This window comes from Pinus tabuliformis, chromosome X, assembly GCF_031772625.1.
Source record: "Pinus tabuliformis cultivar Carrire ecotype Pingquan chromosome X, CPIR1, whole genome shotgun sequence".
In the NCBI taxonomy this organism is placed as follows: domain Eukaryota; kingdom Viridiplantae; phylum Streptophyta; class Pinopsida; order Pinales; family Pinaceae; genus Pinus; species Pinus tabuliformis.
Window position 1 is genome coordinate 1459182581 of NC_142308.1, and position 140029 is coordinate 1459322609.

At 37.1% G+C, this 140029-nt stretch overlaps 1 protein-coding gene across 1 annotated transcript; it reads right to left on the reverse strand.

Moving 5' to 3' along the window:
• Positions 1 to 27428: 27428 nt before the first annotated feature.
• Positions 27429 to 121610, reverse strand: LOC149145514 (uncharacterized). The gene is made up of 8 exons (XM_089452483.1): positions 120751 to 121610; positions 109106 to 109362; positions 108046 to 109004; positions 65707 to 65827; positions 28956 to 29152; positions 28620 to 28751; positions 28118 to 28254; positions 27429 to 28028 (listed from the first exon to the last, which is right to left on the reverse strand). Exons 1-8 carry the CDS (start codon positions 121608 to 121610, stop codon positions 28025 to 28027), a joined length of 2667 nt encoding a protein of 888 aa, XP_089308609.1. The 3' UTR covers positions 27429 to 28024.
• Between the last annotated feature and the right edge of the window lie 18419 nt (positions 121611 to 140029).

Below are 140029 nucleotides of genomic sequence, written 5' to 3' on the forward strand. Positions count from 1 at the left end.
GTGTTAGATAGACATTTGCAGCATTTGTAAATAAAAGCATGTCACATTAACCTTTGCATCAGGATTACGTAACTTAACCAAATTGAAACTCCGAAAATCAAAAATATATAACTATTTATAGTTTTTACAAAATGTTCTGTGTCCAAGAAAAAATTGGTCATATGACCAAGAAACTCAAAAATTAATGCAGAAAAGAACCCTAGACTAATGGTGTTGGTGATAACATGTCACCGCCTGTGCGATCATATGCAAGAGCCTAGTCCATCAACTTGACACACTAGTAGTATGTTGTTGTAATCTCAGAGGTAACTCATCGATCCTCACATCCTAAATACCAAGAGTAAGACCCTCGATCTGATCCTACAACACTGCCAGGGTCTTCAATATGTACAGATCGCAAAGGACAACCCTCCCTACAGCCTCTCCTACTGGAATGTCAAATGCTGCCCTTGGGCGTGCTATTGGTCGCATTGGCCCAACATCTGCACAAATATATGAGTTTGATTAGTCTTGATAACATTTAAAAACACGAAAACATTATAAAACTGATAAACAAAGATATGGTCAAATCATTTTACCCATAACACTCCACCGCTTGCCAGCCAGTAACGCCAAATCTGGGTCGCCTCGAAAATCCATCCCAATGTATGGATACTCCGAAAAGACCATCTCCTGATGGTCGAACCACTCAAAGAAGGCATCAGAGAAAGAAATCTGTGAATGACTAGCATATCTGGCCATGAGATCAACCCATCTCTGCATCAGTGGTTCCCTCGGTGCCGACAATCATAGTGAAATGTACTGAGGCTGCATCAGTGAAATCCTCTCCAAGGCAAAAGTAGTCAAAATGGAACCGTAGCCAAAGTTCTTGGATCTTCCATTCTTTACCTTGGAGAGCTATTCTTTTATGACCGGAAGTACTGCCTCACACCAGTTGAATACCTTTAGTTCCAGGCATTCCAGGGCATACTGCATATAAGATTTGTTTGCCAAATGAAGAGCCGTGCTACCAACCAATCTAGTAAAGGTGAATAAAATGGTCCTCAATGGCTGATAAATGACATCTCGGATATTGATCTTGCCATCCCTGTTGGGCTGAGATCCATCTCTACAAAACTAGCGAATATAATCCCTCACAGATTCACCCCCACGGGCAGATCTTGATAGTGAGAGAGGGGCACCACACCTCGATAACATCGTCAAAACGTAAATATCCTCGACTGTCAATGGAATGGATTTGCCTCTAATCTGGAATACCTGGTTGACTGGATCCCATGCATCGAGAAAATACTGCAACAAACTGATTTGTTGCCTCACGCTGGATATACGGAAGAATTTGAGTAAACCACAGTTTCGTAATGCAGTAACTGTGACCTGATCATGTAAGGAAATCATGTCCTCTTCTTCATGTTCCCGTTCACACCATGTGATGACCATCTTGATTCGATAAATCTCTTAAACACAGATAAAAGATGAATTAGGATCCTGATTTGAGCAAAAACAGGCAAAATTTCATGAAAAATCACTGTCTAAAGTTTCCCTTCTGCACCCATCGCACCCCGCCTGTGAGCAAGGTGAGATGCATACTGACTGGTCAGTGTCCAATGCATCGCACTTTTCAATGTAGAACAGGTGCTATGGATGGAGAATGAGTTCTTCAAACCCCAGGGGCCCAGAAGAAGGGAAAAACTTGCTCAAAATCAAAGAAGGATGGAATGAAAATGAAGAGCTCAAGGTTAGCTCCTACCTGGTCCTGACGGCGCGGATAATAGTCCATCGGATCTCCTGAAATTAGCTGGTAAAGTTTGAGGGGAAAAACCACTCTAGAGCTCCAAAATCCCAAATTCGAAATGAAATGGTAAAAATGAGAGGTAAAACTACTTTTTATGTTATTATTCACGTACTTCAAGTAAAATGTTAGTTTTTAATTCATTTTTCAGGCATATATATGTATTTCTAATCAATTTGATGGAGAAATTAAGCAGGTTGTACGACCGTTGAAAGAATCTAACATGTTAAAAGGTGAATTGAACATCTTTGACCACTATCATGAGCAATGTTTCTGCAAGGTTCAAGCTCGTTAAAAAATAAACCTGCCACTGAGCATAGTTTCTCCCAATTCAGGCTCATTAAAAAATGAATCCACCCTCGGTAAATAACCTTTGTGATTGCCCTGTTATCTACCTTTTGAACCTTGGTTGTGTTCCTACCATCACCTCCATTCTTTTGGTCGATCATACGCTTCCACTTGATTGTTTATCTTTTTGAGGAACCGCTGTGAGGAGTGGTTCTGTTAGCCACCCTCTTCACATCACCATGTTTTGAGAAGTTCCATGCTTTCCAGGAACCAGTTGCTACCCTAAAACACCACTCGTCAATAAAAACCGAGTCTCTTTTAAACTCTTTTTAGACTTGTTAAATATGAAAATATCATCGATCTATTGGCCTTTCTAGCTCGTTAAAGTAAGGGGAAGCACCATCCCTCCTATACATTTTAATCTTTTTGGACCTGAGGGATTATCCCACAAAAATATCGAGCACTTGTCCTTTTCGGCTCGCTAAAGTGATCGAAGACAATCCCTTTCGTATCATTTTATACTTTTTCGGACTTAAGGGATTATGCTACGAAAAAGGATTGGTGGAGTTTCCTTTTCGTCCCTTTTCAAACTCTCTAAATATGAAAAGGACCAAGTTATCCTTGTGGTTAAACTTGTTAAAACAATAGCGACAAACTTGTCCACCCAGACAAGAACGAGTTTCATTGTCGCTAGGCTCGCTAAAACATAGCAACAGGTTTGCCCAAAGGGAAAATTATAGAACAAGCATATGTTATCCTCCTCAAGCTTGACAAAAATAAACAGGTACTGGTCAGCAATGACTGGGGAAAAAGGGAAGAAAACTTGAAGAACTTTATTGGTAGCAGGTCACTCTTGAACATGACACTTTCACTCCATCGCCATGATTGAGTCAGGTTGGGTTATTTCGTTCACCGGTCATATCACCATTGGTCCTCCATACCATCCATATTTTGGGGTTAACGGTACCAATCCATATCAGTTTCACCGATATGTTCAAGAGAAGTCATTCAGAGAATTCACCACCCAGCTAACGCCTCATCCACTGCAATACCTTCACCCTCCATTTTTCATGACCGCCATTCCTGAACCTTGTATCATCAGATCGTTTTCACCTCCAGAAAATCATTTGTTTCGTTTCGTGTCGTAGATGTGGGATGCATTAAGGCCCTCCTACGACGGGTCACTTCTTGTCGACATCAGCTCATTATCCAAGAAGTTGACTTAGAAACAACCCTTTCAGTACTTTGAAGCTTGCATGCCTCAATGGCAAGTTTCTCACTTCCGGTGACAGGTTTACATCAATGGCCTTCGACTGAAAGATTTTACGTGGTGTTCGACATCAGATCATATATTCACACCACGTGAATTATATTGTAGTACCTTAACGGTCATTATCATTATCGGTGATTCCTCTCGTGCCTGTTAACAGCTCACATCAATGGCTGGTAATCAAGCGATGTCTTTCCATGTTCGACTTCATAACATCTTGTCACATGGTTCGACTTGTACAATGGGTGAAGATTGAATGAGTTTGAAGACCCCGGATCTAGTTTCCTCCATCCGGACTGCGATATATTCAGGAATATAAAGACATCAAATGTACACAGAAGCTGCACAGATGATCATCCAAGCTAAGGGATGATGACTCTACATACAAAGAATCACCAGTCTGCAACAACAGATGATTATCTGTCCTATGTACATGAAAATGAATTTATAAAGTTGAGCATGGGAATGCCTGCCTTAGGTAGATCATGAAAATAATATGATGATGATGTATTGTATTGTATCTTATATAGGTCACCTTCCAGTTCGAATACCTCGGATCCTCATGATAAAGCATTTCACCCGACATCAAAAAGATTTACGACCTCATGCTTTAGGGGGAAACTCTTATAGACATATTTAGGCACTTCAACCCCAATCATATATGTCAATAAACCAAGGGCTCTTTGACCCCTAAAAGTGTTGTTTCATACCCTAAAGGATCATGGTCAACTGATTACATCATTTCCCAGAAGTTCCACTTGAAAAACCACTCAAAACTGGCCAAAACTGGACCATACTGACTACCTTGGTCAAGATGCAATGCATACTGGCCCTACACTAGCTAGGTGTGATGCATACTGAAGAGGCCTTCTATGGGGTGCAATGAGTCAAAATGGACAAATGGCGGAGACAGTTTGCTAAGTGGATGCTCATAGAATCTTCTAGAAACTTCTCCAATGACACTTACCTCTCTGAATTCGCCCTGGGATGAGTAAGAGATCAATGAAATCTCCAAGTGGAACCAGGAACTACAAGTGGAATGACACTAATCAAAAACCCAGAGATGACTCACACCTCTTCAAACATCTATAAATGGATCCCTCACCTGAGAGATCTAGAGGCTGAAATTTTGTAATCTATAAGGAAGTGTTGATAGTTTGTCTTTGAGAAGAAACATTGTATTGTTGGGCGATCTTGCTTTTCATGAGGTGAAAGGGCTTTGATGCTGGGAGGATGATGCTGGATCAGACAACTGGGTTGTAATTATCCCTTCTATCTTAATAAATTTCTTTGAGTTTTCCTCCATACAATCATGTATTTTTTAATCTTGTTATTTGTGAATGCAATTGTATGTTCAATGTACTTCTGATTCTGCATTTTTTATGATATTATAGATCGAGATGCTTTGATGGTTTTTTTTTACTTTGTCTCTACAGGTATTCTCTGAAGCGGGACAAGTAGGAGAGGAATTGCAAGCTCTATCAAAGGAGAAAGAAATCAAGCAAGGAGTCAAACGGAAGATCCATGTTGGTCATTTGCTTCTCTCTTATCTACCATACATAGAGGAAATCACAAATTTCTTTGATTGTTTGTTTCTAAGATAGCTACCAATCTTAGTGGGACTAGCAGATCAAAAAGACACTAGTTTTCCTGGAAACACATGGTTTTGACAAAAACCTGCTCAATACTCCCATTGCATGTGTAGTGTCTGGTTAAGTGTTATAGAAATATTTGGGCACTGCAACCCCAATCACATATGTCCATAAACCAAGGGCTTCTAAGTCCCTAAAATTCTTGTTTCATACCCTAAAGGAGCAAGGTCAGCTGATTACATCATCTCCCAGAAGTTTTCCATGAAAAACCACTCAGAACTGGTCAAAGCAGGGCCATACAGACTGCCCAGTGCAAAGGGTGTGATGCATCTCACCTGCCACATGTAAAAAGTGCGATGGGGAACAATTAGTTTGATTTCTTGTCTCTATTTTTTTGATTCATAAGCCACATACGAAGCCTGAAGTTAAGCCAGCTAGCCTTCGAACTGCATTTGCTATGCAAGTGCAAAGTAGATCAACGCTGCTTCAATTAATATTCGGTTTTGTTTATGAACTGAACAATTGACTTGAAAACATCTTAAGTGCCCTAGAGGTATCTCAAGTAATCTCATTAGATCAGCCCCTATACTTTGTATTTACTGACTATCATTAGCTCGACCTAAATCCCTGAACTAAGCTGCAAATTGTGACCAAAAACCAAGTTAAAGTCTCGTTCCTGGACCATCGCACCTTCTCCTCTTGGCAATCTAGATGCATCGCACCTCCCGGGTGTAGTAGGTGAGATGCATCCCTGTTTCCCTGTGTTACAGGTGCAATGATCAGATAAGACTGTTTCTGCCTCCAGATTTTGGTTTTTTCTTCACTCTCTTCAGCTTTATTCAGGAGTTTTTATGTCTGTGATTAGTAGACCACTGTTGAAACCCCCTTCTTTTGCATCATCTAGCCTCATTTGTACAAAGAATTGTGAATATTTTATGTATTTTTCATCATTTACAGTTCTCCTTTACAAAAGGGTAGCTTAATCGAACTGTCGTCTTTTGATTTGTAAGTGTCACAAGTGTCGTTTTCAGTCAAGGAAAATAATCCTTCTCTTTTTGATAGTCGATTACACTGTTACTCTTATATTTGATCTGAATTAATAGTATTTCAAGTGTCGAAAGTAGTTTTCAATTCAAAATCGCAAAGTGTCATCTTGTCTCCCTTTCGTTTTTTGAAAAGAAAATCGTTAGTACTGTCGCTTTGAAAGAAGATATAATTCAAATTTGTACTTAGCATTCTTTTTGTCATTCACACATTAAGAAAGCGGAAAACAAATACATGCATGTGCATTTGCATTTAGACTGTTTGTTGATTTTGATTTAGGACAGTGCATCTAGTGTGTGCTCTCTGCTCTATGTTGAAAGGATTTCGTTTCTCTTTCTTTAGTAGCTAGGATTTTAATTGCAAAAAGAAGAGTAAATGCCTGTTTATCATTTTAGATTGCATATTTAGGATTTGTATATCTACATCACGCGATGAACTTTAAAGGAAAACTTCTTAAGAAAGATCAATTGTAAAATAAATTCAATGAACATAAAAACTCTTTGGAACCTAACACACAACATCTAGAAGTCGAGGCTAGAGACATATTCTTGCGTTGTAAAGCCTGGTAACTGTCGCTTTCATCGTAGGTTGGGTGATTCCTCCTCTTTGAGATGACAAGTGCTAGTACGGACTTGTGCTCCCATGTACCGTCAAGTATATATTGGGGGACCACAATAGGCTATATCTTTTATCCTTAGGAAGCCGTATCTATTGTCCTATCGATCGCAATGTACAGAACACAACATTTTGGAAGATTGACTGCCGTACTGTAAAAAGTATTCTGCAGTTTTGCGATTGGTTTGGTAATCCCTCTATCTAGATTTCTAGAGTAGTCTCTTTCATTCGTTTTCAAACTCCTTAAAGGAAAAGGTCCATCTGAGCACTTGTCACTTCAAGCTCATTAAAAATTGAAGGCAACTAGAGTCATCTTTAGATTTTTCTCAACTCTTAAAAATTGAAAAAGCAAGTTGTGTCAAAGCGTCTAAAATTCATTTAATTCGGAATAACATTTTCCCCTCTTATTTTGAGTTGATCAAATAATCTGCAATCATGGAAGAAAGTCAATCAAAACCCCGTCATTCACTGAGACTGACGAGTCAATTGTCTTTGAATTTGGAAATGAAACCATTCCAGACCAAGCAAACTCATTTAACTGGGTCAAAGTCTCCTGGTTTGTTTGAAACTTGTGTTTCAACATCCTCTGAGACTCCAGTTACTCAAACCATTTCTGGTATCCCTGCCTCTACAGAAGAAGTTCTGCAGTTACAAGAGGACATTGGAATTGATCGTAGTGTAATAGTATACACTTCGATTCCTAAACCAGCCCCATCTAGAGTTGATTCGGAAGGTGTTACCCCTCCAGCATCTGTCGCTGCAGAATCTATACCTTCTTTGGCACCAGAAATATTTTATGGACCTGACGGTCTGCCTCTTCCACCCAGATTGATTGCTATAGAATAGATTACGGAGAATCTTCCATCCAGTACTCCATCGCATTTTGGGACTGGGATCCACCTATATCCTTCTACTTCATAAGTTAATACCCCTTCATTGCAAGTTCCTGTAGAATCGCTAGGAAGTCTTTTGGATAGACTCGATATGTCTGGACAACCATCGACATCTAGGACTGTGTCATCCAATACAATGGTAGCAGAACCTCCTGCCACCAGTCTGACAATGTTCGCTGGTATACCATCTGTCCCAACTAGCTCTCAATCGCTAGAGGGAGTCCACCCAGGGACTGTTTCGACAATATGGTCTGTTCCCATTTGTTCTTTCAGAATAGTATTTGGAATTTCTTATGTTGAATCTCAGCAAATTGATCCTTCACAACAATATTAGTTTGGGTAGTCTGGTCTCTAAAGGCCAATCATTCCTTTGAGCACTAGATTGTCGTCGTATGGGGGGCACTATACCCTTTCATTGTTCCCTCCGGGAGAACAACCATATGGGAGCTCACAACCGAATTCGGGTCAAATTGAAATCACATCCAGTGGTTGGGTGCCAATACTGCCTCAACAACCAAGACTTGTATACTTAATGTAACCGAGTGTACCTGTGTCAAATATCCCCACTACACCAGCTATTGTGGCAGTGTCGCAAGTACAAGCATTCTTGTTGTATGCCAGCCTCAAGTTTCTCAAGTTGTAGTACAACAGCCTCTTGTCTCCACGACACAACCACAATCGCCAATTAGTGGCTCCTTAACTGGAGCGACTTAGGCTCAAACAGGTACTATTACCCCTTATCTTGGTCAAACATCCATTATTGGGCAACAAAAAATGGTTTCACAACCGTGGCTGGTGCAACATCAACAACCACAATTCCAACAAGCTTACCAAGGACCTGAGAAACAAAGCTTTGCAGGTAATGGGCAGCCGTATATTCAAAACGGTTATCACTAGTCATCCCAAATTGGTTATGCCCAGCAACCTTATCAAATTTATCAGCATCAAATGCATTATTTTGGTATGCAAAGACCCAGTGCTTAGGCGATCCCTTCTTATCCTGGGTACGCTTCACTAAACCTGAATCAACAGTTGCCCTTCGTGGCAACTCTAGAGTTACCAGATCTAAATCGGCTAATGAATGATCCAATCACTTATGCCCATTCGTGGCCAGCGATTCCTCATAAAATTTCGTCAGATATTCCTAAATTCAATGGAAATCTGGGTGAAGATCTATAGAATCATGTGATGACCTTTCATCTATGGTCTTCCTCCAACACTTTAAATGATGATTCGATTAGGCTTCACCTTTTTCAACGAACGTTAACTGGCCTGGCAGCAAAATGGTACATCGAATTGCCTAGAGCTTCGTTTGATAACTTCGGTGCCCTTGCCACCATCTTTTTAACCCATTTTCAGTTACCAATAAGGTACGAAATAGGAATAGAGCTTCTTACCAATTTCAAACAGATGACGGCCACTCACATATCTGATCATATTCATGAATGGCGACGTCGTCATAGAATGGTAAAAACATATGTCCCTGATTAGCTACTAGATGAATGGTTTATTAAGTTCTTGTTACCTTCTATTACAGAAGATGTGGCAAAGGGAGGATTTGTCACTGAAGAGCAATTCATTGCTTGTGCACAATATCTAGACTTGATCTATACTCAGTCTGGCATGCTCTATGACAAAATCCCTGATGCTCCAAGACCAAAAATTTTCGTTCCTCCTCCTCCTAAATCAAATAAGGACTCCCATGCTAGCGATGGCGTGATAGGTACGAAAAGCACGAAATCGACAAAGGCTACATCTAAGAAATCTCATAAGGTTTCTAATCAAAATGTAAATGAAGAACTTCTTGCCTCGGAGGTTAATGCCGTGTGAACCGACAAAGGCAAAGAACCGAAGCAACTAGGGGGCAAGAAGAAAGGGAAGAGAAAAAAGAAGAAACAGGACGATTTGTCTCCTGAAAAATCTTCTGCAAACCCTTCTGGGCAAAGGAAACCTAGTCAGCCATGCCTCATATGCGATGAGGATCATTGGACGAGAGATTGTCCATATAAAGCTGAAGTTAAGAAAATATTTAAGAATTCAACAACTTCAGCGATATTGACTGACCCATTTCTGAACCCAGGAACCAATCTGGTTGCTAACAACAATGCTTCCCCATCCCAAGTGCTTATGTTGTCCATTTCAAAACAACAGAATGATGCTTTGATATCGACAAGGAATAAAGATTATAGGAATCTACAGTTATCGAACAACAAGGCTACTGATCAACCTAGTAGTTCGACAACAACTTCGACCGAAGTTGTGCCACCCATCATTCCCGAGCTAACAATAAAGATGCCAAAGGGAGTAGTACACAAAGCGAAATTTAATCCTCGTGCCCGAGTGGCATAGAACTATAATATAGTAGAGGACCTTGCCCAATCGTTGTCCGCTATGTCGACACTTGAAGTACTGCAAAATTTCCCCTCCCAAAAGCAGGCTCTATTATTAGCAATAGGTGGGATTGACCTAGTGGATTCCAATCTTGTGGGTTTTAATCATAAAGGATATGAACCTCAGTTACCAGCTCAACTCACTTTCATCATTCAAATGAAAGCCCTCAACAAAACTGTTCATCGAACAATTATTGATGAGGGGGCATCTACATGTATTATGTCAATGGGTTGCTGGAAAACTTTAGGATCACCACCCTTGTCGCGATCGTCAATGACATTAAAAGAATTTGATGGACGAACATACACTCCATATGGGATTTTGAGTAACTTACAAGTTGAACTAGGGGGAAAAATAGTAGAAATTGATGTTGAAGTTATCAATGGAAATATTGATTATAACATCCTACTGGGAAGGCCTTGGATTTATGCTATGGCCGTTGTTGTGTCAACATACTTCAAGAAGATTGCATTTCCTTTTCAAGGAGGAATTACAATCATTGACCAACAAACCTTTCTCCCCAACAGTTCACAAGTTATGGGAAGCATCTCGATGATCCACGGAAGCTCTCAGTTGCTTCAAAATATCGGAGTAGGCCTGCTAAAAGACCCTACATTGATGGGTACTTTTTCCCTACCGCCTCCAAACAACCTGGCGGAAGTGGCCACGGTAGGAACCTGCAATATGGTATCTTCCATTCAGAAGACGTCTGAACATGATATTAGCATGGATCATCACCAGGTATTGCCTCCAAGCCCAATAGAAATATTGTAGCAATCAATGTTCTCGGCATGGGAGGCAAACCCAAATGAACACTCGTCAAGCGTTTGGGTAGATAGGTCTAGAGAGTATGGTACCTCTTCAGATCCTTGGTCGCATGTATATCCTACAGATGAAGGAATTGTTCAGTCAATGAACATAGAGGGGGCACCATGGGAAGATTACCACCGTCATTCCCATCTTTCGGATTACAACGAAGATTACTCCAACGACCTTAATCATCCATCAGTCTTTGATTTTCTATCAAATACTGTAAATACGGTAGATTCCGAGTGAAATCTGTCCAATATTGAAGAAACTATCGCCATAAATATCTCGACCAAACCAAATGTTGTAGAAAATATTCATGTCAACAAGTCTTGTTCTTCTTGCAAGTGATTTCTAGTTCTTGGTTCACGGGTGGGGATTTTGGTTAGAATTTTTGTCATTTATCTTTATGTCAACACATGCATACTATCAAATAATTTTCATTATCTAATATATATATATATATATATATATATATATATATATATATATATATATATATATATATATATTATATATATAAATGATATATAAATAATGAAATTATTTGATAATAAATGAAGAAAATTCAAATTTTAGCACCTCCACAACAATGGTTCCAAAAAGTGATGGGCCTTGGAAATGTAGCAAGGATGTTACCCTTCTTTGCTCTTTTACTTTAATCATCAACCTAAGGCTTGTACAAAGTTAAGAGGTGATGTTCACTATAGCCGCAAGCTATATTTTTTTCCTATTGGATCATTATATTATTTTTCATTCATCTTAGTGGTTTCAGAGTGGAAAAAAGTGGACAAATCATCTCACATGACCATTTTTACTGAAAGGAACCAGTTTCACAAATTTGGGTATGAAACCTTCTGCGAGAAGTTCGATGCATCAAATGGTGGCCTTTGGGGTTAAAAAAATTTATGTCTATGTATAGCACATTTTTTATTATTCTACACACAAATACCTTTCCAATAGTGCAAGAATCGCCTCAATTAGAGTTTGTATGCAAATGTTATGCCACTCGAAAGTTGACCTTCCTGCTTTTACACCATAATTAGAGAGGATGTCACATTGACCTCCATTACTCATGAAAAATGGGATAGCCACTTGATCATGATGTGGAAGACTTTAGAAGACTCGATATTGTAACTCTAGTTAATAGTTTAAAGAGACAAACCTAACCACTAGTAGGCTATAGGGTTGTGTTATAATCAAGCCACTAGGAAAATAAATGGTTCCATTCTATTTTAGTGCATTTTGATCCATAGATGACCAGAATAGAAAATAGAGGATAAGGAGAGAGAACAAAAAGAGGATTTATGCACTTTAGAAAACCATGGGCCTCAATTCTTTGTACTTGCATTCATTTCCTATTTAGAGAAAGAGAGTTGAGCAGCTGGATTTTCTCTCAAAAGGGTTTCCTAGGTTATATCTAGTGCCAATTATGGTTTCTGAGTTATATTTTAATGTTCCCTATTTTCTAAATAATTATAATTTTCATGCATACGTAATAAATAGTAAGTGATAAATCCAAAAATATAAGGAGAAATAAACCCTCAAAATGTAGATAATGGATTTTCTAATATATTGTATCATATCTTCCATGATGAACTATCCATTGGAATTCTACAACACTTTTCGAATTTTATTGGTATAATAGCAAGTTTCTTTCGTTATATTCTGGGTAGTTAAAGGGAATTGAGATTTTCTAAGTCGAAATTCATAAAACCTAATCATGGGTGATGAATCTATTAATAACCCTCGTGATCATGCAAATGATAGGTTTGAACGGTTGGAAGCACAAATTGCGAACATAAACCATAATGTGAGCCTCCTCATGGAAGCCTTGACCAATAAGCTTGAGCTATTTGAATAATACGGAGGTTCTAACATGGAGTTCAGATAAGCGAAGAATCGTCAAATCAGAAAGAAAAGTAGAAGGAATCTAAGAAACAACCCTAAAAGGATCAACCTAGTTCGAGTGTCATGAAACATTCATAGTCCCTATTCAAAATGGAAGAAAAGGTCAACATCAATCCATATCAATGTGAGATTGATGCTCTAAAGATAAAGCATTGCTTGCATCAATTAGAAGTTTATTTTAATGTTCATCATATAGAGGAAGAATAGAATATTTCATTTTCTTGGCTAAAATTAGAGGGCCATGCCCTAACTTGGTCGAAAATCCACACAAATACCTTGAGGTTAGAGGGAGATCCTACAGTGTCTAAGAGGACCATTGGATCCAGTGGAATTACTTTAGGCAAAAGAAGGTGTTGAGTTTGCAAGAGTACATCGTAGAGTTTAAAAAGATGGCCATAATGTTGGATATATTCTCAACGAACCTAGATGAACTCCTCGAGTATCTAGGAGGTCTACATAGCCATATTTGGAAGCAAGTGATGTTGTTCAAACCTAGATCATTGAATAAAGTTTGTGTATAGGAACAATAAATGGAGAGCATAGGTGATAAGGGAAATCCAATGGGTCGACGTAGAAGGAGAACCATGATTCTTTCAAGGATGGAAAGAAGTGGAAAGGGAGAAAGGACAAGAAGACAACATACTAGTGCAAAGATACCAACAACCACTCCAACCAGTGTAACAATGATTATCATATAGAGGAGAAGTTCTGGAAGTTGCATCTAGAGCTTAACTTGAAAAATAAAAAGAAATATGCAAAGAAGAAGAACCTCACGACCATTGATTTGAGAAACCGCGTTGTTTATACATTAGTGCAAAAGGAGGAAAATATAAGTAGCCTTTAGAGAAAAGAAGAGAATGAAAATACTAGACTCTTCCATATAAATATACAAGTCAAGAAGACACGGATTGATGCTCTATTCGACTCAAGATTATAGGAAAATATTATTGTAGTAAAGCTAGTCAACAAATTGGGATTTGAGGTTCAAGATCATCCAAGACCATATCCATTAGGATGTGTAAATAAGGATACAGAAATAAAGGTAACTAGACAGTGCAAAACACATTTTCTATCATTGTTGATTTTACTAATGAAATAGAACTAGATGTAGTTCCCCTTTGATGTATGTGGAGTGGTGTTTGGAAGTACCTATATCTACATGCACAATGCAATATCCATGTGGATATCCAACTAGAATTGCCTGTTCAAGGATGGGAAATCCTTCACCATCAATATGCATAAGAGCAAGTCCAAATTTTCATTGGAAAGTTCCAACCGAGCCAAGAAACTAATCAGTTCTAGCAAGTAGTGTGTTTTATTATTTGTAAGAGAAAATTAGTTTGTAAAAAAGTGAGTAAGAGAAAATTCACCCCTGGAGGGGTGTACTAAGAAATAGAAACAACTGGAAGAGTTCCTACAAGTATAAGGGCTATATTCTAAGAACCTAAAGGGTTATCTCTCAAGAGAGAAGTGGAGCATGAGATACAACTATTGCCAAATTCCCCATTGCCAAACATTGAGAAATATAGGTAGTTTGTTATATTAAAAGTAAGTGGGGTGAAGAAGCAATTCTAACAACTACTGGAATATGGTGTCATTCAACCAAGTACCTCACCATGTGAGTTAACCATCATCATTGTGCCAAAAAAGTATGGGAATGGATGGATGTGTATTGATTACAGAGAGTTAAATAAAATTACACCCAAGATCAGGTACCCCTTGCCCATGATAGATGATATGTTGGATTAGTTGCAAAAAACACAATCCTCACCAAGTTGGAATTAAATTTTGGATATCACCAGGTTCGAGTCAAAGAAGAAGATACCTAAAAGATCGCCTTCAAAACTAGGAAAAATTTGTATGAGTAGTTAGTCATGTGGTTTGGTCTACACAATGACCAACTATGTTTATGAGGTTAATCAATGATAAATTGATCCCTTTCATATATTCATTTTTTATTGTGGATTTAGATGATATATTGGTATATAATTCTACCTAGGAGTAGCACATCTCACATATAACGCAGGTGCTAGAGACATTAAAGAAACACCAGTTGTTGGAAAATCTCAAGAAGTGTGAGTTTTTACAACAATATTTGGTGTATATTTGGTATGTGATAGGTGGATGAGTGTTGAAGATAGATTCTACCAAGATAGAGGCCAATATGAAGTGGTTGGTACCTACTAATGTTTTTGAGTTTAGGATTTTTGTTGGGGCAGCACAGTTCCTGAGGAAATCGATAGCCTCATTTGAAATAGTAACGACACCACTGCACACCATAACAACAAGTGGAAAGAGTTTCTAATGGGGAAAGCGTTAGCAGAGGAACTTTGAGGTGTTAACGAATAAGATCAACCAAGCACCAATTCTAGCATTACTAAACTTGTAACAACCCTCAAAGTGGAGATAGATCCTAGTGTGCATGCTATGGAGCAATCTTGATGGAGGTATGAAGGCTTATATGCTACCATTTTAAAGTATTTTAAACTAGCCTACCAGTGTCAAGGAGCTCTATGCCTTGGTGCAAATTGCGAAGTGGAAACACTATCTTATTGGAAAGAAGACAACAATCCACAAAGATCATCATCCCACTATAGTATCTGCAAGGTCAAGAATAAGCTACAACAAACTAGACATTAAAAGTGAATGGGTTATTTACAACTATTTCATTTAGTCAACAAGTATAACAATGGAAACACAAATAAGTTGGATGAAATGCTTCCAAGGCCACCCACATCAAATATCATAACTTTGGGAACTTTTATGCACATGGAACCATTCACCCATGATGCATATAGAGAGGCATATTCAAAGGATGAGTACTTCAAGGAGGTGTTTCAACAATTGTAGCACCATAGCCATGTACATGATGGCGACAACATTGTTTCCTACCATCTCTAATATGGGTTACTCTATAGGTTGGATAAGTTATGTGTTCCTAAAGGTGGGTGACTGCAACTAATTAGATACGCTCACACATCCAATGTTTCAGGGAATTTTGGTGTAGGGAAGAGAGTGGCCAACTTGCATATGTATGTGTATTGGCTCAACATGCAAGAACAAGTAACTAGGTTCATAACAATATACATGCTTTATTGTACCAGCAAGCCTAGTAACAAGAATTAGGGTTTATCTCATCATTTCTTGTACCTACTTATTCTTGGAAAAGTATTTCCATGGAATTTGTGTGATTTTTACCAAAAACCAAGAAGGGACTTGACTACCTATTCATGGTAGTTGGCAGATTCAACAAGATTTGTTTTTTTATTCCCTATAATTTACCATCACCGGGAAAGAAGTAATGAACTTGTTTTTTGGATAGGTTTAAGTGCACTTTGGGATACCAAGGAGCATCGTTTTGGACAGGGACACAAGATTTCTCAGTGTGTTTTGGACTACATTGTGGGAGAATATGGACACGAAGTTGAATAGGTTTACAACATTCCATCCATAGACAAATAGGAAAACAAAAGTAGTCAATAAGGCTTTAGTGTAGATTTTGAGGGGTTACAATTAGAAGCATATGAAGACCTACGATGAAAATATGGTATATATACAACATTCTTATAATAGAACAGTTCACACTTCTACTATTGAGTCCCCATTTGATACTTGTTTTAGATATTGCAACCTTCACCTTTGAATATTGCATATATGCAGGAAGGAGAACCGAGGGAGGATCTTATGAGGAATTCCTTAAGGGTAAGTTTGTTAAGAATATCAAGAAAATCCATCTATAGGTATAGGAGACAAATACAAGGCCATGCATGATCAACATATAATAGAGAAGTCGCTCAAGGTGGGAGACAAAGTATGGTTACAGTTGAACAAGGAGAGGATATAGGGTCTTGGTAAGAAAATCAAGGCTCCACTATATGGTCCCTTTGATATATTGAAAAAGGTGGGAGCTAACACCTATAGACTCATTTTATCCCCATACATGCATAATTACTCAGTGGTTAATATAGCTAATATGAAACACTATGAACCTTCCATGCTAGACTGGGGAGAGGAATAGGTCCTCCCTTCCATAGAGGATTTGGCACTAGATGCTCAAACAAAGTTGACAACGGATATAATTTTGTAGAATAGGTCCAAAATTTCAAGACAATGGGAACATGACCTTTGGTAGATTGGTTTGAAATGACATCTTCCAAGAAAGGCTAAATGGTACACCCAATAGAAGATGGAGAAAAATTCCCTCACCTCATTCAATAGAAGCTTTTGGGGACTAAAAGCCTCACAAAATGGGGAGTTGTATCCATATTGGATCATTATATTATTCTTCATCCTTCTCAATTATTCTAGAGTGGAAAAAGTGGGGGAATCATCTCACATGGCCAATTTTACTGGCAGGGCCCGATTTGGCAAATTGGGGTCTAAAACCTTTCGACAGCAATTTGAGGCATCAAATGGTAGTTTTTGATGAATATATTTTGTTTTCTAAAGTGTTACGCCCTTTTATGTTATTCTACACATAGATACCTTTCAAATTGTGCAAAAATAGCCTCTATTAGAGTCTATATGAAAATTTTAGGCCACTCAAAAGTTGACGTTCTTTTTTTGACCACCATAATTCGAGAGGATGCCACATTAGCCCCCATTACACATGGCTAGCATTAGAGAAATTTTGAGGTAAAAAATGGGCCTCAAAACAAAAATGTACAACCAAAATCAACTTTATAAGAACCAATAGGATTCAAGATGATGATGTCAACCATGGGGGTGATTCACCATTTTTGGAATAAAAAAGTAAAAATGTTAAAAAACTACTTTTTCAACTCATATTTTCAACTAATATCGCTATGTTTTTACTCAAATTTTCAACGGGTGCACTCATTGGATGTGGAATTTAATTCCTCATCCAAGGAGTACCCATGTTGCATACTTACGATGGACCCTGCTATAGGAAAAATGAGAAATACATGAAAAACATGATTGCAATCATGTTTTTTTCATGTAGCAAGGTCCATCAAAAGTATACAACATGGGTACTCCTTGGATAAGTAATTAAATTCTACATCTTGAAATTTGAGTAAAAGAATTGCGAGATATGTTGAAAATATGAATTTGAAAAGTAGCTTTTTCATTTTTCCCTCTATAATTTGAGGATGTAATCTAATCTTATTTTATTATTTCCACTATTACTTTATAATAATACTTAGGAGACCCATTTTAGACCTCAAATTTCTCTAATGCCGCATAATCATGATTAAGAAGAATATAGAAGAGTTGATATTATAATTCTAGTTAAGAGTTGAAGGAGCCAAACCTAACCACTAGTAGGCTATCAGGTTGTATTATAATCAGGCCACTAGGAGGAAAAGGGTCCCATTCTATTCCATTCCATTTTCTTCCATAAATGAGAAAAGTAGCAAAGAGTGGAAAAGCAGAGAGAAAATAGAGAGGATTTATGCATTATAGCAACCCATGGGCTGCAGGCCTTACTTCTTTGTACCTGCATCCATTTTCTATTCAGATAAAGAGAGCAAAGCGACCTTTCCTTCCAGTTAGGTTTTACCAAAACCATTTTCCAAGTTATATATTTTGTCAATTGTGGTTTTTTATTTTTAATTCATCGTTCTCTATTTTTTGCACCGTTATAATTTGCATGTATACACAATAAATAATAGTTAACTAATTTAAAAATCTAAGAAGAAATAAAATCTCATAGTGTAGATTTTGGATTTTCTAATATATTTTATCAGATATGTTGTGACAAACTATTTAGTGGAATATCCACAGGAGTTAATGGGTCATCCTTATTATGCAACTACTTGTGTTAATGATTTTATCTAATGAAAGGAAAATGGCGCCCTAGGTCTTACTTTGATGGCTTGAAAGAAGGGAAATCAATCAAAGGAGAGCCTACTTAATCAATCACAACTAAATCAACTTGAAAGGAATACTACAAGTGCTACTATTTATAACTTACAAACAACAAAGAATGTTAGCAATCTATGTTGTAGAATTTAAAATAACATGAAAGCATAAACACGTAACAAAATTCAAAGAAAAAGTATCAATTCCCTAATGTCCCTTCTATCAAACCTCATTCTCTGGTGCCATTGATGGTATCATAGAAACAATATGCATTGTTGTAGGGAAACATGCTAAAATGAAATGTTTTGTTATGTTCTATAAGAGCAGTCACAAAACCATAAGGAACTTTATGTTTCTGTAAGAAACTTGTCAAAAAGTGTAACGAGAAAGGCTCAATTTGACTTTAGCCTTAGTTAAATTGAGTAAATCAAATTTCCACATCAGCAAGACAACTTGGAGGCAATTAACTAGTGTGACATGGCTCTTGCCACTCAGTTAGCTCAGGAAATTTGAGTTAGTGGGCTTGGAGTTCAATCATGCATGTATAATTGTTAAATTTTAGCAATCTAGTTCAGTTATTTTCAGTTGTACTCAGTTAACTGACCTCTAACTATTGATAGAGTCAGTTGAAGGTCAGTTGAGTAGTGGGACAATATTATAACTCAGAGATTTGTCAGTTAACTGATCAATCAACCCAAAATAGCTCATGCATGCATGGAATTTGAATTGTTCAACTAAAGTGGAGGAGACAAGGCTAGTGTAACATGAGTTGTATACTAGTTGAGTGTACAATTATTGCATGCAGTCAAGAGATCAATTCCTTGGGAATTGCGCAAGGAAATAGGGACTTCCCTATTGTTTAGGAGCTCAAATTTGCTCAAATTTGCGCAAGGAAATAGGAGGTTGGAGGAGCCAGAACTTGGTTAAGTGTTGGACATAGGCTCTCATTTAGCAGAGAGAACAATGTTGCTTTTGCAGGTTGTGCCTAGAGTTGGAGAAAGAAATTGTAATAGTTTCTCTATGCAACTGATTAATGCAAAGAGGCTTGAGGGATTTTTCCCAATTGGATTCCCCTAGAAATCATTGTGTACTTGTAGTTTTTCTTGTTGCATGTCTATGCATGTTTTTTTAAATTGTGATTTCCATTCCACAAATTAGTAGAGTAGGATTTGTCTCTTGTTTTCAGTTTGAAATCTTGAGTAGTTGCAATTTCTATCATATTTCTACAAAACTTCTATAGGAATTTTCATATTGCTAATTAAATGCACAACATGCCTTTCTAACTAGAAATACTCATCAAGAAACATAAATTATTCATGTAAAAAAAGACATAAAATCATTCAGGAATGTAAATGGATTGTTGAATTTATCTTATACAAGAACAAGCAAATCTACCATCCATTGATCTATTGGAACAAAGAAGGATTGTTGAAATAGTTCTAACGAAGAAAGCACATAAATGAAATAAGAGAAGTGCACAAGGGTCCTTAGATCTCTTGTGAGTCGGCCCTCCCCATGGTGCTCCTATACCTTAAGAAAACAACATTAGATAGCATGGTAACATAAATGTTTCATTAAACTATTGAAATTAGATAAACAATTAATCACTTGATCACAGAGGTGTAAATCTACACAACAGGAAAATGAGAATAAGTTAGCTAACTCTTGAGGCCAACCCTTGAGTTCTTATTATACAAATTGTAGGTATAAATTTCCTTGATAGGAGGACCAATGTCCCTCAAAATTCCTGAAATTAGGGCCTAACTTCTAAGGTGTCTCTCAATAATATAGAAAGATACTCCTAGTAGGTTGAGTTTCTTTAAATGAAGCACGAGTAGCCATAGGTTAAGTTCAATTGCAAGAGGGGAAAACATCCCTAAAATATCTCCTTGTTTTTGGACAAGAGCATCTTCACAAGATCTGTCAAATCATCTCTTTAACTACACAAAAAGGTTAAAATATTTCAAAGGCTGACTAAATTTTAAATCACTCCTATTTTACACATAATAATCATGCAACTATTAAAATATGTGTAAATACAAGGTAAAAACATACAAAATTGATAAAATAAATGTCATAGGGATGGGCCTACATGATGTTCATTATGTAATCTCATCAATAGAAAATTCAATAACCTCTTGTCATTCTCCATCCTTAGGCAAGGTATAGTGATATGTAGCTCCTTATTCTGAGAGGTTCTCCAAATTTTTTGCTTGCCTTTCACAAAAATCTATGAGATTTTCTATTTCTTTTAAGGAGGAAGGATCACAACCAACTTATTCTTGTTGGTTGTTAGTTCTAGGTTTGTAGGTGTGGTTTTTTGAAAAAAAAAAATATTCTGATCTATCCCTATGCTTTCTAAAAATATAGTCATTTGTTTTTCTTCTTTTTTAATGCTAATACAAAAGCTAGCTCAAGATGCTTGATGGTAATTAAAGAAAAAGCAAATATTTAGCACCTTCCTAGAAATGGTGCTAAAAACTGGTGGCATTTAAATTTGTAGCAATTATTTTCCCCTTCTATAGCTCCAACGTTAATTATCAATCCATAATCATATAAACTTCAAAGATGTTGTGCACTATATGTGCAAGCCACACTCATTTTCCATGTTATGTGGCTATATTGAATATCCTAACTAGTGGTGCCGCAAATGGCACCATCGTTTTTGCTTTGAATTTTTGGAAAAATGGGAAATTTGCCAGTGAAAGCAATTCATGGTTGTTATCATCAAAGTTGAGAGATTTACTTAATCTCAGTTGCAGAAAAATCAAACCAATGCTTACTATAAACTTTGTTCTAATAGTTTGCAGCTCAATCAACCCTAATAAAACAAATTATTGCAAAAGAAAACTAAATGTTTCCATCTTATCAATTACAGAAATCACAATTCAAATCATAAAGGAAACAAACAAAGCAATAACAAGAATTTAAAGAAAGTTGTCTTAACTTTAATTCCTCTTTTGAACATCATTGCTTAGTGCCATCAATCATATTATGGAAAAAATATGCATTACTAAGAGAGAGGTGTACTAAAAACAAAGTTTTGCATTGTTCTACAAGAACAATTGCAAACCTATACGAAATTTTGCAATGCTACAGGAAACTTGCAAAGAGATACTCATGCAGACTACCTGAATAACCTAAAAGAATCCATGCAAATCAAATCTATATTTAGAAATAAGGCAATGTATGAAACTAATTTTTCTAGAAAAATAAACAATTGTATTTCAAAAAAAATAACAAAGTCGTAAAGAGAAAATGGAAAGAAAACATAATACTGAGGGGTTTCATAGAGTCCCCTTCTGTGGGTCCTCTCCAAAGTACTCAAGGAACCAAAAATAACCACCAACAACTAACTAAGCAACAAACTACTCCAATAAATTAATAGAAAAAAAAATGCATAGTTCAATGAATCTCATTAGTTGAGAGTTTCTTGAGACTAAAAAAAATTACAACCAAAAAATCTAACTCTTTGTTGGGTTTTAACTCCCCTTTTTATACATAAAGAGACGTCCCTAGTTTTAGGATAACTTCACTAGCCAAATTTGATTTGTGACTAGATGAGTTGTCTCTAAAAAAACTTGAGCAGTCTTAGTTAATGGAACCACTTGGAGCTATTTTGATTAATGGTTTCTTAGTTAAAATAGAACCACAAAATCAATCAACCAAAAAATTCAATGCCCCATTAATGTCCCATTAATTAAAATAGAACCACTCAGTGTTATTTTGGTTAATGTTTGCTTACTATATACATAAGGAACTTCGCATATTTTTGTATAATGGTGTTGATTTACATAGGCCCATGCAAATCAACACCATTATAAAGAAATATGCATTCCTTGTGTATATATTAAAGCGGACATTAACCGAAATAGCACCAAGTGCAATACAAATCTAAGCCAAAATAAGCATTGTATTAATTAATGATTATTGCTTAGACTCTATAATCTAATCATATGAGAGAATTATTTTAATTCTCAATATCCACATCCTCAACATGATTAGACTAAAAAAATGAGATTATAGCTTGATTTCCAAAGCCCTATAGTTACCTATCCAAGAACAATGTTAAAAAATTCTAAAAATCAACTCAAGAAGTTCAAAAATGCCTATAAAACCCAAGAAATTATGAAACTCAACCCTCAAATCAAATCCAAGCCAACCCAAGAAATTTCGAAAATAAACCGTTGAAGCAACTCAAAATAAACCCGAAAATCGCAACTCAAAAAAATCTCAAACTAATCCCTTAAATAAATCAACACAACAAATTTTTAAATAAAAAATTCATTTAGCTCTTCAAATCAGCCCACGAAACTTTACTCAAAAATTTAAAATTTTCTAAAACGAATAGTGTGAGTGAAATGGAGGGGTGGAGAGATCCTTAAATAGCATTGGTCGGGGGGTGATAGGGTTAGGTTTAGTGTTCCACCTCATTTTTTAATTGGTTTCAGTGATCCCCATCATCAATTATGTAGTTCCATACCAGAACCAAACAGATCAATTTCATATAAAAATTGACCATAACTATTTTAAAGCCTTCAATTGAAGCAATATGCCCCAAGAACCAATGAAATCAATCAACTTTTCCATAACCAATCTAGTATAACAATGGTACATATTAAGTATTATTTATAAATCCCTCCAACCTTCATTGATATCTATGCCGTTATTAAAATAACCATGCAATCTTTTGTCATCTTATCTTCCAATGTCATCCTTAACATCACCAAAATCATTTTCTACATCTTATTAATCAATCTCAACTCTAGATTTCCAATCTCTCCACTTTGATCAAGAGTCATCTAATCTTGTAGCAAACTTCCCCCCAATTTCAAAAATTTGGTAATACTAAGAGTTCCCATTGGTTGGATATTTCACCTCATTTTTTAATTGCTTTAAGTGGTATCCATCATTGACTATATAGTTTCATACCAAAACTGAACATATCAATTTCATACAAAATTAACCATAACTATTTTAAAGCCTTCGATTGAACCAATATGACCCAAGAACAAGTGAAATCAATCGACTTTTCCATAACCAATCTAGTTTTCATAACAATATAAATTAAGTATTATTTATAAATCCCTTCAGAGCCTTCATTGATAGCTATGTCATTATTAAAATGGCCATGTAATCTTTGGCATCTTATCTTCCAATATCATCCTTAACATCACCAAAATCATTTTCTAAGTCGTATTAATCAATACCAATTCTAGATATCCACCCTCTCCACGTTGATCAGGAACCATCTAGTCTTTGCAACAAACTTCCCCCCAATTCCAAAATATGACAATACTAAGAGTTCCCATTGATTCAAAACTTTGATTGAAATTTTTAACAATCCAGGTCAATTCAAAATCAAGCAAAAGCCCTAAGAGAATTAGTCAACCATACAAAAATCTTTGATCATGGTAGAACTCTACTCAACCTTGATTTGTCTATGTTTGTTGCTTAAAAATGCCATGCATATCTATTAGACTAAAAAAGTAACACCTACTATACGTAATGTATGACAATAATTCCTTAATATATTAAGAGTGGACATATCAATTCCTTAATTTAATAAATTGAGAGTAGACAATTAAAATAAAATCCGTGAAATGTCTATTTCAATGCTTCCAGAGTGGACAAATTGAAGGAAATAGCTTATTACAAGAGTAGTGTTATTGGTGGGATTGTGGATCGCACGCCATTAACCTAGTTCGTAGTCAATTCTTGCATGCAAAAATCTTCATGTGAACCTTTCTTTTAAAGCCAACATTATCTCACAAAATTTGGAATATCTAATACATTGATGGGTTCTTTGCCCAATCCGTAAATGATCATGGATATTCTGCTAGACAAATTGTCATAATAAAATATAATAAAAATAGATTGAAATCTATACTATGAATTTAGCTTCCTTAGATTCTAGATTCATCATTGTTTTCTACTTATGCATGTAATAAGTAAAATAAGAAAAATAGATAAATAGAAAACAATGACACACCAACCACAATGAACACAAGATATCCTCTAGAAAACCCTTGTGGAGAACACAATTGGAAGGTGAGGTTGCTTTGCTCTCTCTTTCTCTAGAATGGAAATAATGAAAGTACAAAGGACAATGTGCTCTTTATGGAGTCGCCTGAGACCTGTGACTTAATAAACTACTACATAACATTAAATCCCATTTGTTTTACTCTCTTACTCCCACTCACTATTTCTCTACTCTACCATGGAACATGATACAATTAAAATGAATGGAATCCCTTTTTCCTCCTAGTGGCCCAGTCATAACATAGCCCAATAGCCAACTCAAGATCAAGTTTGACTTCTTCAACTTTCAACTAGAGTTACAAATTCAACCTTTCTAGAATCTTCTTCATATTCCCCACATGGCTAGCCCCTTTCCCATGAGTAACGAAGGTTGACATAGCATCCACTCATGTCGTGGTGGTCCAACACAGTACGTCAATTTCTGGAAGGCATAACTTTTGCATACACACTGTGATTGACATGATTTACCATTGGAAAGGTCTCTGAGTGTACAAAAACATCACAAGGTCCTCGCTTACACTAGAAAGTTTTACCCTTGAAATATCATTTAATGCCTCAAAATGGCCACAAAAGGTTTCAAATCCCAATTTCCAAACCGAGTCCCACCAATAACACTATTCTTGTAATAAGCTATTTCCTTCAATTTGTCCAATTTGGAAGCATTGAAATAGATGACAAATTATATAGTCATCTAACCTGGATTATTACATGTCTTCCAACTTGCCTTTTATACATTCTATAAGCACTTATTTGGACTTGCGCTCTTGATCTTAACTTGAAACCTTAGCTTACACCATTCTATAATTCATCCCATTCATGTTGAGAGGTACTTGCAACTTTCTTCCTCCAAAATATCGTTGGCCATCCATCTCCACCCTTCATCCCCCAATCTCTAAGAATGAATAGAGCGACTAGTTTTTGAAGCATACACACATATTAGATTTGCAAGGGTAGGTTGAATGGCTGACACTTGCGCAGATAAGGGCGGGTGGGGCAAATAAACAATTCCGGTTCATGATTCCGTGAGTTATGGTTCTTAGATGAGGCGATATGAAAGGTTAGAAGAATTTCAATTAATTACAAGTGTTGTCAAACGTCGTTGCAATTCTATATTGATTGATACCCTTTGCTAGCTGCTTTCTCTATTCAAAGCCCCCATAAGTTGGAGCATTACAAACAAAGGTTAAGCAAGGAAGTAAGGAGTCAAATTGGTTAAATAGGGGGATTTCCCATTTTACCCTTTCCTCCTCACTTTCTCATTTCTTACATTGATTTGTTCTAGACCAACTTTAATACAAACTCAAGATGTTTATCTCGCTGTCCTCACCCTCACCCTCATCATCTACGATTTCCTTAATGTGAAATGCTTCAAATGAAGCTCATGAAAAATGGTCAATTTGTAATCAAGGGCTCTCCTTGTCCACTGGCTTAAGAACCTAGGTCATTGAGGCAACAATGTGTCTCAACCAAAAAAACAGCACCATAAACAACAAACACCGCACTAGCTACTCACAAACTAATATTGCTTAACTTCATTTGATCTATTTCCAACCACCCTCTTATTTGTTGACAAAGTTTCGTCGCTTGACATAGCCCTTGCCCTCCCAATCATCAAACATAAAATCTTTTTTTTGAGAAATGTCATTACCTTTGTTGAATCCCATCCTGCTGGTGCTTAGGATTTGTTTTTTAAATCTTTTGATGAAATGTTATTCAATATGAATGAAAATGGTAAAATTCGTGAGTGGGATATAATTGCAGCATAGCTCGTCTCCGGACACAATATAGAATGCTATGCAATTTGGGCTGACTGGGTTAGCCATCATCAAACATAAAATCTTTTTTTTTTGAGATTACCTTTGTTGAATCCCATCCTGCTGGTGCTTAGGATTTGTTTTTTAAATCTTTTGATGAAATGTTATTCAATATGAATGAAAATGGTAAAATTCATGAGTGGGATATAATTGCAGCATAGCTCGTCTCCGGACACAATATAGAATGCTATGCAATTTGGGCTGACTGGGTTAGCCATCAATATGTTCTGATCAGCGATTGGGCCAACGACCTAGGAGCCAATAGTAAATATTGAACATTAACTATGCAGCTACAAATCAACTTTGACTATTCAAACTATAATCTGATGAAACTCTGGCAGAGATTAACATCCAACCTAGAATCCTATTCCACAAAATCTGTATTCAAGATTAGGTAATTAAAATATTCAGTAAAAAATAAAAAATAAAAAATTCTCAAGCTCATCTACGAAACAATGACATAACGAAATATTATCAGGTGTTCTACACATATGTCTGTAAATCATTGGACTTCAAAAAAAAAGGTTTCTGCTTTATAAAGAATCACAAATAGCATTAAAAATCATGTAGGATGTGCCACCGTTTAGAAATATCTCCAGAACCTAAACCATTCAAACATTGGATTTCCATTTGTTAATATCAGCTAACGTACTGCAAAATTAAACTATTATTCAAACGTTATATTAACTTCACCCCCTACATAACATTTTGCTTTATTTTCTGCTGTTGGATGCAGATTATTGTTGCAAGTTTTTAAGATTCAACCAGTCAGGAAAATCCAAGCATTCTTGTTAAACACTAATGGATATCATAATGAGAAAGATACAGAATATAAGAAAATTGATGTACTCAGCATAAATTGTGGGAAGACAATGTGACATTAAAAATGTCGATGGAAGAGACTTTTGAAGCTATTCATACAGAGCTACATGGTTAAATTTATTCTCTTTCTTAAGGATGCTTATTCCAAACATGGATGAATACAGCCCTATAAGAAAGTTGGACTAACATGAAAGAAAATGCCACCAGAGCAGCTAGTAATGGGAATTCTAGTTGTCACTTGTATGAAACTGTGACATTACAGGTGGTGAATTCCACATAAGTGGCACAGCATACCAGACTCAAAGAAATAACAGGGGCTTTAGAAAATATAAGAAAAATTTGAGCTCACATATTAAATTTGATGGTGAAAGATTCTTATACATCTGGGAACTGTCATTTCTTATTGATAAAGAAAAAGGTTGGAAATGGTTTAGGGGTCATCTCTCAATTCCACATATGCATGTAAAAAAAGTAGGGAAACATATGTGTTGCGTCGGACCTTAAAAGCTTCAGGCTCTATGTATAGGATGCATTAGTTTAGCAGGTCGCTTCGAGTAACTTTATGATTGAGGATGACCATCAAGGCATTTGCCAAATTATTCTGTGGGCAGTGAACTTAATATATGGTGTAAAGATACTCTCAACTCTAACTTCTCTCCTCTGCTCTGTAGCCCTCTGTTCTAAAACTCGAAATTTTCACTGTTGGACTGACTATGCCTTCCCATGCTTCCATCTCTCCTCTTGCAAATCTGATAAGCTTCTCTCCTAATTTAAGAAATACTCTGTTAGACAACAAGCACAAACACATCTTTGCACTCGTGGCGCCTAACTCAAGTCGGAGTTAGTGAACTGTTTGTGCAATAACGTATGGTGTAGGGTGAGTAACGAGTTGATCTACTACTGTAAGTATTATCAAAGCCTCATCACCTGCAGCACACAAATACCTCTCAGATTTTATCTTCTTGTAATATTTTAATTAGAGATTATCAAAACCTTTTACAACGCGTATATCATACCTCTTGCGCTTCGATTTTAAAGTGGTGGATGAGGAAGGATTACTCTGCCAGTTACGTTTGCGCTGGTTGATAAACCAGTTATTGATCTGCTTCAGCTGCAGGCCTGTTTCCTGTACAAGTCTCGCCTTCTCATCTTCCTGAAAAAACATAATAAAGTACCCCAAACAGTGAGAAGGGTTCATCAAGGTTTTCGCTGGGGTGATATCAACTTTCAGAATCTTGCCTTCTCCATTATATAATAAATCCTATCATGTACCTCTTTACATAGCTTCACTGAACTAAAACTAGACAACCCAGTAAATATCTTGAATGAAATATATGCACCTTAAATGAAATTGTTATCCATATGACTGACAATTATTTATTGAACTCATGAGTGCATCTTAACTTCGCTGATTCAGATATACAAATACAAAGATGAAGTGATCCAGAATCTAGATATGTAAGCAATTAGTTATGTTAAGTGTCTACGAATGCAATCAAGCAGGATAAGATCAATTACAGTTGGGTAAGGCCATTTAGAATGTGATTGCCACCAAGCCTTCAACCGAGAAGTTGTGTCACCAGGAAGCTTTCCCGCTCTGCGCTTACGCAAGATCTCCTCTCTTACATCTGCAATTTTGGCTCTGTATCCCTGCATAAAATTTACAACCAAACAGAAGGATTCAATGCCCATTTCCCACCGAACATCACATGCTCTCTTTACACCATGACGACTAATACATAACATACAGAAATCCGAACTTTTATTGCTTTTAATTCTCTGACTACAGTTGTGAGTTCATGAAATGACAGATTCTTACAAAATGCATAAATCCACGAATACTTGTTAAATTACCTGCTTCAAGTCTACCTTGAGCTCCTGTCTAACCCGTTCCATAAGAGAGCGTTCACTCTCAGTGGGTATCAGGGGCCCAAGTCCGACAATATCCTGCCCACCATCTAAACCTCCATCATAAAGATCGGTGTCACTATCTGCATTATCATCCTCATCATCTGACATGGTTGCACCGGTACCTTCTCCAGGTGACACTCCTGTTTCAAAATATTTTAGCATTCCCAAATTTGAGTATTTCTAGTATTTCACAGTAAAAGGTTTAGACAAATCAGCTCGAAAGTAAATTTTAAGAACTCTGGCTTGCTATTCATATGATACAGTTCATCTTTATTAATTTCAAATACAACTTTAGAAGCTTCTTGAAACATGTGACAACAAAGTTCAAACTTGCCCAGGAGTTTTTTAACCGAACTTAGTTTCAATAATTATAAAGTGAGTTATTGACTTGATCAACCTTGTTTGATCATGATGAAAAAAACACATGCAATGGATAATGATTATATTCCTCGATCTCTAGACTGGTTGTAACTGCAGATGGAGTCCGTTATTCCTAGGAAATGGGAGACAAAGTTAATAGGAAGTTGAGAAGGTCATTCTTTCAGGAGGATTAAGGGGATAGAAGACAACTCATGACCATGGTTAGGTTAGAGTTAACCTAAGCCAAGTGAGTTTGATTCTGCAGTACGTGTCGAGCTTTGGTCTCTGTGCACACTTTATAGCTTAGATTGCGGAATATGGAGCAAGTTATCATGAATCATATCCACTGTACTGCTGGAGAAGCACTGTGGCACATACTCAACAATATTGGTAATATTGGTTATAATATGAAGCATGAGCAATGAAATTTTAATTAACAAAATCATGAGACTCCATTGAATAGAGGTGGTGAAGTAATAATTGAGTCAAGAGGCTTATTCTAGAGCCCAGTATGATGTGTAATTTTGTCTGACAGTCATCAAAGTTGAAATTTTGCTCTTGTTGACCCAAATAATAAATAAAAAAATAACTATACAAAATATTTAAATAATGCTTATTCTACAGCCCAGTATGATGTGTAACTCTGTCCGTCAGTCATCAAAGTTGAAATTTTGCTCAGGTTGGTCCAAATAAAAAATAAAAAAATAATGAGGAGTTTCACTAAATACCTCAACCAACTCCAGATAAGACTAGTGCCTTAAATGGGATCAAGAAAAGGTGGGAAAGTTAATTATGATGATTGTACTGTTGATTTTTGTATGTAATTATGCAGAGAAAAAATAAAACTAGCAATACATTACACCAGTTATAGAGTTATTTTCAAGTTTGGATTGCTGGTTAGAGGGGTTACAGAGTAAATCATCTTGTTGCTCTATAACTGCATAATGTAAAATCCACAGTAAATTGCAGGGGCAGCAAATGATTTCACTCAAACAGACCACCCAATGAGTTCCAAAGCACTCCTAGATCGATGATCTAGGGGTGGGGAAGCTGGAAAAGCTGGAAGGTGTGAGTTTGATCTTAAAAGATCATTTCCAAGCATTGCCGTAAATAGCAATTTCCAATAGGTTGGAAATTGTATTTCTGTTTTCTTGGGATCAATTTCCACGAGGTGCAATGTTCTAATAAAAATTCTAAAATTAAATTTACTTTTATAATAGTTAGAAGTGTAGTTTTTTTGACTCTAAATTAATAAATCAGCGATTTAATATCAAACTAAAATCTATGTGCAACATTTCAAATGTATAATTTACTTGGTATGAAAATATGACATTTCTAATTTACTTGGTATGAAAATATAACCTTGAGAAATGTCATAGATTTCTTCAGTTACCACCAGTAAAAAGTACAGATCTACAGTAAAATCACTTGATGCAAAGGTGTAAAGATATCCAAATAACAATTCCAACTCAAAGTATCAGCGCTTGATTTAGATTTAGCTTTATTTTTTATATCCCAAGCTAAATAATCTTGTTTATATATAAATCTGAAAAATCAACAAGTAAATTTCCTAAATTAAAGAAAAAATAAAATATATTTTATTTTTTAAATAAAGTAATTGCTACAATTTTTACCTTAGTGCCAAAAATACTTTATCTCAAAGATGGGTTGTGAAACACACGCCTCTTTAAGTTGATCCTGCACTTTATCAGGAAAGTGGGATTGGCTTTTAAAAGAAATTGCCCCCAGTTGTAACTTAATATTGCTTCCATTGTTCAAACCCAACCAGGAGCAGCCTTTAGCATGGTGTTCTTCGGCTTTCGGTTCGAATGTATGGTGAAGTACCCTAGCTGAAGCTCCCTATTGGAATAGTTCAACCCTCTTTGGAAAAACCCACCTGCAACAAAAAGTAAAAGCAAGATTTCTCCCTAGTTTGCCCCTTCCATGTGCCTATATAGCTCCTCAATGGCTCAATTCTCTAGCTTCTGTATGATCTTACTAATTGGAAATTAGATTAACACAAATACTACAATAGATCAAGAAAATAAATAAAAGATAGTAAGAGGCAATTCACACAATAGAAAAAATATTACACTGGTTTGCAAATGAAGTTCTTTATTAATGGCACTAATCTCACAAGAAAACGACATTTGCTAGAGGAGAGGCTAGCCTTTTATAAAAACTTTTCTAATTGTGAGATAATGACTAGCTAATTAACTCTTCCTCCAGGAGAAATTATTTACTTTTCCTCCACATGTCGGAGATCAAGTAATTTTATTAAAATATTATAATTACATTAATGAACTTGCCCACCAAGGGGTCGAATCGAGTCAAATTTCCCTTCGAGGCCCAACGTTCTCTTTGAAAATGGTCCAGAAGTTGAAGAATGGTCCACAGAGACCCAACATACTACACTGACTTTCCAAATGACTAGCTTGGAGCTCTAACAGCTTGATGATTTTGCCAACTCTACAACCTGGATTTGCTGTAACTCGACCTGATTTCATCTGTGTCTTGCTTCATTTGGCCAAATTATGCCTTGCATGGCCACATCATCACAGCCTTGTCCACATTATCATGCCCCTATGTTGCTTCTCTAACGTCCTTGGGAATTTGGAGAAACTGAGATGTGGATTTTGTTCATCTTTTTTTAGAACATTTTTGACATATTACATGGGAAATTTTGTCAAGATCTTCCCCTATTATGCCACCTATAAACTTGTAATGCCTGTTTGACTTCTTTGACCAATTGTAACTTGTCATTGTCTTCTTTGTTTGAAAATAATTACGCGGCATGTCATCTATTCATCAAGCTGAGCAATATGAGACCAAGTTGGCCTTTTGACTTCTGGACCACTTGCATTGGGCATAAATTGCCTCGAGAAACATGGAAAGTTGTCTATTGAAGACAACCATGTATACTAACAGTCTGAGGGATACTACACCAAGACCACATACAAACTTTATAGACATATAACTATGGGGTAAGACATAGGTGCACCTTAATGTGCGTTGGACCAATACAGGTTTCTCTATAACCATGAGTCCTTATATAAGCCCATCCAAGGCCCTCCAATCCTATCCAAGACGAAAAGAACCAAAGATGAACCCAAAGTGACTGGCCATGGTCTGACCAAACAAGTCTAGGACACCTAAGACCATGCTTCACATGGTTGTTACAAGGCTCTTACAATGGTGGTGAAATATACTACAAAAATTTATATGTACCCCTGAGAAGTAACGAAACCAACACCAAGGTATTCCAACCAAAAAAATTCCTTCACCTGAATAGATTTAATACCTGGCTTTTATTATGCGCAACCTTCACCATTTGTTACATTGCCTGCATTTTCATTTCCCATGTCCTCTGTTCTACCCATGTTATTGAATGTAAGTTATAGTGAAGTTGCAGGAATGACCGTGATGTCATTAGCCTGTGATTTTGCCACGAGTGCTGGAGGAGAGTATCTTGATCAGAAAATGTAGCCTTTACTGAAGGCTATCGTACATTTAGAACTTTTCTTATTTAAAAATCTCTGGCCATTCAGACCATTTTCTAAACCAGTCCAACATAAAGGAATTTCCTCAAAAGATACTAACAAAATGTTCCATTTACCAAACGGCAATTTTCCAACTTAAGGAGCCAATGTCAATACACTATCTTCAATCCCCTTTGACCTCCCAAAGACTAGATCACATATCAACATCCTCTTCTTCCTCTGTTTCTCAACAACTAGCTCTATTTCAAGTTACAGTTAGTCCAAACACCAAGATAAATGATGATCATCCTCTGTCTTATGTTCCATCTGACTCGGAAAAGATTTGATCAACATGCTCTCACACTTATCCGTCCATTTGTTAACGGCAAGAAGTTCCATCTCAAGTTGAATGAGATTAAAGTTTAAGAATTATCAAAGTCCCAAGTGTAACTCGGCGCCTGAACTAACAAGCTAAAAACATGAGAAGGGCAATAGAAGGGCGGTGAATGAATCATGATGATACCATAGATATTGTTATTTAATATACAATGCGCAAGATCACTGATTATGATGTGTAACGGAAGAGGGAACTACTCAATTGAAAACATACAAAAATACCAACCTGCAACCTACAGCAATCAAATCCATCACAAAAGGATTCAACAGCAACAAGCAACATTCCCTGGAGTCGTCAACTTGGGGTCCTAAATTAGAGTATCTTAAAACAGCTAGTGTATCGACAATCACAAACAATCGCAATGAAAAAAACAGGAACCAACTTAATATCCCGTCACAATTCTAAGCAGGTCCACCATAAGGTAGTATAAAGATTCAATCTCCAATAATTTCTAATCTACCTGAATTCAAGGAATGAAACATACGCAACTGCGAATGTTTATGTTGCAACCTTTCTTGTAAATATTTTAGAGTAGCAGTGACATTTGGAGTGCCACTCGGTCGGGAGAACAAGTGCCACACTATTTGGGAGGTGTGTGACAGAATCTTCAATCAGAATCTCAATGACCACGCCATTCAAGAGTAACGGATTACATATGCAACCTCGAATCAAGCAAAACCAATAGAATCTCTCCACTTGCTTATTTTCAATGGAAGAATTGAAAATCTCTATGGATTGACAGGCTATAGGTGTGGATTAGAAACAATTTATTATTATCTTGTTCAATTAAAATGAAGAAAAAAACTGTTTGTTTTTTTTCTTTTGTTTTCTTCTTCGCACGGAAGAAAGTTAGCGGTGTCATCCAATCAATTTTAATAACAATGCTGAGTGGTTAGAATGGAGCATTTCCATGCAAATAGTCCAAGTTAAAAAATCCGGAGGTGTAGAGCCCTTGCATGTATGTGTGTGAAGGAAGGTGTTTGACCTTTTGGAATCGGTTTTCCTTTGTAATTCAGAAGGGCTTAACACATGTCCAGTCAAGTTGATCTAAGTGAATGTTAATAACATACCTTATCATTTATCTATCATTCTAGTAAGATGGTACAATACCACAGATAACAACACTTTGCTGAAATGCATAGCAACAATAGGCTGACGCAATCCGAGCTAGCAGTCGTGCTCCAGCAGGGCTAGTTTTCAAACTAATGTTGATGGGAGAAAAAATTTGAATGTTTGAACTTTGACCATGAGGCAAGGCATAAAACACAGAAAATAGGCCTAGAAAAACCTTGCTGATGACACTAGAGGAACTATGGGTACTCCAGCAAAGGCCAGAAAGGATAGAAGAAGGGCTGCAATGAAAAATCAGACAAATCAAAATGATGTGATGTTACCCAAAAGGGTACATCATGCAGCCATTTCAGTACCATTTGTGCATGCTCTCATGTGTCTTGTGATGACGCCCAAATGTGTACTGTTTTGCTCATCAATTTTGGCATTTTCTATGAACATGCCAATTTACCTATTGTACACCCTCTTTTCTTCCCTAACTCATCTGATAATAACTGTTTGGGCTTCCTTCAGAATTTTTTTTGCGATTTGATGAGTTTAACTGTTTTTATAAGGAATTTGAATGAATTATTTGAGTTCGAATATTAGCATGCGATAAGCACTAATCAATCCTTGCCACAGAAACAAGTCCTTCATGTTAATTCAATGGTTGTTATAGAATCCTCTATGAAAGAAAAATACTAAAAGGCTACTGCTGATCCAAATTAGATCCACAAAAAAACACAATTAGATATCAGCTCATGTTCTACGAGGATTGGCAAACTCAAGCTTTGAGATTATGGACAAGGTAGATAGTGTGAAGGGCCCCATGCCATTAGGACCAATGTTCACGCCTGCATCAACAATGTCCTCGTAATGTAAGCATGGGAAAAGTTAAGTGATGAAAGAAAGAGAATGAAAAGACTAATAAAGAAAATGTATATTAAAAAATAGAACTCGGGAAACTATTCCTCAAAGTGATTATGGAGAAAGGATAAAATAGGATGCCAGTGCTGGATTCGGGGGAGGTTGAGTAGTTGGGGACACTAGCCTTCCAATTGACCCCAGTTGAACCATTCTCTTATTTATTCACACACTGCCTTCCAGTTGAACCATTCTCTTATTTATCCATATACTAGAAAAGGAATAGGGGTTCTTTGGCTGAGATTGAGAGGACTTGCTGCACAAATTACTATGTAAAAACTGTGAATGTACCAAAGATTTGGACGGTAACGTAGCCTGCACATTTTCCAAGTAATAGAGAAACTGACCAAAGCCAATGGAATGTTGGTTTTGTTACCACAAAATCTACCAAACCTTGGAGAGGGAAACCCCAGAAGACAAAAAGATAGAGATCAAGGCAATTGAGAGAAAAGGCTTCTTATGATATGCTTCAACAAGTACTAAGCTCATACAACCTTCAAGAAAGCCCTCAAGATGGGGAAGATAAACTAGGATTTCCCTCTTAGGGAAAACCTAGGGCAAGAGATTTTATGGAGGAAACTTAAGTGGATGCCCACCAAATTTATAGGTCAAGTAGCCAAGAACCTCCACTTGATGTTTAGGCTCTCAAGTCCCAACAAACCTCTCCCAAAGGTTTTTTCTTTAAGCCCTAGTTAGACGTCCTAGCCCTGGCCCCTAAGAGGGCCAAAATTTCAAGAGGAAAGTTTATAGATGAAAAATGAGAATGATCACCAAGGACTTGGACTAGTGCCTTGCTCTTTGTGCATATGGAGTCAAGGATGCTAAAGATAAGCTAAATCGTTTCTAAGGAGGCTAAAAATTGATGCCCCAGGTATCAATTTCTAGCATTTACCCACTTCTAAGGAAATGGAGTTTCATAGAGAGTTATAAGAATTCCTCCACGAGGAACATTCATTACATGTTATACAATAAGTTACAAAAATTAAATTTCAACAATTTAGGGCACAAATAAGCATAATCGAGAAGTAGCAATTCCATATAATTGATAATTTCAAGATAAATTTCATCAACAATGGAACGTACAAGATAACATGTAGTATATCCATCCATTCACCAAAGAAATAGCTCCAAATACAATCCAAAGTAGCTTCCAAATGCTTCTGAGAATACTCCAATAGCCAAGAAGGAAATAAGTGTGAATTCTTCTAGGAGGTTTGAATTCTCCAAGTGATGATGAAGAGAGATTAAAAATGATCCCTCTCTAATTAATACATGTTCAATGATCTCTAATTTAGCCTAAGTCCCCTCAAGTCATAACATAATGGATCAATACTAAGTGAGGTTACAAGCCAACCTCATAGCAATCCTTTCCCTTTCCCTACCTTTGCCTGTAGTTTTGTTCCTCACAGTGAACCAAATCTGAGACTTAGTTTTGAGGTTGCTTGAATAAGATATGAATAAAACAACTATCCTATGCCATAAGTTTGTCTCGTGAAATCCCTATAACCATCTTCCTTAAGTTTAACGTCTAGAGAACAAGTTCCCTGTGAGTTTTCTTTCAATTGGTTCGGTTTGCCATGTCATTTATTTTCATAGTGATCGGATAAAAGCCCATTAGTAATCTAACCTCTGCAAATATAGTGTAGTATCTCAAAGTTTACAAACGTCTTTATTGATAATTTAACATCAATTCCTTTAAGCAATTAAACAGACCGATACCCTCCAAAAAAATGGGAGAAAATTTTGCGTTCAATTTTAAAGGCTTATAGCACGCAGTGTTTGTTTTTAGCGATTTTGTAGCACATGGTGGTTTAACCCATGGTTTTGTAGTTTCAATTAAGGAATTATGGTTGTATTCTAATCCATAGTAAATGATTTGGTAGTTTACAGATGCCACGATATATATATATATATATATATATATATATATATATATGTATATTTTGAAAAATCTCGTTGGTTTTCCAAGGTAAAATCTATGTGTTAATGTTTGTGTTTGTCATTGCATCTTTTATGTCTTATTAAGAATCTATTTCCAATAATTAATGTTACAACATTAAAACCTACATTTGGTATCGACGCAATTTTTGCTTCAAGGCAGCCCTTTTGTGGCTAAAGGGTTTTGCTCGCGGTTGTGGTAGACCTTGTTACAGTGGGAGCTCTACCAACTCGATTTGTGTGGTGAAAGGAAATGGCAAGTAGTTCGAAGATAGAAATCGAGAAATTCAATGGGTAGTGTTTCTGCAAAATCTAGCAGGCCTTGGAGAGGGGTACCCTACAAGGCTATTACTAGACCAAGTGACAATGATGGGGTAATGGCCCACTATTACCACAGTCAAAACCCCTTTCTCTTTATGGACTTTCACCAATGGGAGGAGTCCCAGTATGAGGTCACCTATAAGTGATATTCCAGGTATAAGGGTATTAGGATGACCAAGAGGATTTTAAGGGAAAGGCTCACCTTAAGTACAAGACTCCAATCACCAGATGAAGGCAATACACTTTCCCTAGAGAGGTTGAATTTGTAGAACACAAGACCTAGGGCTTGATTGGTACATTGAGAGTTGGGATGGCCAAAGGTCAACGTATAGAGAAAGGGTTTCCTACAATGTATTTCAACAAGGATGTGACACAAGAAACCCACAATAAACCATGTGGCACAAGAAGCCCTCAATAAACCATGTGGCACATGAAACCCTCAATAAGCCCCCAAGTTGAAGCTAAAACCAAACTAGGGTTTTACGCTAGGAAAACAACTAGGGCAAGGACATTTATGAACAAAATTGGAGTGAATGCCTACCAAAGTGGGTAATTTCATGGCAACCACCCTGCCCTTGATATTTACACTCTCCAAATCCCAAAATTCCTCCTCCTAGCTAATTCGCTCTATGCCCTAGTTGATCATTTGGCCTTAAGAGGGTCAAATTTAGAGAGGAGAGAGACAAAGTAAAGTTTGTGGATAAAATTTGATTTGACCACCAACAAAGGATGGCCAGTGCCTAGTCCTAGAGTTGACAGAGTTTATGAGATCTTAAGGTTGACTAAAACTTGCAAAGGAGTGAGGATATTTTGAAGCCCTAGCATAAAAAACCTAACTATTACCTTTGTGAGGGATTGAAAGTCACTTGGGAGAACTAATGTAAGATCACCAAGGGGATTTCCATTCACATATCACACTATGAGTAATGCATGCAGTAACATGACCTAGATTTCAATAAATTGATCTTCAACAAAATTAGGGCACAAAATTTAACCTAAATCACCAATTTATTCCATACATTAGACATGAAATATTTTTTTTTAATAAATAGCACTTACAAGAAAATATACAATGGACAATCCAATCATCAATCCATGATAACTTCTCCAAAGACAAGACAATAGGTCCAAGACTCGCTCCATAGATCACATATCTCCAATAGGAAACTAGGCTGAAATGCTCAAGAAGAGAAGGTTGAATTCACAAGTGATGATGATGGAAAACAAATTGATCCTCTCCTCCATTTATATGAGGAATAGTTCCTAATTAGCCTAAAATTCCCTAAATTTCAAGTAAAATCACAATGATGCATTGGGTTACTAGCCAACCCACTAGCTTAGACATAAAACACATGATTTGCCCACACATGTAAGCCACAAGGCCTAGAAAGGCTGATATCATCCATGCATAGAGTTTTATGTGGCATGCATTGAGGCTTCAAGGTGCCCTGAGTGGTGTAGAGGCCTCTAAAAATCAACATGTGAGGGTTGGCCCTCCAATATTTGTCAACATCCCATTATGGACCCCAAAATGTGGTTTGGGGCATCAAAGGTGGTGTCATAGGTCTCCAATTGCTCCAAAAGGTCCATCTCTGCTCCAACATTGAGGGCTTCCAAGTGCCACTAGCCCTCCCAAGTCTTTGAAGGTGAGACCATCCCCATTTAGGCTCTAGATTAGCTATCATCTCTCAAAGAGTGTCAAGGTCAACCAGGGGCATGCTAGTCCAGGTACATCACCTTGAAGAATCATCAAGTATAGTGCAAGGTGGCAAAATGTCATGGGTGTAGAAGGTTTCCAAGGGTAGATGTGATGTGTTGCTACTACTCAGAGACCCAAGGCTCTCAACGCTTCACCTGTGGGTGCCAATATACTTCTCAAAGGGCTTGGGTACCTGTGGGTAAGGTGCCCAAAACCTGGGCTGCGAAACCACCTAACAATTACAACATAAAGTCTCAAAGTGCTTGGGTACCTATGCGTAACCACCTGACAATTACAACATAAATTCTAGTGAAGGAAACTAGTCATCAGGTACAATAATCATTTTTGCATCTAAGTGAACCGAGCTTTAAATGTAAAGGTCTATTTAACATTTCAAATGAGACTTCCTTTCCAAATAGGGTCTTGAACTCGCAATAGTGTTTCCTCCCTAGGTAGGACCGACTAAAGGACAACCCTATTAGGTGTTTTCAGCCCCCAAAGGGAAGTAACATTTACTCAGTCCACCCTTCTATCAATAGGTGTTAGTGAATAATGATGGTATAAAGGGGAGAAGACTTCATGGCCAAGGGCCATGGTCAAAGGGACCAACATGATGGGGATCCACATCCTGAGTGTATAGATATGAGGGAGCAATAGTGGATGCATGATTTACCAACTCTGACTTTGTTTTACACTCCTCTTGTGCGCATTTAACTTTTGCTTGATTTTTATTTGTATTATTGCTCGTAACTCAAAGGGTTAGAGCTTGCTTTGTACGATGTATAGAAATTATATTATGTTGGCATTATGGTGTGCATGGTCTAGGAAGCTAATGGTTCATGATGGTAGCTAGCTCATGTTGGCATTGATGTCAACCCTATGTAGACTAGCTAATGTGTTGATCCCATTCATTGTAGCATGGTTGCAACTCGTTGAGTTGATATTGTTGATGCTACTACAAGTAGAGGTTGTTGCTACATGTGGATGATGTATATCTGCATGTGATTGAGATAATGGCACACTTGATGAGTTGGCATACTATGTCTTCATCTAGGTCTTCACGCTTACGCTCATGAGGATGACTTGTTGCAATAGTGTGTGGGGTTGATGATGATGTTGCAAAGATGCTTCAGTAGTGTACACATGTATTGCAGCTTGTGCAGATGTTTGTTGGAGAGCGGAGGACTTGTTCGCACTCTTGCCAACCTTATTTGTTGGACTTTTAGGTCAACCTGGCAATGACACTTGGGAGACTAGTTTGATCCATTTACAGATCTGTTGGAGGCTGTGGTAGAAGTTTGGAGGTATGTACAGGAGCTGAAGAAGGTGATTCAACAAGTGGCAGAGGTTCTAAGCTAAGAATTCATTGATTTTCCTTATGCTCTGCCCCAATCACATGGAGATAGGCTTATGCATGCGACTAAAAGGCTCCAGTCACTGGGAGATAGGCCTGTGCATGCGACTGAAGGTCTCCAGTCAAGTTTAGGCAGTGTTTTGAATGCGACTGAGGTTTTTCCTGAAAAATTCTCTACGTTCCTCGAACAAACTGGATGAAAATTGGTATGGAAATTCCTAGAGACTTCTAGAATAAGTTGTAAAGGTCGAGAATGGTTTGAAAAGGTCCTCCAATGATGTGAACACCTTTAGTGCACAAGTAGTGATGTTAGTGGATTGATTTGGTCAAATTTGTGCACCTTTGATCCCAGCCCAAAGGCCAATTTCGCCCTTCATGTTTATATACTTCACTTTGGAGTTGTGTGATGGTTGGTTGAGTATGAGAGTGAGTTGGAGAAGGTTGCATAGAGAAGAAATGCTCCAAATCAGTTAAGAGCATAGATGCTTCAGTTTGTGAGTGTAAATGGCAGTGTTGTAGCAAAATTTTGAAGCAGAGCATCAGTTTTCAGATCAGATTCATGGTTGTTGTAACAAAGTTTATTTGAGGGATATGGAGTAGAGTTTTTGTTATTTGATGATTGCATTATTGATGGTTTTATTTGTGTTGTTGTTTGTTGGTGTTGAGAGCATGTTTTTTGTGGTGCTTGATTGATTTTTTTGAGGGTTTCTTGTTGCTGGAGGTTGTATTGCAAATTTGAGTCTAGTTGAGCAAAGAGTCTTGGATCCAATTTGAAATTTATGAAATGAGGTCCACATAGAGTTGAGGAGGAGTGACTTCATGAGAGAGGAGCAGTGATTTCGAAGCTTCAGCGAAAGGAACAATTTCTCCATTCAATGGTAGTTGGATAGTCCAATCGGAGTTGGGCGAGGATCATCAATCATAGTGGCTTTCGACAAATGGTAGTCTATAGATCCATGTGAGAACAGGGTCTTCCTCGCTGATCAGTAGAATCAAGTCTCCTGGTTGATCGATGTTGGCCTATTGTATATGAGGTTGAGTCTCCATGTTGATCGAAGTCAACTATCTATGTAAAAGACAAATTGCTTGACATAATAGAGATTCGTAGCAGAAAAACAGCAGCAAGGGTGGTTTTTCTCCCGAAAGGGTTTCCACCAGAATTCTTGTGCCTCATGTGTAATGATGATTTTTGTGGTTGTGTTTTGATGGTTTGCATTTAGTATATGTTGCTTATATGTTCACATTTTTATTGTTTACTCATATGTTGCTAACATATTGTGAGTTGCTACAATAACAAGTGTGTGATTCAATTGAAAAGTAATAAAAGGAAAAAATTGATAATAAATCACAATACTAATTCACCCCCTCCCCCCACCTCTCAGTAGTGCTCGAAGATTTCCAACAATCGGTATCAGTGCTTGGCTTTTGGTTGCAACTTGATCGCTGGAGAGTAGATTTGGGGTTTGTTGGCGAAAAAATTGAAATTCTTTTCAGAATGACTTCTCAAGGAATGGTTGTCCTCACTGTTGCAAATTACAAAGTATGGCACAAAAATGTTAAATCTCAATTATTGTCTTGTGGATCTAATATTTGGAGACTAGTATGTGAAGGTTGTGGCAAGGATCCAATTGCAGATAAAATTTTGCAACAGGATGCGCAAGCTAGATGCATAATCTACAAGAATCTTCATGATGAAGATTTAAAGAGGCTGGTAGGTTTGAAATATGACAAGGAAACATGGGACAAGCTAGAATCCATATTTGGAGATGGTACCAACAACAATATGGAGAATGAGAAGAAGAGCAACAAAAAGAAGAACAAGAAGAAGGGCCTTCAAAGATAAGAATCTCAGCCACAAGAGTCTCATTCCTCTAGTGCACATGATTCAGCTGATGATGAGAAGAGATCATAAAATCTTGAACCCAAAGGTATAAATATTAATGATTTTCTATTGAGTTATAATTTTGATGATTTAGATTTTGATCATGTTGAAGCACATAGTGAAGATGAGAATGTTATTAAGGGTCTTAGAGCTGAGATTTCTAGACTAACAACTGCATGCAAGGATCAAGAAAAAATTATCGCAGATCTTTGATGATAAATAGGCCAAGCTCAAGGAAGAGATTGTGAGCTTAAAGATTAAGTTAGCTGAATCAAAAAGAGTTGAAGAATGTATGCGGAAGCAGTATAAGGAGAAGGAAGATGAGTGTAAGAAATTCGAAGCTGAAGTGATGTCCTTGAGAAAGCAGCAAAAGATGGAGAAAAGCACTGCAACCTTGGATAGTTTACTTGAGATCCAAAGATCATCATTGGATAAATCTAGTCTTAGATTTCAAAAGGGTGAGTCTATTTTGCATGCAAGTAAAAACAACAAAGAAGAACCCAAAAACCCTGTAGTAAACAATACCAGCAACAAGAGTGAGAACCAAGGAAAAAAAGCAAAACCAGAAGCAGATCAACCAGCAAAACCAGCACAGCAGAAACGTAAACCTCAAGGAGAACCTACTTTTAGAAGATCTTTTGCTCCAAGAGAAGATCTTGGCAGCTTTATTAGATTTCAAAGGAAGCGTGGTCCTTTTGTTCCTTCGATGTATGAGGTACATTGTTACAGTTGTCACAAGTATGGACATGTTGCAGCTAACTGCAAGAGCAGAATGTATAGATCAGAACAACGAAGCTTGTAGCAATTTCAGCAACCAAGGAGATTGGCCAACAGGTATAATCGTGGTTTTTATGGTTATTATTACTCATGTCACCTGTTTGGCCATAAGGCATGTGATTGCAGATCTAACCAATGGAGGAGAAGCACATTGCAAGCAAGGTATAGATCTGGCATGAGCAGTAGGAGATTTGATCCTCTTGCTTTCTACCTTAGCCGTGTGGAGTGCTACACATGTCATAACTTTGGCAAATATGGCAAGAGACTGTTTGTTGCCCCGTTACTCAAGGCAAAACCATAAAAAGCAACAAAAATAAAGAGGGCCTACCAGAAAACCAGTGAAGGAAGAAAAGAAGCAGCCAAAGACCATGTGGAGGAAAAAAGAGCAACAACTCTTCAAGTAGTGAAGAGCATCCCCTCCTGCAGTCCATGATTATTTTCTGCATATTTATAGAGGACTGCAGAGTTCATGAGAGGTGCATAACCTCAAGGGGAGCGTGTGGTAGAAGTATAGCAACAGTTATGATGAGTTTAATAAGCCTCATGCACATTCAGGTCCACAAATTCAGCCTGCCTCTTGGAAGTATATTGAGCTTAGGGGGAGCTATGCATGATATGAGATTTACATGAGTTATTTGACTTTTCTCTCATAGTTTTTCACTCAATTATTTGTAGTTGCTTTACATATGTTTCTTGAGTGAAAGTAGTATATTTTTTAGCCACATATATGTTTTTGGTTTCCACTAATAGTTGGTTGAAAAGATGTGCAGTCGTGCGTAGAATGTGATTATTGCTTTAGCTATGCATAGAGATGACTTGAGACATCAACTGGCCATGTATGAACTGTTATATGATAGTTTTTACAGCCATGTATTCATTATTGGTTCAACATTCTATGTTGGTAGAGGGTCCAATCATTTGTAGATCAAGTTGTAATGGTGATAGGAAAGTTTATGGAGTCTTTTTGCAGCCACATGTATGGGCTAATGATGATTTAATAGTCATGATGTATCATGTTTTTGAGTCATTGGTCCATAGCAGATGATAATTGCTGCTATCTAATTGAAAATCTATGCAATATGCTCATGGAGCCATGTACTTGTATTCTACTAACTTTTGGTCTTGTAGTCATGGGTTATGAGGTCACGTAATAGTCATGTATGAGGTTTTTATGTCGCTGCTACAACCATGTGTTTATCGATGTATATGTCACTTGAATCATGGTCATATGGAGTCTCCATCAATATGGTGCTTCTATTTGTCAAAAGGAAGCATTGCTTGCAGCGGAAGCGGTTCACTACAGCATGGAGTGATGTTGGAGATGGCATATGCTCAGGAAGAGCATATATTTGTTCTTGTTTACTTCAGCCATCCATTGTTGGCATTATGATCCGCTTGGAGGCGTTCATGGTGTGCCTCATGCTATGATCATGTTTGTTGGGTTTTGGTCTCATGTTATGAGCAAAGGGGTGGATGATGGCGATTGATTTAGCTGCTATGTGGTTGCTATGGAGAGTGTTGATTGATGCTCATGTGCATACTTTTACACATACTTGATGCTGCTCATGGTTACTATTACGTTGTTGCTCATTGATGTTGCTTGTGGTTACCTCATGTTGCCATAGTATTGTTTGTTGCTAGAGGTTGTTGATTGGTATGTTTCTTTGGATGATGATTGGTATATTTGTTGCTTGCAACTACTAATGTGGAGAGACATGGATGTTTGTTAATTGCATTACTTTTCACCCATGTAATGATCAGATGCTCTAGTATTTGTGCTTCAGTTCTTGTTGCCTTATTAGATGGAGTTGACCCTTTGTCATTGGTATCAAAGTGGGAGTGATTGAGGAGATTGTTCTGGAGTTTGTGTGTGGTTGCCATCAATGCCAAAGGGGGGGATTGCTGGCATTATGGTGTGCATGGATCCAGCTACCTAATGTTGGCATTGGTTCATGATGACAGCTAGCTCATATTGGCATTGATGTCAACCCTATGTAGTCTAGCTAATGTGTTGATGCCATTCATTGTAGCATGGTTGCAGCTAGTTGAGCTGACATTGTTGATGCTGCTATAGGTAGAGGTTGTTGTTACAGGTGAATGGTGCAGATCTTCATGTGATGGAGATGATGTCACACTTAATGAGTTCACATTCTAGGTCTTTATGCTTATGCTCATGAGGTTGACTTGTTGCAACAGTGTGTTGGCTTGATGATGATGTTACAAAGATGCTTCAGTAGTGTACACATGTGTTGCAGCTTGTGCAGATGTTCGTTGGAGAGTGCAGAACTTGTTGTCACTCTTGCCAACCTTGTTTGTTGGCTTTTTAGGTCAACCTGGAAGTGACACATGGGAGACTAGTTTGATCCATTTGTAGATGTGTTAGAGGCTATGGCGGAGGTTTGGAGGTATGGACAGGAGCTGAAGAAGGTGATCCAACATGTGGCAGAGGTTCTGAGCTGAGAGTTCATTGATTTTCCTTATTCTCTGCCTTAGTCGCATGGAGATAGGCTTATGCATGCGACTGAAAAGTTCCAGTCACTGGGAGATAGGCATGTGCATGCGACTGAAGATCTCCAATTGAGTTTAGCTAATCTTGTGCATGCGACTCAGTTTTTCACGAAATATTCTCTGCATTCCTCACACAAAGCAAATGAAAATTGGTATGGAAATTCCTAGAGGCTTCTAGAATAAGTTGTAAAGGCCAGGAATGGTTTGAAAAGGTCCTCCAATAACGTGAACACCTTTAGTGCACAAATAGTGATGTTAGTGGATTCATTTGGTCAAATTTGTGCACCTTTGATCCCAAACCAAAGGACAATTTCGCCCTTCATTTTTTATATACTTAACTTTGGAGTTGTGTGATGGTTGGTTGAGTATGAGAGTGAGTTGGAGAAGGCTGCATAGAGAAGCAATTCTCCATCCAATGACAGTTGGATAGTCCAATCAAACTTGGGCGAGGATTGTTAATCGTGGTGGCTTTCAGCGGATGGTAGACCATAGATTCGTGTGAGAATAGTCTTTTGAGCTTATCAGCAGAATCGAGTCTCCTGACTAATCGGTGTTGGCCTATTGTATATGAGGTTGAGTCTCCAGGCTGATTGGAGCCGACTACTTATGTAAAAGACAAATTCTTTGACATAATAGAGATTCAGAACAGAGTAGCAACAGCAACGGTGGTTTTTCTCTCGGAACGGTTTCCACCAGAAATCTTGTGTCTCATGTGTGATGATTATATTTTTGGTTGTGTTTTGATGGTTTGCATTTAGTATATGTTGCTTATATGTTTACATGTTTATTGTTTACTCATATGTTGCTAACATATTGTGAGTTGCTGCAATAACAAGTGTGTGATTCAGTTGAGAAGTAATAAAAGGAAAAAATTGATAATAAGTCACACTATTGATTCACCCCCCTCCGCCCTCTCAGTAGTGCTCAAAGGTTTCCAACATATTACCCCATAATGATGAGGCAACTCATTTCCCATCAAGGTTGTGATATGCAAGGGTTCCTTTATATGATGTAACAGAGTAACATGCTCAAGAACTAAGTGATGGCCATAATGAATGAGGTAGAGCTCATCGTAGGCTTTTTCCCACATGCTAACGTGTATGTCCATGCAATCTTTTGCATTTTGATATTCCTTTATTTTATTTTGTGGCCATGATATCCTTTTTCCTTTTATTTTAGTTGCATAAATCTCCCAAGGCAAAGTTTTGAGCCCTACCCAAGTATGTGGATGTATGGGTGCCAAATCCCATAGAACCAATGGTCAGTTGAACCCAAAGAATGGAAGTGGAATCTAGGCTTGTAATGTAAAAGATGGAAAGTGGTAAGTATGGATTAGGGATAGATGGAAGATGTTATCTCAATCAAGGTTTTCTAATTAGTGCCCCTCCTATATGAAATGGGCCATTAACAGAGGTCCCACTGGACTAAGATCGAAAATTAACCCCCATTTAAGGTGAGGGAACAAGATCATAGTCAAAACCCCTCCTTCCAAGTCACCCAATAATCCATATCAAACGCCTAAATACAAACAAGCATAAGAACCTGATTACAAAATGAATAAAGTACCTTTTGATCGTAAGCCCACCTTCGTCCATGTGCTCTTGTCGGATGGGTGAGAAAGTATATGACTAATGTAGGTAGCAAAGATAAAATTACACGCCATCAGCTAGTGGTGTCTCTCAAGGGCTAAATGGCTGGCCAATTAGATGTCAAAAGTATGAGAAAAGTTTTCTCTTATAGGGTCACCCACATTTTGTCAAGTAATGGGTAGATTTTTTAGCTATGGCAACTCACAATGAAAGATATGTTGGTGGAAAAGTATCAATTGATCGCTATGGATCCAGATACTGCACCAACTAGGATGTCGATAGAAGACTAGATCAAGATGGATTGGAAGGCAAAAAGCACAATAAGGTTGTGTCTCATAAATTTAGTATTAAAGAATTTTTCAAGAGAAGCTACAACAAGAGGCATTGTGGAATAAGTTATATACTTGTAATCAATCGAAATCCCTAGTGAACAAATTGATCCTACAAAAAAATTTGTATAATCTAGGGATGAAGGATGGAGACATGGTGACAGAGCATCTAAACACCTTCAATATTGTGGCAAGTTAGCTATTATATGTTACAGAGTGTATCAATTTGGTGTGTTTCTTTTACCAAACTCGTGGGATAATTTGGTTGTTGCCATAAGTAGTAATGCAACTACTTTAAGTTTTGACGATATAGTCTTATCCTTGTTATTGGAGGAAATGAGATGGAAAAACATGGTAAGTCAAAACATAGATGCCTTGTCTTTAATAGGTTTCTCTTAGAATAGAAATATAAATAAAAATTCAAGTGGAAGATCTAAATCTAGAGGAAGATATAAATCTCCAGGAAAATTCATAAGAGTATGTTGGAGATGTGCAAAAAAGGGAATTACAAGAAAGACTATAGACCCAAAATTGTCGAGAAAGGGAATGGATATGATGATGCTCCTTCTACAGAAGTAAAAACCTCCTTGGGAGGGGATGTATACTTGGCTTCTTCAAGTACATGTGTAGATCATGAGACATGGATAATCGACTTAGGGGCATCCTTTCATATGACTCATCACAAGGTGTGGTTTTGTGACTATGAAAGATGTGATGGTGGTGATGTTTTCCTATGAAATGACTTGACAGCTAGAATCACAAGTGATCTGAAATTGGATTAGGTGATTTCTTCCTCTTTTCCAAAATCAAATAAAACAAAAATTAGGACCGTGTCGACGCTTTGCAAGGTTAAAAATGGGTCTTGAAACAAAGAGGTTTCCAATATCTATTCAAATCATGGATTAGTCTCCATATGTAACTTAACATAATGAACATAACAACACATAATCCATGCAGGCATAAAGAAGAGAAATACAAAGGTTTGTTGACAGATTTCACCCCTCTTGGGCTACATCTCTGGGCCTGTCAACATGATTAGACCACTTATATATTCAGTATCAAAATGAAGTAAATAAACATTTGTTGTAGGTAAATATGAGGTTATTACCCCAACAAGGTAATGTTCTCCTACAAAGAAAACTCACAACAGAAGCAACTCAAAACATCTCCTACAAAGATGACAAACTTCAATTGAAATGAGTTAAAAACAACATGTGAACCCTTCAATTCCACATTGAAGCACATAATCAAAAATTCATGTTAAGAGAAGTTGAAACTGAGCTGAACCCTGTTGGTTACAGCGGTAGCCTTCTAAAAGCGAGAATACCCCTACAAGGTCTTCTCCATGCCCAAATACCTCCCAGAACTACTTTCAAATCCTGACTGATCCATACACCTTTTGTCTCAAATTTGCGAAAAGACTTTGAAAGATGTGCTCAAATTAGAAACTAGAGGTTACCAATGGATTCAAAACATCTAAAACCCCTAAGTATCGTTTTTCTGAGCTCAATTTGGATAAAACCTCAAAAAGTTATGAGCTTCCAAGCTCTCTAATGAATTTCATTGCTAACCATCCTACGAATTCGCCCTTTTGTCTATTGGTTCTACAAATCCGCCTCGAAAATTGCTAACGAAGCGACATTTTCGCTACCTGCCAGTGCATTTTCTTGGATAGTTAATTTAGCCTCGGACCCCTTAATCCGAAAATCAAGGCCACATGGGCCACATAGGGCCAAGGGCTAGGCCTTAATGCTCGCCCCCGCCGATTAAGCCCTTAAAAATCAGGATGAGGTCACATAGAGTGCCACAGGTCTGAGGGCTGGGCCAATGGCCTGCCCTACCTGTCGAGCCCCTGTTCTCCTGGCATGCAGTCACATTCATGGTCCATAGGACCTAGGGCTGGCCCCCTCACCTTAGCGCCTTCTGCAAGCGCCTTTTGCATTCTGCCGAGGGTCATATAAATGGCCATAGGGCCTGGGGATGGCCCCTTTCCGCAAGCACCCTTTGTAAGTGCCTTATCCTTCATGTTGTGGTCATGTAAGGGTCCAAAGGACCTAGGGCTAGTCCCCAACTCCGCGCCCATTCTGTTCTGCTTCGGGGTACTTGGAATCTGGTCCTGTGGGTTTTATTGTTGGGGATAACCCTACACCCTTAGATCCCCCGCCTACGGTCCTGTGGGTGTGGGGTGACTGGAGGCTAGGGCTTAGCCCTGTCCCCCAATGCAAATCCGCATCAAACTTAAATAGAAGTTCGATTGTATATATAATAAGGACCACCATACAACCTAGTGGTAAGGCGTTGTATTACTAAGTCGGAGATCAAGAGTTCGATCTGCCTGGACCTCTGTCTAACCATTGTCAAAATTTTAATATGCCCTATAGGTGGCACGAGGCAGCCCGTAATTGGGCCACATGGCACCATCCTATTAGTCCACTTCAAATCCCCACGAACCAATCAAAAACGCCAAAATTCAAACCAATCTAGAGAGGACAAGTGGCAGCCTGTCATTGGCCCACAGTACATAGCCGGCCTACCTATTCACCTTTCCTAATCATCATACGCACTACCCAGTCAGCAGTCCTGCATCCAACTTGCAAATTTTTTACATGTTTGGGAAAATGATCAGAACACGATATCGAGAGCATACGATATCGGTTTTGAGCGATTCAAGTTGTGTTGGATTCAGATCGACGAGCTCTTCGATTTGGAACTGATTTCAAGAATTTTTGGGCATTTTCATTTTTGAGCTTAAGATTGATCCTCTGATCAATAAGACATGAAAATTTCAAGTTGAAGCTCATGGGTGGAAGGATTAAAACACTCGGTGTTTTGTACATCCCAGGATTGGACATAAATTTGAACAAAGTTTGAAAACGATACTTGCAAGATGGTTCAAGGAGTAATGGTATTGTTCAGGGGGATGTAGGTTGGAACTCTATATAAGCTGCAAGGAAGCACTCTTAGTGATGTGCGCAACAGTTATGTTGTTCCTGAGTTTGGATTTGAAGGAAAAATACTAGACTCTAGAGAAATGACTATGTCATGGCATCAAAGGTTGAAGCATATCAACAAGAAGGACTCTCAAGTACTATATTGTAATGATATGGTAGAAGGTATTTCTAATTACTCTCTAGATTTTAATTTTTGTGAACATTGTTTATATGGGAAACAAAATCAAGTAAGATTCTTCTCTAGTGCTACAAGGGCAAAGGGAATATTGTAATTGCTACATAATGATGTGTTTGGACTTATATCGGTTCCATCACAAGGTAAATTTGTGTACTAGATATCATCTATAGATGACTTCTTGAAGAATACATGGATTTATTTCCTCAAGAAGAAATTTGATTCTTTAATGAATTCAAAGAGTTTAAGTCTTTCATTCAAAATCAGACAAAGAAGAAAATTAAGGTGTTGAGAACAACGAATGGTGGAGAATTCTACAAGAATGAATTCGAAGAATTCTGTAAGAAGTGTGGTATAACAGGGTAGAAGACTACTCCATACACACATCAACAAATAGAGTTACAGAAAGGATGAGTAGGACATTGTTAAAGAAAGAAAAAATCATGATCAGTGGTGTCGTGTTAGGACAAGAATTTCAGGCAGAGGCATAGGACATTGTGTGTTACTTGGTAAATAGACCAGCCTCATCAACGTTGGATGACAAGACTCCACAAGGTATGGACTGGTAAGAAACCTTCTCTTAAACATCTCTGAGTATTTGCCTGTGATGCTTATGTTCATGTCCCAAAGGAGAATAGGAGTAACGTAGATAAGAAAGTTGAAAAGTGTCTCTTTATTGGATATAAAGATGGTTTGAAATGTTACAGGATTTGGAACCGAGAAATTAAGAAGGTTGTGTATAGTCAAGATGTAGTATTTAGATATCAAAGATGTTATCGAAGAGGAAGTCCTACCAAGGGAGAAAGAACTGGAGAAGATAGGGATTGAGTTGAAAGACTATGAATCAAACTCTACAAAAGAGTAGGAATCAAAAGAAGAAGAGCCACATACTTTGGTACTGAGGAGATTAGTTTATGAAAGAAGGCAACTAGAAAGGTATACTAAACTTGATTTATATTCAATCTTTTTTTGTTTATCACGATCCTAGAATTGTTAGGGAGGTAGTGAATTCAGGGGATGGAAAACTCTGGAAAAAGGCCATGGTTTAAGAAATGGTAGCCTTAAACAAGAATGAGGCTTGGGATCTAGTGGAGTTGATAGCTAAAAGAAATCGCATTTGCAACAAATGGGCGTTTAAGAAGAAGTCGAATGCAGAAAGTAAAGAGGGTAAATTTAAAGCTTGGTTCAGGTAGAGGAAATTGACTTTAGTGAGATCTTTTTTACTATTTCCAAGTGAACTTCTATTAGATTTATTTGATTAGTTGTTGTTCCATTTTATTTTGAAGTAGAACAAATGGATGTGAAGACAACATTCGTACAATGGGGATTTGGAAGAAAAAAATATACATGAAGCAACAAAAAGGCTTTGCGGTGAAGGGAAAGAAAGAGCTAGTATGTAGGCTAAATAAATCCTTACATGGGTTAAAGCAATCAACTAGGATGTGCAATAAAGAAATTGATACTTATATATTGGGACTTTGCTTCACAAGGGGCAAAATAGATCACTACGTGTATTTCAAACTACTTGGTGATCATCTTATTTATTTGGTCTTGTATGTATATGATATGTGGTTGATTGGAAATGACAGGGAAATCATCCAAGAAGTGAAAAATCAATTGTACTCTAAATTTGGCATGAAGGATTTTGGTGCTGCAAATTTTTTTCGGGCACGGAAATTAAAAGAAATTAGGAAAACAGAAAACTTTGGTTAAATCAAAGAAAATATGTTGAGACAATATTGTAGACGTATAATACAGAGGAATGTAAATTGATAAAGGTCCCTATTCTTGTAGGTGTAAAGTTAACTACAAAACAAATGTCCCAAGACAAAAGATGAGGAAGAGGACATGCCTCATACTCCTCCCATACTCCTATGACCCCCTATGTGCAAAGAAAACAAGTGGAAGAATTTTTGGTAGGTGTTATATTCTTTGCACAACTACTCCCACATGGTGTACATTGCATTAGGCGTAGCAAGGGATAAGTAGCCCACCATGGGGACCGTTGGAAGGGGGGGTGAAACCCCCTGCTTATGGTATTTATTAGCAATGCCCCTTATATTTTTTTTGGGTGGTCTTTTGCATCCATTTTGTTGAGGCTTTTCATTACACCAAAAGCCACAAGCATTAGTAAACTTCCAAACCCATAACATTACATTGAGTGGGTGGTTATCCCCATGTTCCCAAGGTGGTAGTTACTCCACGTCATCAATTCTCAAAGGTGCAATGGTTAGTCCAACACCCCCCTCTGATGTAACTCAGGGGAATCCAACTTGGCTCTAATACAATGTTAAAGTTTACCATCACACCAAAACCCGTGGGCATTAGTAAAATTTCAAACCCATAACAATATTTTTAGTGGGAAAGTAGTTCCATGTTCCCAAAGTGGCAATTAGTCCATGTGATCAATTCTGAAAGGTGCAACGGTTAGTCCAACACATTTTTTGGCATTTTTTGGCACAATTTTTTCTTTTATCGATGTCATGCACATGGTGGTTTAGCCGATGGTTTTATAGTTTCGGTTAAGGAAGTATGGTTGTATTCTAATTCACTGTAAATGGATTAGCAGTATATGGACTCCATAGGATATATATATATATATATATATATATATATATATATATTGTAATACTGTAAAGAAGAATATATATTGAAAAATCCTTATGATTTTCTTGGTTTGGGTTTCAAAGGTAAAATCATTGTGTTAATGTGTGTGTTTTCCACTGCATCTTTTTTGTTTTATTAAGAATATGTTTGCAGCAATTAACTTTACTAGGTTAAAACCTATAAATATCCAATCAAGATAAAGTTATTCACCTAAAAATATTTGAGTTCAAATTCCAGAGTTCCCTTCATGTATTTCAAAAGTCTTGTTGCAACAAACTAATGTCCTTCACAAGGTTTTTGCAAAATCCTAAAAATAATGTCAACAACAAATGAGATATCTAGTCTGGTGGTGGTAAAGTAGATATTACTTCCCATAAGTTGTCTATACTTGGTTGCATTCTCAAATTCATTCCCTTCTGTTGATGTGCTCTTCAAATTTTGTTCCAATGGAGTAAAAAGAGGGTTGCATTTAGCCATGTCAAACCTCTTCAACAATTCTCCAATGTAATCTTTTTGGGAGATGAATATGTACTTCGGATGTTGATTCACTTTAATGCCCAAGTAGTAGTGAAGATGTCCAAAATTTGTCATCTTGAAAACTTTCTTCAATTATTTCTTTATAGATGCAAAAGAGTTTTATTTGTTCCCTATCACCAATAGATACGATACAAGATATACAAAAAAATTTCCAACTTGGTTAAAAATCATAGTTGCATCATCAAGATTAATGTACTTGAAATTCAATTTCAAAAGATACTCAATTAATTTTTCATGTCAAGCTCATGGTGCTTATTTTACGCCATATGAGGATTTGATGACTTTACGTACTCCCCCTGCTTGTCCATTCACAACAAAACCTTTCGACTGAGACATGAAGATAATCTCTTTCAAGTCTCAATTCAAGAAAGCAATCTTCACATCCATTTAATGAACTTATCATACATTACATGTTGCCAAGGCAAAGAGAGTATGGATGGTGGCCCCTTTTGTTATGCGAGAAAAAGTTTCCTCATAATCAATGCACTCTTTTTGTGCAAATCTTTTTACCAAGAGCCTTGTTATGTGTTTTTCAAGTGAGCCATTTGATTTGTGCTTGTTCTTAAAGACCCACTTGCATCCATTTGGTTTGGTTCTGAATGGAGGGTTTGCAACTTCCATGTCCCATTCCTAATGATAGCGTCATAGTCCTTCTATTGGTTCAATGTTAGTAGATAGATTCAATTCACAATCATATCAAACTCCCATATCATCTACATCACATGAATGAGAATTATCTATGTCACCTTCATCTTGTCTAATGGAACCTCTAGTTATTGTCTTTCCAACCTCATTAGGATAAACACTTTCAAGTGTTTTGATGAGCTATTTTGGCGGATTTTTATAAGATAGTCAAGGTTGCTCCACTAATTGAGATGGTGTTACATCAAGATTTAACCTTTTGATACTATCAAACACATCATGGAATGGGTCTTCTTAATCTGATGAAGTGGTGAAAAATTCATGGACGGGAGATTATGCTTCAAAAAGAGATCCCAAACACTGATCCAAGATAGGGATCCCCCCTTCAAAGCATGGATTCTCATTATCAGATTCATGATATGTCTTTATATGAGTGAATCTATCTGAACAATCACACTACCATAACAGTTTTGTCATTAATTTCTTGGAAGATTCAAGAAAAAATACATCTCTAGAAAGAATAGACTTCTTTTTTTCCTCATTGTAAAGACAATATGCTTTGGTAGTATATGGGTACCCCAAGAAGATGCACTTCCAACTCCTCGCATCAAGCTTGTTTCTTTGCTCATTAGGAATCAAGGCATAGCAAGTTGAACCAAAGACCCTAATATGCCTCACTAAAAGGAATGCAGCCATACCACATTTGATAGGGAGTCATATTTCTAAGAGCATGAGATGGTCACCTATTTTTCACATATACTATGTAGATAAAACCATATTATCCTAAAACATCAACTTTACATTTTCGAAAAACATCATGGAACAAACCCATATTTGAGATAGTTCTATTCATTATTTCAAATTATGTTGAGGGTTGTATGTAACTATAGTTTGATGTTGAACCCCATGTTTGGGAAGACAGATTTCAAAGTCATTAGATGTATATTCTCCTCCACTATCAATATGAAGATACGCAATATGTGATTGTGCATCATTTTGAATCCATACATGAAAACTTTTATAAGTTTCAAGAACTTGTGATTTATCTTTCAACAAGTACACCCAACACATCTTGGTGTACCCATCAACAAAAGACATGATATATTTCTTTCCATTAATAGATGGAACAAACCTGGGGCGATACAAATGAAAATGTATCAATCCAATTTTTTACATGCTCCTAAAGAGGAATCATGGAGGGTTGTTTGCTATTTTTACCATGGATACAAAAATCACATTGCTTCAGTTTCATAGGAATAGTAAGCAAACCAAAAACATCATTCATTTTCCTTCTTATTTTTTGTAAGTTCGACATTGGTGAGGCTACATCATGGTCATGCTACAAGAATAACACTTAAATAGGGCAGGGAATTGAACTAGTAACTTAACATCTAGGAGTGTCTTAACAGCGCACCCAATCACTATCTATCCAATACCCTATGGACCAAAACACCATTTCATTTTCAACAAACAAAGATTTTCATAACTACTATGTCCAAATCTAGGATACCATAGAATAATATATGGGAATGTACCTTCATCATGATGACAGAGATATGAAGAATTTTGTGTATGAGTAAATGTCCTTTTCAACTTCAACAATCTTTCATCCCCCACTCCAATATTGACAACCACATTTTCAAAAGCCTTCCTGATCTCAACTTTGCCATTAAATGTATGAATGGAGTGGTCTTGATGTTGAATGTGCATAAGGGACAACAAGTTCCTTCACAACTATGGAAGGTAGAACACATAATGAAAAAGAAAATCTAAGAATTTGTTGACGTTGTTGGACCCGCCAACATGTCAGGGGATATCCCTAGTAAGAAGTCCCAACTAGACCTCAGATCGTTTGGAGTAGGAGTCCCAGCAGTGGGTAGTACAATATCGCCTTGACTGCGATTGCGCGTAGACGTAAGCAAGATGTCCTTGTTGGAAGCAAGGGTGTGAGCTTTCAACAAGTCAGGGAAGATGCATGGAAAGGGTTTAACACACAGAAGGGGAGAGGAGTGCGCCCCTTAGAAGCCTATAATAGTACGCAGCTTGAAAGGGAACACGCGAGCTGAAAAACATCACAAGATGGAGAGTAGAATAGTCAACAATCCAAAGTGATAAGTTAAACCAACAACACAATTCGATAAGATTCATACAAACATATACGGAATAGTCCATACATACATGCGTAAGTTACAACTACATACATTGTTAGAGTAACCAGAATAGTTGAACTACAATAACAATACATGCATGAAACGTGTTGGCTTTGTTATATTAAAAGAGTGAAAGATCCAATCATACATACAACCATGACAGCCACTAGCCCCAATAGTGGAACATTACAATCATTGCTGCCTGCTCCTCCAAAGAGATGTACTCACTCTGCACTGTGGAGAAGCCAAGGCTCGTTACAATACACTCCAAGCTTTCTCTAAGTTATACCTATCAGAAGCTTGGCTCCCAAAAGCCTTTACAATGAGTTATGAGGTTCTATATATAGCAAAGGGTGGGGTGACCCTTGACATTCCCCTTTATGACTCTTCAACTACCCTCATGACTCTTCAACTTACACATGATTGTTTACATTCCACTATTGACACTTGGTCTTTCACTTTACAACATGTTTACAATACATTCTACACATGTACCCATGTGAGACAAAAATGGGCTTGAGTAAGCCATACAAGACATCACTGAGACTCAGACAGTTGTGGGAAGACTAACTCGTCGACATCCTCTTGGTGATCGTTGGTGGCGAACTGATGCCAAGCTTGGTAGTCTGCTATGGTGTCTGCGTACTCCGTGGTGACATCCTTCTGAAAGCGAACTCTTGCCTTCGTAGCATCCGGGTACACTGATCTAGCACCTTTGTCCAACTCATCATGTAGCATGCGCATCATGGTCTTGAGTGCAGCTGGACCAGCGACATACTTGTGCATAGTGTTTGCACTCATCTGCAAATCTGCGTTGGTGTCTATGTGCATCAACTGCTAGAAGTAAATGTCTGGCTCCAGTCGGACTTGGTTCTCTGTTTTCGTCTCGATGAGTGTGCCAATGGATGAGATCGCATGCATGTGCAGAATGACATCCATGCTCTTGAACACTCATGCATGTGAAGCCTGTAAGTTGGTGATGAGCTGTGGGAGTTCCTCATAGTTCCGGATCTGACTCTGGATGCGTGCTTTCAACTCCATTGCCTTTGGCTTCATCATCTTTGGCAAGTACAACAAGGCTCCCTTGTACCTCATTGTCCATATCTGCATGTGATCGACAACAGTGTGTATGTCTGTCAAGATGCGTGCTCTCCTAGCACAATGTTATTGCCAACCATTAAGATGGACAACTGACTTATGCACAGTGACGAACCTGAAGTACATCTTCCGCATGACTGTCTCAAGAGACGATACTTCATCAAGTATCGCTTTCTTCCACTCTGCTCTAGCAGATGTTGTAGCTTGCTCTTCTCTCTGCTTGGCCGCTTGCAATTCCTTAGCCATGCGCTCGTTCTTAACTATCAAGAATCTCACACTTGAGCCGGGGACTTCAGCATATGCCTTTGTAGAATCGACCAATGTAGGTGGATGTCTGCGCACATCAAACACGATCACACGTTCTCGAAACTGCACAAGAGATGCATGGACATTCGAGGTGGACACTCTGTGCAACTGCACAACCCTCTGTTGTGACTCGTCAAAGGATATGTTGTGCGCATCTGATCCAAATTGTCCTCAAGGATTTCAGTGTCTCCTTGATCACTTGGGACTTGCTCTGCTCTCGGATCTGGTGAAGCCTGTGGAGTGACCTCTAGGTCCTTGGGCATGAGGTCTGTATCTTGATCCTGCTCCGGCTAAACCAAATCCGTGTCCATCTGTTCCAATATTTGTTCAATCTCCTAAGCAAAGCCCTGCTCCTGCAACTGCTCACCCTGTTTGTTATTTGCTAGATATTCTGATTCATTAACCTGTATCTGCACAATTTCCTCAATGTGTGCACACTGCGCTTCCTACTGTTCATGTTCCTATTGTGCTTCCTTCTCCCTTTTGCGCAGCTCTTGTTCTTCCCTTAGTTGTTGCTCAACCTCCTGCAACTTCTTCTTTGCCTCCTCCAGTGTTTGCTTCTCCCTCTTTCTTTACGCAATCCTTTTGTTGTGTTGTCGCCTCTTTGGTTCAATCTCCAAAGCTGCTCTTTGTACAAGTGGATCTTCCTTGAACTTGAACTTGTAGCTTTGCTTCGCCTCTACGATGTCGGCAATCTTCCTCTTCCCTTTGTCTTGCGCAAGTTTGTTGCTCTTTGCTGCTACTAATGTTGTTGCTCTGTTAAGTGTCGCTACATTGTGCGCTACTAACCATTCTACAGCCACTCTGATTGGTTCATTGAGCCTTGAGGAGTTGTAGCAGTATCTCCATGGGTCTTCCTCAGGCCAATGACATGCCCTATGGATCCAAGGATGATACACTCTCGCGCAATGGTCCTTCACTACGCAGTGTGGGTCATACGAATTGAAACTTCTGGTGTCGAAGATGAATCTCTTGAATTCCTCCATCTCAGACTCAGCATGCTTGAGACTCTGGATCTCATATAACCCGATCGGCAAAGGAAGAGTGGGCCAAAGTGCCTCCTTCTTCCTGTGCAGTCTCGCTGACAACCCTGTCGAGATGTGGTATGCAACCACTTGCATGACCAGCTTGCCTGTGGCAAACTTCGGTAAGACATGGGGAGCCTTCTCCACGCTGTACATCCGAATGAAGGTGCCAAGGGGTGAGGCATATTAGTTTGCTATGTTAACCAATGACTCCATCGCTACTTGTGACATGCAAGGCAGATCCTGCTCAAAGATCATCTTGTACACCAGTGTGACGAAGTGGTTTGATCGCTGTAGTATAACTCCACGGAAAATGAAGTCGGAGAACAACTTGCAATAGATGTGCACAGAGTGTTCTGCAGGTGTCCATACCCAACCTAATCCAAGGCACTATTGACGACACAGATTGCATCAAGCAAGTACGAAGACATGAAAAGTTTCGCTTGCTGGCCCTTGGGCAAATTTCAGGCATTTGTTACTTGCCCCTTCAGCTAGAGAGCCAACATGTCAAACTAGTTGAAAGGTCTTCCTTCGTTCGCCCGCTGATCCAACACAATCACCCAACTCCGCGGGAAGGTCTCTATACTCTACTAGCCGTATAAGTAGCATGCGAAGATGACCAAGAACTGATAAGCCTTCCAGAATGTCTTTGTCTTGTATACCTAGTTGGGTGTCGTCCTGAACTTAGACGACTCTCTTACCCATCTCTTCAAGATGTCTCTTGAGTTCGCATTGTTGTTGGGATTGGTGAAGAGTGCATCCATTTTGTTCACCGGCTGCGACAAGTGATACATCTCCTAAAAGTTATCTGCCCTAAAGGTAGCAAGTTTTGTTCCACTAACACTACTCAATACCATTTTCTCTGCATCAGAATGCAAGGCAATCTAGTGGATCATGTCCGCGCATGGAAATGTGGGATACCTGCATGCAACCCGGTACAAGCCAAACTTGTGTATGTTGACATAGACTCTGCAGTCCTCCAGATTCTCCTCAAAGGTGCCTGAAAAGATGTCATTGATGTCCTGCCATGTGATCTTGATCTCCTTGTCTATGAACAACTTAGTATCTTCATAGATGGGCAAGCTCACAGACACTTGCTCAACCACATCTCCAGTTGTGCTCTCTATGGTGTCCTTTGACCCTGCTCTCTTGGAAGCCATTGTACATGTACTACTGAGAGATTGATGAACACCTAAGATACATGGAGACAAAGTAATGCTCATGGCAAGAAAAATGTCAGTTGAAAACCAAAAGTAATTCGAGGGCTAACATGCAACACACCTGGGTGATTGTTTGGGAAAATTGCGTAGTTTTCTCTGGGAGAGGCTGGGAGACTGACCACTCGAACTGCGTAAAGCACAGTCCAGGCTACCAATGAGCTCACTGACTGTTGAAACTGCGCAGAGCATAGTCTAGCTTGGTTTGTTGAGGACTGGAACTACACAATACACAGTTTCAATCATCATGACTGCTACCCGGGAAATTGCATTGTGCAATCCCGAGGGCCAACTAAGGCACTGCCTCTCAAAACTGCGTAGAGGACAGCCTGGGAAGCCAGTGTGAGGCAAGCTCTGCGAAATTCCTAGGAGTAAGGGAAGGTCTTCCATCCCGGAAATGCGCAATGCAAGCCAGGCAAGGCAAGGTTCGAGCGAAGGCAGCTTAGACCTGCCGTCAGGCAACTAAAAATCAGTAAGGATTGAAAGCATGTGCAAAGCTGGTGCAAACATGAGTGAATGAACATGCATGTGATTACATTCAGTGCAGGATTCAGTAAAAGGGAAAACAATGAAGTGTGTGAGGCAAGTGGCTGCAACTGTGACTGTTAGCACAAAAACAGTGTTATACATGCGATAGCTAGGAAATGTAATGCAGGGCTCGAAACAACGCTTCTACAAGCTAATATGGATGGAAACGACATCAAGAGTTCAATAAAACCAAGCAAACAACATTCACACAAACCAAAATGTAAAAAGCAACAAAAAAGCAGCAAAAGACATGAAAAGCGGACTTACCTAGAAAAAGTTGTGATGAGTGTGTCGAAGGTTCCTAGATGCGTTGGGAATGTCAGAGCTCCAAGATCAAAAGTGAAGAATGAACTATGAGGCGTCGAATAATAATTTTGGCGTGATCAAGGCTTATGACGTGCATGTCACAAATCTAGGAAAAAGCGACACTTGGCGGGAGGTTTCTAAAATGGATTTTGCATGTAACCCCCAACTGCTAAAAATAGATCCCTAAAATCTAGGGATGTTTTTTTCTTTTTTCTTTTTTGTTTTTTTAGAAAAAAAGACTACCCATGCATGCAAGGCAAGATTGCATAGTCCTAGAGGAAACCGGTCAACCTGTGAGCTCTTGCAACGGTCAACAAGCCATGGAATGCAACGGTCAACAAGCCATGGGACGACTTCTACGCAGTTTCTAGGTTGAGTGGCTCTTGTTGTCCCTCAAGTTCTACGCAGTTTCTGGACTGAAGCCAGCGCTGCCAGCCAAAACTGCGCAATTCCTAAGAGCAAGCTCAGTGATGGGCTACTCTACGCAGTTTTCTTGGGGAAGGCAGTTTGCCTGCTCTATGCAATTCTGGAGAGCAGTGCTGGCTGCCAGGATGCACTGTGCAATTCTGAAGAGCAAGGCTGGTTGCCCTCCAATACTGCGCAGTTTTCCAAGTCAGTGCAGGAACCGGTTTGAGACCAAGTCACGGGAGATCAGCTTGCGGGTGAAAGACAAACAAGTTAGCGAACACAAGTTGTTATGCCAAAGAAACTCAACTGAAAGCATAAGTACCTGGGCAGTGCAAGACATGATGTTAAAGATGGTTGGTAGGGAGGCTCCAAAACAAAGCTAAGGCAAAATTTTGGAGGGTGGTCATAGCTGCTACAACAAAATCTAAGAAATTAGGCCTAACAGTGTCGATTCTTGAAGGTTTGAGACTTGATTTATATGCAAAATACATTATACCATCTACATTATCACTGAAATCTTAAACAAGTCTCTCTAGTAGGTCATGGGGCATGTTGCACCTATGTCAAGAAGCCAAGCATCTTTCCAAGAAGCAAATGAAGTGTAAAATAAATCTTCAACTACTTCAATATTATAATGAACAACAATGTAATGAGCAAATTCAAGTGCTTTACCTTTCATTGGATATGGAGTTTTATTTTTGTCTTCTTTCTGATCTTGTTTCTTTTGTATCTTCTCCTAGGGGATTTTACATGTCATTGCATCATGTTCATCTTTACCACAATGAAGATCAAATCTCTCTCCTGGATTATGTCTACCCCTCTAAAATTCTTTCTTCCACATCCTCTTTTACAAACATTTCCTTGAGAAGAATTATGTGATTAATTCTTGCCTTTTTGAGTAAGGCACATGATCTCTCCAGTGGGCTAGGCTAATGTCTTCCTCTTTCCAAAGGTTTTCTCACATTCTACAACTTTATCCACCAAAAAGTCAAATGTAACAAACTTTAGTTGGTCATTAGCTTGTAGGGCTTCAAGGTAGTGATATTATGTAGGGTAAAGAGCTTTGATGAGGGTTGTGAGAAGGCGATTTATTTTTACTCAAGTGGCATCTATGTCATGTATGATAGTTTTGATCTCACAAGCTAAGGCCACTACATCATCATCCTAATTAGTAGTTTTACTAGTTGTCCAATGTAGGTTTATTAAGCTATTTCTCCTCTTCTCCTTGTCTAGTGGCAACTTCTTCAGATATGTCATTACACAAATCATTAAAAATGAGTGTGCGTTTGATATTTCTAAATCACCTAGTTCTCTTTAGCAATCAATATCACAAACAATAAAAATAATAGAAATCAGAAAATCTGGTATTGATTGGTATATATATATATATCCTGCGAAAGGGGGTGACTACACCGAGCACCTCATAAGAAGTGCTTTGGGATCATTTGTTCCATGAACTATAACAACCTCAATAGTGAAGAAAAATACACATTTCACATCTGCTTTACTTTGGCAGGATAGTAAAGCAAGATTTGATTCTACCTCTTATCCAAAGTGTGAGAATCCTGCGAAAGGGGGTGACTACACCGAGCACCTCATAAGAAGTGCTTTGGGATCATCTGTTCCATGAACTATAACAACCGCGATAGTGAAGAAAAATACACATTTCACATCTGCTTTACTTTGGCAGGATAGTAAAGCAAGATTTGATTCTACCTCTTATCAAAAGTGTGAGAAGTTACAATGCTAGCAGGTCAATCAATCGTTATGTGAGTCCGGACGACGAGAGATCTACATAGACAATGTTTTGGACGGTGATCTGCTGCGGCATCTTTTGTCAACGAATATGCATATGGCGAAAAACGTGAGGGCTCTTATCACTGCCTTCGAAAATGGTGTGCGTACTGTATGTATGGGGTGCGGAATGGAAACGAAAACGTATGGCTATGAAAGCCGGAAGCGATGACTCTTTGAAAAATCAAATGAACAATGGACGCTATCCAAATAGACCAGATATAAGTGGTGGAATACCAAAGCTTTTAATAATAGTGGCAAGATTCATAGCTTTCGAAGAGGACAAAGAGAAAATCTCGGCTCAGGTTGTAAGTTAAAGGTGTCAACAGGTCGTGAACAACAAGAGGGTCAACGGAATTGGAAAATCGCCGACAAAAGATACCAGTTGAGCAGAGGCATTTTTCCACGGATGGCGCCCAGAGGGATTTGGGTTTCCGATGAGACGGAGGGGAAAAAATGGAAACTATTAATGTAAAGAAAAATGGATGAGCTACGCAGAGAGAAACGGCAGGTTGTCGACGAAAGCGAGGGATTTTCGAAAACGGAGAGGGAAAATAGGCATAGATGAACGGCTATGGTTTTTCACACAGATACTTGACGGAAAGAGACCCTGTTGTTGAGCGGGGAAGACGTATGGTATGGTCTGGATACAAGTAGAAAAGTTTTCTAAACGCTGATGGAGTTAGGAAAAACGCTCAGCTCTGAGGGAATCACTTCACTAAATTGATTTCCTTTTATGTGAATTATTTTTTAATACATAGGAAGATGACTCTTTGTCTTCATTTTCCATATGGGATTTCTAAAGTTTCAAATTTCTAAGTTTTTATAGTTAAGGGATTTTTATCAAATTTGCTAGGGTGGTCCAGGCGTTTGTGGAGCGTTGGCAATCCTTTATCTCAACAATGCACATTATTTCACTTTGAAGTTAAGAGCTGGAGGTGGGTCTAACAAAAGAGCTGAGTTATATGCTTTGGAGCCTTGCACAAAGTTGTTGTTGATAAATAAGTTAGAAGCTTACAGGGGATTCAAAATTCTTGATAGACTAGGCAGCTAGAAAAAGCCACATCACCTCTTTGGCACTGGAAGCTAAAATGGAAAGCATCATTACTGTAAGAACACACTTTGGAGGAGATTCTTTTCATGCACATCTATTGAGAACTTTACCATAAAGCTGATCTTTTTCAAAAAAAGCTCTTGTTCTGGAGGAAGGTTCACTTCATCTTCAAGCTCGGACAACGGCCCTTTGGATGTTATTATTTATTATTACAAACCCATTTTGAGGTTTCTTTAAGGTCTTTTTCTTTGATGTATAAGCCTTGTTTCAGGAGATGTATAATGTAGGTTTTAGTTGCACCTTTTGCTATTAATACGGTATGTATGAAGACAGTCAGTACTGTGTTGTAAGGTTAACCGTACAAATATGACGCTTAAACCACAAAAGTTAATTAAATAGTTTTACTATTTTTGAAGTCTTGAATAATCATGATCATACTTTGAGTTAAAATAAAAAAACTAAATCAAAAGATATTTTTATTTTTACTTTAAAACATGAAATATATCAGATTTTTCCATTAGAAAATAGGTTAAAGCTTCTTTTGAATTTTTATAACGTGATGTACTCTTTGGTAGTTAGTCGTCTGCCTTGCCATTCTGGTGACTACATATCACCATAAAACCTCTTAGTAATCTGGTACGAATTATATTCAAATAGGTAGTGTTCTAGTGTTAATTAGAAGGTATAATTACATTAATATTCTTTAGAAATAATATCTCCCATCATTTGTCTAGATATCCAGTGTCTGAGAACTTCTTTGAATTCGTCTTCCTCATGTGTGTTATATTGTGTTAATAACTGCGATATATGTTATTAAACCTGTTTGTTACTTGTTCAAAAAAGGAGTATGAATCTTCTACAAATGCATCTGACATCCCTTCTGCATAAAAATCATAGAAATCCATGAAGGATCCTAATGCGGACATCCAAAAAGGATACACAGCTGATATTCGATTATACCATACGAGGGGAAGGTTCCAAAGATACAGCATATGGTAAAGCAAAAGGGGGGAAATAAAACGTTAAGAACCTTCAACATGCTCAAAAAACTATGATGAGAAGTTAGAACTATCAACATGCTCAAAAAAGCACGTAAACACGTATAACCTTTTAATCCAGACACTCATCTTGACAATGCCATCTCTCTTTTCAAACCCACGTATCATTGCAAAATAGAAATTCCGAACTATTTTCTATAGCCACTCATGTTAAAAACCAGAAAATGTTGGCTCATCGAAATTTTTCATCAAGGATAAAATGCTTAACGAATTCAATCCCATGTCCCATACCTGTTAGTGTTAGAAGAGAATGCTGAAGGTCAATGCATGCCCTCACAGCTTCCATAACATGAACATGAACGTGATATTGCAGCTGCTCCTGGAAAGAACAAAGCAGCAAAACATATTGTGTCTGCAATAGACACACAAGACATTTGGTAACAATGAAAGGTTACAATCATCCCACAAAAATATATCACTATATTTAATAAACTATCAAAGAACATGTGTCAAAAGTGTACTTTAAATGTTTTGAAAGATTGACAGCATAGGAAAAATCAATCTATTTTTGTGTAATCATTGACTAATCATGATAACACTTCAAATAATAATGGCAGTGTAAATTTTCTATTTGGGTAGGATTGGTTAACTGAGTTTTGAAAAAAGAAAATCTAGATATTTCAAGATTTTCGCGAACTGAATTATTTATATATTTAAAAGTACATTTTAAATACTAAAATATCACAATTTCCAAAATATACTAAAGTTATCGCCCATTCGAAAAAGAAAGGGAAAAAAACAAAACTCAGAAAAATTCCACTTCACCGTAATCACATTCATGAACATTAAAAGAGTGACAACTATTTGTCAACCGCACGGGAATACGGTCTTAACCTTCAACGTAACATGACCCAACAAAGAGATTAACGTTCATTAATTCCTAAACAAAATACTAATGTTGCACAAATTAGTCCACTGAATGCATATTGCTTAGAGATTTGGGATCTGACATTTTCTTTTATGATATTGATTTTATTGTTCGATGTGTTTCACTCTTTTAATGAGATAGCTGTCCCGCTTGAGATTTGTAATGCAGGGGTTTTATTTATTTAAATATATAGCGTTGTCGTTCTTATTTGGAAATTTCCTCTGCCAACTCGTAAAGCGTCAGTCGTCCCTGAGCCTTTTCTTCTTATCCGCTGATATCATTGGGGTTACTTCAATCTAAACTATCAATTCGATCCATGTTCCAACCGTAGACTGTAAGGACAATACTTCAATCTAGATTATCATTTCTATGCTTGGTCCGGCCGTGCACGATCGATTCATCGCTATTCTTGAATGATTATAAATTATATTCATGATAACGGTTTGACATATATTAAGGATTCCATTGAACGATTAATTTGCTGCTATTATGGCGATACCACTATACATCGTTACATAAGTTTTTTAAATGTATTCTCTACATTGTGAATTCGATCCCATCTCTGTATGGTTGAGAAGATTTGAAATTTATTCTCTACATTATGAATTCGATCCCATCGCTCTGTCGTGCGATGTCGTTGAGATGGAATAGGAAAGGGAGTTGTCTATAGGTCGACTTTTTGAAAGCTTTTCCGGCGGATTTTTCCGGTCGAAATCCGGCAGGAATTATTGGAATCCCAAGTTTGGTTAGGAAAGAATAGGATTAATCATGATTTAAAGGTGTAATTGATTTAAAGGTGTAATGGTAAAGGTATTGATAATATTTTTTATTATCTATCATTTTAAGAAATATCAAATTAATTATGTTAACTTTTTAATCAAAATTGTTTGGCCAAAACATTTGATAGTTTAATAACAAAAAAGCTTTATGGTTAGATAAAATATAAAATAATTTAAACCCTATTTAGAAATTTAAAACAAATTTTAATTCTTTTCCTATTTAGAGTCTGTTATAAAAAAATAGAAAGTATTTGGTCATTTTAAGTTTGTTAAAAATATTAAGAATTTGTTATAATAAAATAAAAATGTCAATTAGGCTAGGAATTTTTTAATTTAATTGTTAATTAAGTAGGTGTTAGGAATTTTTAATTTAATTGTCAATTAAGTTAGTGTTGGGAATTTTTTAATTTAATTGTCAATTAAAGAAGTGTTAGGAATTTTATCTATACAAAATATTATAAAATATTCATGAATATTCATAATAGCATCCACAAATTAAAGGTTGATATTTATCTTTGACGTAATTACGTTGTTTTTCTCTTTTTAATTAAATTGATTAGTTAAAAAAAATAACATATGAACAAGTGCCATTGAACGTGAATTATGGTTTTTTAGGCAGGGGTATTGATTAGTCATGGTAATGTAACAAAATCTATTTATGATTCCATGGTTAAGAATCTTGTTATTTTAAATGTACATATTCTTAACTTATGCATTAATCATTTTTATAAATAATAATAATAATAATTTAGTTAGTTTAATCAATTTTTTAATTTTAACAACGTGACACATATGATGAAGTGCATGCCTTTTGTACTTATCATGGATTGGATTGATGGCTCTAGGTGTTTACCAATATGGATGCACTTGTTTTATTAGTGTTCATTATCAATATTCTTAGTTTGTATTTATCATTATTATGAAATTTTTAAAAAAATAGATTAAGTGTTTTTCCACTTCATCTAAAAAAGACAACATCAACATTAAGTGAAAAAATAATAATAACAAATAAATATACGCATTATTAAAAGTAAAATATAAATAAATAAAAAATTATTTATATATATATATATATAAAATCCAGATTTCTCTCTGGTGTTTGATAGATATGGTTTTAAAACAGATTTACCCTGACATTAGAGAAATTAGAGATAACAATGTACTTTTTCCAAATTATTTTCTTTTATCAACTTTACAATAAAATTTGTCAAAAATTATTAAAAATGCAAATTTGAGTTGTTGAGTCCATAAGGAGTTTTTCAAAGCACTAAATCTACTTATATATTCAAAAATTCATTTTAACAAAAAATCACTCACCAAGAATTACATTCGTAAATTTTAATTTATAACACAAAAGTGAAGCATTTAAACTCAAACTAAACTTATTTTTTCATTAACATTTTAAATATTTACTTTTTCTGTTATATTTTATTAAATTATTGTTAACTTTTTCTTATCATATTCATTTAAATTCTTTTTAACTTTTTTCTTTTCTTCACTCTTTTAAATTGTTTTAATTCTTCTTCTCTTTTTCACTATATTTATTAATGTTATAATCACTTTATTTATTAACATTGTTGTTACCCTTTTTTATTTGAAAAGATTAATCAAAATTATTATTAACTTTTTCTTTGAAAGAATCCATCAAAATTATTATTAATTTTTTCTTCGTTGTATTCCTTTACCTTTAAATTCTTTTGAATTGTTGTAACGCTTCTTCAATGCATTCATTTCATTAATGTTGTTGTCACACAATTTTGATTCGAGAGAAATAATCAACTATATGATTTAATGTGTTTTTCACTCTTTCTTAATACTTTTTATTTTATTGAAAGGATTGATGCATAATGAAGGAGGAGGGGACCTTGGATACCTGAGGTGGAGGGGATATATTGGGGGTTTACGACTGGTAAGAGCTAGGGTTTACAGAAATTAATCAGGTGTTGAACACCATGGAGGGGCGTAAAGGAGGGAGCTCCACTCCCTCCTACAATCAGGCAATCTCCAGCCACGGCAAGAAACTATTGGAGGCTGAAAAAGGTCTTTTAGGAGGAGGTAAGCGAGACAACGACGACACACAGAAGTAGAATAATAGGAGGGAGGAAGAAGGAAGAAAGGAAAAAGAAGAAGAGGACAAGAAACAAAAAGCAAAAAACAAAAAACAAAATGGTTCATGTAAGCCTAAGACTGTTGTCACACTTAAAGTGGTATTGAGTGATCCAGCACTGCAGGCACATAGAGATCACATGAGGACTTATGCTATCATTTGTAAATTCATGGGGTTATGGCCCACAGAGAAGGCGCTACAGGTGTGGATTAAATATCACTGGAAACCTAAAGGGGATATAGACCTACATCTTGGGTCAAAGGGTTTCTTTACTATAGTCTTTACCAACATAGAGGACAAAGACAGAGTGTTTGAAGGAGGACCCTACTTCTATGCAGCTGCAAGCCTCTACATGTGGCCTTAGATGATGAATTTTGTCCCGGAGCGCGAGACTTTCACTTCGGTCCTGGTTTGGGTAAGACTCTACTCCTTACCACTTGACTACTGGCAACCAAAATTTTTATCAGCGATAGGAAATAAATTAGGGCATTTTGTTAAAATATCTGAAGCAACTAGAAGGGGAAAGTACACCTCATTTTCCAATATATGTGTGGAGATGGATCTCTCCGTAGCTCTACCAGATGAGGTGATCCTGGAAGTTTTTGATGAAGAATGGGTGCAAACAATGGATTATGAACATGTTCCCTTTAGATGTCGCAAATGCCATGAACATGGGCATCTATTCAGAAACTGCCCTCTCAACATTACAAAGAACAGAAGTATAGGTCCACTAGGAAAAGAAACTGAGAGCTTTCATAAAGTGGGAAATAGAGGAAAAGGAGGGAAAAGGATACAAAAAAAAAACACATAGAGGAGAAACAGACAAGTCAGAACAAATACAAGATTCGAGAAGAAGAGGAAGAGGTAACAAAGGCAACTCAGGCTATGGAGGACAGCACAGAAGAGAAGGAAGAGGAAGAAAATAGTGGGAAGACACAGGACACTAACCTGCACAATGAGACTATGATGAGCAACATGGAAATTGAAATGGACCAAGAAATGACCCGAGTGAGGTGGAAACAGAGGATCATGAGCTGCAGGATATTCTCGAAAGAGAACATCTAGATCTAGAAATATTCCTGAAACAGGGGACCACGGAAGGCATGGATTCACTACCTCAAGAGGAGTTTAACAAAGTGCAGCGGCTGTTTCTATGGAGAACTCAGGCTAAAGGGATGGGAGGGAAATGAAACCTTGAAAGACGGGACAATGAAGGGGTGAAAACCTTGAAAACCACATCAAGACTCGCTCCTAGAAACCCAGGAAGGAAAAGGGGAAGAAAGAAACAAAATGAGTTACTAATAGAGTGTGGAAAACTGATGATAGATTCAGGTAAGATGAAAGATCTAACTAGTTACTCCTTTACAAATCTTTCTTAATGAAACTCACATCTTGGAATATTAGAGGTCTAGGAAGTAAAAGAAAGCAAATGAATCTTAACAATAGAATGAAACAAGAAACTCCAGATATGATTTTCTCTAAATGTTCAATTCAAAAAATAAGAGAAATGAACAGCAAATGGCTCAATAAATATGAATTTCTAGAATTCAAGGCAGACAAAACAGCAGGTGGCATTCTCACACTTTGGAACCCCCAAAAGATTGGCATAGTGGATGCTAAGGCATCTAGAAATTATTTAGCAGTGGTTATTGAGCCTGCGGGAGACAGGGAGATTTATTTAATCACAAATGTTTATGGCCCTCAGAGACTTGACGACAAACTCAGACTTCTCACTTCTTTAGAGGATCTGAGAGATAGATATTCAGGAATACCATGGATTCTGGGCGGGGACTTTAACATGATCAAATCCTTGTCGAAAAAAAAAGAGGGACCAAAACACTAAGCAGGGACTCTACAGCATTTCAGAATTTTATAGACAACATGAAGCTAGTTGATACAGATACAAGTAATGGCCTATATACCTGGAACAACAAAAGAGGAGGAGGGTATCAAGTAGCCTCTAAGTTAGACAGATTCATTATCTCAGAGGACCTCATGCTCACAGGCCTTGATATGACAGCAAGAATTCTCCCCTTTGGTGGCTCGGACCATTGACCTATTCAATTTGAGGCGACTGGCATTGGAACCCCAAGGAACAGAACTTTTAGGTTTGAAAATATCTGGCTTACCCATCCAGAATTTATTAGCAACATTGAAAAATGGTGGAAAGAAGATCTGCAGATCCAGGGAACAAGAATGTTTCTATTACACAAAAAATTGAAACATATCAAACTCAGGCTCAAAGATTGGAATAAGAATGAGTTTGGCAATATGTTTGAAGCGAAAAAAGTGGTCGAAAGAAAAATGCAGGAAATTAATCAAACCCTGATCACAGATGGATTTGATGGGAAAAGAAATGAACAAGCCAACAAGCATCAACAGGATTGGGAGGACTTATGCAAACAAGAGGAAATATTTTGGAGAAAAAATCAAGAGTACAATGGCTAAAAGAAGGGGAGAGAAACACAAGGTTTTTCCACAAATCTACAATGGAACACAAGTCTCACAACATGATCTCAACAATCAAGGACTCCAGAGGTCAACATCTCAATACCTATAAAGAAATAGAAGTTGTGCTGGTTCAACATTTTCAAAGCATAACAGAGGAACCTCTCTTGGATAGATCACAATTTATCAAGGACTTCACAAAGCACATTCCTAAGCTAGTAACAAGAGAAGATAATTATAATCTTAATACGCCAGTGAATGAAGAGGAGGTTAGTTAAGTCATCAAAGAAATACAGAATGGAAAAGCGCCAAGCCCAGATGGTTTCAATGTAGATTTCTTTAAAGCATATTGGAGTATTGTCAAGCAAGATATTCTAAATGTGGTGGAGGACTCCAGGAATAATAGGACTGTATTGAAGGCGCTCAATACATCCTTCATCTCCTTGATTCCCAAACAGGACAATGCTATGACACCGGACAAATTCAGACCTATAGCTTTATGTAATGTGGTGTATAAGATAATATCCAAAATAATAGCCAACAGACTTAAACCCCTTCTTCCTACTCTGGTTTCTGTGGAGCAAACGGGATATGTGGAGGGCACACAAATTCTCAATAATATCATTCAAGCGCATGAGGTGGTTCATTCATTGATGAGTACAAGGCAGGCAGGAATGATTATGCAATTGGACCTAGAAAAGGCTTATGATAAGTTAAATTGGTCCTACATCAGCAAGGTCCTTCTAGCTTTTGGATTTGACCACGACTGGGTAAGATGGATAATGGCCCTAGTGACTGTTGGGTTGTGTTATATTCTTTCCACGTAGTTAACAAGGGGCTTGAAGGGCACCTGTAACCCCACTTTATGGAGTTCGGGGCAGCGCCCCGGAAAATTTTGGTTTTGGACCCTATGTTAGGTTGGGCGGACCCACCTATGGTTTTGTGCATGATTTTCGCACATGGTTTTTGGACGTAATGGTTTCGGTCCATGGTATTGGATGCTTCAGCATGTATAAATGTATTGTAACATTGAAAGGAACATAATGAAAAATCAAGCTGGTAGTCTCGGTTTTGGGATCATCTATGTGTATATGTGTTTTATGTGTTATGATCTCACATTGTTTATTTTCTGTGTTTTAGAATTTGTATGCAGGTAATTTCTGTACCGGGTTAAAACCTACATTTGGTATCAGGGCAGTTTTGGCTTCAAGGGGACACCTTTGTCGCTGAGAGGTTTCGCTCGGGCCTGTGGTAGACCCTGTTCAGTGGGAGATCTGCAAGATCGATTCTAGTGGTGAAAGAAGATGGCGAGCAGTGGAAAGATAGAGATCGAGAAATTTAATGGTCAAAGTTTTGAGTTGTGGAAACTCAAGATGGAGGATCTGTTGGTGGATAAAGATCAGTGAATCGCGGTAGATCCGGGTACTAAACCAATGGGAGTGTCCGATGAAGAATGGAAGAAGTTGGATCGGAACGCAAAGAACACAATACGATTGTGTGTCTAATATTCAGTATTGTTGAATGTATCAAGGGAAGCTACGGCGAAGGCTTTGTGGGACAAGTTAAGGACTTTGTACCAATCTACGTCTCTGGTGAATAAACTGTTCTTGCGGAAAAAGCTATATAACCTGAGGATGAAATATGGAGACTCGGTGATAGAGCATCTGAACGCATTTAATACTGTGGTAAGTCAGTTAGCATCTGTTGATATTAAAATTTCAGATGAAGATAAGTGCATCGGTTTGTTGTGTTCTCTACCAGATTCATGGGATAGCCTGGTTATTGCAATAGGTAGCAATGCAACTATCTTGCATTTTGATGAAATAGTCTCATCCTTGCTGACGGAGGAGATGAGACGGAAAAATACAGAGACCCAGAATGGTGATGCCTTGTCTGTACGAGGACAGTCCCAAAACAGAAACAAAAATAAGTCATCAAGTGGGAGATCTAAATCTCCAGGAAAACCTGTAAAGGTGGTGTGTTGGAAATGCAGAAAGGAAGGGCACTACAAAAGGGACTGTAAATCTAAAGCTCCTGATAAAGGAAAGGGATCTGATGATGCTCCTTCTGCAGAGGCGAAAACCACTTCAGATAAAGGTGGGGATGTGTACTTGGCTTCTTCAAGTACACATGTAGATCACGAGGCATGGTTGATTGACTCAGGTGCATCCTTTCACTTCACTCCTCATAAAGAGTGGTTATGCGAGTATGAGAAATATGATGGTGGTGATGTCTTCTTAGGGGATAACAAGGAGGCTAGAATCATTGGTCACGAAAAAGTAAAGTTGAAGTTGCAAGGTGGAAGGGTTAGAACACTTTCGGGTGTTCTACATATTCCTGCATTGGCCAGAAATCTGATTTCTATAAGTAAGTTGGATGATGCAGGTGTAAAAACAGTGTTCGAGAAGGATACCTGCAAAATGGTTCGGGGAGCACTGGTATTGATGCAGGGAGTTCGAATTGGAACTATGTACAAGCTACAAGGTAACACTGTTATTGATGGGTGCAACAGTTCTGTGGTTCCTGAAAGTGGAGCAGAAAATCTAGTGGTCGCTGGAGAGAAGACCATGTTGTGGCATCAAAGGCTTGGACATATTGGAGAGAAGGGCCTTCGAATACTTCATGGTAAAGGTATGGTAGAAGGTATGAGTAATATCTCTCTGGATTTTGATTTCTGTGAAAATTGTGTATATGGGAAGCAGAATCAGGTGAGTTTCCCCTCTAGTAGTAAGAGGGCGAAACAGATATTAGAGCTTGTGCACAGTGATATGTTTGGACCTGTGAAGGTTCCATCACTAGGTAAGTCTGTGTACTATGTATCATTTATAGATGACTTCTCAAGGAATACATGGATATATTTCCTTAAAAAGAAATCTGAAGTCTTTAACAAGTTTAAAGAATTTAAGGCTCTCGTGGAAAATCAAATAGAGAAGAAGATAAAAGTGTTGAGGACAGATAATGGTGGAAAATTTTGCAGCAAAGAATTTGAAGAATTCTATAAGAAGTGTGGTATAGCACGGCAGAAGACTACTCCATATACACCTCAACAAAATGGAGTTGCAGAAAGAATGAACAAGACTTTGATGGAAAGGGCAAGAAGCATGCTCAGTGGTGTCGGGTTAGGACAGGAATTGGGCAGAGGCGGTGGATACTGCGTGTTACCTGGTCAACAGGTCACCTTCATCAGCATTAGAGGATAAGACTCCACAAGAGGTATGGACTGGTAAGAAACCCTCTCTTTCACATCTGAGGGTATTTGGATGTGATGCATATGTACATGTTCCAAAGGAGAAACGAACCAAGTTGGATAGTAAATCTGAAAAGTGCATCTTTATTGGGTATAAGGATGGTTTAAAGGGTTATAAGCTTTGGAACCCAGTAACAAAGAAGGTTGTGTACAACCGAGATGTGGTGTTCAGAGAGGTAAAAGATGTTATTAAACATGAAATCCAACCAAAGGAACTTGAAAAGATAGAGTTTGAGCTAAAGGAGGAAGAATCAGACTCTACAACATAGGAGGAAACAGAAAATGAAGAGCCACAAACACCGGCTGTGAGAAGATCAGTTCGAGAAAGAAGGCAGCGAGAAAGGTATAGTCCCTCTGCTTTTTGTTCAAATTTTGTTTTGTCTGTTACTGATGATGATCCCAGAACTGTGAAGGAAGCAGTGGATTCAGAGGATGGAAAACTCTGGAAAGAGGCCATGGTTGATGAAATGGCATCTTTGCACAAAAATGAGGCTTGGGATCTAGTGGAGTTGCCGGCTAGAAAGAAACCCATTGGCAGCAAATGGGTGTTCAAATAGAAGACAAATGCAGAAGGAAAAGTGGAGAAATATAAAGCTCGGTTGGTAGCAAAAGGTTATTCCCAGGTGCGTGAATTGATTTTGGTGATATCTTTTCTCCTGTTTCCAAGGTAATTTCTATTAGATTACTTTTATCTATTGTTGTTGCTTTTGATTTTGAGGTAGAACAGATGGATGTGAAGACAACATTTGTTCACAGGGATCTGGAAGAGAAGATCTACATGAAGCAACTTGAAGGCTTTGCGGTGAAGGGTAAGAAAGAACTGGTATGCAAGTTAAAGAAGTCTCTGTATGGGTTAAAACAGTCACCAAAGATGTGGTATCAGAAATTTGATACATTTATACGGGGACTTGCCTTCACCAGAAGCAAAGCAGATCATTGTGTGTATTTTGAATTAATTGGTTACCGTGTTATTTATCTGGTCTTGTATGTCGATGATATGTTGCTGGTTGGAAATGACAAAGAAATTATCCAGGATTTAAAGACCCATTTGTCCTCCAAATTCGACATGAAAGATCTTGGTGCTGCAAATTATATTTTGGGCATGGAAATTAAAAGAAATCGGACAAAGAGGAAGCTTTGGTTAAACTAGAGGAAGTATGTCGAGACAATATTGCAGAGGTTTAATATGCAGGATAGTAAACCGGTGAAGGTTCCTATTCCTGTAGGCGTGAGGTTATCTATTGAACAGTGTTCCAAGACACAAGAAGAGGAAGAGGACATGTCTCGTGTTCCATATGCAAGTGCAGTCGGTAGCCTAATGTATGCAATGGTCTATACTAGACCAAACATTGCACATACAATGGGAGTATTGAGCAGGTTTATATCAAAACCAGGAAAGGAGCATTGGACAGTGGTGAAGCGGGTTTTCAGGTATTTTCGTGGCACTGGTGATTATGGTCTATGCTACCAAGGAAGACCAAGATTGGACAGAGTGTTGGATTTTCGTGGCTTTGTTGATGCAGACTGGGCTGGAGATCTAGATCGGAGAAGATCTACAAGTGGGTATGTGTTTAACCTATTTGGAGGTGCAGTCAGTTGGATGAGTAAGAAACAATTTGTAGTGGCACTGTCAACTACAGAGGCAGAATACATGGCAACCACTCATGCAAGCAAAGAAGCAGTTTGGTTGCAAAGATTGTGTTCAAGTATGGGGTTAGTACAGGAAACTATAAGGATAGACTGTGACAGCCAAAGTGCAATTTTCTTGGCAAAGAACCCTGCATATCATTCAAAGACAAAGCACATTGATGTTCAGTATCACTTTGTGAGGGATATGATAGAAGACAAAAAGGTGTTGCTGGTAAAGGTGGACACTTTGAAGAATACTACAGATGCATTGACAAAATCTGTGAGCTCTGAGAAGTTCTCTTGGTGTAGAGAGACAATGGGTATTTAAAGGCTGGGAAAATGACTAAGCTCTCTTGTGGCCCCCTGTGGAAAGAAAACAACAAGTGGGAGAATGTTGGGTTGTGTTATATTCTTTCCATGTAGTTAACAGGGGGTTTGAAGGGGCACCCGTAACCCCACTTTATGGGGTCCAGGGCAGCGCCCCGGAAAATTTTGGTTTTGGACCCTATGTTAGGTTGGTCGGACCCACCTATGGTTTTGTGCATGATTTTCGCACATGTTTTTTGGACGCGATGGTTTTCAGTCCATGGTATTGGATGCTTCAGCATATATAAATATGTATTGTAACATTGAAAAGAACATAATGAAAAATCAAGCTGGTAGTCCCGGTTTTGGGATCCAGGGGAAAATCTCTGTATATATGTGTTTTATGTGTTATGATCTCGCATTGTTTATTTTCTGTGTTTTAGACTTCGTATGCAAGTAATTTCTGTACGAGGTTAAAATCTACAGTGACTTCCTCTAGTTTTTCAATTCTGGTAAATGGTTCTCCATCTAAGACCTTTAAACCTTCAAGAGGCCTCAGGCAGGGAGATCCTCTCTCCCCCTTTTTCTTTATTCTTATGATGGAAGGACTAGGACGAGCCATCACATCAACTAAAGAAACAGGTAAGATGCAGGGTCTTAAACCTTCCAGGAACGAGCAGGCTTTGACCCATCAGCAATTTGTAGATGATACCATGCTAAAGGGCATTCCCACGGTCAAAGAAGCACTAACTTATAAACAAATCCTGAGTGACTTTGCTATGGCGGCAAGTACAGAGGTAAGCCTCTCCAAATCAAAAATTTTCTTTTTCAATACTAACATTGCTATTCAACGAAATATCTCCAGAATTCTAGGCTTTCAAAGAGATATGCTACCATCCAAATATTTGGGAGTACCACTCACAGACAAACCTCTGAACAAGACTATTTGGGAGCCGGTGATTAATAAGCTGCAGGACAAGACTTGAATATGGACAAATAGATCTTTAAACTTGGCGGGCCGACTGGTACTCACAAAAGCTGTCCTACAAACAATCCCCATCTTCATGTTTTCAACCCTTCCAGCTCCAAAAGGAGTTATGCAACAATGCAAAAATATCCAAAGAGATTTTCTTTGGGGTAAAGGTGAGGAAAAGAAGAAATGGACTTTGGTAGCCTGGGAAAAAATCTGTAAACCCAAAAACCACGGAGGTTTAGGACTAGATGATCCTGAAGTGCTAAATAAAGTTTTGGGGGAAAAATTATGGTGGAGATGGATAAAAGATGCAAATGCTCCTTGGGCTCAAATTTGGAAACAGAAATATGCAAGTAATTGGCAAAACAAGGACCACATAAGAATGTCTGGCATCATAAAAGGCTCCCACATCTGGAATAAAGCTTGGGAGAATAGAGGCATAGTTCAAAAGAATAGCTTCTGGGAAATCAGAGCGGGAGACCTGGCATGGTTTTGGGAGGATAAATGGCAACAGGAACCCAAGTTGTTAAGAGAGGACTTTGTGGATCTCAAGAATGATACTGATACCAAAGGGTTACTCCGGGTAAATGATTTTTGGGATCAGACAAATAGGGAAGGAAAATGGAGAACCTGGAAGAAAATGGAATACAGGGCTAACAGCCCCTTGAAAGCAAAGGCTGATGCTCTAATAGCCATTCTAGATCAAAGAAAGATAATGATTTCATATGATCCTGACCAACTAAGATGGGGAAACAATAATGAAGGCACCTTTAACCTTAAAGAGGCAAAACACATAACCCTTGAGCTTGATACTACAAAACCAGACTGGGCTTGGAGGAATCTATGGAAGAACCAAGGATGGATGAAAACCAAACTGTTCATGTGGCTAGTACATCACAAGAAAATTCTGACATGGGAGAATATCTGGAAAAGGGGTGTTCTGGGCCCATCCAGATGCCAGCTATGTGAATCACAAGAGGAGACAATGGAACACCTTCTCAACACCTGCATATTCACCTCCACGTTATGGGATGGTATTGCCTTAATAGTCAGACAAACAGACAAGGATAGAGGAAGCATTACCAATACCCTCAACAATTGGAGGAGAAACTTCTCTGATTATGAAACGATTAACAAAGCTTGGGCTTTAACTCCGAGCTTCCTAATATGGGACTTCTGGAAAGAATGCAACAAATAGAATTTCAAAAACAAAAAAAGTTCCTCCTAGAGCATCATGGAACAAATTTTAAGACAGCTCAAGGAGACGGTTGGAACTTTAATACAAACTCCCCCTGAAAATCTTCCTTCAAATGCGGATGTGCAGATACTTCTGCAATTGGGAATGCAGGGGCTTAATCCTCAAGGCAAGAACAGAATGGTAAAGCAACTGGTCATGAATAAAGATTTCTGGCATCCTCCCCCTCAGGGATTTACGAAATGTAACATAGATGAGGCCTCTAAAGGAAATCCAGGGATGGCTAGTTATGGTGGTGTGATAAGGGATGAGATGGGCTGCATACAATACATTTTTCATTTCAATTTGGGAAGCGCTACAAATAATATGGCGGAGCTAATGGCTCTAGAGCAATGTTTAGAAATCCTGAAGAATGACAATCTTCAGAATATTATAATTGAAGCAGATTTTGAGCTGATCATCAATTTGGTCAAGAGAATCTGTTGTGGTTCGGCTCTGGAAAAGGTCTCGAAACACTAGAGGTTACTTCAGGTCTATCAAAGAATCCATCTCCACCTTCAAAATATGAGAACCTTAAGTTTCACACATGTACGCAGGATGGCCAATAAATTGGCGGACTTACTTGCCAATAAAGGTGCTCTCTGCACTAAAAGTAGTAATAAGTACAGATGGCAAGAGGTTCCATAGGGTAGATTGAGGGATGAATGTCTCAACCAGGCGAATGAGGACCAAGAGATACATCAGAACAGAGCATGTCAGCAGTAGCAGAGGTTGGGTTTGTAGACACACACTTAACATGAAGTGGTTTTCCAGAGGTAATTTTGTAAGCGGCACGCAGGCCTTTCCTAGCTTTATCAGTCCAAAACAGCACAGACACAGAGTTCTTGGGTGGGAGATGATCTGCAGCTTGAGGATTTTTTCAAACCTTTCTCCTTACACAGATCAACTCAGTTTGGCTCGAGGGGAAGAGGGAGTGAAGAGTCTTCAGTTAGAAGGAACAGCGGATTCCCACCATAGCTATAGAACTGTTGGCTATGGTTACAGTGAACCGGCGTGGTTGGTCTATAGGTTTTCGGAAGCTCGGACGGCAGGAATCCCTCCTGCTTTTCTTGAAATGGAGATTACTCTCATTCGTTGGATCAACAAGCTGAGGATCAAGGGAGGAGATTCAAATTGTAGATTGAAGGGTTCAGGTCAGAGTCAATACCGCCCTCATGATGGTTTCGGCTTATCTAAGGCTCTCAAAGCCAGAAGTGGTTTCATTGATTTGAGCGCGATGCCACTCAACATGCCACACGTGGCTCTAGTTGGTGAGAGAATACCGCCCTTATCGGGCGGGTATTCTCCAGGCTTATTGTCCATCCGATATGTTTATCAACCATTGGATTTGGCGAGGTGGATCAACGACTCAGGTTCAATATGCATGTTGGTGGGTCCGAAATAGAGTCGTGCTTCATTATTATCATCTGTGCAGATTGAGGGGTTCAGATCAAAGTCAATACCACCATCACGGTGGTTTCGGCTTATCGGAGGCTCTCAAAGCCAGAAGTGGTTTCATAGATTTGAGCCCGATGCCACTCAACATGCAACACGTGGCTCTAGTTGGAGAGAGAATACCGCCCTTATCGGGCGGGTATTCTCCGGGCTTATTGTCCATCCGATATGTTTTTCAACCGTTGGATCTTGCGAGGCGGATCAACGGCTCAGGTTCATTATGCATGTTGGTGGGTCCGGGTCAGAGTCGTGCTTCATTATTATCGTTCGTGCTTGTTCAGCTACGTGGCGGGTATCAATGATTTTCGGGTGGTCCACTTACGCAATGTTTATTCCCCTTTTCGGACCCAAAATCTGAGTAGTTTGGTTGATAATTTCTTTTCGGGTCTAGTTTTTTCGCTCCGTTGTTACAGATCAAATAGCATCTGTTTTTTTTGAAGGACTTTTAGTCTTTGGCTCATTGCCTCGTACCCTGGGAGGGATAGGTAGTTCTCTGTCCCTGGTTTCCTCTAGGTGGCTGTATTTTATGTAATTAATCCTTTTCGTTTAATTTGAATATAAGGTACGACTCTTGCTTCAGCCAAAAAAAAAAAAAAAAAACTTTTTATTTTATTAAAATTATTACATATTAATATATTTTGATTTTAAACGATTTTTAATTAATAAATTTAATATTTTATTAATATTAAAAGTAATATTAAATTTTTTATCTGGTTAATATATGTTTATGCTTTTTTTACTCTAAGATTGATGTTGTATTATAATAACAATTTCATGTTATGTTATCATTTTAAAGCAAATGTAATATAACGATAAGTTTTAATTATTTTATAGATTTTTTATTTGATTATTATTGTTTATTTTTTCTCTTTGTCCCTTATTATTATTGATATTTATTTTTTTTATTAATTTTATTTATATTTAATTAATGCCGATATTTTTTTTGTTTTTTATTAATGTTGATTTCTTTTCTTTTTACAATTTATTTATATTGATTTAATAAAAAAATTTCACTGGTTTGACTTACGGGGATTTGAATTTTAAATCTTATAGTTTACATAACACTGATATCTCCTATTGAGCTGTCCTTATAGGCTATTTATATTAGTTTTATTACTTTTTAAAACAATTTTAATATTAATTTTATTTTTTCCTTAATTTCTAATTTTAAATTAATAAAAATTATTTTTCCATTAATACTTAATATTTATTTTTCTTGCAATTCTGTTAAATTATTATCCTTCTTTATCTTTATCATCATTAACATAAAAACATTAATGGCTCAAAATAAGTTAATACAAATATAACAACTCGGCATATACATATTAATATGCAACAGTGTTAAAGTATTGAATGGAAAGGTTTAAACAATCATATAATTAAATATATTTATTAAGATTTAAGTTAAGACCAATATAACAACTCGACCTATACAAATTAATATGCAACAGTGTTGAAGTGTTGAATGGAAAGGTTTAAACAACCATATAATTAAATATATTTATTAAATAAAATGGTCTTTATTAAATATTGATTTTGAACCTTTTGAATACATAAATTTAAACTTTCATTAATATAAAAAGTTTCTTCTACTTTTTATATTTTATGATGTTGATTTTTTTTAATGATTTTTATAATTTATGATGTTGATTTTTTTAATGACTTTTATTTTATTTATTTGATGATTTTTGGACATCATAAACCATGGTAACGATGGTGGACATGTTAATCGAAGAGACTAGTTTGTGATGCAAGATCCTTTGATTTTAACGCCCCGTGGCTAGAAAAATGGTGTTCAGAATGGGGATATGCAGCTCAATCCTCTAGTTGTGAGGCAAGGACAATTTACGCCCAATCTTTGTTAAGTGTGAAGCAAAATTCATTAATCACATTCAGGATTCTAGATTCTTCTACACCGTCATCAGTTTCTAGATCTTCAGGATTCTAGATCTTTCTACACTGCCATTCGTTTTTAGATCATTCTAGATCTCCATCTGAATCACATACATGATTCTAGATCCTTCTTTTGCCTCCATAAATTTGTAATTGCTCTGGCCAAGGAAAGCAAGCCAAGGCGCAAGCCTGTTATGTAATGCAAAGTGATTTTTGTTCTCCAGTGATTGTTTTATCTATTCCGTTGTTTCTGATTGAGTAATCTTGCTGTTTCTCCATTTGTCTGTCTCTGAAATTATTCTTTGCTATTGTCGTCTAAGTCTTTGAGTATAAATCGGTTGTGTGTTATGTATGCTCTGATCTAACAACTGGTATCAGAGCTAGGTTCGAATATCCACTGTGCAAGCCGCTTATTGTCATCGCCTTACTCTGGCAGCATTCGTTAAAACGTTGGTTGTTACCCTTGGCGCTGTTGAAGGATCTGTCCAGGAAATTGCTGAGGAACGCTGAAACTAAAACACAGTTGCTGCAAGAAAAATAAGGCCGTGGACCTATGTTGAAACGTGTTGTTGGAGTTTGAAACGTGGAGATCCGTGGAGTTTGGAGTTGAAACGTGGTGTTCGTAAGTTTTTTTTCACATCAAGCTTGCACGTATACGTCAAATTTTTTCTCAAGCCAACATATGTATGTGTGAAATATGAAAAGGTTAAAACATTATATAGTTTTTATATGTTGGAATTTTGAAAAGTATATTTTAAAAGGAGCAGGAATTTTGAAAAGGGTATTTTAAAAGGAGGAAGGTCATTAATACTAAATTTTAAAGAGAAATAATTAAAGTTTTATTTTTAAGTGGAGTTTTTGTGTTTTGGGACGTGAATTTGATTGAAAATGGAGACAACACTTACAGATATGCAGAAGTTGAGCGGGGCTAATTTTGCCCTATGAAAATCACAGATGGAAGATACACTGATTTTAAAGGATCAGTATTTACCGATTGAGAGCACAACAAAGAAACCCTCATCGATGACAAATGAAGAGTGGAATAACCTAGATAGAAAGGCGATTGCAACAATTCGCTAATATTTAGAAAAGAATGATTATTTCAATGTGTCTGGAGAAAAGACAGCTGAAGGATTATGGAAGAAGCTCCATGATCTATATGAGAAGAACACGGCATCAAACAAAGTGTTCTTGATGAAGAAGCTTTATAATCTCAAAATGAAGGAGGGTGCTTCAGTTGCTGAGCACTTGAATGCATTTAATATTATTACTAATCAACTTGCCTCTGTTAAAACCATTTTAGATAATGAAATTAGAGCCATATTGCTAATGTGTTCTATGCCAGATAGTTGGGAAAATTTAATTGTAGCTATGAGCACTTTAACAACTAAAGGGACCCTGAAGTTTGATGATATCAGCAGCAGTTTAATGAATGAGGAACCGCGACGCAAGTCAATTGCGGAAAACCAGGGAGGAGAGGCTCTAGCTCTAACTAATCGTGGTAGGAGAATGGATCGAGACCAGCAAGGGTGATCAAGATTGAGAGGCCGATCAAAAACAAGGAGAGGCATAATCCTCTGCTTTCATTGTGGCAAACTCGGGCACATGAAGAAAGAATGTCGATTCTGGAAGAAAGGACAAAAGGATCAAAGACCATCTAATACAAATCACAAGTCATCCAACACAAATGAAGGTGAGACTATTGCTGTAACCACAGATGGTGATGTGTTGTTTACTGTTTCAGTAGAGGATGCATGTATATATACATCTAGCAGTAGCTTTGATTGGATCCTTGACTCTGGGGCATCTCACCATGTAACCCCATGCAAAGATAGTTTTGTTTCATATAATCCTCGTGATTATGGTAAAGTGCATTTGGGGAATAATCATTTTTGCAGTATTGTTGGAGTAGGAGATGTCCAGATCAAGATGAAAGATGGACAAGATAATATTGTTGAAACAGGTGATGGGGCCAGCCCACGTGGTCCCGCCGTTCCAAAGCGGACGTGTAACACTCTTATGAACCGGACAGTATTACAATTGATTTGGTAATAAATATGGTTTGATTTTCAATCACCTTGGGTTACGGCATGGGTACTGTGATGGTCTATCGGGCGGACAACTATCCCTCCTTGAGATCTTGGAAAGTTGCCTCGGTTTGGGTTTTACCCTGTTCGCGCCCTTTGGGTAGTCATTGTTACCCTAGTCGTTTAGCTCTGCAGTCTCTGGCGATTTCTTTTGTAGCTACTGTAATGTCCGTGGTGAATATGTGAACCTTGCCTGCCCGTTCGACTGTGTAGCAAGCGTTTGGTTGCGGTCGTGGTTTTTGTTATTACAAGTCTGGGCCTGTATGCTTTCGACTGTCTGGTGTCGCTTTGGTAAGGTTCGAGCTATGGTTCTGTTTATATATATGTTTCCTCTGTCGTTGTGGTGTATTTTCCGGCTTTGATGTTTGTCACGGTGCTTTTAGTTCACTGTCTGCTCGTATCTCACAAGAGTTCATGGTTATTCGAGAACTGTAAAGTTAATGGAACATTGGTTACAGTCCCGGTTCGTCAGCTTCCAAGGTCGATGGGTTGTGCGGCTTACTCTGTTCGTCCCTCTGCTATCTTAGCCGGTAAGCTCCCGTTCCTTGCTGGACTTTATTTTCGCTGTTTGTTTTGGGACTAATGGCCCGGCTCCTCTGTGAGCAGGGGCTCGTCCGTTTGAGGGGTTTGTTCTGCAGCTACGGCTCACCTTCAGGTAATGTTCCTTGTTAACTTTCTCAATAGTCCCTTTCAAATTCTCCGCTTCTTGTTTTTCTTCGGTGGATGGTAACTGACCCTTTCTCTATTCGTCCCTATGCAGGTGGAGCTGTTCGTTGGGCTGAACGCTTTGGGCTTCCGGCCAATCTGGATAGTATACGGGTAGAATTGTTCTTCTACTTCAGCTGTACTAGGTTGGATTCTTGTATGGACTGTTGGTTTGTTTGTTGGGTACTAGGTTTGGTAACTTCTTACTGTGGGCTTTTGTTCATAACCCTGTCAATCCCCATGCCTGCGAACTGGGTAGGGTTTGAAGTTATGTTGAACAGTAATTTGTAATGCTGAGACAGACTTTTAATAGTTATGTTTACCCCGTGAATTTATACGAAAAGAAATCTTGAATCGCCCTTATGGTTTCGTTTGCATACCTGTTGAATATGTATTTGCCTGAGACACTGTAACTGCGTGGCCTGTACCGGTTGGTGTAACCTTTCGTTTGTTTAATTGTCTTCCCGCTCGGGTTCGAAATCTGTCATGAAAATGTAACAGTGTTTGCAACATAAAATAAAATAAAAAAATAGCGTTGAATTGTACAGTCTTTGAGGACGCACGTAGGAATTGTTTGTGCACTGAAAAAACAAATGAATATATTTCTTTATGTTATTTATCTTTTCACTGTCGAACCCGTATTGGGCTTGTTTTTCTCCTTTTTGTATCACTGTTTCCAAACAGTTGGATAACTGCTGTTAGTTGTTCTGTTGTCAGTTACATCAGTTATTTCATATTTGAAACTTATTCATAACTAGCATGTTTTCCTTTGCTTGTATTTACAACAGTATATAACTGTTCGGCAACGAATGATTCTAACTAATACTACTGTTCCTAATTAGAACTCATTACATTATTCTAGGCATTTTAAACAGAAAAGTAAAATAAAAACAACAGATAAATAAAATAAAAAACAGACATGATGTCCGTCCAGTGAGTTGTGTTCTCTGTCCTTCTCAGAAACCATGTCAACCTTCTTTCTATCTCCGCCCTGTTAACCAGATGCTCCTGCATCAGGCTCCCGGGGTAAAAGAATTTCATGGCTCCGTTCCATGAGTTCCTCCACCGAATAACCAACCTTCTGTATCTGTGCCGCGTCGAGCCATGAGCTGTCCTCCATTGGACGGTCTCTCCACTTGACGAAGTAACACAGATATTCCTTCCTGCGCGTCTTCTTGGCTATCTGGGTGCTGAGGATCCCTTCAATCTCATGGGTCCGGGCTGAAGGTAACTGTTTCTTCCAAGAACTGCCTCCAAATTTGGTGTCTCGTTCTGGCTGTACCGCACTATCATCCTCTGCTTGGGCATTATATGGGAACAGATCCGCCACATTAAAAATAGGTGATATGCCTATGTCCGGTGGCAGCTGAATCTCGTAAGCGTTGGCTGAAAATTTTCGTAGGATCTTGCATGGACCAATTTTCTTATATTTTAACTTATTATATGTGCCCTTAGGAAACCGTTCCCGGCGCAGATGCGCAAGGACCTCGTCTCCAACATTAAAATGCACCTCTCGTCGCTTTGAGTCTGCTTGCTGCTTGTATTTCTGTACGTTGTCCTGCAACCTTAGTTTGACTTTTTCATGAAGCTCGCTCATTGCTTCTGCAAAATCTTCCCCATCCGCGCTTCTCCGTTCCAGCTTTCCCAAATCTCGCAGTTCATGTATTCCCCGAGGATGCATGCCATACAAAATCTGAAATGGGCTAAGTCCGGTGCTACGATTGGGTGAATCGTTATAAGCGAATTCTGCCTGGGCAAGAGCTCGATCCCATAATCGTGAATTTTCTCCAGTCAAACTCCGTAATAAATTCCCCAAGCTCCTGTTCACCACTTTCGTTTGTCCATCAGTCTGCGGATGATACGCAGAGCTGAAATTCAATTGCGTGCCCAACTTTTTCCACAGGGTGCGCCAAAAGTGTCCCGTGAACTTTACATCCCTGTCTGAAATGATAGTTCTGGGTAGGCCATGTAATCTAACAACCTCTGTGAAAAACAGGTGTGCCACATACGTGGCGTCACTAGTTTTTCGGCAAGGTATAAAATGAGCCATTTTCGAAAGTCTGTCTACCACCACCATTACCGAATCATACCCCCGCTGTGTTCTAGGCAGTCCGAGAACAAAGTCAATGCTGACCGAGTCCCATGGCCTGCTTGGAACAGGTAGTGGTGTGTAAAGTCCAGTATTCTGACTGTGTCCTTTTGACAGTTGGCAGACTTTACACCTGTTTACAAATCTTTGTACATCCCTGCTCATTTTAGGCCAATAATAAAAATGTCTGAGTTGCTCCAAAGTTTTGTTGATGCCAAAATGTCCCACTAATCCACCACTATGCTTCTCCCGTACTATATTCTCCCTCATTGAACAGTCCGGGATACATAACTGCCCACCTCGGAACAATAATCCTTCCTGTAAATTATAGTCTAACCATGGGCTTGCATTCCTCAATACGGGATTTTGGCAGGCTTCAAAAGCTTCCTTGAAATCTGTGTCCGTCTGGTACAAATCCTTCAGATGTTCGAATCCCATCACTTGTATGCTACTTTCCTGTAAGAGCAAGGCTCTTCTGCTCAAAGCATCTGCCACTTTGTTGGCTTGCCCACTTATGTGTTTTAACACATAAGTAAAACTCTGCAAGTATTCTACCCACTTGGTGTGCTTATGGTTTAACTTGTGTTGCTGCATTACATATTGTAATGCCGAATTATCAGAAAACAAAACGAACTCATTGCCCAGCAGGTAGTGTCTCCAATGTTTTAAAGCTTGGACCACTGCATAAAATTCCTTGTCATATGAGGAATATTTTTGTCGACTCTCATTTAGTTTTTCACTCAAAAATGCCACTGGTCTGTCTTCCTAACTGAGCACAGCGCCAATAGCTGTTCCACTTGCGTCACATCGAACCTGAAAAAGTTTATTAAAATCGGGCAGCCTCAAGATTGGCCTCTCCGTGATCTTCCGCTTCAAAGCTGAAAACTGTCTTTTGCCGCCTTGACTCGCCTTTTTGATGGTCTCTAACATTGGTGCGCAGATTTCACTAAAATTTATAATAAATTTCCGATAAAAACTTGCCAGTCCGTGAAAACTACGTACCTCAAATAAGCTCTTTGGTGACGGCCAATTTATAATTGCTGCAATCTTTTCTGGGTCCATCTTCAATTCATTTTCTGCAACTACAAACCCCAAATAGACCAGCTCCTTCTGCAGGAAAGTGCATTTCTTTAAGTTTATCAGCAGTTTGTTCTGTTGTAACTTCTCTAACACCTTTCGAACATGTTGAAGATGTTCTCCCTTCGTTCTGCTGAAAATCAAGATATCATCAAGATAAACTATCACGAACTTGCCAATAAATTCCTTTAACATCTCGTTCATCAATCTCATGAAGGTACTAGGAGCGTTGCTTAATCCAAATGGCATGACCAGCCATTCGTACAGTCCTTCATTGGTTTTAAACGCTGTCTTCCACTCATCTCCTTCCCTAATCCTGATCTGATGATAACCACTCTTCAGATCTATTTTTGTAAAATAAGCTGCCCCACTAAGACAGTCCATCATGTCGTCCATCCTGGGTAAGGGAAATCTGTATCGAATCGTGATTTTATTAATAGCCCGCGAATCTGTACACATTCGCCATTCTCCACCCTTCTTAGGTGCAAGTACTGTTGGTACTGCACAAGGGCTCAAACTTTCTCTGATCAGTCCCTTATCCAGCAACTCCTGCACTTGTTTACGAATTTCTTCATTGTCTTTCGGACTCATCCTATACGCTGCCTTGTTTGGCAAGCTTGCTCCAGGTATAAAATCAATATGATGGCTAATACTCCTCTTGGGAGGCAACTTATCTGGCAGATCGTCGACTACAATGTCTTGGAATTCGTTCAACAACTCCTGAATTTCTATAGGCAGTTCTGATTTTTCTGTGTTCAGCAACATCGGTCTTGTCCTCCTTACAATTGCATAATTGACCTCATTTTCCTCAATCTGCTTCACAAACTGTTTCCCTCCAATTAACAGTGCCTTTGTTCCACTCGGTTCCGCTGCATCCTCCTCCTTGATGGGTACAAGCGTATGTTTGATCCCATCTTTCACAAATTTATAACAATTTGTCTTCCCATCGTGTGTCACCTTCCGATCATACTGCCACGGTCTCCCAAGCAGTATATGGCACACGTCCATTGGCATAATATCGCAGACCACCGTGTCGTGATATTTGCCAATGTGAAATTCAACCTCACACTGTTCATCAACTAGTAGCTGGTGGCCTTTCTGTAGCCACGACACCTTGTAAGGCGTAGGGTGTTTAAGCCGCTTCAGTCCCAGCTTTTCCACCATTTCGGTGGCAACCAAATTGTCTGTACTTCCGCTGTCTATTATCAATTTACAACACTTCCCAAGTGATTTGCAAACTGTTCGGAACAACGCCTTTCGCTGGGTCTGTTCAGCCACCTCCTTGGCTGGTTTCACCAACACTTTGTTCAAAATTAAAGCTTCCCTTGTTTCTGCCATGTTTTCTACCTCCCGGGGTTGTGCTTCAGCTTCCTCAGGCTGCGCAACAAATGTTCCCCTCTGGCCAGCATGCTCAGCTTCCGGGCATTCGAAATATCTGTGCCCCCACTTATGGCACCTGTAGCACTGGACATTGGTCCCCCTTCCGCGGCCATTTCCTCGTCCCCGCTGATATGGCCAACCTCCTCTGGTGCTTTCTCCCTTCTCTGCTGTCCCTGAAGCTCTGGAACTGCTGCCTTCTTCGCTGTTTGCGGCAGTTCTCCCTCTGCCGTAGGACTGTCCTCGTCCTCTGCCATTTCCTCTCCCTCTCCTGTTGTTCTGTTTCCTGTTGATTTTTTCCTCCGCCTTTACAGCACTCTGAAAGGCTTCTTCAACACTTCGGGGAGAGAGAATGCTGATCTCGTCCAATATTTCCATCCTTAAGCCATTCACGTACCTCGTTGTTTTTTCGGGAGTATCATCTGTATAACCAGCACGTAAATTTACACGATAAAACTCTTCTGTGTACTCTTGTACAGTCATACCTTTCTGCCTTAAATTTTGTACTCGCCGATAAAGTTCAACCTGGTAGTCTTTAGACAAAAATCTACCCTTCAGTTTTGCCACCATCCTTGGCCACTTTCTTATCGGCAGTTTGTTCATTCGCCTTCTGTCCGCTTGGACACTATCCCACCATAGGGCAGCGTGTCCTTTTAGCTTGGTCGCAGCAAATCTAACTCTTTTGTCCTCACTGATCTCCTCATTTTCAAAATACTTGTCTAATTCACTTACCCAATCCAGCAAGACATCTGCGGACAGACTGCCATCATAGTTAGGGATCTCCGGTTTGGGTTTGCTGCTGGCTAACAGAACTGATCGCAACAGCCTCAACTCTGGGGCTTCTTCCTCTGACCCATCTGTAACAGTTGCTGCCTCATCTTCACTGTCATCCCCAAGTTCCGGGTCTCTTCGCCTACCCGCCTCTACTGCTTCCAAGCGAGCTGTAAGGATTCTCAGTTGTTCTCTCAATCCTTCATCTGCTCCTCTGCGTGCACCTCTCCCACGTCCTCGTCTTTGTACTTCCATCTTCCTCTACTTCCTCAAAATGCTGCTCTGATACCACTTGATGGGGCCAGCCCACGTGGTCCCGCCGTTCCAAAGCGGACGTGTAACACTCTTATGAACCGGACAGTATTACAATTGATTTGGTAATAAATATGGTTTGATTTTCAATCACCTTGGGTTACGGCATGGGTACTTTGATGGTCTATCGGGCGGACAACTGTCCCTCCTCGAGATCTTGGAAAGTTGCCTCGGTTTGGGTTTTACCCTGTTCGCGCCCCTTGGGTAGTCATTGTTACCCTAGTCGTTTAGCTCTGCAGTCTCTGGCGATTTTTTTTGTAACTACTGTAATTTCCGTGGTGAAATATGTGAACCTTGCCTGCCCGGTCGACTGTGTAGCAAGCGTTTGGTTGCGGTCGTGGTTTCTGTTGTTCCAAGTCTGGGCCTGTATGCTTTCGACTGTCTGGTGTCGCTTTGGTAAGGTTCGAGCTATGGTTCTGTTTATATATATGTTTCCTCTGTCGTTGTGGTGTATTTTCCGGCTTTGATGTTTGTCACGGTGCTTTTAGTTCACTGTCTGCTCGTTTCTCTCAAGAGTCCATGGTTATTCGAGAACTGTAAAGTTAATGGAACGTTGGTTACAGTCCCGGTTCGTCAGCTTCCAAGATCGATGGGTTGTGCGGCTTACTCTATTCGTCCCTCTGCTATCTTAGCTGGTAAGCTCCCGTTCTTTGTTGGACTTTGTTTTCGCAGTTTGTTTTGGGACTAATGGCCCGGCTCCTCTGTGAGCAGGGGTTCGTCCGTTTGAGGGGTTTGTTCTACAGCTACGGTTCACCTTCAGGTAATGTTAACTTTCTCAATAATCCCTTTCAATTTCTCCGCTTCTTGGTTTTTCTTCGGTGGATAGTAACTGACCCTTTCTCTATTCGTCCCTATGCAGGTGGAGCCGTTCGTTGGGCTGAACGCCTTGGGCTTCCGGCCAATCTGGATAGTATACGGGTAGAATTGTTCTTTACTTCGGCTGTACTAGGTTGGATTCTTGTATGGACTGTTGGTTTGTTTGTTGGGTACTAGGTTGGGTAACTTCTTACTGCGGGCTTTTGTTCCTAACCCTGTCAATCCCCATGCCTGTGAACTGGGTAGGGTTTGAAGTTACGTTGAACAATAATTTGTAATGCTAAGACAGACTTTTAATAGTTATGTTTACCCCGTGAATTTATACGAAAAGAAATCTTGAATCGCCCTTATGGTTTCGTTTGCATACCTGTTGAATATGTATTTGCCTGAGACACTGTAACTGCGTGTCCTGTACCGGTTGGTGTCACCTTTCGTTTGTTTAATTGTCTTCCCGCTCGGGTTCGAAATCTGTCATGAAAATGTAACAGTGTTTGCAACATAAAATAAAATAAAAACACAGCGTTGAATTGTACAGTTTTTGAGGACGCACGTAGGAACTGTTTGTGCACTGAAAAAACAAATGAATATATTTCTTTCTGTTATTTATCTTTTCACTGTCAAACCCGTATTGGGCTTGTTTTTCTCCTTTTTGTATCATTGTTTCCAAACAGTTGGATAACTGCTGTTAGTTGTTCTGTTGTCAGTTACATCAGTTATTTCATATTTGAAACTTATTCATAACTAGCATGTTTTCCTTTGCTTGTATTTACAACAGTATATAACTGTTCGGCAACGAATGATTCTAACTAATACTATTGTTCCTAATTAGAACTCATTACATTATTCTAGGCATTTTAAACAGAAAAGTAAAATAAAAACAACAGATAAATAAAATAAAAAACAGACATGTTGTCCGTCCAGTGAGCTGTGTTCTCTGTCCTTCTCAGAAACCATGTCAACCTTCTTTCTATCTCCGCCCTGTTAACCAGATGCTCCTGCATCAACAGGTCAAGCATGTACCAGAAATGTACATGAGTTTAATATCTATGGGATGACTAGATGATGAAGGCTATTCGACAAGCTTTGGAAAAGAGGCTAGAAAATTAGCAAAGGTGCATTGGTCGTGGCCAAAGGACCCAAGACAAGAACATTATACACATTGAAGACATTGATAGGAAAATCAAATCTGGCTGTTGTCACAAAAGAAGGAAATTCAGCAGATTTGTGGCATAAGCGTTTGGGTCACATGAGCAAGAAGGGCTTAAAAATCCTTGTTGGTAAAAATTTATTGCCAGGTTTGAAATCCTACAATCTTGATCTTTGTGAGCATTGTATATATGGTAGACAAAGAAGGGTTTCATTCCTTAGAGGTGGCCATGACAGAAAGAAAAATGTGTTAGAATTGGTACACTCAGATGTGTTTGGGCCTGTTAACATCAAATCATTAGGAGGAGCATCATATTTTGTAACATTTATAGATGATGCATCCAGGAAGGTTTGGGCATATCCTATGAAAAATAAAAGTGAAGTGTTTGGAATATTTCAAAAATTCCATGTTGTTGTTGAAAGAGAGACTAACAAATTGCTGAAGTGTTTAAGAACAGATAATGGTGGAGAATATTGCTTAAATGCATTTAAGGAATATTGTAACAGGTTTGGCATAAAGCATGAGAAGACTGTGTCTGGTACTCCTCAACAGAATGGTGTCGCAGAAAGGATGAATCGCACCATTATGGAAAAATTGCGAAGTATGTTGTCCAATTCCGGTTTGGAGAAGAATTTTTGGGCTAAAGCAGTGAGGTTTGCTTGCTACCTCATAAATAGATCTCCGACTACATCCCTGGATGGTGGTATCCTTGAAGAAGTTTGGATTGGTAAGAATATGAATTATTCTCACTTGAAAATCTTTGGATGTGAAGCATTCATACACATTCCCAAAGAAAATAGAACTAAGCTAGATGATAAATCTATGAAATGCATTTTTTTGGGATATGCGGATGAAGATTTTGGTTATCGTCTATGGGATCCAGTCAAACATAAAATTATTAGAAGCATGGATGTTATATTTAATGAGTCAAAAATGTTCAAGAGGACTGTAGGTGAGTTGGAGGTCAAGAAGGTTATTGACAGGTTTGAAGAGCAGCAGGAAAACATACCACCAATACAAGAAAATGAACAGCAAATTCAGGAGCATGAAGAACAACAAGTGGAAAATGATGAACAATAAGAAGAAGGAATCTTGCAGGAACCTTTACAGGAGATTCAACCTGATAATGCACCACCACAATTGGTTCGCAGATCTTCTAGGCCTCATAAGCCTTCACAAAGGTATCCTCCTTCAAACTATATTTTGTTGATTGATGAAGGTGAGCCTAATTGTTTTCAAGAAGCCTGTAAAGTTGAGCACAATGAAGAATGGAAGAAAGCAATGGAAGAAGAAATGAACTCTTTGCAGGAAAATAAAACTTGGGAGTTGGTAAACCTCCCAAAAGGTAGAAAGGCTCTACAAAACAAATGGGTGTACAGGATTAAACATGAAGCTGACGAAAAGAATGAGAGGTATAAAGCAAAGCTGGTGGTGAAAGGTTTTGCCCAAAAAGAAGGTATTGACTTCACTGAAATTTTCTCACCTGTTGTTAAAATGTCATCCATTAGAGTCATTCTTGGTCTAGTTGCTACTTTAGACTTAGAATGTGAACAGTTAGATGTAAAAACTGCATTCTTTCATGGTGAATTGGAGGAAGAAATTTATATGGAGCAGCCAGAAGGCTTCATAGAAAAAGGCAAAGAAAACCTTGTTTGTAGGTTGAAGAAGAGTCTCTATGTGTTGAAACAAGCACCTCAACAATGGTACAAGAAATTTGATTCATTCATGATGGAACATGGTTTTCAGAGGTTAGAAGCTGACCATTGTGTCTATATCAAGAGGTATGATCAAGGAAAGTATATCATATTATTGTTATATGTGAATGACATGTTGATTGTTGGGCATGATAAGAATAAGATCAATAGATTGAAGAAAGATTTGGGTAGCAAATTTGCAATGAAGGATTTGGGACCAACACAAGAGATATTGGGCATGCAGATTGTGCGTGGCAGGAAAAACAAAAAAGTTGTGGCTGTCACAAGAAAAATATATCAAGAAGGTGCTTGACAGGTTTAATATGAAGGATGCCAAGCCAGTTGGTACACCCCTTGCAGCCCACTTCAAGCTGAGTATTGAATTATGTCCTAGTGATGACAAGGAGAAAAAAGAGATGAGCAAGATTCCTTATGCTTCAACAGTTGGCAGTTTGATGTATGCCATGGTATGCACACGACCAGACATTGCATATTCAGTGGGAGTAGTGAGCAGGTTCCTTGCCAATCCAGGCAAACAACATTGGCAAGCAGTAAAATGGATTTTGAGGTATCTCAAGGGCACTAGTCATTACTGTTTATGTTTTGGTCATAATAAGATTGTGCTTGAAGGATTTACATATGCGGATATGGCTGGAGATATGGATACCAGAAAGTCCACTACAAGTTATTTGTATACATTTGCAGGTGCAGCAGTATCTTGGGTGTCAAGGCTACAAAGAATAGTAGCCCTCTCTACAACAGAAGCAGAGTACATAGCTGCAACAGAAGCTTGTAAAGAAATGTTGTGGATGCAGCGATTCCTAGGAGAGATAGGAATAAAGCAGGACAAGTATGTGTTATATTGTGATAGTCAGAATGCAATTCACTTGGCGAAAAACCCAACATTTCATTCAAAAACCAAGCACATTGACCCAAGGTACCATTGGATCCGGCATGTGTTGGAGGAAGAACAGTTGTCCTTGGAAAAGATCCATACAAATAGGAACCCTGTTGATATGCTCATTATGATTCCACCGCGAAATAAACATGATTTATGTAGAGGCATGGTAGGACTCGGTGTGACTTGATGACTCTTATTTGGCTTCAAGTGGGAGAATGTTAAGTGTGAAGCCAAATTCATGAATCACATGCAGGATTCTAGATTCTTCTACACCGCCATAAGTTTCTAGATCTCCAAGATTCTAGATCTTTCTACACCGCCATTCGTTTCTAAATCATTCCAGATCTCCATCTGAATCACATATAGTATTCTAGATCCTTCTTTTGTCTCTATAAATTTGTAATTGCTCTGGCCAAGGAAAGCAAGCCAAGGCCCAAGCCTGTTATGTAATGCAAAGTGATTTCTGTTCTCCAGTGATTGTTTTATCTATTCCGCTGTTTCTGATTGAGTAATCTTGTTGTTTCTCCATTTGTCTGTCTCTGAAATTATTCTTTGCTATTGCCATCTAAGTCTCTGAGTATAAATTTGTTGTGTGTTATGTATGCTCTGATCTAACAACAACCTCTGTCCCCTATCCATTGGTTGGAGAAGGGGGAGTACACGAAGAAGTGCAGACTAAGTGGCAATGCTTTTCTTGGCGTTGATAATGGTGTTATTGAAGCATATTTTTATAGTCTGGTCGTGGCTAGCCTTCGTGGGATCCTTGAGTCCATTGAGGTACTCGGACATAGCAATAGCAGGATTGGTAAGGATGTCAACAAAGTGTTTACAAAAATATGCCAGAAAGAGATACTCAAATATAGTCTGATCGTGGTTAGCTTTTGTGGGATCATTGAGTCCATTGAGGTACTCGTACATAGCAATAGCAGAATTGGTAAGCCTTCGTGGGATCCTTGAGTCCACTGAGGTACTCGGACATAGCAATAGCAGGATTGGTAAGGATGTCAGCTAAGTGTTTACAAATATGCCAGAAAGAGATAGTCAAATATAGTCTGGTCGTGGCTAGCTTTCGTGGGATCCTTGAGTCCACTGAGGTACTCGGACATAGCAATAGCAGGATTGGTAAGGATGTAAGCAAAGCGTTTACCAATATGCCAGAAAGAGATGCTCATGGGGATTTGGATTTGGGAATTGAGTTATATTTAACCATATTGAGATCAATATGAAGTGTCAGATGATAAGGTTTTTAAATAAAAAATGATTTCTGTGGTTAAGAATAAGAAAGTTGCAATTACATCGATGGTAAGCGGGGGAAGGCAATAGCTACACGCGATGAAAACATATGTTAAAGTCTAGTGTAAACAGTATAGAATCAGTTTCAGCTTCTTGTATTGGTGGTTTAATCGCTATAGTGTAAACATTATAGAATCAGTTTCAGCTTCTTGTATTGGTAGTTTAATCGCTAGTGTAATAATATTGTACTAACTGAGCAATGGCAAGTTCAAGAGCCCCGACCATAAATCAGTGGCGAACTCGAACAGCACTGAGCAGCAGGCTGTCGATTGAAACTTTTCAGACTCCAGCGTGGGAGGGCATTATGAAGCCCTTGGCTGGAGTTGGAGGAGTCCGAAGGCGAGAAGTGCTTCATGGAAGAGCCCATCACTTACGCTCAGATGTACTCCAGAAAGATACCGAGACATCGAGCTGGCCAAACTTGTTGATCAAGCTGCACAGAAATGCCAGCGAGAGCGACGAAATAAGGAAATGGGCAAACTGGAACAAATGGTTTCCAGAGGAGAAATTTGTGTTGTGGATTATGACTTTACGTAGAAGCGCATTTCTTTTATAGCGTGAAACGTAAGCGTACGGAGCATAACAAAATCCTTTTTTTCACACCATTAAACATAAATCACAGCATACCTATATCTAGCAGCATTACCAGTTGTTTAGTTTTAATTAGTCAGCTGTAGATTCTTTTCAAGATACAGAGCTAGTATTGACATTGATTCAAGATACAGAGCTAGTAGCAGTTGAGGACGCAGAGAGATCAAGTTGTAAACGCGATATACTCGAGCATCACATGCTCGGTGGTATTCAACAAGAAGCAAGGGAAGGGTCGAGATTGCAGTAAACTCCAAGTTTAAGTGGTGCGAAACAATTGAGAAGTTACACGCAATAGATTCTCAAAAGTTATATGCATCAGATTTTAGCTGGAAAAGGCAATGACCATGGAAGATGTTGAATTGAAATGCGGCAGAGGAAAGTGGGCCGAGAATATGGCATGGGGTGGTAATTCATGAATCAAAATACATCAGTTTGTAGCAATATATCCCTGAGCTAATGTATATTAATTATTTGGATGCATCTAAATCCGTCCTCTAGCGTGGATGCAGTTACCAACCTGCATTGTTTTGTAAATTGGAAGAATAACGGACTTACTTCCTTGTACTATAGCAACCTTACAACCTTGTATGTTTTAATGCGTTCCAACTCTAGATGTTCATGTGTGTGAACAATGTGCATTTAGTAAAGCTTAAAAGCTCTCACATGAAAGTTAAAGTCGAGATTAATTTCAAAAAATAATCTTATTAGTTACTCATATACCAAAAAGTGGGCAAGACAGAAAAGAAACCACAGTTACTACGAAATTAACCCTGCTTATTAATACCAGTTTGGAGTTCGTTCCCTCCATCTCAAGATCGCTACGTTAGATTGTGAATTCGATGTCATCGGGTTTATAAGAGTTTGAGTTCGTGGTGACTCCCTTTAGCTCAAGATCGCTACGTTAAATTGTGAATTGGATATTGTTACGTTTATTAATTGACAAGCTTATATAAACTTCAGTTCTTCAATATATTTATTGGTTGCTTTGTTGTATTTTATTTGGTAATTTACATAGTTTTCCAATGCTATTGACTTGTATAATATATTTTGAAATTCTGTAAACGGGTAAATATTTTGTAAATATGATAACGTGATTATAGTTTATTTAGACTGAACGTGATTATGCCAGGTTCATTTAAGATATCTGTTTAAGTGATTTTTTTTGGTTCATTTAAGATATTTTATTTTATTTTTATTTTTATTTTTTTTTGTGGGTAATAAGTTTAGAAGATTTAATTTGAAATATGGATAACTTAAACATTGGGAAATGAAAAAAGATATCATAATATAAAAAAAATATTAAAAATATTATTATATTTTAATTGAAAGAGAAATTGAGCGATAAAATACTATAAAAAGGTGATCACTTATCAACTCTAATTTAAAAGATCAAATGTGTCTTTTTGCCATAACTAGGAATTATTATTGCTAACATAAGAACAAATTCTCATGAGCTCAATAGTGAAACTAAGGATTAGCTAATTCCCAAATATTATGGGATGAAAGAATCTATTATTTTAGTGACACTAATAAGGTTGAAGATGAAAAGCATTTTCTATTAAAATAATACACTTATACCCAAATTAGATCTCGATTTCAAAAGATTGGAATGTTTCTTCTAATGGTTTTTGAACATTAAAATAATTTTTTTAAAACCCAAATAATCCCTTACTTTCTTAAAATCCAAGAGACTAATTTTTGGTCTCAATGAACATTTATCATCATTATTATATAGCAAATCCTTAGTTGGAATTTGGATAAGAATGTTTTTGCTTTGCTTGTATTTATAATTATAGAATTATGAAGATAAAAATGAAATGATTCATTTATAGGGGCGTGTTTTTCTTTGGTATATTTATAGGTAGGAAAACACAAGATAATGAAACCATTACCATCAAAGTAAAATGAGATTATAATATGAGAAGATGCTTACACTTAGAGTACATCCAATGATAGGATAAGGGTGGAAAAAGTACATAAAACTATAGGATTTTTAAAACTATGACCTTTAAGGAATTTTGCAATCTGATGAACATAATCCCTCATGAAACATATCCGAACATTGCAATACAATGAACCTTATCCCTTAAGAAATGTCAAAATCCAACATTACCTAACATTACAATGTAACAAATATAACTCAATTCCGCAATGTGATGAAAACAATTCCTTGATGAATAATGCAATCCAACAAAAACCCTTAACAATCGTTAAAATGTGACAAACATAACCTAGTCTTGCAATATAAAAAAAGAAAACACTTGATGAACATCACAATGTGATGAAAGCCAATCATGTCTTGTTGACACAAGAAAATGTCCCATGCCAACAAGGGGGAGAATTGCTTGATGGAAGGTCCCAATCAAGCCAAATTTTATTTGATATGGAGATTTCCACTGGTATGTAGGCCTAGTTGCCACTAAATATATTTCTCCTCGAAAATAAATGTTCTCATTAAAGCTTTTATGTCTTAAATGCAATTCTAATCTATTATGCAAATGTAGCCATATTCTACCTATATCTAATCCTAATCTAACAATGATAGAAAGTTTGATTGCAAATATGACCACTGAAAACATGAAAAAAATCACGGCTTTCAACATATATCCTATTACCGTGTACAATTCTCATTCACAAGAAGAAATTCTTATATAAAAAATATATTGTACATGTCCCTAGAATCAAACTCACAACTAGATTACTGTATTTCACCAAGCAATCTCAATAATGAAAAGATTTTGATAAAATAATCAATTGACAAAAATGTACAATTAAAAGAACTAGTCACTAATTAGTATGAGATCCAAGAAAAAAAACCTTAAGCCTTCAATCCTTTATTAAACTTGAAAGAAATATACAAGTATTCATATCAAATATTCTAGCCCTTAGTCTTCAATCTTTTCTTTAACTTGATAACGATGTACAAACTATAAAGGTCTTGATTTTCCAACCTCTTGGTCCACAAACGAGTCCATTTATTTTTCAAAAGAGTTTATATTTATAACACAAAAAGGAAAAACTCAAGTATTTCCTCTATCCTCTTTCCTCACAACCCATTCTCAAAATAGATATTTAGTCGTTATTTTTTGCCTAGGGAGAGGATTTTGTTATTGGAGAAAAGGGATCTTTTCTTTAAAAGGTGGCTTCCTTCTTAGATATATTTTTTTAACCTTATTTGTTCTCATACTATATGTTGCATCTTCATTATAATCTATCCTCCTTTGACATGCTTTCTCCCCATGGTTTAAGATGAACAAATGTCATCCTAGGCTTTTGAATGAGCCCTTTGTGGCTTGATTCAGTGATTTTTGCCTCAAGATTTAGTCTGCAAAAGTTCGAACGACAAAAACCATTGATCTCCCCTTTGAATAATCTTCTATTGTTGGTATGAAGGCATATTGTTTTATCCCACATGCATTGTGGGAAAACATTCTAATGTATTTATATTGTTTCTACCTCCTAATATTATTTGTGTGAAAAATCATGAAAACTATGGAACCTTATGCAACAACATGTGTGTATAATGTGATCTTTTAATCGCCACATTGCCATCCCATTATGTTATCTAATCCTTGTATAGTTGTCTGAGTCTTACCTCGTCAATCATGGAATACCACATGTCCTTATCAATCTAGATGTCTTAATCATAACATGCCACATTATGTTATCCAATCCTTATCCTTATCAATCTAGATGTCTTAATCGTAACATGCCACATTATGTTATCCAATCCTTTGTGGTTGTCTGAGTCTTACCTCATCAATCATGGCATACCACATGTCCTTATCAAGCTAGGTGTCTTAATTGTAACATGCCACATGTCTTGTATGTTAGTAGTCAAATTAATGATATGGATAATTGGAAATCTAAAATAATCCAAAAATAAACATAAAAGAAAGTTCTTAATCATGAATGCTACGTAGGGGATGGGTAACACTTATGTTGCATAGGGTAAACATGTTGAACTGGCAACATGACATCATCAAAATTTAGATATCTGAAAAAGAAAAATTTGGATATCCATAAATTTGAAAAGTGGGATAGTAAAATCCAAAAAGATAGATATCCAGAATCTGAAGAGCCGAAGATTTGGAAATATAGAATAATCCAAAAATCAACATAAAATAAAGTTCCAAATCCTAAATGCTACCTAAGATAAACACGTAGGGTTCCACATTAGATAAAGGAAAGCCTTATTGGCATGAAAATAGTGAGCTCACATGATGAGTGTTTGCTAAGGTGGAATTATGGGTTGGCCTAGTGAGAAAACCTTAATATTTAAGCATTTCAAGAATCGTTGAATCCTGATATCCGAAATCCAAAAAACATATGAATTAATGAATGGTCAAATGTCCAAATGCCATATAGAATAGACATGTCAAAGCTATATGGTCGCCATGTAGGATAAACATCGATGACACAAGATACAAAGAAATTAAGATGATAAATGGTGTCGAGTTGGCGTATTTTCAAGTTAGTCCAGATGGATGAGTTGGCAGGTAATAAAATCTTGATATTTGGATGTCACAAGACTTTCATATATCCAGAATCTAGAAATTGGAAAAGATGTACAAATCACCATAATGGAAAATCCTTGATATGAATACCACGTAGGACAATCCATGTCAGATGTTAAGTCAGCTACCACATCATGAAGAATGCAAGAGAGTTGAATCGTTGGTGCTAAGTGGCAAGAGGAAATCTCTGGATCCAAATGCTGAGTGGTAGGTAAAAAATTATGGATGTTAGGTGGCAAGTATTCATTAGGCCACATAAAAGCTAGGTGGTCATGAGGTGAATGTTGAGGTGTCCAACTTGCGAATGTGGCACTCTTTAGAGGTGACACATGGACAAAGACTACCACATGTCAAATAATGTAGAGTTATGCAGTGGTGACACATGGGCAAGATTTCCATGTGTTAATTGTATGATATGCTAATGTGGCATACACAGTGAATATTTTAAGGACCATAACTTTGTGTCTAAATCTTAGACTGAGATGAAATTTATATCATTAGAAACATCTCAATGAGCAGAAGACGATGGTGTCTTAAAAAAAGACGTTTGAGATGGTTAGAAGATGAAGATTTTTGACAACTCCACTTCCTAAAGGTGCCCTAGAAGGTTGAGTCTAGATAACTTGTACCCTTAAAAAGGTATATAGGGGACTATGTGTGTTACAGATTGAGTTTCAAACCATGTAAGACACATGGCAAATTAAGATAGGTAAAGGTTCCAACTGATTCATGGTTCTACAATAGAAATAAGATTAATATCAATTAATGAATAAACTCAACAAAAAATAAAGACAAAAAGAAAATATATACAAACGATACTTCAAAACAATAGGTTAAGCAATAAAACCAAAATTTAATGGGGGGCCCTTCGTTTTTTTTTTTTAAATGGAGTGGGAGTTGTTGAATGCATCAACATGTCCATAATGAATTGTGTCAAACTAAAGAAAAACATGGTTTACATAAGGTAACCGTGATAAACATTACTATATGAGAAAATCATTGAGGAATGTCACAATCTAAGTAAGCCCTTAAGGAACGTCATATTGTGACATAACCATTAAGTAACATGGCAATTTGACATAAATCAACCAAGGTTTCAAAATATCACAATGCTACATATCCACTGAGTAATGTATCCCTTGAAAAGACTACTATTTAACATAAATCCACAAGGCATTACAATGCGACATAACCGTTTAGGAATATTACAAATATTATATAACCCTTGAAAAATGTCATTAAAAGACATAACCATTGAGGAACACAACAATTCCATATAAGTCGACCAAGAGAATATCATGATGCATCATGATCATTTAGGAATATTGTATTGAAGCATAGACTTTAAGGAATGTCACAAGCTCAAAAAACCTTTATTAATGTTGCAATGTGACATAATCATTGAGGAAGGAAGCAATTCAAAATAAAACAATGTCAACGAATGTCACAATGCTACTTTGTCATAGGGGAACATCACAAGCTAACATAACCCTTAAGGGACACCATAAAGTGACATAAGCCTTAATGGATGTCATGTTTCGATACAAACATTGAGATTGTAGCAATTTAATAGATGTTAACCATGATGAACATTGCAATGCAACATTACCATAGTAAACCATGGTGAAATACAATAACATGGTCAACCATAGTCAGCAATGCCTACCCATGTTTAGTCATGGTCAACCAAAGTTAACCAAGACCATCACATAGTCAACCATGGTCAAATATGATCTAGATTGGTCAATAATAGTCAACCATGATCAAGGTCAGCTATGGTTAACCATACTCATCCATGGTCAACTATAACAAACACATAATAATCCAAAGTAAATAAGGTCAACAATAGTAAATGAAACATAAACCAAAGTCAATCATTGTTAATCATAATAAACGAAAGTCAAACAAGGTCAACTAAAGTTAACCATGGTTAATTATTGTTTACCATTTTCAATCATAAACAACTATGGTGAACCATTGACAACAATAGTCAGCCAAAGGTAAACATAGTAAAACATGGTCAATCATGTTATCAATAGTCAACCACAAACAACATGGTCAACCATAGTCAACAGTGGTCAACCAACTTCAACCATGACCAATAATAATTTCACATTATTAATGATTGCTAGCCAAATTCAACCTTAGGCCTAATGGTTAAGAGCATGTGTTTCCTCTTAAGAGGTCACAGGTTCAAAACTAGAGGGGGTAGAGTATGTGTGCCTTCGTAGACTTAGTTGCACAGAGGTAGGTCTCTTGTCCCACAAACAAGTGGGTCTCATATACCAATGTGGTGTCTCGCTTGGCCATGACCTTAAAATTAGATAATAATAAATAATTATAATAATTAAAGTCAATCATAGTCAAACATAATCACATAATCAACAATGACTAACCTAAATCAAATATGAACAAATATATAAACGAATATAATCAACAAATTAATCTAACATTTCTATTCATAATCCATCCTATAATAAATATTTCATTATTAATTTTATTAATATAATAAACTATATCATCAATATTTTATTGTTAATTATATTAATATTTTAATTTATAAATTTAGTTATATTATCAACGCACTATTACAGGGTATATAGTATAATATGACGCAACATACTATTTACCACTTCCCCAAATAAACTCACTATGGCCATATCTAAAAAATCTTAATTACATATATACCGAAAGGCCACTCTCAGCGACAATAATGTTTGACAGTGTATCCTTTGTTACAAATTAAAATAAAACTTAACGTTTGATAATATATCCGTCAACATTAAAAAGTTACAAATCAGACTTAAAATTAATACTTAGAAATTTATTGAATTATAAATATTAAAATTAAAATAACAGTCTCAAAATTTATTTTATTTTATTTTATTAAAAAGTCAAAATATTACACTTCAAATAATATTTTTTTAAATCATTCGACATTAAAATGTTACACCTTAAAACTAAAACTTAATGTTTGACAATATATCCTTAACATTAAAATGTTTTAAATTAAAATTAACTCTAAAACTCGGAAATTTATTGAATAGTAAATATTAAAATAAATGCTATAAAATTTAAAAGTATTAAAATTTAAAAAGTCCTAAAAATTATTTAATCGAATTTTAATAAAAAATTAAAATGTCAAACACTTCGAATAATAAATTTTTAAATATCTAAAATGTCAAGCTCGTCAATTTTATAAAAATACTTTTATATTAAAATTATTTGCTACATTCCAACAAGTTAAAAAATAAAAATAAAATAAAATAAAAAATACTTGTCCCGACGATGAACCACACTAGTTGGTTCGAAATGCGTCCACAAATGGTACTCCATGTGATTTCCGTCGAAAGATCTCTAAAAAAAATACTCAACTTAAAAGGCTTAAAAAGCTTACCTTTCGCCTGAAAAGTATTCGATTGCGGCAAATTTCTCTTCTAGTTTCATACGTTTAGCTGAGAAATCCTGCTGCAGGTTAGTGCAGCATAAAATTTCATACGTTTAGCTGAGAAATCCTGCTGCAGGTTACTGCAGCATAAAAACGCTAGGAAACCTGATGGAATATTTTCCAGGTTCATTTTAGTTATGTAAATTTAAAGGGATGTATCATGCCCCGGGAATATTCAATTGCTTCCCAGCTTAATATGCTTGATTGTGCAAAAATATACTTATCACAAAACTTGATTGTGCAAAAATATACTTATCACAAAACTGGAAGAAAAGAAGTAGATCACGAGTATGCAGGAATCCCAAGACTAGGCTCAAGTTTTACTCTCTTTCTCACATCGATCGATTTCTCTCTATCGATGAATTTGTCTGCATTATTTACGGAATAAAATACATTTCTATTTGGTCCCGAAAGATCCACCCAACGATGAAGTTATTCCTTTATGTACGACCTGTGGAAGATCCAATCCGTTCAAGATATGTAAAAGACTAAAGAGAAAGGCCTGAGAAGAGTGAAAATCGGCACTGATGTTGTGACGCTTCAGATGGGTTTCCTAAGGAAATCTTCAATTCTAGTCGACTAATTCAGATCTACAGAGTAATGCGACTAATTCATGCTTTGTTGCATTTCTGTCCATACGTTTGTGTTCTCTTCATTGCGTTTCGATCTTCAATTTCTAAATATTAATCCCTGTTTTGCTGCATTTTGGTATGCACGTTTATATTCTCTTCATCAAGTTTTATCTTCATTTTCTAAATATTCCGATTTGCCTTTTACTGTTTATTTTCATTAATTATTTCCATTTCAATTGCCCTCTCAAGATTTGACATACTCATTGACAATTGTACCTATAAATATCTGGCTTAGAAAACCAGTGTATTTAGCGAACTTGTGAAATGAATTTTTCTAAGCTCCGAATTCATAAAATCAATGCAAATTATAGCAATTTAAATCATAAGATTGATTTGCTAGAATTGCTAAAGACACATTTAGCCATATCGAAATATAGATTTTGCTAGAAGCAAAGATTAAAATGTGCATGCTCAAGTTTTCTAGGTATGTTTCATATCGAATCCGTTGAAGATGAGATTGTTACAGATGAAATAAAGCTTTAAGGAATAAAATTCTAAAATTTATCCCTTTGCGTTTTACCGGACCATTTTCACTGTCGTTAGCATTTCAATTGTCATGGGGTTGTGCTAATTGTACGTACTGCTTGAACAAGATCTGGTTTGTTAATGAAAGTTTAGAGAGTCAGACCAAAAGGCTTAGCAGACGGGAGTATTTAGCAAACTTGTGAAGTAAATCTTGTTAGGTTCAATTCATAATACCAATAAAATTGTCTTCTCGGAATGCAAAGACACATTTATCAACCGTAAGCCCATCCCAATACAAATCTGTTAGAAACTAGGTAAATAACCAGACTGAAGGCAACTAACGGAGCGGACAGAATTAAAAATATTACTTTTTCTGATATCTATCTCACATCGAATCCGGCTAAAGTAAAAAACAAAGGAAAAAGAAGATGAGATTATTGCAGATGGAGCAAAATATCTATTTAATTAATAAGGATGCCCTTTTGACATTCTGCTACAATGAATTTCGCTCGGAATGAATTCTATCCCCCAATATTTGTAGGCACGAGGAAGATTTAGTTCGTCAAATAATCCGGACGAGGCAAGTTGAAAGAGCTTATCAAACCAGAGATTTTAACACGCGTATGGAGTAATTCTTCTCTAAACCCCGAACTAAAATGTAGATGTCGATGTTGTCCTAAAATCTTTCCCACATCTAACCCTTTAAAAATGAGATTGTTAAAAACTTGATAAATTTATCTTTAATAAAGATGTCATTTAGCATCCTCACACTGCATATATCCTCAAATTTTTGAAGGCACAACTTATCTTTAAAGATCTGAATCATTAAATAATTACTAAAAAGCAAAACGAAAAGGCTTAGCAGAGGTGTGAAGTTAAAGTTCTCTAAAACCCGAATTGAAATGCAGAACTTCAAGTTTTCCCAAAATCTTTCTCCCGTTGAATACGTTAAAGATGTGTTGGAGATGGATTAAAGCTGTGTAATTAATAAATATCTCTAACATCCTGTTACAAAAGAGACCGCTCACGATAACTTTATCCCCAAATGTTTGTAGGTGCTACGAAGATTTAAAGATCTGGTTCGTTGAATAATTTGTAAAATACAAAACGAAGGGGCTTAGCAGACGAGAATTTAGCATTTGTTGTGAATTAAATTTTATCTAAACCCGGATTCGAATTTAGCATTCTTGTGAATTTCCCAGCCGGCCGCTATTCCAGGGAAGACATTATTTGCCGGGCAAGACAAACAGACGATGACGAAGTTCGGAGGTTTGCAGGTAGAGAAAAAGCGTGAACGTAAAGAAAGAACTAGAGAGATTCGAACCATCAACTGATCAAGTTATTTCTTATTCACTAAAGACGAAATTGTTGCAGATGGAACAAAGCTCTATGTAATGAACAAAGATGTCATTTAACATTCTGTGACAAAAGACTCTGCTTACGCTGAATTTATCCCCAAATATTTGTAGGTATTATGAAGATTTAAAGATCCCGTTCGTTAAATAAAAAGGCAAAACAAAAAGGTTTATGCTTTAAGAGAATTTAGAAATTTAACATTCTTGTGCAGTAATTCTTCAGTAAACCGGGATTTGCTACATATTAAATCATTTATAAAGCAAAATTCGCCGAACAAATAATTCAGAAGAAGTTCAGAGGTTTGAAAGAATAAAAAGAACGTTTAGGAAAAACATAGGCAGAGAGAATCTAACCATGAACTGATCGAGTTCTTTCTTGTCGCCGACGAGGAAATTATCGTTGCCAAGAACGGAATATTTGGTGACGACATGCTGCGACTGCGCTAATTGCGCGTCAATCATCGAGTGCTGATCCTTTGGAGTCGCTATGCGAAGACACTCCAAGTGTGCGGACAATAACTGGTCGTAAAGCGGATGTGAGACAATGTCAGCTTTTATCCGGGCGCTTTGCCACAACGCCGCATGATCCTCCGCCTCCTCCCCTCCGTCTCTATCTCCACCGGCCCCTCCGCTATCTACAGGTTCTCCGTTGCTATTCACCGCATCCGCCGAATGAAGATTCAACAGCCCCCTTTCCGGCGCAGCAGAACCCGCAGTCTTAAATTGTGCGGATAATGCCATAATAGACTCGCCCGGAATTTCTCCTCCAAGTAGCTCGACCTCTTCCCTCCGCTCAATCTTGTCGTTCAGCAAAGGCCCGGGCATTAGCCATCTGCCGGACAGCGCGTTGGCGGCAGCGGAGCTCGAACCCGCACTTGCCGGGTTCTGGAGCTTCAAGAAACTAGAATGAATACAGTCGCGAGAGCCGGCCGCGCAGCCGCACCATTTCCTGCCCTCTTCCACGCTCCGTTCCGTGTAGTGCTGCTGCTGCTGCGCCCTGTGCTGTCCCGAGACGGCTCTGCTGAGCCAAGTGTTAGGCGTTCCAAGCTTAACGTTATTTTCACTCGCACTGCCGGATTCGCTCATAAGAGGAAGCACAAGCATGGGCACCTTATCTCCACCTCCACACTCGCCGGCTCCTGCTAATGCCGCCTTAGCGGATGACGATGAAGACTGTGCTTCCGTATACCCCAAACTTCCGTATCTCTGCCTGGGAATCGGAATTTCCTCTTTTTCTTCCTCCGCTATTCCCAATTGGCCGGCCGGCGCGCGTCGCTCCGAATATCTTGTCCCTCCTCCGTCCAAACGCTGCTCTGAAAAACGCTGCAGTGGCATGTCGTGAGAGAGGCTGTGGAACGCCATGGCTAACACACACTAATTTTAAAGCTAAAACACCAAATAGGATTGTAGGTACCTCCGCTACCTTTGTTCCGCTGGGTCAAATTCTTGGAATTCTGGAGGTCCTGGCCAGCAGCTTCCAAGCCTCCTGCAACTTGCGGCGGCGTCTTTGTAGAAGAGAAGAGGTACTTGCAGCAGAGAGAAACCCGCTTAACCTCAGATACTTCCCTACTACAATTCGGGCAAATACTGCTTGTTTCCGGCACGAATTCCCCGTTTACACTCGTGAACAACCCAACAGTTTCATTGGCGGGAGTCGGGACCACAAAACCACTGCGCTACTCCACTACCTGCTTGCTGTTGCAACAGCAAACCGTCTACCGTCCGGCTAATGAAATCGGCAGCCAAAACAAACTGTGACGACGACTTTGGCTACCCTTCAGGTTAGAATATGTACATACTCTATTTCCAAGTTTCCTTTCATGGGCAGTTTCCTTGGGTGGACGGTGGTTGGTTAGTTGGAAGTGGAGATAAAGTGGAGTGCCAAGTCTAATCGTACCGTAACGTGGTCCCCAAACGTTTGAAGTGATGGGAAGTAGAGAGAGACAAAACTTGTGGCATATACTTCACGTTATGAAAATTATTGTCAAGTACGTGTGGATTTTCACAGTTGGCTGACTGAACCCATTGAAACAATTGACAAGTACATTGTGGATTTTCACAGTTGGCCGACGGAACTCATTGAAACAATTTCTCCTGAGCATAGTCTAAGGAAGTGACATTTTTGTCAATTTTCAGCCTTATTTTTTTTGAAACCAGGGTTATAATTATCAAGGTTCAAATTTTTAATTATTTTGTGGTTTTTTTAGAGAGTTGAATCTATTTCCAGCTTTTACATTTGAAATTTGGAAAAAAAAAAATAAGTTCCAACCCAAAAAAATAGTCTCCAAATAAAATTTCATTTTTTTTTTCCATTTGGGTTTTTTTTCTATCTTTACATTTGGTGACTTTAATTTGGGTTTTTTTTCAGAGAGAAATCCATATATATGGCTGAAGTCCTCAGATTACAATATGGCCGAAGCCAGTCAGAATACGGCCGAAGCCAGATTACAATATGGCCGAAGCCAGCGTCACATAAATCGCCCAAGCTGGTCCTCCGCAGGGATCGAACACCGCTGGCGGGAGCGAAAGCCATCCGCCCCAGCGGTCATATCATGCACGCCGGGTGCGACTTTAACCCTTCATTTGAACTAATAAGGCTAATAGGGTTTGAAATGTATGATCGATAAGAGAAATTGATTATTTTGATGTATTTAATTTGCTATTTAAATTGTTATTTAATATTTTTAATCAAATTTATCTAGATAAAGATATGTTGGAATTACAAATTTAAATTGTAAATTTTCTATCATTTAAATATTTTCGAGTTTTTCTTAATATTAAATTCATATACAACCAATAATCAAAATTTAACCCAAAAAAAATTGCCAATCACAATTAAAAAAAAAACAAAATCATAATTAAAAGAGCCATTAAATTCCATACAACCACAATACAAAACTCGAATTGCGCAAGTTGGAAACTTTAATTAAAATGCAAGTTGGAAACTTTTAAGTTGATTAATTAAAACAAAATTTTTGTTCAATTTTATATATTTAAATTCTATTTAAATTAAATTATTAAATTTATATATGTCAAAAAAAAATTCAGAACTCTTAATCTATTTTCTATTTAAAATTATACTCCCGAACAATAAATAAATAAACAAAATTAAAATACAATTAGAATTATCTTTAAAAAAATGTTACTTTATTCTCAACATGTAGCATTCTGCGAAGGAATGGCCTTTCCTCCCACCTTTCCTGGTTTGTTTTGCTATTCTGTCAAAGATGGGCTCTTTCTCTCCTTTTAATATTTTTGGACGGCTAAAGTTGTGTTTTTTTGCAATGGGTTGCTTGCTTAATTACGATGTAATTTTTTAATAAAATAATTTAATTAACAATTAAATAAAATTTTCAAAATATTATTTAGGGTAATTAATTTTATTTTTAATAAAAAATTAATTTAATTAAAATTTAAATTATATATTTTAAGTTGTTTAATTAAATTTATTTGAAATTTTGTAAAGATGGATTGGAAATATACAAAATTTAATTATTTCAAAATTTTCATGACAATAAATTAATATATTTTAAATAGAAGTAGTCAAATTTATAGAATTGTTTTTAGAATGCACTAGACTAATACTCTCGGCATTATTTATTTTGCAATGTGTTTTTCGACTTTATTTTGCAAGAATCTGACGGAAAAATTTGAGGTGAAATTTTGATTTGTGTTATTTAAGTGTATATGTATATATGGATTCAGCACCCTGAAAAATCCTTAGAGTAGTTGGATTGTACAGGGGTTACCTACCAAGCTTGTGATTTCAATAAATTCCTGCTGGATTTTAGAGAAATAGGGCTAGAAAAACCCAAGGAAAAAACTTCCAAAAAGTCAACAACTCATTAATTTATAGATGAAATGACATTTTTTCATAGCATTTTTCTCATTAATTTTAATCAAAATTTTGAATTTAAATTGTTTAATTTGTAAAATTAAAATGCCCACTTTTTTGATAGTATTGAACCTATTTATACAATTAAAAATATATTTTAAACAACCAAAAAAAATAATTGATTAAACTTTTAAATATCAAAAAAATTATATAACTAAATTTCTAAAATAAACCAAAGCATTGAATAAATCAAATATGCCTTTAATTTAATCATTATAAATTTAATATTTCAAACACCTTTAAAGAACCATTGAACTTAGACCCCCCTTTGTAATAACTTTTGCAAAACGCTAGACTCTTGAAAGCCTTACTTGATATTGACTTTTCAAATTAACCTAACTTGTTGTCTACGCCACCTTTCCCGAAAGTCTAAAGTTTTAACCCTTCGTTATTCACGCACTCCGAGCAGGTGTACATTAATTTTTTTCTGAAATGACTCCATTAATTAGAGAGGCCGTGCCGTTCATCCCATCCATTCGTTGCCGATAAGGAGGAGACTTAGTCATTTATCCTACTGCGCATAAATACCCGGTGCCCACCCTCGGTAATCGCGTTGCATTTTGTTTGCCACATAGCACAAAGCAGGGCCCACCATTTATAGGCTCCGCTCTACGCCCCACAACAGTTGTGGCGGCGCACCATAGGCCGACGCGCATTTCAGGTAATGGGAATGCGTTGGCCGCCTTGACTTACACGTTGCAGTACTCCAACTCCGACTAGCGTGAGTGTCCGCCTGCACCATCCTGACACAGACCGCCTCCTGCCGGCGGGGAGCTCGAAGGTGCAGGTGTAAGGCACAGACCCGGGAGTTGTTTATAATGTGATTTTTTGGAAATTTTGGTGACGGAATTCGGCGGAAGAAATTGAGATTAAATCATGATTTGTTGCAGTTAAAATGGTTTTTTAACTGCATATTGGGATTCAGCACCCTGAAAAACCCCTGGGACGCTTTGATTGTGCAAAAACTAGCTATCAAACTTGCGATTCCAATAAATTGCTGCCAGATTTTCACCGGAAAAACTAAGCAAAAAGACTTTCAAAAAGTCGCGTTATAGACAACTGCACAGACCCCGCCATAATTAAGAGCGCACCTCGGGGACCACCAAGCATCTTTCCGAGAAGCCTTCTCTGTCCGAGTCCAATTGCAGCAGAGTCCACCACGGAGTGCGAACCGTGGTTGCCTCGTCCAGCCTGGATTACCTCTTTTCCATCTCCATCCCCATCCCACGTTCGCTGGCTGCTTGCTCGACACGTGTCAACGCTGGCTACCTAACATTTAATGCTCCGCATCATCTTTGTCGCGTCCGATGCTCCCAGCGGAGTCAGATACCCGTCGGTCGAAGATTGAGGGTGACGTGTACCACGACGCCGGCAATGGCGTGGCGTGGGAGGTTCGATCCTTTTTCTGGGTAGATTTGTTGGGGGACAGTGACAAGTCACGTCCTCACTTTCTCTATGTCCAATCGCGAGAAAATTTGGTAGCGGGACCACTCGACCACCGCCTTTGCCCAACTTTGACGACATTGGTTTGTCGTTCTCTCAATCATTACCCCACCAGAGAAAAGTAACAGCTGGGTCCCGTTCTTTTCTTTTATAATGTCAAGGGGCTGTCCAAACGGGGAGAACATACTAATCATGACACTTGGAACCACAAATAAATTATATTATACACATTTCAGAGACAAGGTCTAGTCAAGGACGTAGACACCAAATCTCTAGTGAGTGGATATATTGAAAGGGATTAAGTTCATCCACCACCCATTTTAAATTTGCTCACTAGCGAATAATTTTAATATTTATTTAATTTTTAAGTGTTGTTTTGGAAATTTTTTAATTAAAATTAATAAATATTAGTTGGTAAAATATAATTTTTAAATAATATATTATATTATAGATTAATAAATATTAGTTAGTAAAATATAATTTTTAAATAATGTATTATATTATAAAGTTATATATATATATATATATAAATTTTGATGGGTAAAACATATTTTTAAATAACATATTATAAATTTTTTATATAGAAGTTAGATATCAAAATTTTAGTCACTCATGTTGGAAATAATACTGAGAGGGGGGGTGAATCAGTATTATCAGATCAATCAAACTTTTCAATTTCATACTCAGAAACATATACGCTACTTCAATTAAGTGAACCCGCGTGTACACGCTACTGTGTCTAATGAAACTCGCGTATATCCAGAGATCTTATAATTCAGTTAGCTTAATCTTCAGTAAATGCATCAGATCATTATTAAGCATATTAACAGTAAACAGGTGCAGAATAACAGAACAGAACATCACACAAGAGCCACACACATGAACACAAAGATATAAGGTGGAAACCCAATGTGGGTGAAAACCACCTGCTGCAAGTCATCTCAATCTTCTTCTTAATAAGAAAATCCTTTTACAATATTTGTACTGGTGCAGTCTTATACCAGTACGGGAGCTACAACCCCCTTTTCTCTTGTACTAGCCGATCCATTTACTAGTACGCAGGCTGCTACCTGCTACAATGCTCCAAAGATCTCCTTTAGCTTTTGTACTAGCTTAGATACTAGTACGTAGGTGCTTGCCTACAATCTTCTCACCTCCAGGTACCACGTTTCATCAATTTTCAGACTGGATACACTGAAGCACCACATAATATGTAAGGCCACTTTTCATCCAATTTTCATACTGGACCCATAACTATCATTGAAGCTCAAAACAATCATCAAACTCTGAATCACTGAAACCCTGTTAACAACAGTCACCAGAACACAGAGCAGACACAGAACTCTGTAATAACCATCAGATCCATCTGCAACAAGCTTTACAATGTATACGCTACTTCGATGAATCAAACCCGCGTGTATACGCGCTTTTGCCAAAGACAACCCGCGTACAGATCTAAAAATAATTTCTCATAACTTGCAGCTGTACCAGACATCAGTCATACTCATAACATTTATAGAACAATACATGCGTCAGTATGTAGATCTAGAATAAGCATCATAAAGATAGTTCATTTCAAACCATTTGACCCTGATCTCTCCTTAGATCTAGTTCTCCATCAACCGGTGAGATCTCTCCTTAGCTCAGATCAAGCAATGCATCATCAACCCATAACACTGCATACTGGATCTAATGCTTCATCAGATATTCAAGACATTTCAGATACACTTGCCTAATGATTTCCTTCTCCTTATATAGCCTTAGGCCTTGTTCAATACCAAGAGCCAAAACCATAGAAATCCAATACCATCAACTTCAAAACTAGGGATCGACACGCCCGTCGAGACACAATGGTCCGAAACCATAGGCACAACTTCCAAGGACTAACCGCCATGGACCAAAGGTACTTTTCCACATACACGCGCTTTTGCTGAAGCCAACCTGCGTGTACACGCGACTTGGGCTTAACTAACCTGCGTGTATGAACTTTCTCTTCTTCTTATAGTCTCATCATCAATTCCTTGCTGCTGACCTTCTGTACTATGATTTGTCATCAGTGAGGTTTGCCATCAAGGACAACACTTATCTCATAATGCCAACAATCTCCCCCTTTGGACTTGATGGCAAAGCTAACTTGTCACACTTAGAACTATCATCTGATTCCTTTGAGCTGTCCTCCATTAGTCACATCTGATATCTCTTCTGAAGATTCATCATCTGATTCCTTTGAGCTGTCCTCCATCAGTCACATCTGATATCTCTTCTGAAGATTCACCCAGTTATACATAAGTGAGATATTCTTCTATGAGAGGGTTGCCATCAAGTACAACACATGCATCATAATGCCAACAATCTCCCCCTTTGGACTTGATGGCAACAACACCAAATCACTCTCCCCCTTTGACATCAAGGGCAAAGGGTGGACCAAGATATTCTCTTCCTTTGCTGAATCATTCCACTGTCCATACTCCCCCTGAGTACCTGCTGAAATCTCTGAATAGTCTCCCCCTTTGTATATGCCAAGGTGTACCAATCTGTCCATGCTCCCCCTGAGTACATGCTGAATCTCTGTACCGCTGAAGTGTGTTGTACATGCTCTTCCTGACTGTAGGCAAGATCTGCAAAAGATGTTCTTCAAGAAGAACATGACTCTATACATCATAAAGGACCTTCCTATCACCAAAGACTCATACATACATCCATCTCTCAACTAAGTGAGGATATACAAAAATTGACTCATCCACCCAACCAAGTGGGGATACATCAAAAGTTTACATATGACAACCAATCATATTGCATCAATCATCCCAGGCATAGTGGGGAAACCAAAATAGGCCGTTACATGACCTTGACACCATGAAAGAGATACCACAAAAGAGATATATGACATAGAGACGTAAGAACTAGACCAAGACTTATGAAAGTCACCAGAAGCATCTGATAATCACCATTCAGATCAACAACCAAGAGATCCTTCTGTTCTCCTTTCGCCTTTGTTCCATCTGAAATCAACAACAAAAGTGAACCAGAACCAAAAACTTTAAGATAATGCCAACAATGCATCATTGGAAGATTATCTGCTCCCCCTGAACCTGTGCCAGATGATCTCTGTCAGACCCATATCAGACTTTCTGCAACCAACATCTGTCCCTGCTGATTTTCTTCAAAAATCCATATACGCGTCTGTATACACATAAACAAGCGTATATACGCGGATATCCCTTACGCAACACGCGTATACCATATACGCGACTATCCTCTTGTAAAACCGCGTATGCACGCGAATATCCTTTAAACAACACGCGTACACAAATTTCAATATCAACAACCTGTAAATGTCCTGCAGCAAGGTATGTCTGAACATAGATGTCAATTCCTCGTTTTAAACATCATCATGAAATCATTCACATTACATGTGAAACCACCATAGCCATTACATCAACGTCAAGATCTACAAGCTCCAAGTATCATTTCTTGGGAACATCTGCATCAATCATCATATGTAAGTATCAACCTATCATCATATAAATAAGAACTCATCACCATGTCTCCAATAAAGCAACTTTGAGTAGTCATCCATGTGTCAGCACTATGTATCTTGAGCTCAAGCTCATTTGACAAAACTTCTTGATATCATCAACAGCAACAATCCTTATCCACATGAGTGCCTGCATCATAACTGTATGATCTTTATGCATATGACAACAGCAGTATATAAGTGACTCATCATCAAGTGAGGAAGATGTGTATTCAAGCTTTGTACTTCTCCTTGTTCTTATGAAGATCACCATGTAAGCACCATACATGCATCATCAAAGAATCAACCATAAATCTGATCTGAACATCTTCTATGTAACTTCAAGAATCATATGAGAGTTTATCATAGACAACTCACAACATCATATCATAGCAAGATATATCATTTATCCATATAAGAATCATCACCAAGGATTATTAACCATAATGCCAACATTGAATTGCTAAAGGCATATGCTCCCCCTCAACTTGTTAGATCTGATCATGCATATATCAGCAATAAGCATCAAAACATCATCATCCTCAAGTTAGGATCAAAACACTTCCAGACATCATACAAGTAACAAAACATTTCCACACATCCTCAGCAGACTGTAGCTATTAACCAATAGAGCAAATAATGGACTGAATCATATCAGATCCCTTTTCTGAGCCTGTCCCCACTGCTTTTCCTCAGACTGACATATACGCGACTTTGCAGTGTCGAACTCGCGTATATACGCGACTTCCCTTTAAGGAACTTGCGTATGAGATTCAGGACACTGAAGGTTTACACTTTCAGCTCCCCCTGAGTCTGATATGTCTGTGCTGTGCTGTGTCTCAGTACATTGTGCTGACTGTACTTCCTTCTTCCTCCATATCTTCAAGTGTGATGAGGTTTTCTCCTTTTGGTGTGATGTCCATCCTTTGTTCCTGCATTCCTTTGCTATATGTCCAAGCTTGTTACATGCATAACATCTAACATGTTTCATGTTCCTTCTGTAGCAATCAGCAGCTTTGTGACCATACATATTGCAAGTAAGGCAATATCCATTAAAGTACCTTGATTGAGATGACCTGTCCGCATAATAGTCTTGAACTCTTCTTCTTCTACATCTAGCTGCAACATGTCCAAGATTATGACATACATAACATTCAACATTATTCATAGGAGGAGTAAATGATTTTCTTTGAGGAGTCTCTTTCCTTGATTGTTGATGGGGTTGACCTTTCATCTCCTTGTTGATCATTTTGGATTTCTCTTTAGAGTTCCTTGCCTCTCCTTGTGAACTAGATTCACCTTCAACAGATTCATGAAAACCAAGACCAGTCTTGATAGCAGGAGACCTTTGACTACTAAGAATATCATCCAAGGCTTTAGTACTATCTTGAAATTTCAAAAGTTTATCCTTTTCTTCTAATTTACCTTTCAAGATATTTACCTCAACTTGAAGTTGTTCCTCCTTTTCTAGACATTGCTTCTTCATGTCTTCTCCATCTTTTCTTCCTTCTTCCATTTGTTGCCTTAGATTGAGTATCTCCTTTTCTTGCTTTTCATACAGATCCTGCTGAATTTGACGAACTCTGAAGGCACATTCCAACTGTGATTTTAAGCTGATGACTTCGTTGTCTTGTTTTTCAATTGCTTGGTGTAGATCTGTATTCTGCTTCTTTGATTCTTCAAGATCTCCTTTTAGTGAGAGGATTGTAGCTTCAAGATTTTCATAGTAGCTGGATCTATCTTTGAGTTTCTTGATGGTTGTGCTTCTTTCGTTGACTTCTTTTCTTAATGATGTCACTTCATGCTGCAATTTTTGACATTGGTCTTCCTTGTCCTTGAGAAGCTTTCTTACCTTGTTTCCTTCTTCTAGTTGGGCCTTTAGTTTGGTAACTTCTTCTTCCCTTTTGTTCAATAGATCTTGTTGATCTTTAACTTGGTCTGCAAACCTTCTAATCATTGCCTCTATTTGACACTTTTCTTGCTCACCCATAAAAGCATGTTCAGTAGTTTCACTATCACTTCCATCACTTTCACAAGGAAATATAGCAGGAACATCAGAGGATAACACATTCATACCTGATAATGATTCTGAATCTGATTCTGAATCTGAAGAACTTCTTATACCTAATCCCCAATCGACTCTCCCACTGTCATAGATCTTCTGAGATGTTTTCTTCTTCTTATGAGTTTTCTTCTTAAGCTTCTTTCCCATTGTTCCACGGATCTCCTTCAAGCGATCAAGCTTCTACCAAAGGACCTGCTCTGATACCAATTGTTGGAAATAATACTGAGAGGGGGGGGTGAATCAGTATTATCAGATTAATCAAACTTTTCAATTTCATACTCAGAAACATATACGCTACTTCAATTAAGTGAACCCGCGTGTACACGCTACTGTGTCTAATGAAACTCGCGTATATCCAGAGATCTTATAATTCAGTTAGCTTAATCTTCAGTAAATGCATCAGATCATTATTAAGCATATTAACAGTAAACAGGTGCAGAATAACAGAACAGAACATCACACAAGAGCCACACACATGAACACAAAGATATAAGGTGGAAACCCAATGTGGGTGAAAACCACCTGCTGCAAGTCATCTCAATCTTCTTCTTAATAAGAAAATCCTTTTACAATATTTGTACTGGTGCAGTCTTATACCAGTACGGGAGCTACAACCCCCTTTTCTCTTGTACTAGCCGATCCATTTACTAGTACGCAGGCTGCTACCTGCTACAATGCTCCAAAGATCTCCTTTAGCTTTTGTACTAGCTTAGATACTAGTACGTAGGTGCTTGCCTACAATCTTCTCACCTCCAGGTACCACGTTTCATCAATTTTCAGACTGGATACACTGAAGCACCACATAATATGTAAGGCCACTTTTCATCCAATTTTCATACTGGACCCATAACTATCATTGAAGCTCAAAACAATCATCAAACTCTGAATCACTGAAACCCTGTTAACAACAGTCACCAGAACACAGAGCAGACACAGAACTCTGTAATAACCATCAGATCCATCTGCAACAAGCTTTACAATGTATACGCTACTTCGATGAATCAAACCCGCGTGTATACGCGCTTTTGCCAAAGACAACCCGCGTACAGATCTAAAAATAATTTCTCATAACTTGCAGCTGTACCAGACATCAGTCATACTCATAACATTTATAGAACAATACATGCGTCAGTATGTAGATCTAGAATAAGCATCATAAAGATAGTTCATTTCAAACCATTTGACCCTGATCTCTCCTTAGATCTAGTTCTCCATCAACCGGTGAGATCTCTCCTTAGCTCAGATCAAGCAATGCATCATCAACCCATAACACTGCATACTGGATCTAATGCTTCATCAGATATTCAAGACATTTCAGATACACTTGCCTAATGATTTCCTTCTCCTTATATAGCCTTAGGCCTTGTTCAATACCAAGAGCCAAAACCATAGAAATCCAATACCATCAACTTCAAAACTAGGGATCGACACGCCCGTCGAGACACAATGGTCCGAAACCATAGGCACAACTTCCAAGGACTAACCGCCATGGACCAAAGGTACTTTTCCACATACACGCGCTTTTGCTGAAGCCAACCTGCGTGTACACGCGACTTGGGCTTAACTAACCTGCGTGTATGAACTTTCTCTTCTTCTTATAGTCTCATCATCAATTCCTTGCTGCTGACCTTCTGTACTATGATTTGTCATCAGTGAGGTTTGCCATCAAGGACAACACTTATCTCATAATGCCAACAACTCATTGATATATATTTTTTTCTCGTTAAAACTAATCTATTATTTACATGAATAAGAAAGACATTTACATTCATAGAATCTTTTTACCAGAGGCCAACTTGTGGCACTCTGGATTGGGAGGAATCAAAAGGGCAGCCCTTGCAGGGGCTCCATGACTGAACAAAACATCCCACGCAGGGGTCTGAGACTTCCAAAAATGCGACCATTTCAAACTAGATATCCCGCGCAGGGGCTTTGGACCATAAGTGTTCATCCCACGCAGGGGCAGCAAACAACCATCAGCATTTACCCACGCAGGGGCAACAAGAGACATAGCAGGAACAAGCATTAAGACAACATGACAAAAACCGAAAGCCAAAACAAAACCTGAGTATCGCTGGAGGATGTGATACTGAGCGGATGGACAGCTATTCGTCCGGCTCCTCCTCGACCACCTTGCACCAACCATATTTTTCCATTTCCTCTGCAGAAGGGTAGGGATCCAAGTTGACATTGTCCCCCTTGGATGTCGACTCTTCCTGAGGCTGAGGAAGGTTGGGAACATGCTCTGCATCCTCCGCTGGCATCGCCTTGACGATTTCTGAACTCTCGCCCGGGTGCTTCCTCTTGCTGCGTTGTCCATCGCTATCAACCTGAGATTCCTCAAGGAAGAGTACCGAAACGTGGGCATTGATACGGGGTCTGTCCAGAGAGCTACTAAAGGTAAAAATGGCGGAACCAAAGGCAGGCGTAGGTGCTGGGTCAGAATCTGGGCTGCCGGAGTCCATGAATTGGCTTGCTTGGATGGGGTTGGCTTCAGCAATACGATGGCATCGGCAACGACAGCAGTGGGAGTGGGGTTCTTCAACTGGAGGACGAGAGGACCCTCCCCGGGCAGAGCCTCGACGGCTGAGCAGGCGCTGTCGAGGCCTAACCATTTTTGCAGGAGCACCGGGGGTAAGGAACAGTGCGTGATAGGGAGGCGGAATTGAAACAGAGGCGAGCGAACGGCACCCAACAAACTTGAGATTGCATCCACCCCGCCTTTCAGGCTTGAAACGACACCCAACAGACAGAGGGACGGCAAGAGCTGTTCCCCGGAGAGCCAAAGACCAGGCAAGAGCCTGAACACCAAATACCAAATACTGAGCATGAACCAGCTCATGCCGAGCCATCCCGCCACCTTTCTTAACCACATCATCGTTACCTCGAGCTTCGATCGCCATAACTGCTCGCTGCAGTCGATCCAACAACCCGGACGGAGCATTGAATGTTTTCCCCTGTTCACCCTGCCCTTTATTCCCTGGCGGCGATCCTTGCATTGATTGCCAGCTCTAAACCTGAGGCAGCACATGACTAGCATGTGGCTCCTCATTACCGGCCATCGTGTCACCCACATCTGGGGAAGTCACTCATTCATATTACTTTATTATTAAAATATTATTATTTTAAAAAAAATAAAAAAATATAAATATAATAAGAAATATATATAAAAATTATATATATTTAAATCAAATATATAAAAATATTATAATAAGTAATAAAATATTATTACATAACATTTAATATTTAGAATATTTCAAATGTAATTTTAATTTAAAATAATAATAATAATTAGAGTATATATTATTTAATTTTTTCTTTACATCTAAATTTATTCACAAACTTCAATATAATAAAATGATATAAATATATCATTTCAACTTTATTTAGTTTATTTGTGTAATGCAATTTTAAATTTTGCTAAAAGAATAAATTTTATAAAATGGAAAGTTACAAATTTTTGTTTATATTTTTTTCTTTGTCATAATATTACAAAATCTCAATTATGACAATATATTCTTTATACTAAGTTGTAAAATATTTTATTATTTTAGATGTAGAAATGCTATCATTAAAATTTTGAATAAAAATATTATAAAATAAATACATATATCATATATAAAAACTATATAGTTAAAAAAAAATTATGACAAATAATAAGTAATACTTATGTTCAAATATACATCTTTGCATCTAATTTTTTTATTAAAATATATATTGTCAAATTTTAAAAAATAACTTTTTATCTATACATTCCACCCTCAAATTTATTCTCGTTTCACATAAAAACCTTCAACATACTAACTTATTACAAACAGTATTATTTCACTACTACTTTACATAATCCACTTATACTAAATATCTTTAATTTATTTATTATTTAAAAATAAATGCGAAATAAATTTTAATATAAATAATTTTTTATAAGTAAAATTAAAATTAAATATTTTTTAATATAATTGAATTAAATATATTAATCATATTTAAATATATATTTATTTTTATTTTTATATATTATTAATATTTAAATATATTTTATTTTCATTTATGTTTTTTTTTTTTCCTCCATAATCTACACCCAATGTGTACATAAATTATGTAATAAATAATAAAAAGTGGATTCATTAAAATCGATAAGATTTGAAAATAACTTTGGTCACAATAGAATCATAATCCTTTCCCAATCCAAACAAATAACAATATGGAGCCCTTCAAGATGTGGACATTAGAGTAAACAACGATGCTTTGTCGTAGCCCCAAGTCGATTTCACATGACGATAGCAAGGCGTTGTTGAAGATCCTTTTCCACATGAGTGGTGGAGAGCATAACCCAACAAGGACCTTCCCAATCATTTCAAAGGTAATGCAAATTCAAAGAGGCATTGCAGATTTTCAAAGTACTACAACATTCGACTTCTAAATTTATAAATATTAAATATTAAAAAGGAAAATGGGATGATATTTTTGACATCTAAATTTATAAATATTAAATATTAAAAAGGAAAATGGGATGATATTTTTGACATCTAAATTTATAAATATTAAATATTAAAAAGGAAAATGGGACTAATGATATTTTTGAGTTAGCAAAAGAGCTTAGTTAATATGGTTTTTTTTCAATGCAATTAACATTTTATTAATAAATATAAATATAAATGAAATTATTGGGAAATATTGAATTTATCAAAATATTTATTTTATTTTTATTTCATAATATAGTTTATATAGATAAGACATAAAAATTAATTAAATTATATTTTTATTTTAAATTATTATTATTATTATTATTATTTATAATATATATATGAGTTAAAAATATATGTATGTAGAAAAAGATGTAACAAGATTGTTAATTATGGAGATTTATCTTAATTTTAGAATGGAGACTTTTAAGTTGTAAATAGACTTTGTTATAATATTATGGGGACTAATATTATGGTTTATTAATACGACATATATGAAAAAACTATAACTCATTCCAAATCAAAATATTTTTTATATTTTATATTTTTATTTTATTTTATAACATATTTTTAAATTAAATTGAAAAGCAAAAAAAGAATAACTACCTATAAGATAATCATCAACCCTCTATCCTTACTACTACTAAAATTATTTTGTGGATATTTAATTAGGTTAAATCCCTACCATCCACCTATTAATCATTGATAATTAAATTAAACTTATGAAAATCGTATTCCAAAATAGACAAGATTATAAATAAATTGAATTGTTTGTGTTTGTATTAATGATCATATTTGCATTGAATTGTTTTTGTTTGTATTAGTGATTGTGTTTAAGTGTAAACTAGGTTATAAGGAAAACAAATTGAATGGTGTTAATAGTTTCTCTATAATGCTAAACCTATGTATATTAACTTCTTAGTAACAAATAAAAAAAAAATAGAAAAGGATTAAAAAAATCAATTCAGATATAGTTTGTAATTTTTTTATTTTTTTTTTTAACCACTTTCTAGCCATAAAGTCATTAGGTTATTAACTTGATTGATATGTGTCCTTTCAATTGTTTATGGCTCTTATCATATAACACTATTTATCTTTCATTCGAAGTCATGAAAAGCACTCACAACTACCATAAAAAATAGCATATATTCCATGGATCTTCAACCCAATACTTTGTTTATTCTAAAACTTTTTGGCAGAAAATAGCATTCATTCGAAATCATGAAAAACACTCACAACTACCATAAAAATATCATATATTCTATGGATCTTCAACCAAATATAGCCTGTAAAAAAAATCAAACAATAATTGAGTAACCCCTATCAAAAGACACCCCAACAACAAATTTACATCTCTTTATAAATATCTTTTATGCATCAATACTTCACTTTATAAATTGTTTATAAGTAGCACTATTCTTTCAAAAATATCATATATTACATAGATCTACAACCCAATATAGCTTATAAAAAATCATTAAATAATAATTAAGTAACTCCTTAAAAAAACACTCAATCAACAAATTTTCCTCTCTTTATAAATGATCTTTTATACATCAATACTTCACCTTTTAAATAGTTTATAAGCAACATTATTCTTTCAAATTTTCTACAATGGGAACCTTCATTTATTCTTTCAATTTTTTTACAATTAGAACCTTCATTTACTTTGATCTCTCAAGGACTCATTTGTAAGTTGATATATTTTTTCATTTACTTTGATCTCTCTATGTAAGTTGATATATTTTTCTATCTTAAAACTATTAGAATGATATTTTAACAATAAGCATTAATACAATATTTGTATTGCAAATGAATTTTCATATGTAAATGAAAGCAACACTAGCATGGCTTCCTACTATTTTATAATAGTGATTATCTTTTGACCAACTAGTGGATAAGATAAAGAAAATATTTTCTATTTTTCAATTTCTACTCCAAGTTTTAAGTGTGAAATGTCATTTTCAATTGCATCTTCATACCTTGATATTAGCGTAAATAAATATGAAAAAAATTGGAAGTTTAATATATTTAGATGATGACAAAGTTTAGAAAGAAAAAAAAATCTCAAAAAAAGGATTAATTTTATTATCAGATGATAGAAAATTGCATTTTGTTGATATATGTCAAGCATGTATCTTGACTAAGAAATATTCTTAGATGTTGTCCATAGTGTGGCATGATAGTCGTTATACAGAAATGTAAAAAATGTGTACATGTTGAAAATGTGTTGTCACATTAAAAAAAACCGTATATGTTGGAGTAAATGATAAAACCAAAAAAGAGATAAGGTATGTAAGACAGTGCGTTCAAGATGAGTTATAAATGAAGCAGTGATTATAGTAGAAAAGTAAAATAATGTGTGTTGTTTTCCTCCATGAAAGTTTGGTAGTGGTAGAACTCATAGGAAAAGGTCATTTTGTGTTTATGTAATCAACCATCTCTCAGGAATCATCAGAATGCCCTCCTTAGAGAGGGTGTCTGTAATGGTATTGTGCTCCCTGTAAACATGTGAAGTAAAAAATAAATAAAAATGAATTTTAATTTCAAAAGAATTATTTCATCCATCTAAAGTTGAATCTTTTGATTGTGACAAAGTTTCAAATCTTAAACAATGTTTCCCTAATATTTAACTTCAGTACACTCTCCATGATAGTTGTTCTTTTTATTTCTTAGTACCATAAAATCTTCTTTTTATTATATTCTAAAAATCTACAACAAAACAAAACAAATTGAAAAAAAAAATGTTCTCATACATCCACATCATGTATATATTAGTTGAAATTAATATATTTTAATATGTGTATATTATAATAAAAAACCAACAAAATACATATTTGCTAAAATGTATATATAAACCAAAATATATTTTAATTTGATTATTACATATAATATTAAAAATTTAATTTTAATTTATCATTTTTCAAAAATCTTAATATAAAACAAAATTTGTTTAACTTGAGTACACTCTCTATCATTTTTTTTCTTCACGCACTACAAGATCTTCTTTTTATTATCCTTTAGGAATCTATAACAAAAGAAAAAATGTATTGAAATATATCCACATCTGGTATATTTTTATTGAAATTAAGAAATAAACAAAATATGATGTACACTTTAATTTGATTATTAAATATAATATTAAATTTTTAAGTTTTAATTTTTTTTTTTTTTTTTTTAAATCTTTACATAATCCGCATTGTACTAATGGAATAAAAGTAAACGCGAGCATTATGGTAAATGAGATAAAAACAATTATGCAATTAAGTTCCGTGTGGAATCTTAGGTTTTGTGAATATGTAGAGTTGTTTGATTAAGACTAGCACCCCATAAATAGCCATTCACGTGTCTCTTCATGCGTAACTCACCACAAAGCAAAAGGTGGATAGCGACTAGGCCACGAACTCGAGCAAGCAGGACAAATGGAAAATCTAAATGTTGTGGTATGAGTGTCTCTATATGTGTGGACCTCAATACTTGTACCCCTCCCATGAATCAAATCTATCCAATCATCCTTTCCTTTATGCATGCTTATCATAAAATCCATGGATAGTACTTAGAAAGTAAATATAGTAACCCCATTCACTCATTAATTAGATGAAGTATTAGAATTGATATTTTTTCTCTGGTTGAAAAGAGAATTTTCAAAAAAAAATTATTAAAAAATAAAAAATTAAAATTTTACTGATCATAATAAAGTATTGTAGTACTTTATCATAAAATATAATATATTTTGATGTGCTATGCAATATTTTTTACAAATTTTCAGTGTATTTGGTTGCATTTCATTTGTGATTGAATAGCTCGCAACTCTCATATGAATGAGATCTTAATCATTACTTTTTAAACTGAATAATACTTTGTAGATGACTTGAATCGTTATTATTATTATTATTTAATGCTTGGCATCACTTCGTAAGACTAGCTTTCCCCATCATAACTTTTCATTTTATGGCTCCATGATTACATATCATCTTGTGGGCAGTGGTGACTTTGGTTTGTGGATTTGGAAGGGACATCCAATGAGTGTTCACTGGCCTGCAAATAATTCCTAAATAAAAAGGCTCTAGCCAAAATTCATCATTATAATTTTGTGAATCTTCTTTGCTATTGCTAAAAGGGATCATTGCTTGTTTAATTACAACATATTTTGTTTTTCCCCCATAGCACGAAGTCTCTAGAAAACTATTGTGAGAAAGAGAAGTAGTTTTCATGTTACCTTTTATGACGATAATAATTTGGCACTTTTATTTTGTTATCCTTACATCGCGTGAAATATTGAATGCATATGTTTTTCTTGCGCACAAAGATTTTTATTGAGGTCAAAACATGTGGATTTTCACTAAAATATTAGCACCTTTAAAAGTCATTATGCGAAAAGTTATAGTTTACCCATGTTTCAAAATTGTTTAGCTTAGTTCTTAGGACTTGAAGCTTGCATTGCATTATTTCAAAGAGTTTGATTTGATTTTTCTCAAAATTAGACATAATTTTTGCTATTTGATATAATTTGTTCCAAAATTGTCATTTTAAATATGTATACCTATTAGAAAATACCGCATAGTACATGCTCTATCAATTGCAGTCAACACATTGTTGATAATATTTAAAAGATTGTATAGGTCCCTTGAAAACCTACACAATATAATCTTCTCTCCTTGTAAGGTTACAATCTTGTTTTGGGAGTCATAACTCGCAATTAATGCATTGCACATATGTGTTTTGAAAATTTGAGTCTCTTTCTTTAGTGACTTGGAATTTTCACCTGCCATTTCACAAGAATGAAATTTTCTAGTCCTTATGGAATGATATAACCATTCGGATTCAAACAACTATCAAATCCTAGTCTTAAAATCCAACTGCTTGCTTGTGGCATGCTTTGGATTCTAGTTTTGACTCCCCAATATTACCATTGTGGAGATCCAACAAGCATTCTAAAGTTTGATGAATCAAGATTGATGTAAAACACAAATATTTAAAGCAAGATTTCAGATGTAGGAAATGGACATTCATAAACCCAAAAACGTTAACATCACTCAAAATTCTAAAGAGAAAATGTAGGTTCGTTTTATGAATTTCTTCGAGGTATGTAAGTTATTCCCATCCCTACCCCTTTATTATTTTTCTAGTATTTTCCAACAGTCATATTCCCTTTATCCTTAGCAATTTTGACTTTGATGTTGTGATTTAGTCTTCTGGAGACAAGAAAATGGTCAAGAAGGCCATCCTTCAAACTTTTTAATTATATATTTTTGTAGACAAATGTTGAATATCTTTGTTTTGGGCTTTTTTCTAATTTATTTGAACACAAATTGGTATCAAAAATAGAATTTTACACGTGGTGGTATTGTGAAGAACGAAGATACCTTAAAGTGAGCTTTTGCATTTATTGAGAGAAACCAAGAACCTTTTCCCATGCAACACTAGGGCTCTAGACACTAGAAGTGTATGTGTTGGTCAACATTATACTTCTTTTGGTGAAATTCAGTGAAAACATATCGTGGATAAGATTTGAGATAAAGATCAATTTAGTAGGGAAAATGAGATTACTTTATTTTTTGTAAAATTAGATAGAGTGAATTGAAAATTAGATTTGTCTCGAGTTTCACTGAATTTAAATTTACCAACTATTTGCTTATTTCCATTTTTTCAAAAGTTTATACAATGTGGATTGCCTCTTATTTTATTCAATGTTTTTGGCAACTACATGATTTTTTTATCCCTGAGCCAAAAGAAATTGAATGTTATTAGATAGCATCAGTTATCTATATTGTAATGAGCCTTAATGGAGTAAACTTTGTGACAAAAAAAAATCATGGCAATGATAAGGAATTTATGCCTTCATAGATAATACCACTGACTAATCTTAAGTATGGACCCTTTTTGCAAATGATTTGTATTGACCTATGTGTCTTCATATCTTTTCTCTTTATGTCAGCATATTTATTAAGTTTAGCTCATTGCCCTATATGTAGTATCATTGACTTCTTCAAAGAGATGCCCTATTTCTTGGTCAAGGTATGTTATATTTTGAATACACTTTATGGCACTAATTAGGAGAAAAAAGTTTAGGTTAACCTTCTATACAATCTAATTTTTATGTTCCTTTTAACCTTCATTATTATAGCTTTTGTCCCACTAAATGTGTGATAACAAGCAAAGGAATCGTAGGCCAATTTTACAAATTTTATTAAATTATATGACTAATTTTCCAATTAAAAAAAAAAAGATAATAATTATTCTTATAATAATTTAGAATATTAAATCAAGAATCTAAGAAATGAAGGTAAAACATTTTTTCTAGAGAAATACCCCACATAATGTAATGTTTTACAAACTAAAAAAAAGAGAAACATGATAAGATCTACAATGGTCATGATATATCAAATTTTCCAACTAGAAATAACATTCAAAGTATTTTATGTAACCTAACAAACTAAAAAAAAGAGAAACATGATAAGATCTACAATGGTCATGATATATCAAATTTTCCAACTAGAAATAACATTCAAAGTATTTTATGTAACCTATGGTTGCAAGTTTTGAATGACTTCAATTTTTTTAAAAGAAAAATAAGAAGTAGGATTTTTTAAAACTTTGATTGATTTTACTTAAAATTGGATAAGTTTATATAATTTTAAATCATAATCAAATATGAAAAATATTATTTTATTTTCAAATTTTAAATTATAATAAAACTCTAATTATGTGTATTAAATTTTCCAAAATAATTACTACCAAGAACTTTAATGTATTTTATTTAATATTATGAATTATAGCATAGGCATGAGGTGTAGGCTCTACAAGCTACAAACAACATTCAAATCCTTTATGTAACTGCCCATAGTTGTAATGTAAGAAAAAATATTTTACGTTTCAAAAATTTGATGATGCAGAAAGTTAAATCTAACTTAACAAATATTAGATTGAATTTGTCAAAATCATATCATACAAAAAGTTACATGAATATTTAATCAATCATCATTTACATAAATTTTTCTTATATAAACATTATTTTCATATTTTCATTATTTTATTTTAAATATCATTTAATCAATTATGACAACATCATTATACAATATAAGTCTATACCAACAATAACTTTATCATGTTATGCATTTTCATATCCTATATAAAAAAATATCAAATTTTTTGAGATTATGGTATTTTAGTAAAGTTAACTCAATTATTAAAGCCGATGTTCTTTAAATATGACTCCATTTTTTCCTTATGATTTGTAAATTAAATGAAGGCCACGTTAAACAACTATTACAATACATTCATACTAATAATTTATATAAATATGTTAACAACTGTAATTTTTAACATTCTTCACCATTAATCAAAGTTCATATGTGCGGTCTTATACGAGACATGTATGTTAAATCCAAATGATGATTGGTTCCAATATAATCTTATTGATTCCTCGATGGGGGTGTCAGAACATCAAGATGTGGAGATCGGCGTGGGGTTCACCACCCCATAAATCATATTGGCATTCAATTGATATATGTTGTGGCAGTGGCATAACATGCACCTTTGTGTGAGTTATCACGCTAAAGTAAGGTGGAATTCATTTCATCTAACACTGGCTTTAGTGATATTTCGAGCGGGGATGCCTTTGTGTGGATGGTGGTTCATTTGCTGGTCAAATTTTATGCAACCTAGTATGGGATAATTGTGGGCGTGATTTTTACCTGCCTTTGATAAGCAGTTTGTAAAGAATTGGGGGAAATGTTGTATATGCACTTGGTGAGTGACCAAGGAGGGGAGTCTTTGTTGCGGTTACATTAGGGGTGAGAAGAGTAGAGGAACGTCGACTCAACAGACGTTCAATTATGATCTTGGAACGAGACATGGCGATGTGAAGCCACCTGATGAGTTATCTAGCCACCTCTAGCTCGAATTTGTTGCATACACATTGAGTGTGTTTCCGAAGCTACTCTAGGTCCTTCACATCAACAACGAGGTAAGAGGTCTTGAATCTATGAGTCTGTCACCTTTGTTTCTGAAGAGTTTGGCCTTGTATCTATTGCTTGTGGAAGGTGGTTTCAAATAAAGGATATTGGAATCTTAATTTCTCTATGCAAGTTTTTGGTTGCTAAGGGTCCGGAAATTTATTAGAGGGACAAAGGGTTTTCCCAAGGGAACTTGTGCATAGCCTCTTATCTTTCTGACCGGGTAAGTTTTTCGGCCCTTGGTAGTGAAATTTTCATGTGTGTACTAGTGTGGGTAGAGGGGGTTTTGACAGTTGACAACCTAGTATTGGGCTTCACTAAGTTTTGCTTCAGTTCAACTAGTCTCCTTCAACACTTTCCTGGGAGTCATGTATGAATTTTTTTCTTTTTCCGAGGGTAAGTCTGGATAGTGACAAAGTTGGTGTCAAACCTGGGTGAACCCTGTAGAAGACCATAATCAATGGTATTTCACTGCCTCTACGATGGCATATGGGCACTTTTCCAACCACAGGAGGGGACCCAAAGAGGGAAATCGACAGCGTCTAGCAAGGACGATGTTTGTGGTTCAAGGCATTGGGGGGTGGCGCCCTTGGGTGTTCTGGTGGATACAAAGCCTTGCAATAAAAAAATACTCTTTGGGTGCAAAGTCTAGTGGAGTGTGGGAACATATCTGTCATCGATCCCGATGGCTATGCCTTTCCAACATGAACATGTGAGATGAGACGTGGTAGATAGGGGGCAAGGTGGGGGCGTGCGCAGGAAGATCATGGCTTGGGTGAGGTCATTGACTTGAAACCCTCTCTACCTTCTGCCACAGTGGCTCAGGTCCCTCCACATACTGACAAAGACAATGTTTTGAGGCAGATTAGTCTTTCCTTGGATTAACTCAACACGAATCAACCTGATGATTGTAATTATATTATCAACTTCATGAACCATCTTCATCTTAACTAGTGGCAGATGCATGATAGACTGGACAGCCTGATGAGAGGGCAAAGGTGCATTGAGGAGAAGTTGGATCAACTTGAGATCAAGCTAGCCCATATGGAGAAACATGCCCACTATGATTTCAAACCCCCTCCATCTCCTTAATCAATTCCAAGCCACCTTGCTCCAGTAAACTCTTCTGATTTTTTATGATTATTGGTTGTATCATGGTCTTACATGTTTTCTAGTTTTATTTACCTTTCCGGTTTTGTCTATTTTTGTTATATTGTGAAGTTTCTACGTGGATTTGGGTTTGCACCTACTGGCCAATAAATATAGTAAGAGTGAGGCCACTAGGATTTTGGGAAGATATATGTTGAGATGTAATATTTTAACTTAACAAAAAACTCTCGATTCACAAAAAAATATAATCGTATTGATAATTAGAAATTAATAGTTATAGTTGGTAGCATAATTACCTCTATTCTATCTATTTATGAACAGATTATATTGTAATTGGTTGCTAGTTATTATCTTTGTTAAAGTTCAATTTTTTTAATGATACACTTATTCTATGAAAATGGATGGGGTTAGTTGCAAGTTTTGCGTGACTATTTATGGATTTTTAGTTGAAGGAGACTTCCATAGTGTGATAATATGATTTAATCCCAATGGTAAATTCAAAATAAAGCAATTGTTACTAACTTTTTTTTATAAGGAACTTTTGTATATAAAATGCAACATCTATTTTTAATCACCAAAGTTTTGTAATATGTGATTAATTCTAATAATGCTAGGATGGCAAGCATGGATATTTTTCCATACTTTATTTGATGTAAATAGTCATATTTATTTAATATATTGTTAAAATTGAAGAGGAGACCTACCAATAAATTTTTTATTGTGATGGATCAGGAAGATGAAATTCAAATCAATTCTGATCACAAAAGCCTCAATTTTGAAACAAGAATCTTTATGCCCGAGGGAAGTTATAAGATGTATTTGGGAAGTTTCCGATCTTAGCTAAATTTATTGTTTTGATTCATGATTTGGTAGTTGAACCACCCAACTACCACTAGTTTTGAGAAGGAATGGAGGTGTTACCGAACTACTCTAAAGGTATAGGCTATCTACTCATTTTGGAGAATTTGTATTGACCATGTAGCTAATCCGAATTTTACCATTATATTTTTTTCATCCATATCGATGATTTCATAGTGGGAAAGGTGGAGGAATATGTTGGATATACTGAGAGGGGGGTGAATCAGTGTTTCTTTTTATGTTGTTCTTTTTATCACCAAAAACATGTATATATATGGAACACAGAAATAGATAGCTTAAATAAATGCTTTTATTAACACAAACAATGCAATGAAATAAATACAATATATAACTAGTTGAAATCAGTTTCCAAGCACTAACTTGGACTTTTGTGAGGCTCCAACCTCCAGAGCACCAACTCTGTTCTTCCAAGGCAATAGTTCTGCACTTAGGAGCACCAACTCCCAAGGATTCTAGTCCTTTCAGTTTTGAGGCTCCAACCCAAACCTGGTATAAACTGCTTTGCTGTAGTTCTCTGCTCCCAAACTTGCTGAGCTTCTACTTCACTCTTGTTCTCATGCTTCTCCTACCTCTCCTGCCTCTGCTGCCTCTGTCCGAACTTCGACTTCCTCTCACACTGATTATTCGCACACACTTCCTTGTTTTTTTTTTTTTTTTTTTTGCCTCTGACTGTTCGTTTCCGCTTCCCACTAACTCTTCAGCTTCTTCAACGCTCACTTTAGCTTCCTCTCTGATGGCTTGTCCTTTGGCTTCCCTCTTCTCCATTGATTTGTCTTTTCGGTTTCCTCTGCGCTGGCTTTCCATTCAGCCTCCTGGCTTTTCGGTCGTTGTGTGTTAAAAAACTGTAACAGAGCCCCGTTTTTCAATGATAACAGGCATACACAAAGACAACATTTCTTAATGGACATGCCACATCCCAATCACAATCGCAATCGGCTTTAGTTCAACCTCCTGAACTATCGGGAGAATTCTTTAATGTATTTTTGCCTCCAAACCCCGCACAAGGAAAATATTCAAATACACAGGAAATATGAAAAAAACAGGCGAAAACGTTAAAGGGCGGACTTCAAAAATTATTACACCCGCATCTATACTGTATCGGGTCCGTAGTGTAATCGCAATCGGCACTTGTAGGAGGACAACCCTTTGTGTATCATTGCGATGGGTGGATGCGATACATTATTAACCCATAGCACAATGTTATAGCAGGTCCACGTATATATGTATCACAATCAGGGGTTTGGGGTGATGGCACATAACTGAACTGCCGATTAACATATCAGCGATATATATATATGTCGTTGTCGAGGGTTTCGGGCAATGGCACATAACTTAACCGCCGATTTCACTATCGCTGATATATATATATATATATATATATATATATATATATATATATATATATATATCAGCGATATATATATATGTCGTTGTCGAGGGTTTGGGGCAATGGCACATAACCGAACCGCCGATTTCACTATCGCTGATATATATATATATATATGATTTCACTATCACTGATATATATATATATATATATATATATATATATATATATATATATATATATATATATATATATATATATATATATATATATATATATATATATATATATATATATATATATATCAGTGATAGTGAAATCATATATATATATATATATATCAGCGATAGTGAAATCGGCGGTTCGGTTATGTGCCATTGCCCCAAACCCTCGACAACGACATATATATATATCGCTGATATGTTAATCGGCGGTTCAGTTATATGCCCACTCCGATAGTGTATTCCAATGCAACTGTGATTTTCGCTTTTGATAGTGTAAATGGCATATATATGTGAGTTTCGCCTCCGATAGTGTATTTTGCGCACACATGTATAAACTCTGTCTTTCCGCTCCGATAGTGTATTTTCATATATGTATAGGTTTTTGCCGCCGATAGTGTATTCTGCACACACATATATAAACTCTGCCTTTCCGCTCTAATAGTGTATTTGCATATATGTATAGGTTTTTGCCACCGATTGTGTATATAGCCTATATATATATATATATATATATATATATATATATATATATATATATATATGGGTTTTGGCCTTCGATAGTGTTAATGCATGCATGTATGCTCTTTGATAGCTCTGTCTGCTTCTTTGTTGTGTTTGCTCCTCTGGTGGCTCTGTCTGCTCCTCTTGGCTCCTCCAATAGCTCTGTTTGCTCCTCTTGGCTCCTCGAATATTGCCATATTGAAATCAATGACAATGTATGACAACAATCTCCCCCTTTGTTATTGATGGCAATATTCTTCTTCTCTCCCCCTTTGACATCAATGGAAAAGGAATGCATACAGACTTCCCCTGTCGAACTGCTCCCCATGTCCTGTAACATCTTTATGAATGAACTTAAGTGATGCTAAAGGAATAACCCCTATCTTTTGATGAAGATGTTCAAATGCTTCTCGAGGAAGAGGTTTTGTGAAAATATCAGCTATCTGCTCCTTAGTATTGATATATTCCAAGATGATGTTTTCTTCAGCTACTTGTTCACAAAGGAAATGATACTTGATTGGTATATGTTTGGTCTTTGAGTGCATCACTGGATTTTTGCTGAGACCGATAGCACTTGTGTTATCACAATAGATGGTAATTGGTTGATCTGTACCTATGTTGACATCTTTTAGAGCTTCCTTCATCCATAGTATTTGAGTACAACAGTTTGTTGCAACTATATACTTGGCTTCGGCTGTGGATAATGATATGGATGTTTGTTTTTTGCTGAGCCAAGATACTAAACAGTCTCCTGGGAAGAATGCATTTCGACTAGTACTTTTCCGATCATATACACTTCCGGCCCAATCAGCATCGGTGTATGAAGTTACAGTCAGTGTAGAGCTCTTAGGGTACCAAAGACTGAAATTAGGAGTTCCTTTCAGATATCTGAGAATTCTTTTTACAGCTAACAAATGGGATTGTTTAGGAGCAGATTGAAATCTTCCCACCATTCCTACTGCCTGCATTATGTCGGGTCTTGTAGCAGTTAAGTACATAAGGGCTCCAATTATTGATCTATAATGAGTTGCATTTGCTGGAGCGGAGTCATCATCTTTGCTTAATTTGCAATTTGTGGTCATAGGTGTGCTCATGGGTGCACAGTCTTCCATTTCATATCTTTTAAGCATGTCTTTAAGATATTTGGCTTGAGATATAAACAATCCTGCTCTGGTTTGAGATACTTGTAGTCAAAGGAAGTGAGATAACTCTCCTATCATTGACATCTCGAATTCTCTTGACATGTTTTGAGAAAATACATGGCTCATTTCATCATTATTGCTAGCAAAAATCAGATCATCAACATAAACAAGCATGACTAGTAGCTTACCTTCATCTGTCTTTATGTAGAGATTACTTCCTACCACTCCGTTCTTGAAGCCTTGTTGTTGTAGATAGTGATCCAATCTTGCATACCAAGCTCTGGGAGCTTGTTTCAACCCATATAATGCTTTTTTCAACTTACAAACTAAGTCTTTTCCTTCCGTTAGATCAAACCCTTCTGGTTGCTCCATGTAGACTTCTTCCTTGAGTTCCCCATTCAGAAATGTTGATTTTACGTCCATTTGATAGATTTTGAATCCTTTTGAGCAAGCAAATGCCAAGAACATCCTGATAGTTTCCATACGAGCTATTGGTACAAATGTCTCTTCAAAGTCAATTCCTTCAATTTGTGAATAGCCTTTGTAGACAAGCCTTGCCTTGTTTTTGATAACTTGTCTTTCTTCATTCATTTTATTTTTGAATACCCACTTGGTTCCTATTATGTTTTTGTCCTTTGGATGATGTACCAGGTCCCATGTCTCGTTCTTCTCAATTTGGGACATTTCTTCTTCCATGGCTTTTACCCAATGAGGATCCTTGCTTGTGCAAATGTTTCTGGTTCTATCATGGATAGAAGAGCAATAACGTTTCTCTTTGGTGTAATTATCATCCTTCTTTGGGTTTGCATCCCTTCATCTCTATTGCCAATAATCTGCTCTTCTAGATGATATTTTTGGAGAAACTTCATCTTTTAAGGGGTATGAGGTGGTTCTTTTTCCTCTTCTTCTTCTTCCTGATCTATTTCTTCTTCTTTAGGTTCTTCTTCTTCAATGAGAAGATCATCTTCATGTTCTTCAATTTCTTTTTCTGGAAGGTCTTCATCAATCTTTACATCAATGCTTTCCACTATTTTCTTTAGTTGAAAATTGTAGCACTTGTAGGCTTTGCTCCGTGTAGAGTATCCAAGGAATATCCCTTCATCAACCTGAGAATCAAACTTTCCTAGTGAGCCATCATTGATTTTTATGAAGCACTTGCTTCCAAAGATCTTGAAGTACTTTACTGAAGCAGGTCTTCCTTTCCATAATTCATAAGGAGTTTTTTCACAATTTGGTCTTAATTGAGTTCGATTCAAGGTATAGACAGTTGTTCTGACTGCTTCTCTCCAGAATTTTGGCTGTAATTCTGCTACTAATAACATTGTTCTTGTCATTTCTTGAACTGTCCGATTTCTTCTTTCAACTACCCCATTTTGCTTGGGTGTTTTGGCAACAAAGAATTCTCTTTTAATTCCATGTATGTTACAGAACTCATTAAATTATTTTGATTTGAATTCTCCCCATCTATATGTTTTGAGGCACTTAATTTTTGAGTCCTTTTCATTTTATACAAGTGCTTTTAGATTCTTAAAACACTCAAATGTTTCATATTTATATTTTATAAAATATATCCACATCATTCTAGTATAGTTATCAACAAATAAAAAAAATTACCTTTCTCCTTGGAGTGCCTGATTTCTAGTTTTTCCACATAAATCAGCATGGATGATCTCCAAGGGCTTCGATGTAGAGAGATCCTTGATCTTGTGGCTAGTTCTGGTTTTCTTTCCATGTTGACAGGGACCACATACTCCTTGATTTGGTTTGAATAGCCTTGGGATGTCTCGTACAGCTTTAATCTTGTTGATATTGATCAGATTTTCGAAGCTTGTATGTCCAAGTCGCTTGTGCCACAACCAAATTTCATCTGTCTGACTCAGGTAGCATTTATTCTCTTGAATCTTATTCAGAATGTAAATGTTGTCTGGTGTTCTAACCCCTTTCGCCACAAGTTCCCCTGAGGAAGAGTTCCTTATTTCACAGTCTTTGGTGCTAAAGACAACATTATGTCCTTGATCACAGATTTGGCTGACACTCAGAAGGTTGTGTTTGAGCCCGTCTACTAGCAGAGCATCTTGAGCTTTTCCTTTTCCATTGATGAGGGTAACAGTTCCTTTTCCCGCAATTCTGCCAGATCCACTTCCAAAGGACACATTTCCTTCCTTTTTGCTTAATGAGACAAACTTCCTTTTGTCCCCTATCATGTGTCTGGAGTACCCACTATCCACAAACCAATGATTTTCCTTATTTTAAGCATATAGAGCCAGGCCACATTTATCCATGTTGGGATTCTCACTACTTGCTTTTATCCTTTTGAGTGGGCAGTTTTGTTCATAGTGTCCATTATTGTAGCATAATGAGCAATTGAGATCAAATTTGGTCAAGGGATCAAATGAATTGAAGGTTCTGATTTGTCCCTGCCTTTTGGGGCCATATGGTTTGATTATTTGATCCTTTAGCTTTGGCGTTTCACTCTTGCGAGCCATGCAATGTCTGGCTTGATGACCAAAGTTTTTACAATGAAAACAATGTCCAAGAAAGATAGTTTTGTACCTATTGTAGTAGCCACGGTTTGAGTCATTTTCCTTCCTTGGAATTACTCCCACTTCATTCTTTGGATTTGAGATGGGCCTTTGATGGAATACTGGTTTGTATTTGCTGTAGTATCCATGATTCGAATCCACATTCTTCTTTGGTGTTATTCTCTCTTCATTCTTTGGATCTGGGATGCGCCTTTGATGACATACTTTTTCTTCTTTTGGGTTGCTGGAAAGTGCATCGACATAGCTTTTCACACTGTTCTTAGTGCTTTTTGATTCTCCTTTAAAGCCTATTCCAAACTTGTCATGTTGAGGTTTTTGACTTTTTAGGATAGTCTCAAGTATTTGAGAGCTTTTCCAACCCTTTTTGACTTGCTCCAATTCCTTCCTCAGAGATACTATTTCGGCTTCACGTTCTTCAAAAATCTCTTCTTTTTCTTTTAGCTTTGTTTCCAAGAGATCTTCTCTTCTTCTTATTTCCTCGTTTTCTACCTTGAGAGAAATGATTTTATTCCGTAATTTCTCATTTTCTTCAATGGCACTTATTAACAGTTCATCTACATTTCCTTCTAGCCTTGAGTCATCTTCGTTTGTGAATGCCATGAATAATGTTTCTTGGCTTTCATCATGGTCACTTTCCTCATCTGATTTCCTTTTGATGACTACAAATTCATCCTCATCAGACTCATTTTGTTTAGAGAAGAAGTTCTTCTTATTGGTCCCTTTCTTTTTGTATACCCTTCTTTTAGAATTTCCTTCATCATCACTATCATGTTTATGAGGATATTTTGCAGCATAATGACCTATTTTTCCACATTTGAAATAGATAAGAGGGTACTTACCTTTCAGCTTAGATCCTCTCTTCAGCTTTCGTACAAATTGAGCCAATTTGGATTCCACATCGGAGTCATCACTACAGTCATTCCTTTCTTTCCCCTTCTTTGATTTTGAAGCCTTGAATGCTGCATCTTTGGAGCTTGGGCCACCTTTCCTCATCTCATAGGCAATGGCGATTCCATGGAGTTCATCCATCTTGAGAGTATCTAGATCCTTTGCTTCTTCTATGGCGCTTATTTTGGAGTCAAATCTATCTGGAAGAGATCTTAATACCTTTTGAACAATGGTACTTTCTTCAATCTTTTCGTCCAATCCTTTAAGGGAGTTGACCACTTCAGCTACTCGGAGGAAGTATGATGAAATATCTTCTTCATATTCCATTGTCAGATTTTCAAATTGCCTTCTATGATTTTGAAGCTTTGCCTTCTTGACTTTTG

Bases quoted from the DNA above. Each gene is read 5' to 3' on its own strand.
- LOC149145514 (XM_089452483.1), bottom strand. From the start codon at position 121,610: ATGCAAGGATCGCCGCCAGGGAATAAAGGGCAGGGTGAACAGGGGAAA. The intron at 109,005-109,105 runs GTACCTACAATC...AGCGTTTTTCAG, and splicing joins GCGGAACAAAGGTAGCGGAG to AGCAGCGTTTGGACGGAGGA. The intron at 28,255-28,619 runs GTAATTGATCTT...ATGTTTTTTCAG, and splicing joins CTAAATGGCCTTACCCAACT to GAAGATGAGAAGGCGAGACT.